The sequence below is a fragment of the Tyto alba genome, unplaced genomic scaffold (assembly GCF_018691265.1).
Source record: "Tyto alba isolate M040663 unplaced genomic scaffold, T.alba_DEE_v4.0 Super-Scaffold_9, whole genome shotgun sequence".
Classification (NCBI taxonomy): domain Eukaryota; kingdom Metazoa; phylum Chordata; class Aves; order Strigiformes; family Tytonidae; genus Tyto; species Tyto alba.
Window position 1 is genome coordinate 31,074,741 of NW_024881330.1, and position 144,179 is coordinate 31,218,919.

Here is a 144,179-nt window from a genome sequence, read left to right on the forward strand (position 1 = left end):
TAGAAATAATTTAATGGACTCAAGCATACTGAAGTAAGTTAAATAGGAGCAGAAGGGAGTTTTGTCAGAACTACCATGCTCATTTATTTAACAATGCCTCTTTCCTTTTTGGGATGTTAACCTATCTAAGGACCAGGTTAATTCTGGTATGCTTTAGTTTTTAAGGGTTAGTAAGGAAACAGAAAAGAAAGTAGGCAAAAAGAGAAATGGACAATTTTCCAGACAGTACTTAATTGGAGGCATAGCCAATGATGATAGAGAATGCAGTCAAGTACAGAAGAGTTTTAAACTAAATCCTCAAGCAAGCAGTCAGCATATGCAGTTAAATAGGCATGTATTTAGAATGAGACTAGCAGCAAAAAAAAAAACCTCCAAAACCTCAAAACCTTTTCTGTTGAGCAGAAAAAGTTAACACTAAGCTAAGAGAACATGGAGAAAGAGATTAAGGAGAACAGTGTACATTGCTAACAGCTAATATGACCACACATTTTTTGTTGCAAAAATACGTTTGCTCTGGAAGTGGGACTAGTTAGTCAAGGTTCATATTCTTGCCTATATAAACTTACAGTTCATAATGGGAGATGTAGTTTCTGGTCTTTAGGGAAACAGTAATTTTGAAGAACAGTGGACATGCTGAAGATGAGGTAGAAATCTATAAAGTGTTAAAATATAATAGCTATGAGCAGGATCTAAATGTCTTGGAAAACAGTGAAATTTTCACAATGTTATTAGATCCAATTAGTGCAAAGCTTTCATTAGAAACCCTTTCTTAAAAATAAATGATGGGTAATTTATTACACACTGTCCCTTTTTTATGATGCCTTTACAGAACAGCTGGGTGCTTTGAATTTGTTGCCTTTTATTAAAAAATTCCTATTGAAAATATATGAGCTGGCTTGTTGCACCTTTTGGCATTAACTCAACTACAGGAAGATGGCAATTTTGTCACCCAGGAGAAGTGCTTGAATTGTTGCTCTGCTCTTGGTGTGGTTGATCCTGCGTCTAAGTAAATCTCACAGGATTCATCAGCAAATCACACAGCATGGTCTATTCAGTACCTACCACTAAATTATCTTTTAGGGACACACACTGAGATTTCATTAGTCCTACTTCCAACTTTAAAAAGTTATATTCAGAGATTGCTTGAATCTCTTTCCTTTATGGGGGTTCTCAAATTCACACATGAGACTTAAAGGAAAGCTCAAGTAAATTTGTGTAAAACCTGAGGAGAGATGACAGATTTTTTAGACCACCCAGAAAGCTCGGATGCTTTATCCTGTTCTTTAACCATACTGACTACTGTCATACATAACAATAGGGAGTTAGCACAGAGAAAGCTACTCTTCTAGTTAGCACAGCTTTGTGAGAGCATTATTCCTTCACTGTTGGAAAGCAGAGGGAAATGTTACCCACACTGTATTACTCCTGAAGAGGTTGCTGAGATATCTGTAGAGATTCACACAATGAGACTGATGTGAATTACAAAACAGTACCTCACTGAAAAACATAGAGGTATTTCTGGAAGCCAATGTGAGAACAGTCTTTCAGTGCATTTTTCTAAGCAACCACAATTCACAATTCAAGGCAAAAGCAGCAGTAAAAATAACTAAAGAAACTCACTTGCTGATTGTCTAGATATTTTTAACAAATAATGGGGGCGTCCCCTAAAGAGAGAGTGCTGATCTGTTGGTCTTTGCCAACATATGTTCTTTCGTAAATCCTGGTAGTGGACAGGCTATATAATACTCTCTGCAATACAGAAATTGTGTATTCTTTGCAGTACAGAAAATATACACACCTGCTAGGGTTAGAGGCAAAGATGGACCTTCACCCAGAAATCAATCATGTCATGGTTAGTTACTCCTTTCCTCATTAGCAAAACTGGCTGTAGAGCAAACATCTGGTCCAGACACATAGATCTTTAACAAGACATGGCAATAATTTGTTTTCCAATTTTCCATAACATCCAACTATATCACCAAGAGCACAGCTTAGAGTAACCCTTCTGCTCTGTATTTTCCCCCGGGAAAAAAAAAAAAAAAAAAAAAAAAAAACAACAAAAAAAAAACCCACACCTAAGGCCACAGCCAGAAAGGAAGCACATAGAAGGGCTTAAAAGTCGCAGCTGAAAAATTTATGTAAAGCTTATAACTGTTTGCTGATAGAAATGCAATAACTAGATATCTAAGTCTGTACCATCCACTTCAAGAGATCTTGCTCCTAGTCTGGGCCTTTAAGGACACACAGCACATACCTACCACTATCCACCTGTAATTCAACACTGAATTCCTAAGTAACATTTTTTGAGGGAGATTAAAAAGTACCATCATCGTATCAAAGACAAGTTTACACAACAGGAATTTGTTAAAAACCTGTGCCCTGAGTAATGGGAAACACTGCTTTCTGCCTTCAGAGTAAGTTTCATCCCTAACATTTTCAGTGTGAATATTTAACACCCACTAAAATGATACATTCTCCTCTGATTTTTTTTTCATAGTAAGAGTATCCCAGAATACATATTTTGTCTTCAGTTCATCTCTGCTCTTAATCTTGTTGCCATCAAGGAAAAGTTTAACCCATATGTCATTTTACTTAGAGTTTTTACCTTAATTTCCTCTTTGGTCATATAAATAAAACCAAGACCCAGCTGTTTCTGCAGGAAGGGATGACCTGGAGTTCAGTGTTTCTGTATATGGACAACCTGTGAAAAGTGATGAAAAAAATCTCTAAAGAACGTTATCTCAGATAAACTAAAGTCCTCTGAAAATACTTTTGTCTTGGTATGGGCTATAAGAGATCCTAGACAACCACCTTAAATGTAAATTTAGATGGCTAAACATAGGTAATGTCCTGGGTTTGAGTGAGTGGTGGGGTTTTTTGGTAGCAGGAGAGGGGGCTACAGTGGTGGCCCCTGTGAGAAGCTTCTCGAAGCTTCTCAAAGCTCCTCCTGCTCCAAGTCAGCTCCACCTTTGCACCAGGACCGACCCAATCAGCTGTCCATCTGCGATAACGTATTTAAGAAGGGACGTGGTGACGGGCAGTGGGACTTGTGAGGAGGAGTTGTGGCAGCTGCGTGAACACCAAGGTCAGTGGAGGAACGGAGGAAGAAAGGAGGGGGGAGGTGTGCTGGAGCAGAGACCCCCCTGTATCCTGTGGTGAGACGGCAGGGCGGCCCCCCCCTGCCACCCATGAAGATCTACGGTGGAGCAGACACTGATTTATGGCCTGTGAGGGGCCTCACATGAATCAAATAAGGCAGCTGCACCTGAAGGAGGCCAGGATCTTGTGGAATGAAGTAGCCCCCACTGTTGTAGTTCGGCACTGGGAGGATTGCAGCATGCGGGGGTGTCCCACGCCAGAGCAGCTCAGGAAGGGCTGCAGCTGTGGGAGGGACTCCCATTGGAGAAAGTTGGTGTCCCACACCGGAGCAGTGTAAGGAAATGCTGCAGCCTGTGGGAGAGACTCAAGTGGGAGAAAAGTTGCAGAGGACTGTCTCCTGTGAAAGGGGGACCACACTGGAGCAAGGGGAAGAAGTTCCAGAGTTTCCCCCCCACCAAAGATTGAAGAAGCGGCAGCACTGACTGCACCCCCCATTCTCTGCCCCCTCCACTGCTTTGGGGAAAAAATAGAGATACTGGGAGCAAAGCAGAGCCCAGGAAGAAGGGAGGGGTGGGGAGAGATGTTTTTAAGATGTAGCAATGTTTCTCACTGTCCTACTCTGTCTGTTAAGTGGTGAGGTTGTTAGTGCATAAATTTATGTTCTTTTTTTCTTCCCCTAACAAGTCTGTCTTTTGCCCATGACCATAATGGGTGATTTATCCCTCCTTGTCCTATCTCAAATCCTAAGTTGAGCTTATTTTCTCTTTCTCAGCGCTGGGGGTGGGGGGGGTGGGGGTGGGGAAGGGGGACTTGAGCAGCTGTGTGGTGCTCAGTTGCTCTCTGAGCTCAAACCACAACAGGTAAGAAGAAGCCTTGTCCCCAGGTGGGCATGGAAAGACACTCCACTGAAGTGAGATTACACTGGATCACACAAGAGTGAAGTCAGCAAAAAAGGACAAGGTTCCTGACTGCTCTACATCACTCAATTAACCCTTTCTTAAAAGGATCATCTCACATTAACTACAATTTTCCCTCTGCAATGAATCCTCAACCACTGCTTAGTCTCTGGTATCAGTTGGGTAGTATCAATCCTAGCAATCTTTTTTCGTGAGGTAAATATCTAACAGGAATGAGAACAAAACAATCAATTCATCTCACGTAGACCACTGAATAATCTTCTGGCAATAATGACTTCAACCCACTATTGACATGGCTGGAAAAGGACTAATGACTTAGATAAAAAAGATTCTTTATGACATTGGCAATCCTTTTGCCCTCTACTTGCCCCCACTACAATCTTTCTAAAACTGTAATCAGGGAAGGAGGTTAAGGAAAGATGGCTTGTAATGCAGTATCTGATACATTGCTTCAAAAACTTCAGCTTTCACCATTTTTCATTTTTAATAGTCATATCCCAGATTATTTATTTTTTAGAGAGCAACTTAAGTAATTTGAACAACTTTGTGAGCAATTTCCTCTATCCTATTTCTTCAGACATTTGTAGTAATTTCATACATACCAGCTCTTTACATTATTTTCTAGATCATCACTTTTACTATCATTTTGACTCAGAGCTCATTTCTTTGATGTATAATAATTTGTTGTGAGAACACAGGATATCAAAGGACAGAAATATCTTCATCATCTAATGTGCAGCATGATCTACATGTCACAAAGAAATGGTAAGGTTATTATTTATGCTTCCTCTCAACCATCTCTCTTGCACAAAAGCCAGATTGCTACCATTCAAATTACAGCACACAATTCATTTCACACCAAAGAAACTCCATTTAATAGCAGGCAAGAAGAACTCATACACTGAGCTTTATAGTGTAAAATCCTGTACTCTACATTGTACAGAGTATGAAAAGGCCATCTCCCTTTGCCACATGATTGTTCACTGCTCTTTAGATTAATCTGTAACATCATTTAGAACATAAGATCCAGGTCCTACGTGTAACATTTCTTCTATTCCTCCTTTTCTTGCTCTGGTTTATTTTTGCTCTTCCTACTTCTCTTTCTCTCTTTGGTGTGAAGGAAATCTGATTTAGTCAACTAAGACAGAACGTCTTTTCATTTCATTGTCAACCCATGACCCGAAAGGTGGCTGATGCAGGTATGCTGGGTTTTAGGCTGGATGCTAAGATGGCATGGTGTTCCTGTCATTCCAACCTGTGAAGCTGCAAGCTAAAAATCAGCATCAATAATAAAAAGTGTAATGTCAGCTTTTGTTGCTCTCTTCCCTTTTGTGGCTATTTGTCTTGTTCCCAGTGAAGACGTATTGGAGCATAAACTTAGGAAAAGCAATAGCTTGAAGCCACCTCAAATACATTTTTCTTTTTCTGAAAAAGACATTTCATAAAGTCTTTAATACTAGCTATAGTATAGTTTAACAGGAGGAAGAACTTCCTTCTGAAATCTTTATACAAAGGAAAGCGATTAGGGGATGCTGGTGAAATGAAAACTTTTTACTTTTTATTGCATTACATACTTTTATAGGTACAGGTTCTATTTTGAAATGTATATTTAAAAACCTCACCTAATGAAGCAGCCTTCAAATTCTTTAACAACTTTTATTCTTTTTTCTGTATCTTTATTAAAAGATTAAAACCATTTTCAGTGGCACTTGTGGACTTAGTAAGCCAAAGTCTTCAGGCTGAAATTTCATGTCCTCAGTATCGTACAGTGAGAGAGTCAGACTAACACGAGACCACTTAGGAACACTTATTCTACTGGAAGTAATACCATGAAAATTAAGTTTGTTTTTAAATTATGCAGGTAGTATACGTTTGTGGGGATGTGGGTATTCATGCCTATAATGACAAAAGGCAATACTGATTTCTTATTGAAACTTGACCATTTCAATATTGACTTTCTTCTATCAATTACTGTATCTCTTTAGAAATATCTGTGAGAGTTCTGCCAGCAAATCCCCATCTAATATTGCTTACCTTTTTTTTTAACCATCCTTATGTTTTTTGCCATCTGCCATGATTTGAGTCCAGAGGGCAACTGAGCATCACACAGCTGCTCACAGCCCCCCTTCCCCCTCAAGACTGGGAAGGAGAAAATAAAGCAAAAGGCTTGGAAATTGAGATAAGGACAGGGAGGGATGACCCACTCATTATGGTCACTGGCAAAAGAGACTCATTAGGGGAAGAAAAAAGAATATAAACTTCACTCAGATACTAACAACAACACTTAAAGTAGACAGTGAGAAGCATTACCACATCTTAAAAACACCTCCCCCCACCCTCCCTTCTTCCTGGTCTGTTTTGCTCCCAACATCTGTACCTCCTCCCCCCCTGCAGCAGCGCAAGGGGCAGGGAATAGGGGATGTGGTCAGTCCCACTGCTTCTTCCTCCTTGGGCTGTGGTGGGGAGAACTCTTCACAGTCTTCCCCTGCTCCATGTGTCTCCCCTCTCACAGAAGACAGTCCTCCACAAACTGTCTCCAACATGATCCCTTCCCACAGGCTGCTGCTGTTCCCAAGCTGCTCCAGCGTAGGTCACCCCTGCGTGCTGGAATCCTCCCAGCACCCAACTACAACAGTGGGGGCTGCTTCTTCCCTCAGGGTCCTGGCCTTCTTCAGGCTCAGCTGCCCGATCCTGCGTGGGCTCCTCCACAGGCTGCAGGTTGGCATCTGCCCCACCACGGACCTCCATGGGTGGCAAGGGGGGCAGGGGCAGCCCTGCCATCTCACCACAGGCTGCAGGAGGGATGGACCGGTGCACCTCCCACCCCTTCCTCCTCCTTTCTTACATTGACCTCGGTGTTCACATAGGTGTCCTCCTCACAACTCCCCCCTCCTCCTCCTCCTCCCAGGTTCCCCTTCTTAAATATGTTATCACAGAGGCACAGCCATCATCGCTAATTGGCTCGGCCTTGGAGCAGAGGGAGGTCCAACTTGGAGCTGGGGGAGCTTCAAGAAACTTCTCACAGAGGGCCACCGCTGTGGTGTCGTCCTGTCCCCCCCACCCCAAAACACCCCACCACACACACAAATCCAGCACAACATCTCACCCTCCACTTGCAATGCCTGCTGTTTCCATTACATCCAGCCACAGCGGTGTATTCATTAAAAAGGTAACCTAAAGACTGCCTTCCTCCTCAGCACATAAAAGACATTATATACTCATACAACTGTCTAATTTTCCCCTTCATTTAAAATTACCGAGTTTTTGGGAATGCTGCAATATACTAGTGCTCAGTTGTTCCCAAGTTTCCAGGTGAAATGACATTTCAGGTACCTACTACTACCTCTAAGCTGTGGTACCTGGGAGCTATTCCCCAGCCTTGGGTGAGGTTGTAAGATGGGGCTGTGTCCTACTGACATGCCGGGACCATCCCACCCTCTGCTTCCCTCCCATACCCTTACATTCACTGGGAAATAAGACATTGGGCAGGTCAGAAGGAAGGGATGGGCATTCCAACCACTGGGACCATGTCCCGATGACAGCAAGACAAGTAGTGCAGAACACACTGTGCAGCAGACTTGTCTCTCAGTTTCTGCGATTTAGGGGTTTCCTACCACACTCACTCAGCGAAACCTGATGCAGGTGAAATCAGCTGAGGCATTCCCACAAGACCCCACCTCTCCCAAGAGTCTTTGCTCCACATAATCATCCATCATGATAAATAGTTTGAGAATAAAAAATTCTATGTCAAGGCCTAAAACGAGTGATTGAACTTCATGTGATAACCCTTGTTCTCTCTTACCAACATCCGCCTGAAACATTTGTTATCATCATTTGTTTCATCCTGTTCAATATAAAGTTACAAATCCATCAAGAAAATAATGATGTTTTTCTATGCGTCTACAAATGCTTAGCACACTTCAGGGCTCTGCAAGATAGCAATAATAACAATCACTAAACAGTAGCCTCTAGCCCTAGAATAGCTTGCAAATGTTAATGATAAATTAACATGTCAGTGTGCAACATACTCTTGAATTGCAATTTGCAAGGTGGAGTTGAAATAGAAAAAGACTAAATAAACAGAAAGCAATATATAGAGTCCTTCTGAAGGACAGATTTTTTTCATCTTCAAAGCCAAAAGTCAAAACTATCTGGTGTTTTTACCATAAGCGAAATACATTATTGTACAGGATTAATCTAAAAGTAACTGCATGTTGCTGTTTCACAATAAAAGGGTTAAAGTATGATTCTATCCAACTTTACATGCAATGATGTCGAGTATAGCAGTACTTCAAAGTCTACCTCTAACAGAGAAGGAAACACTGCTAGAATTTTGCCTAGCTGAACACAATGCAGAAGCTCACTTAAGTGTGGCAGCACCCGACACATTGCCTCCCTTGGCACTTACTGAAGCACAGGGTGTGCTCATTTCCATATCAATGCACCACATGTTTCTCCAAGACAAGGCTGTTTCACACCACTGCTGCTGTTTGAACTTTGGAAATAAATGGAAAGGTTTCTGTATTACTGCTTAAAACAATGAAACTCACAGCCTTTATGCACAGGATACAGTTAATGAACACTGCCCTTCATAGGGCTGTAGGAGTGATTGCATGCAGGAGCATATTGTAACAGAGCTGTGTCGTGCAGGAAAAACAAGCATTGCTTATATTCAGAACACAGGGTTGTGCAAGTAAGTGATGCCTTCCAGATTTATAAGATTATATTCACTCTAACTTTGTTAGCTTGCTTAATGAGCCTATAGCAAAACCTGGGAATTAACAGTAAAGTGAAATTTAGGCGATTTGTCCAAGGTCACACAGAAACCTGTGAAACAATTAACAGTCTGTCCTGCTTGTGTTTTAACAAGACCAAGTTTCTTCTTTACCCCACAGAGAAAGAAATACTTTTTAGACAATCAATCCTAAAATACATTATACCATACAAAACAGTAAGCTGTACAGCATTAGGAGGAAAAACCAAAACAAAGACCGTATCAAAGGAGCAGAAGCTTTGCCATGTCAAATTACAACCCAAGCTACCATGGCATCCAAAAGGTTATTACTGGGAAAGAACCACCTGCAGGCCAAGTGAGTCAATGTTTCAGTGATGAACATTTGAAGAACAAAAACATTTAAAACCACTTCTAGCTAAGAGCAAACGAACCATTTTTAAGCTTGAAGCTTTAAACACATGTAATGAAGTAATTTTTGCACATGAATGACTCCTCAATCAAAACGCCTGAAATCTCTGCCATAATAATTTTATTTAGATCAAAAAGAAACCATGTAGTCTACTATTCAATTAACAATAATTCTTTATTCTCAACTCCCTGGGCTTTCCTTAAAATGTTCTCTTCTTTTCACATTGATTACAGGGAATAAAAAAAGAAGAAAAAAGAAAACCTTACTCAGGGAAAAAAAAAAAAAAAGTATCAGAAAGTACATTCAAAGATTACCTGTCAACTTGCTACAAGTTGAATTTTATTTCATCACACAACAGCAAATGAGAGCAAATTTTGCTCCCATAGTCTTTGAAGAGTAGAACCTTTTAAGAAAACAGAAATAGAAACTGTGTCTGGTATCTTTTTGTTCTGCAACAGCAGGACAGTGGGCCTCTAAGCTCACAGAATCACAGAGGGTTGATGTTGCAAGGGACTTGCAAGATCGTCTGGCCCAGCCCCTGCTTAAAGTGGGGTCACCTACAGCAGGTTGCTCAGGACTGTGTCCAGTCAGGTTTTAAATATCATCAAGCAACTACCTCTCTGGGCAACCTATTCCAGTGTTTGATCACCCTCACCACAAAATGTGCTTTCTTATGTTCAGAGGGAATCTTCTGCATTTCCGTTTGTGTCCTCTGACTCTTGTCCTGTTGCTGGGTACCACTGAGAAACACCTGGCTCCAACTTCTTTGCACCCTCCCATCAGGTATTTCTGCACATGGACAAGTCACCCCTGAACCTTCTCTCCTCCAGGCTAAACAATCCCAGCTCTCTCAGCTTCTCCTCATTATCAGAGGCTCCAAGCCCACAACCATCATCATGGCCCTTTGCTGTACTTGTTCCAATATCTCTGTACCTCTCTTGTACTGGGGAGCCCAGAACGGGACACAGCCCTCCAGATGTTATTCATCAGTGCTAAGCAGAGGGGAAGGATCACCTCCCTCAGCCTGCTGTCAACACTCCTCCTAACACACCCCAGAATACCTCCAGCCGCCTTTGCTGCAAGGGCACTTTGCTGATTTGTGATCAGCCTGGTGTCCACCAGGACCCCCAGGGCCTCTTCTGCAAAGCTGCTTTCCAGCTCGTTGGTCCCCAGCCTGCACTGGTTATCCCATGGGGTTATGCCTCCCCAGGGGCAGGGCTTTGCACTTCTTTTTGTTGACCACCATGAGACTCCTAACAGCCCATTTCTCCAGCCTGTTGAGGTCCTTCTGAATGGCAGCACAAGTACTAGATATATCAATCACTCCTCACAGGTTTTTGATTGTCCACAAACCTGATGAGGGACTGTGCCATCATCAAGATTATTAATGAAGATGCTAAACAGGATTGGACCCAGTATCAACCCTGGGACATACCACTAGTGTCTGGCCTCCAACTTGACTTTGCGCCACCGATTATAGCCTTCCAGGCCCAGCTGTTCAGTCAGTTTTCAGTCCACATTAATGTCCACTTATCTAGCCCATACTTCATCAGTTTATCTATGAGGATGTTATGTGAGACAATGTCAAAAGCCTTAATTAAGTCAAAATAAACTTCCACTGCTCTTCCTGCACCCACCAAGCTAGTCGTCACAGGAAGCCACCAGGTTGCTCAGACATGATTTCCCCTTCCTAAAACTATGCCGACTACTCTTGATCACCTTCTTGTCATTCATTTTTGGAAATGGTTTCCCAAATGATTTACTTTATCACCTTCTCAGGGATTAACTGCTGGCCTGTAGCTCCCCAGGTCCGCCACTTCTTGAAATAGGATGTGACATTTTCTTTCTGAAGTCCTCAGGAACCTCCCCCAACTCCCCACAGCCTTTCCAAGATGACTGAGAACAGCCTTGCAGTGAGTGACATTGGCCCACTCCCTCAACAGTCATGGGAGCATCCCACCTCGTTGCTGGACTTGTAGAATCACAGGATGGTTTCAGCTGGAAGGGACCTTAAAGATCACCTAGCTCCAACCCCACTGCCATGGGCAGGGACACCTTCCACTAGATCAGGATGCTCAAAGCCCCATCCAACCTGGCCTTGAACCCTTCCAGGGAGGGGGCACCCACAGCTTCTCTGGGCAACCTGTGCCAGTGTCTCACCACCCTCACAGTAAAGAATGTCTTCTTTATATCTAATCTAAACCTACCCTCTTTCAGTTTAAAACCATTACACTTCATCCTGCCACCATACTCCCTGATAAAGAGACTTCCATATGTCCAGTCTATTTAAATGTTCCTCAACATAATCCTCTTCCACCAAGGTAAATCTGCCTTGCTCCAAATTTTCTCACTGATCACAGGGGACAGTGTTCCTGAAAGTTGATTTTACCAGAAAAGACCAAGGCAAAGAAGTCATGGAAAGCAGGATCCCAGTGGAATATCACAAAGTCTAATATTGTCAAAATTCCGTATTTTGTTCTTTTTCCAGAAGGATAGCCAGATGTCAGTACGTTTTTAGTTGTCAATTTCTAGGATAATTTTGCCCAAGTATCAATATAATCAATTATCACAATACTTCTGCGTATTCTTATTTATTAATGTCACATCATTATTAGCAGCTGATGATCGTAATTACTTGTGCATTTTAAAGCCAAAGCAAGATATACCCAGCTCAGACAGGGACTGAAAACACTGATGATGAGGATGAAAAGGAAGGAGGAAGGAAGGACATAATTTGCTAGGGATCTCAATACCCACCACAGGACAGGAGCAAATGTTGTAACTCATATATTATTTTAAAATCCACACTTCCAGTTCATTCATCTGAAAAAACTGGCCATAAAACCTGCAAGCTTCTCTACCCAGAACCTACCCAGGCGCTCTACCCAGAACTCCTGAGAGAGAAACAAAAAGTAGACCTAGCCTCTGGCAGGCAGGAATTTCTTAACTCCTTAGAGGCTGCTGCTTCTGCTTTCTTGAGGACACTCGCCTGAGAGAGAAGCATAACAGGCGTAACTGAATAGAAAGCTGCTAAATCCCATTTGTAGCTCAGTGAATTGCCAGAATACACAGCAGTTGAACTATACCTGTGAACCTGGTATTTCACACAGTCTATTAAGTCTATTTTTATTCCATCAAAGTCTATTATCAGGATACTACCTTGAAATTAAATTAGGTGTAAAACTATATTACAAGTAAAGTTTATGGCAAGCATCAAAAGATAATCTATAGATGTTACCAGGCTGAGAGTAATCAGTTAGAAGACAAAGGGGCAATTGGTATCCCACACCTGAGTGTTTTGGACAAGGGTCAAGTCTGAAATACAAAACCTGAGCTAGAACAAAGTCCTAGAAACCATAAAGATCTAGAGCTAACAAAGAACTGGACTTGGGGAGAACCTAGTCCTCAGCATGATACTTCGAACAACGAACAAAGAGTGTAGGCTGCCCAAGCGAGATGCTTCACGATGATTTCAAAGTAAGCTTGAACACAGTCAGCCACAGAGCAGTGAATCAAAGGTAGTCAGATCAAACCTGCAAAGAGCCAGACAGCAACAGAATTTAAATCCCAGCTCTTACCTTTCCCTCAGTTCTTTTTGACCACTGGGTATCTGAAACGGTGTAGTACAACCTCCCAGGACAGGAGCTCTCAAAGGATGCATATAAAAGGTCAATTCTTTTCAGCCCTTTAAAATCCAAGGTCCCTCTGAACACATACTGAAGTATCATTGCACAGACACATAAAGTATTAAGATACAACATACATACATATATATGCACGCTGATCTATGAAGTGGAGACATCAGAAGGACATGGCAACTCTAAAGTATTAACAGGATCACAACTCAGTATCTGGATACCCGTATTTTATGAAATTCCCAGTTTCAGTGCTTGTGTCTATTTTCAAAATATCCAGCTGTACTTCTTTAAAGTTGTGTAATTTTTGCACCTGGAAGGAATTACAGAAATAATTGCTTTCAGGAGAAACTTCAACACTTCTAATGCTGAAGGCTCTACAGCTGAGAAAGAAAATTGGATGTTTTGTCATAAAATAAATATCCTCCAAGTCATAGATTTCACAGTATTCTGAGAGAGAACAGCCCAAATCCCACTGAAATATAATGGGATTGAATGCCTGAATTCTTCTAAAATACAGTGGAATTTGAGTGCCTGTATTCAGTTGAAATGTAATGAGATTTGAGTGCCTAAATCCCATAACCTGATTGAAGATCCACCCTAAGTTTCACATGATCATGAGGACAGGTGGGACTTTGAGAACATATTGCATTATGCCTCAACTAGCACATCAGAAGCTACATTTAATTCAACAACAGATTATCCCAGAATTCTCACCCATATGATTATTTGTATTTTTTTTTTTACAACAGTAGCGGCCCAACAATTCCACCTTGTGTTACAGAATTAGCAGTTCCTGCATTCTTCTTCCCAGCAGAGAAAGCGCTGCAAAGTTCACAGAGGTTGCATTTAACAATTAGAATTAACAAAGTTCTTTAACATTAATAGGCTTTTCTGATTCTACAAGCCCTATTCTCCCAAACAAGGTTAAATTAAGCCAGTTAACCAGCTAGTATTAGCAAAAGTCATGTCTCTGGCACAAAGGATTATGACAGCCTGACAGAAGGCTTGTACCAGTATGTGCAGGAAAAAAACAGCAAATACTTTCCGGGGCAGTGCAACAAATACTTTGCAGTCTCTTACACACTTAGTAACTAGTTTTGTTGTCTTTTCGACTCAATAAAGGTGAAATGCACAGCATTGCCACAGGGTGGCTCATGTAGCCTGCAATGAAAGCCACAGATTTTCCGCTTACACAAACATCTGGAGCCAGGCAGACTCAAAACTTTACCGACTGCTACTGCCAGAGTACACAGAGAACTACTATCAAGAGAAAACCAGGAAAGGCACAGACCCAATTCTAATTCACCTTAAATCACCCTAATCCTGCATAGTTTCTCTCACCCCAGTGAAGCAACAGTCATTTTTGACGACTTTGTGGGTGAATAGTGCCTTGTGATGCAGAGGCAAGGAGCCCAAATTCCTGAGCAGCCAAAAATCCCGCTGACTTCCTTGGAATTTCCAAATGAGCAAAGAAATGCAGCTTCACACCTTGTTCCTATACCTGCTCACCATGACAAAAAAATATCCTGTTCTCTTCAAAAGATTTGGGATAGGACTCTTGCCTGATCAACAGTGTCATAGTGAAAACTGATCTTACTATCATTGGGGGTGCTGCTAAAAAAATTTATGTTAACCTGTACAATAAATGTCATGTCACAAGCTGTTAGGATAGCTGAACAGCAAACTGAAAAATATGCATTTATAACTATCAAATGTTTCTAGAGGTGAAAAAATCTCATTTGTTTTAAAAAAGTAGCTTGGTGTAGGTAGCATATTTTAAAAATAACTACAATTAAAAAAAGAAAACATAGAATATGCAACTAAATTATTGTTATACTCAGACATGATCAACTACTATAGAAAAAAAGTCTTCTGAACGACTGGAAATTAGAATTCTCTTGTTTCTAATACTTTTTTTCTATTCTCTGCCACTATATGTTAGAGAACACTTTTATCTTGAGTGAGACAAAGTTTAAAGTTCCTAATAGCTGTAAACTCAGCATATCAGGCTGGGCAGTGCAATTTTCAAAATGCAATTGACTAAATTTCCCCAGACTTAATATGCGCATTTTTATGACGCATTTCGAAAATCCAGTGTGTTTTCTCTTCTGCACACTACATATTTAAAAAAGAATTGGGAAGTTAAAGAGATAATCAGTTCCAAAAATGTTCCCCATGACGTGGCTTCTGAACTAGTCCTTCATAAATGCTTTTCAAATCTATTAATTCTACTCATGATGAATGTTCGCTACCCTGACAAATTTGAGGAAATTGCTTGAAAGCCCAACATCCTTAAAACCCACTAAGTTCAAAATGAATTCCAAACATCCCAATGTCCTGCTTAAACAATATGACAGAGGAAAAAAACAAACAAACAAACAAAAAAAAGAACATAATTCCCTAAGACCCTACGAATATAATTCCAGCAGAAGAATAATTACACTCTGGTGGTAACAGTAGCTCCCAGAACAGTATATATTGGTATATATTGACACAGGTGATGCATCAGGCCTATACTACTGTTTCCAATCACAGATCAGATCACCTTACCAGCAGTTTTGCTACACTGTTTGTGTCCCTGGGCCCTGCAGAAAATACCAAGATTATGAACAAGCAGATCAGTTGGGCAGCACTTAAACAAGAGGTGCAGTATTTTCCGGAAGCACCTAAGAGCTTCCAGACCCATGAACATGAGACAGATGTCAGGCAGCAGTCACAGCTACTGCTCTAATAGGCAGCAGACACCCTAAAATCCCAAAGCGCTCAACCACTTCCCAGATAAAAGGTCCAAAGCAGGGGGGAAAGGGGCAAAACCGGGTGTGTGGTAACCTCTGGATGAAACCTCAACAGAAAGACTTTCTCAGAAATTCTAGGTATGACGTTTTTGTGTGATGCATAAAGACTATAACATAGCTAAAGAAAATGTACATTTTAACACAGACTGTGCTGTGTTCATTTTCTGGAGAGTACCGTACTCCTGGTTATGATGTACCTAGGTCACTACGAGGTAGCGAGATACTGGTTTATTCCCGCCACTATTTAAGAACAGTGATTTCCTCGATTTGCAGTTCGAATACAACCCTTCTCCCAGCAAACTCTAATCACTTTTATCCATGGAATATTCACACGGCGCTTCACTACTACACCTCTTACGCTGCCGTACGAAAACATGCCGCTCTACTACAGGACTTTACGGCGGCGTTACGCGAGATGACGTCAACACCCCGCCCTTCACAGAGTTCCTGGTGTTCCCGCCCCCGGGAACCGGGGGGATGAGGACCCGCCGCCCTTCCCGCCCCGCTCCTTCCTCCCCCTTCGCGGCGGGGGCGCCGAGAGCCCTCCCAGCCGCAGGGCGGGCTGACCCTGACAGGGAGGCTGGGCCCCGCTCCTCCGCGCCGCTGCCCGGCAGCTGCAGGCCCGGGGGCCACGCAGCGCTGACGACCGCCACGGAGACCCAACAGCCCTCAAAACGCACCCCCTCCGCCCTCCAGAGAGGACTACAACACCCGAAATGCACCGCGGCCGACCCGCTCCCTCCCCGGTCGGGACAGCCTCGCACTGCCTGCTGGGAAGCGGAGGCGGCGCCGGGACTTGAGGGTCCCGGGGCGGCCCCGCCCTCCGCGCGCCTCCTCCCCTCCCGCCACGCGCCGCAGGTACTAGCCCGTCGGCCCCGCCTCCCCTCCCGGGCTCGGGGCGCCCGCGCGCGGAGGGGCGGGGCCGGGGCGGGTAGGACCGGCTGCGGCGCGGCAGAGGGAGCGCGAGGGCGGCGGCGAGCAGGTGAGGGGGGGGGCGGGGGCGGTCGCCCGGCCGGCGGGGAAGGGGCGAGCGGGGCGGGAGGAGCCGCCGCCGCAGGGAACGAGGGGGGGCGGGCGCGGAGCCCCGGCGTCGCCACCGCCCATCCCATCCTGGGCACGGCCAACTCCCGCCGCTTCCTGGTCGCGCCGGCCGGTGGCGCAGCTCCCGCGCACCTGTGGCGGTTGCGCCGGCGGGGCCCGCCGCTTGGGCTGCGGGACGGCGGGTGCGGGACCCCCCCCCCCCCCCCCCCGTTCCCCCGGGGTGGGGCGGGGCGGGGCGGGGCGGGGGTGAGAAGCGGCGCCTTCGCCTCGGGGGCGGTCCCTCCGCCGGCGCCGCTGTGAGACCTGCCCGTTTCCGAAGCCTGGCGAGCGGGCAGGGCTCGCCAGGCCCCTCCGGGACCGCTGCCTCGGCGGCCGGTCCCGAAGTTACGTAAAGCAGCGGGAGCCGCGGAACCGCCGCGCTGCGGGAGGCTCCGCCCGCCCCACGCCTGCGGCGGGTTCCCCCCGCGTCAGGGGCTGTGCCGGCGGCGGAGCGAAAGGTACCCGCAGGTTTTGTTGGGGTTTCGTCCCTTTCTGAACCATTAAGCCCCGCAGAGGTAGGCAGCGTGAGCGCATCCTGCTGTGGGATTTGGGGGCGGGGCAGGGGGCGGGGGGAGTTGCCTTCAGTTGTTTCTAATTCGGTTTCAGAGCCTTTGGGACAGGAATTGCCTTCATCCGTGTGCCTGTGTGCGTATGCGAGGTGCGAGGAACAGGCCCCGATTTTTGAGTTCATAAGCGGGTGAAACATGTTGTTAAGTAACTTGATTGAAGTCGACACAAAATTCTTATGTAAAAGAAAAAAAAAAATATAAGAGCTGACTCGGCAAGTTGTCTCTAAATATTCCACTATGTCTTCAGCAGACTTTATGCTAAACAACAGAGGTCAGCCTGACTGTGTTGTCCAAACAGAGATGTAATATATGTAACCAGATCACACATAGTATTGCATAGCTAGAAGTCGTCTAAATCCAATTAGAACTTTTAAGTAAGGATTGTTTTCTTTCTAATCTGTTATCCTTGGATTGTGTGGCTTGCGTGTTTCTCACTGAACATACAAACCATTAGCTTAAAAAGGTTTGGAATTGCGATAGCTGCAAGCTGGAGGCAAACCCATTTTAAGTGGTTTTATTATAGCCTATTTGCTTCACCCACAAAAAGGGAGGTGGCTGTTGTAAACACCCGGTAGGACAAGTTGGTGTCATGCTGTTTTGTAGCATGTGACGGTAGGGTTCCTGGGACTCTGTCCTATCCTGTTTCAGATTTGGCAGCTCAGTCCTTCCAGCAAACGTTTTCTTCTTTTTATTTAATTCTGAACTTACAGTTGGGAAGCAAACTAAACCAAATACAGGTTCTGAACAGGAAGGAGCCTTCTCGCAAAAAGTAAACTAAGTAAATATATACACAAGAAAGAGAGAGCAGTCTCTGGATTATCTCTTAAGTGTTGCGAGTGATCTGTTTGTTCTGAAGGCTGGTGTGATGCAATGATTCCACTGGTCTAGTGCAGTGACATCTAAGACCAATCCACTCTGAAGGTTGGGTAGTAGCAGACTGTACACCTCAGTCTTCCCTCCTCGCTGCACCAATGTAAGCAAGGGGTTAAATAGTTTGTTTAAAAGGGGGTTTTTATCAAACTGTTCCTTTTATTGCATGGATTGGCAGTAAACTTCTGTATTCATAGAAAAGGCTTGAATCCTAAGGCTGTGACTCTCATTTGGGCATTGTATTCTTTTTCTAATGTTTAGCCTTCATAAAGTGCAAATCCATGTGATTTTAAACCCTATTGTGACTCACAGCATGTAAATATTTTAGCTATTTGGAAATTGTGATATTTTCAGTTTCAGATGGATTTACAGATGTATATATGCATATATATGTATTTATGGGTCTGATACGTTCTAATGTAATATCTTTGTGGGGTTTTTTTTTGTTTTGTTTTCTTGACCAAAAAAAAAAAATCAAATTACATGGTATGCTCTTTGCTCACTTAGCCTGATATTTCTGTTACTCAAATATTCTTCTGTTATTCTTAAGAGTTACAGGAATCTGGGTGTGACACTGGTTAGTACCAGCCCCTTTTATTTATCTATAGGTGTGTTTACTGTGTCAGATTGAGTCAAGATGTGCTTTAGAAGAAAATATTGTGATCATCACCATTTAATGTGCATTGGCTCAAAATTTGGGATGGTCTTACAGAGTACAAAAGGAACTAAAACAGAAAATGTACCCTGGGAGCAGACCTAATGTAGGCTACCTGCTAATAAGCATTCAGTCAATGGTACCAAATTACAGCTAGTCCCACATAAAAGCTGCTGGAGCATGTCCAGTGTAGATGTTGGATTCTTAACACCAAGTGCTTTACTCTACAAGTCTGTTTATCTGTGTTGCTTGCCAATGTGGGTACAGCTGTTCAGTAATGCATGTGCATTTAAGAGTAGTAGTAAGTATATAAGTTCAAGATAGTAAAATCTTGACTGGCATTTCAATTTAGAGAAAGAAGTTGCTCTAGAAGAGACACTGTTAACAAGTATTGTAACTGATTAAAATGTTGTCGTGGTTTGTGGTTGGGGTTTTTTTGTGTTGTTTTAGGTTTTTTTCAAAAAAAAAAAACCTGGAAACCATCATTCTTTTAATCTCAAAATTCCATTAATTCCAGGGTGAACTTTACCAGATTCCCCTGAGGTGTGGGCATATTTTCCTTTCCTGGTTCAGATTCATAGTCATGTAGCAGAAGATAATAACCTTTATTTATTTATTTACAGATCCTTCAATTTGTTGCAAACCTAGACTCAGTTGGGTTCTTCTGTGGGATTTAATCTCACACCTTTTAGGAACATAGCTGGGTGGAGCATTCTTTATGGGGTTGCTCTCAAGTCCTTATGCAGGTTACATGGAAGAGTTACTGAAGCGGCAAGTGAAAAAGAAGTTGCTAGAGAAAGATCTACCAGAGAATATTTTATGTCTTGATAATTCTGTCTCTTAAAAAAAAAAAAAAATTATTGTGAAATTTATTGTTTGAGACAGAGAACAGATTCACTTCCTGAGATACAGGTGGAAAAGGGGATTTAGATCTTGGTCTAGCTCCAGGAGAACGTCTTGTCTCCAAGACGAGTGACACTTGCTTCTTCTAAACTATGTGAGGGTGAAGCAGGTCAGCTGTCTAACATGTGGAGTTTAAGTCACACAACCAGGCACAGGACTGTGCTGCAGCAGAAGCTGCTGGGTAGTCCAAATCCTGTGCCTGACCAGCAAAGTCAATCAGCAGGGATTTATGATACTGATAGTTGTGCTCCTTTGGATGCTGCTGATTGTCCAGCCTCACCCCACAGTGAAGCAGAGGTGCTTCTGAGGAGTCACTGCCAGTTTGAAATTGTTCTTGTTGGTCAAGTTCCCTGAGGTTTCTGACAGGCAGAGCATGTGAAGATTTCCCTGTGTAGCTGAAAGGATGAGGAAGTTTGGTTTTTCCTTCGCTCAAGGAATTCTTTCAAGAGCATTTTTCAGCCTTTCTGGTTGATAGTGGTTCATTTAATATCTATTTCTTTATTCATGTTCTCTAGGTTATATTTAGAGCAAGAAAATAAAAGCATCACTTCACCCTAGCAATTAGGAAACTCATTTGGTTTTTGCTCCAGTAGATGATTGATTGTGTATATGATGTGAATCAGGTTGACAGTTTTCCATTTCACAGCCGCCTGCAGCCTCGTGGTTGATTGGTATACTCTTGGGTGAAATGGGTACTCAAATATACTCAAATCCTATTAATCCAGAGAGGTGGTATCTAATTTGCATCTTGTAAAAGCTCTTCTTTGGGTACTTTGTTAAAATGAGGAGATGGTGCTTTTTTGGCAGTTTGATACTGCTCGCTTAATTTTCTTTTGCTTTTTTTAAACATGTCCACGCATGCACACAAAAGATTAATTTTGGATTGAAATGGTTTTCTTGAAGAAAAAATACCAAATTTTTTATCTTTTTTTCCCTGGACTTGTTTTTGCCATTTTAATCTGCTGGAATGGAAAACTAGCTGCTATTACAACACTGCTTTCTATGTGCATGCTTGTAAAACTTAATAGCTCCAATTCAAGCTACAGAAAATGTGCCCAGCTAACATTGATACAAATGTCAGCAGCATTATGTGCAACAGAGTTGTTGTGAAAAAATATTTCAATTTGAAAACAGAGCCATTATACTTCAATGAATATGTAATATATGCAAATATGGTTTTCACCTAAGTTTTTTACTGTGTTGTCTTTTGATTCATGTCATATATGTTGCTACATGCATGTTTGGCTCATGTAGTCTGCACCAGATACCTTGCAGAAGCAATTCTGAGAAACTCTTTTGTGCTGTTTATGCTAAATAGTCACTAAAACTGCACCAGCTTCTTATGCCTAAAAATTTCTGGTTTTCAGTAAAACAAAATAACACTTAAATCATAAAGGGCAAAAAGATTTTTCCCTTTTGTAACCTTACTTTAACTTACTGTCATTTTAATTTTAGTAACTGTGAAAGACAGAGAACTCCTGTAAAGCTGTCCATCAAATTGTAGAGATACAATTTAAAAGTAGCAATTTATATGAAGCCAGATTCCTTGTGAAAATGTTTAACCATCAGTACTGCTACGTACCATCTGGGTGCCAGTAGATTCTTCCACAAGCAGTATGTTAGTGTTGCTTTCATTTAAAAATTACAGCAATATTTTCTGTCCTTCACTGCAGGTATTGTTATTGAAGAAAAGACATGGCTTATACAGGAAATGAACCTTAAACTTCTGGACCAAAACCTGAAGTTTTTTCATGAAGGATGGCAACACCATATGTCCCTGTTCCTATTCCTATTGGAAGTTCATCATCCAGCTTTACAAACAGAAACCAAAGAAGCTCTTCTTTTGGGAGCATCTCGACAAGTTCCAGCTCCTCAAAAGGACAGCTGGAGGACTCTACAACTGGTAGTTTTAAAAAGATGAGCATGCCTGACCAGATTGATTCTACGTCATCTGTGTGTAGTAGTCCACTTGTTAGGACTAAATTTACAGGTATGGATACATCCATAGAATACTGTACTCAGCCTGTAGAAGAAATAGAGCAGAATACAGATTCCAGGAGCTGGGAAGATCGACCGTCCACGCCTACTATACTGGGTTATGAGGTGATGGAGGAAAGGGCAAAATTCACTGTAAGTTTGGGGGATAGTATAGTTCATCCTGCAATGACAAGATAACGATTGCATGTACTTTGAATTCTCTTTCAGTAATTAATCCTGCAATTCAGAGAAGTTGGAGTACTTTATAAATTCCAGTATAGCTTCAAAGTACTGCCATCTGACAGGAAAATACCATTCCTGTTATACAGGTGGGAAAATTGAGACTCGGAAGCAGACTTTCCTGTAATTGTGTACATGGAATAGAAGGAATTCATTCTACTTCAGGTACCAATTTCTGTTGGAAAAGTCAGGAATTCCTTGCAAAGTTACAGTTCCTGTGAAGTTGAACTTGTACAAGTTCTGGGTAGTTAAACAACTGAAATAAAATGTAGTCTTTTATTTGAAATTAATGATAAGACATCCTGATATGTGCCTTTTACAGCTATTAATAATATACAACATTTGCATTGAAGTGCAACTGTAGTTTCCAGCTTTTTTGCATTACTAGGTTTCGTTTCTAATAAGGGGAAATCTGTTCTGAAAACATCAGTGAGATAGCACATATGCAGTAACTCATGACAGAACACCAGCTGAACTGATTTGTATTGATTTTTCTCAATGTACTGTATCTGACAATTCTGGGGGGTTTTTTACATGCTGTAAATACGTTAATACTTTTGTGGATGTGTTTAAAACATTTCTTTGAGATAATTGAGCAATGCTTATGGGACTGATGGAAGTTGTTTGTTACTAATTATTAATTATGTTACTTCAGGAGACCAATATTAATCACAAATAGGCGAGGAGAAATAGCAGACCAACTTTTTTCTTCTCCTATTTTCTTTTAGATTAGAAAAGTGTGGAATCTAATGCCCTTAAGACAGTTGAAATACTAATAAAATCATCAGATTCTTTTTGCAAATAATTAAATAATACTGCTTTTTAATTATTTGAGAATGATGGCTTGTCATAAGTTTTTCAGTTTCTGATATCTTCATGCATAGTAGCATAAGAGAAGAGCCAAATTTTTTTTACATGTAGATTAAAATATTTCTTTTAAATAGTACATTCAAAACTAAAACAATGGTTAGTGCTGTTATATCCGACAAGGGTTATTCTGAAGATATGCCAAAGCATGTTCCATTGTGTGTGTCAGATGTTCTTCAGCTGTAGTTACAACGACAACTTTGACTCCTTATTTTACGTAAAAGGTCAGGTTACAGTACAAATGGAACATTCTTCATCGTTAAAATGCTTGGATGCATTTTTGCTCTCTGAATTCACCTTTGTTGATGTGTTTGTTTCTGAAAGCACATAATTAACTGTTTGTTTTCGGTTGCATGTTGAAAATAAACTTGCCATTGTGCATTAAAACCATCAAGTAATTACTCCTAGAAGTTTTGGTTGCTTCTGCAGTGCAAAATCAGTGAGGTGGAAGACAGTGGAAATAAAAATGAAATCAACTGTAAAAGAGAGGAGACTCAATTACTGAAGCTTTCTTACTGTTTGTTAGTGTCTCATAGTTCCCAGAAATATGAATCTGATTTACTTAAGCTGGGTGATGTACTAACTTCAGGAGTTAAATGTTAGTGAATGTTGGAGTACATGGCTGCTGAAGCTTATGAGAGAGAAAAACCTGGGCAGAAAAATGTCTCTGAAAGCAATTGGTCTCAAATGAGTTAGCAGTCCGGGAATGTTCAATTAACACTTCATTGCTTTGGGGTTTTTTTCCTTTTTATTTTTCTAAACCAACCAGAAATGATAATGAGATGCTGAATCAGCCAGAGAATGTTACTAAACATTGGCATATTTTAACTGAATATTTTGTAGTTGTGGAATAAGGCAATTCAGGATTGACTGGAATTACGTGACTTTATAGTTTTTTCCCAAGACCTTATGTGAAGGAATGGACAGTTGGTTTTGTAATACTCTAGTCTTTATTGTTTATTAATTACTAATCTTAAAAAGGAAAAAAACCAACCAACCAAACAAACAAAAAAACAACCAACCAAAAAAAAAAAAAAACCACAAAAAAAAAAAGAAAAACACAAAAAACCCCCAAACCAATGCACTGAAAAATTTTTTCAACTTTGGCAAGAAAACAAAAAAATATTTGTTTCAGGTTGACCTTTTTTTTTTTGCCAGTAGTCACAAGATGATTTGCTCCTTATTACCATTAAGTTGACCATAATTTGTGAAAGCTTTTTTTTTTTAAGTTGTCCAATATTTACTTGGAAACCAGTCAAAGTGAGGATCAGACTAACTGATTTTTTTCATGTGTGCATTGTAAGCAATGCCTTTGCAGAACTTTTAGTAGAATAAAAGAGTAGAATAGAATACTGATTAGTGAGTAAACCCACAATCATGTTCCAAAGCTTCTTGTTCAGTGTTTTCCTATTTATCAGCAAAGAGTCTTCACAATTTTATACAGCAGTTCTGCTTTATGAAATTTTTATAAAATAACTCTATACTTTTGGTATGTCAAGAAAGCTAAAACATTTGGACAAACAGTTATACAAAAAATGCAAGACAGAAGAATTACATTTTAATGCTGGTTTCACGAGCATGTTTTGCAGCTTGAATTTTAAAGGCTAACAGCTTTTTGTTAATGACTGAAATACTACCTCTATCACAGTCCATGACTTCCACAGATGATGCTGCTTGAAAGTGGAATTCTGTGTTTAAAAAGTAGGTAAGAGAAGTACTTGCTGAAAAATTGCTTTTTCCACTGTAGTTATCTGTAGTTTGTGTAACCATCTGCAACTTAATATATTATAAAACAGTCTCAAATGTGTACAGAAGTTGGCTAGCACTGGGGTTATCACACGCTGGGACTGCAACAAGAAAAATACCTTTATCAGACAATCTGTTGTGTAAACATGAAATACTGGAAAAGACTTTTACTATGTAACAGATTAAAAATTGTTTTAAATAGAATTTAGTTAAAAGCCTGTAAGGGATTGTTTATAATTTTTATTCCAAAAATATCTTTTTCTTCCTTGTGTTCTTTTTTTTTTTTTCCTTAACTAGAGAATACCTCGACTGGGAAAGCTAACCCAGTACAATTGCAGAGCCTCTTTTTCCTTACATTGGAAAAAGTAAGGTTGTGATATGAGAACCCTTCTTTCCTAGACACTTTTTTAATATTTTCTAGTTGAAGTTGCGCATTGTTAGATTCATTGTGTTCAGGCATTTGAGTCCTCCTAAAAGGTAATTGTTTGATTTACTTCTTTAAAATATTTTAATTATCTATTTGCTGTTAAATAGGAGAATGGAACTGCTGTGCTGTTGTCTTGCTAAATCTTTAAGGGATCCATTACTTCAGTTCTACAGTGCTAGTATAATTGTTCTGATACGGTTATCTAGTGATCATATTTTGCCTGGAAAGACAAAACCTAATGTTCAAGACAAATGGGACCAAAGAAGGATGTTGTTTTTGTCCTGCATCATTTTTCCCTGTGAAGCAAGTCAGATGAGACATTTTAAAGCAATATAACACTCAATATCTGATTATTACAGTTATCTCAAAAAACAAATTGGCCTCAAGGATTAATGAGTATAATTCAGCAAAGGTTAAGGTTGATCACTAAAACATACTTCCTCTTTGGTAGCTGAGTCTTGTTGTTTCCTGGAGAAGAAATCTGGGTGCAGTATCACAAACCCTTTCTTACAGACAGAAAATAGTTAAATATGTTTAGGAATAATAGAAACGCCTTACTTAAATTCTGAAATTAATTCATACTTTTTGTACTGATAATTAAGTTTTGAGGTTTTTTTAATCCAATTAAGGATTTATTTTTTTATCCATGAGTTTTATTTCAGTAAGAAATATAAAGTAACTTCAGCCTTCCAGCCAGTGCAGTTTGAAGTTCTGCATGTTTTTCTGATATTCTTGTTTTTCCACACAGGTATACAAAATACTGGTAAAAAGAAGCCCAGAGGAAAGTTGGGTGGTTTTCAGACGGTACACTGACTTCTCCAGACTGAATGACAAGGTGCAAATTATACGTTGGTAAATTCTCAGCTAACTTGCTTCGCTCTTCTTTCATGTTTCATTTTCTTTTTGCCTCACATTTTTATTAATTTTTTCCTCTTGCCTTTTTTACTGCATATGAAACACAGACTATATTAATGATTGAAAACCATACAATTCTTAATTTTTTCAAAGTTACATGAAATAACTACAGCTAGTGTAAAGAAGGTATTTCTTCATCTGAAGCTGTTAGTGTGCTTCTTACTTTATATTTATTCCTAATCTATGTGATGAAGGAAATTAACTGTTTTAATAGTTGTATCCTCTTCAGCACGGAAATAGAAGTAGGAGCCTGTATTCTCCTGCAGGAATTTAATTATTCAGTTCTTTCAGTGCAGCAAACTGCTTTTTTTCATTATAAAACTGAAGTTTCATGAACATAAATTCTTTCTATATTTGTCAGTTGTTCTTCAGCTGTTTTCTGTGTCTTTAACGTTAATTGTGAAATACGATATTAGATCTTTAAAGTTGAAGACAAAGACACCAGGTAAATAGGAGTTCTGGGTCAGAAACAATATTTTTAGAACACTTGAAAGCAAAAAATGTTTCACTAAAGCACAAGTTATTTTAATTGGTAAATAGCATTTGACTATTCAATTTATCATGTTTTGCTGTAATACTAACAAAAAATTGAATTTTAGTGTATGTTGGAACATGACAGAACTTGAGAGGCTAGGAGTAAAGGCTAAAATACAAACATTTGACTGGATGCATAGGTTATGAGTAGATTGGAGAAGTATGTGAAGAATATTCTTCAGTCACCAAAAATGGTGGGAAAAGAACTTTGTAAAGTTTATTACTTGCTGGTAGAGATGTTGAGCAAATAATTAAATAGCTAGTCTTAAGAACCAAGAAGTTAACTATTCCTCCCTGAGACTGTGCCACATGTGACGTGTAATCTGTTGTGTGATGTTGTAGGGGAGAGACATCTAGAAAATATGATGGATCCAAGCTAGCAATCACAGCCAGCGTGAGTTGTCTGTCCCACAGTTCTTCCTGCTGTGTCTGAGTGTTCAAGAAAGAATGCCCCATGACTGTGCTGTTGAAAATTAGTCTGCTGGCAGCAGCTAGCTTTCTCATACTGTCTTAATTCACAAAAGGAGTAATCTGTGGGTAGGCATAGCCTTTCCTTAGAAATAAATTACTTTATCTACATAACCAGACAAGTGAAATTACCATTAAGCAAAAATCTGTGTGGTTGAAAAGTTTTCCCAGCAGTGGTTATCTGTGGTCCTCTCTACAACTAACGCTGGAACTCATTTTGTTATCTTTTCTGCGTTCTGTTCTATTCAGTATTTTATTCATTTAAGAGGGGTTATGGAGCATAGAGTATACTTACATATAAGGTATTAATGATAACTTGGTAAGACATGAAAGAACTTCAGATGACCAAAGATAAACGAAAAAATATCAAGGAGAGTCTAATATCAAGATGAATTCAGTGAGAGAAAAGGAAAACATATACTTAAAAAATTAAATGCAGAAATAAGGAGCAAGGCTTTGACAATAAACCATTCTATAAATAAGAAACTAGTAGCTATTAAGGGGTATCTGAATATACAATACCTGTGATGTTAAAAAAGCACCCTTCTTGTGCTGTGAAATGGTACTGGTATGAGCAAGGGTGATCCATTAACATGGTTCTTCCTTTAAACTGTGTAGACACATTCTAGCTGAAATGCAGTATCTGTTTTAATTTTTTAAAACTTAATCTGCTTAGAGCTACCCATTATCTTTTTCCATGAGTCCATAACATTGAGTGATAAACTGTTATCAAGGCAGATTCTGGAATTCCTGTCACTGGAACATTCGTACGAATATATTAGGTGAATGCAGTACATCCCTGACAGACGTTAGTTTGATCCTGTCTTCAGAAAAAGATTAAACAATTCTTGTGTCAGTTGGAGGAACATTAGATTTTGTAAAACTTATTTGCATTTTCCTGTTGGTTGTAAATACTCCAGGAGATTTTTCTGTGTCAAGCATTCCTTCTAAGAAAAGGCATCTAAAAATTGTTTTTTATGAAAGTGTTACTTTTTTTTTTGGTCTTCATGCATATTAGAAAAATAATTAATTGGACAGGTCCATAATTATATAATTTTATGCTTCCGTTCACTTGCATATTTCATTTCTGAATTCAAATAAAAATTCTAGATGTTTCTGATGTTGAGTATACCCCATTACTGTTTAAGTAACTCAGAAATACAGTTTTGCATGTTAGTCCTAGGGTTTGAGCCACATCCACGCATACTGAAGTTTTAATATTCCAAGTGTACAAGGAGCTACTCTTTACTAGAATTATCTCATGTATGTGTTGTCTATTTTGGGGGGCTAGCAGAATGAATTACAAGTTGCAGACTTGTAGGTCTGTGATGGGATTTTATATATTTTATGTAGTACTTGTTCTCCCTAAGTACTTTAGAAGAAAGAGCACTGAGATGCTTACTCATCTGATACTTTTTACTTATGTACAATTTTCTTATTTACTGACTCAAAGGCATTAAATAGCAAGCAAAGTTTTTCATTCCTATTTTTATATGGTAAATTTGAGAGGTCATTTGATTGCATAAGGCAACATAGCAAGTGACAGAACTGTGTCTGCAATTTATGCTGTAATTTGGATTGTATTTACGGTTGAGACTTACCTTGTGCTTGAACTTAATGGAAGACAGAAAGATCCTGTAATTCTGAGTAAAGTCAGTGCTTGTGTCAAATTCAGTATTTCATCAAGACTTTTTTTTCTTGGTTTTCTTTGGCTTTGATTTCTATTTCAGCTAAAAGACATGTTTCCAGGCTTTCGGTTGGCCCTTCCTCCAAAGCGCTGGTTCAAGGATAATTATAATCCTGATTTCTTGGAAGATCGACAGTTGGGACTACAAGCATTCCTTCAGAACCTAGTAGCTCACAAAGATATTGCTAATTGGTATGTGATTAAACTTTGCTCGTGGATTTGGATTTTTTTTTTGTGTGTCCAAACACCTCATATAGGCTCCTGGACTCTAACAGTATATCTTTGAGCAACACAGTAAGAAATTTAATTAACATTCATGTTGAACATTTGGTCATTATGTGAATTATTTAGTGTCCTATTAAATTCCATTTTAACCTAAGCAAAAAGGAGAATTGCAGTATTTTGAATTGTACATGGTTAACTGCTACCTAAAAGCTTTAATACTGAAAATGCTAGGCTAACCTCATGTTTACTCCTGAAGCATTACTTATGTGCTGAATGCAGAATTGATATATTGTTAATTTATACTGAGATTAAATGTTAGGCTTTCATAATGGAATGTACTTACACTATTACGTGGTTAGTTTTTAAAATATGTATTAAATTAAAGGTTTTTCATTTACCTGACATGATAGTAATAGAAGTACCTTTATAAATTGCTTTATGTAAGTAAATGTAAACCACAAATCAAAAAAAGTCTGAAGAAGAGTCTAAAAAACATAATGTGTTTAAGCAACAATGTGCAGAAGTCTCTTTGAACAATATCTTTTTTCATACAAAGTAGAAGATTATTCCAAAGCTGGAAGATGAGCAGAACATAATTCTGGCAAATGAAATGTAAAATCATTTTAATATAGGCCAAAAGAGAATTTTAATAAGCAAGTTGCTAGAGGCAGAGCAGTTAGTGCTAAAAACCAACACCAGAAATAAAGAAGTTGTGAGGTTTCTGTACCAGAGATTCTTTGAGGAATAAGGCTGAGGAACTGTCTTCATCTGAAACTTCATTAAAAGTGAATAGTAAGAAATTATCTAGCGCAAACAGCATTCCCTCAAGAATTTTAAAGGAACTAAAATGTAAAATTGCTGAGCTGTGGTGTGAGACCATATAATCTCATATCTACTTTAGTTTTAATAGAGGGGCTGTTACTACATTTGACGCGTTTTTATAAGGCATTTGACTGTTGAGTCTGCAAACTGCATATTAGTAAGTCTGACTTTTGGTACTTGTAATAAAAAACCCAAAGTCATAAGCAGGTAAGTAAAAATAGTACTTGGAAAAGCAACAATATTGCAGTGGGAAATCTACCTAGTTATGAGGGAGCTCATGTAAAACAGTTGAAAGGCAAGGAGAAAAGGATTGGTAGAGATTTAGGGGTATTGCATATGGAATGCTGGTTCAGTTATGGACACTGATGTTCAGGATATCTGGAAGTTACCTGGAAAAGGGAATGAACAATGAGATCATGAAGTATTGTAGAAGGATCCTGAGGCACTGAGTGACTAACACTAATTTTCATATTATGAAGTACAAAATGACAGGAAGTACATACACACAGGATCATAAACTCAATTGTTTTTTACAACCTGGAAAATAACTATTGGTATTGATACAGTTTTCTGAATTAGTTCAGTATTCATCAGTAGTCAAAGTTGCATGAGAAATGTTGAAGAGGAACTTGAAAGGGGGAAAAAAAAAAAAAAAGTTACTGCTGTAGGAATATGAGTTGCACTTCCACATAGTCCATGGCTAAAACACAGCATTCGGTTTCAAAAGAGGATCTGCTAGAAGTACAGAGAAAGCAAGCAAGAACAGATGAAGCTATAGACAAACTTCCCTGCAAGAAGAGTTCTGTTCCCTTTAGTCTGTTGTCTTGGGAAAGGGCTGGCTAAACAGGGCATATGAAATCATCAAGGGGAGAGGGAAGGTGAGTGATGTTAATATTTTCGATGATTCATAGTCATCTCTCAGTATGTCACACAGTTAAGAAGCTTTGTTGTGAGATGTCAGAGACAGGAAGCTTAAATGGTTTCAAAAAGAAATTGGGATCAACTTGTGAGTTTCTCTGTCACTGGCCATGATGATGTGGGTGAAATATGTGGCTGAGAAGTTTAAGAACTTCCTGATTATTAAATTACACAATAATAAGTGTGCCTCACAAAAAAAAATAATAAAAAAGGAACTATTTTCTGTATGTCACTTATATTAAGCTGCTGGAGACAGACTAGTGAGCTGGGTGGACTTTTAGTCTGCTTGAATAGATCTGAAGGCTTTATACTTCATATCGTTGCATTTGTAATTTGGCATTTCAGCTAGCTTGTTTGTATCTTGATGGTCCATATCGGACAAAATAGCATTTGTCAGAACTTAAGGCAAAAAATACCCCAAACATAACTTTTAGACTGCATTGCTCATCAGATACAAAAAGGAATTTAAATGTTTGTGGAATCAGTCTGTATTTTGGTTACTGAACGTATAGTTAACTGAAATGTGGTTTTGAGAAAAACTCTGATCTTGTTTGTATAAGGTTCTGTATGAGGATTAGGTTTATTAAAAAAACTCTGTGACCTATTGGTATGGTTTATGTTCTAATGTTTGGATCTATAGAAGGTCTGGATTCTTCAGGAAGTGATCAAAACCAGGGAGATACTTGATCTGTCTGGGTTTGGTTTTACCCACTTATCAGAGAATACAAGTAACTATTAATGGAAGTTCGTGTTTGCACCTTACATGAGCAGTGGTAAGTGTTTGACCCTGCTTTCTCCTTAAAAGCTCACCATTTACTTCTACGGTTTTGCAAATACATCAAACTGCTTGGTTCACACTAAAACCAAATGAGCCTTTTCTCTTTGTAGAGGAGTCTCATTTCTCTTTATGCACTGTATTATCATTGAGGCATATTCACAGTGGGAAATTTGCCTTTCAAGGATAGGAGGCCCCGTTTGGTATACCTATTTTTTAATAAAACTGGATTCACAAAGTAGTTTAAAGAGAAAATGTGGGATGGTATGCAAGTGACTAAAGTTAGAGAGATTTCTTCTCATATTTTTCCTTGTATTGAAAATTTGGTGAAAAATCAAATTGAAATCCACCCACAAAGTTTAATATGTTCAAAAAAATTTCATATAACCCACGAAGTGGGAAAAAGAAGTTTAACCTGCTAAACAGAAGTGTCTTTTGGCTTTCTATAGATGACACAGCTCTCCTGCCTCCACCCTGTATAAGAAGCAGCTTGAAAGGGAGGAACTCAGGGGTTGAGACTTGTCAGGGATCCCGTGTGCTGCACGGCCCCTTGCTGCCGCTAATCCTGGTGTGCGCTGGCATTGCTGCCTCACTTGAGAGGGATGTCAGCTAGCATAGGAACAAAGAAGCCATCTACCTTTGTTACATGATGTAGAAGATTTCAATGACACTTTTAAGGCAGAATTTTCTCCTATTTGTTAAATGAAAGAAGAGGTGTAACACGTGGAAGGGAGAGCAGGGTCAAAGTAAACTCAAGAGTAAAGCTAGGCTGCAAGTGAATGTGTATCCATCAGGTACATATTTTAGTTAAAAAAACCAATGTTTTTAGTGACCTGGGGCTTTAAATTTCTTGCCTGCCTTATGTAAAATAATGGATCTAAAGCTTTCAATTTCAAGAAGTTACAGAAAAAGACAAATTTTTCTGCCATCAGCTGTAAGGAAAACAGAAAAAATGGGTTTGACCTGACATAAGCAGATAATATATGTAGATTAGATATTTTTGCACATTTATTTTTCTGGATATTTCCTGTTTAACTCACAAGCATTACTGCATGCTTTGCCATTATAATGTTAACTTTTAATAACACAATAAAATTACTAGTGAAATGTAGACATTAAATGCTTTTAAAATATATTTGAACTGAGCAATGTGAATAAGGATGAAGATACCAAAGAAAAATGGTGAGCAGAAGTGTTTCCGCATAATGAATTCTTCACATTAGACATATGTAAGTTTATTCAGCACAACTTTCATCTTTATGAAAAGAATAATTCAACCATTAAAAGGTAGACTTGAGCATCATGTTGAAAAAGGGTCACTTCAAACAGATTAAACTATTTGGAGAGGAAAAAGACAACCCTGTTCTTGAAAATGTACTTTATATGCCTAAATAACTTTACATTTGGCTTGAGGTTATGTTTCTAATAATTTAACTAATGACTTGTTACCATCTATCATTTTTTGTGCTAATTGGAATGAATCTTGGTTTAAGTAGCAGAAATTTTTTATTATTTCTTTGAGTCCTTTGGAGTAGCTGTTTTAATAGTACAGGTTTAGGCTATGGCTTGCACAGGTCATGGCTTGATGAATGTAAACCAGTGGAGAGGGCTTGAAACAAGAAGGGTTTGTCTCATTATATAGATTCAGTGAGGAAAGGAATGATCATGATGATAGGGGAAATTTTTTCAGGTTGCTTTAAAGGCTGATGATGTGAAAGTGGATTCTCACCAACCACTGGCCAAAAAACCACACCTGTATCTTCACATGTGCAATAAGCACTTGAAAACAGGCTTACAAAAAGCCAGCAACAAACTAAAGGTTTGGCGTATTTTAGATAAATATACTTCTCTCCAGGTTTAGCAAGCCAGATGGGAAGCTGTTTGATTAGGTTAGTAGCTGGGTAAAAGAAGTTTCCTTGTGTTTGCACTTTGTGTCTACCTCAAGTTAGGAGAATGAGCAGAAGGCAGAAAACTACTTCCTTTTGCCCTTAACTTCCCACTGGACTTAGGTGGGAGGAAGAGACAGGGAATTGGTTTGGATTCACATTTTCCATTTTTGTGCATTCACTGCAGTGGGAAATGACTTAAAGATTTTTAGTAGTAAGTGCAAGTACAGAACTGCTAATATGTTACTATTTGCTAATTAATTGTGAATACAATATTCTGACTGGAAGTTATAGATGATTGAATACAACAGAGCAGGAAAGGTGGGTGAAGGGACGTGTTTGGAAATGTTGAAGAGTTCTGTGAAAAGTAATCCAAACTTGGAAGATAGAATGAGCAAGATGCTCAAAATACTTGATAGTAAACCACGGGACTGCACATACTTCCTTCTTCTGACTTTTGCAAAACAATGCATTGAGGGGGACGGCAACTGTTGACAGTTCTACTCCATTTTAAGATGAATGCATTAGTTAGAAGTGTGTGTTTAGAGCTGCTGTATAGTATATCTATGGTACATTAACCTTGTCACTTCTATAACTTATTATTCTTTTGTGTGTGTGTGTATATATATATACACACAAAGTATATGATTTTATATATATGGAAGTATATACTGTGTATTTGTCAATGGATTATGATCTTAGCAAAATGGAGACACGTAAGTGTGTTTCAGTACCCATGCTTAGTTCCACTGATACTTCCTGAAGGGATCTGTGTATGGATTTTAGCAGCATACTTTTTCATCCATCTTTTAATATTTATTTTTCGTTAGGAGAATTTTTCAAACCTTTTCAATACTAAAAGGAAAAATTTGCTTGTCAGTTGTCATGTAGCAGCAAATTCACTGAAGATTTGAAAAATCATGTTCTAAATTGACTTACTCTCTGTTTGAAAACTCTTAACTGTACTTGCGCAACTTCTTAAGTCACATTTTAAATACTTTCCCTGGTTAACACACAGAACAGATGTAATAGTTTGTTAACATTATTTTGAATATTGGAGTACATTTGAGGGTAGATGCTTGTGTCGTGTAAAGAAATGCTGCCTTTGTATCAACATCTTTAAGTATTGTTGCTTTTTTGTACAGCAAGTAATTCTCTCTCTTTTATTTGGTAAAGCCTTGCAGTGAGAGAATTTCTTTGTCTGGATGATCCTCCGGGTCCTTTTGACAGTCTAGAAGAGAGCAGGGTAAGTGCTGTGTAGTATGGTAAAGAGAGAATGCAAAAGGCAGTAGTTGTTAGTATATTGTAAAATCTGCTGAATGGTATGGAATGAAACATTTCTTTGTTCTTTCACAAAAATTTGCAAATAGCTATGTTTCTAAAACAGACACAGTCTGATTATTGGTTCACGCTCGTAATCTTTGACGGCTGTACTTGATCTCTGTTCCAAGATATGATCTCTTCCTTCTTGCCTTTTATGATCGGTGGATGAAATTTGGTTTTTAAGGCAACTACTGTATACAAGGAGAGTTTCTGTAAGTTTACATGCAACAAATTGTCACAGTCCGTACACCTTAGACTTCAGGTCTTGCAGTAGAATGTTCTTTCTGTGAAATGTAAAGAAAAGATTTATTCTGACCACCAAAAATAGTGTTCTTGCAGATAACTGAGCAGTGTCAAGTAGTGCTGTAAAACAGGAACCTTTCAATGTGCATATGAGCACATTCAACAAATACTGTGTGCTGCAGCCTATTTTATTAGAAGCATGTTTTACTGGCATGCAGAGCTATACCAAGCCTGTCTAGAACAGGTTGTCTTAGTTTTCTTGCTTTATAGAATAACAGTGCGTTTTGGAATTCCACATAGGTTGTCAATGCTGTAGAAATTACAAAGGCTAAGTGATGCTCCTTCAGCTGAATTTATATTTACCAGTTTGTTTTGCATGTAAGTGGGAGTGCCTTCGCTCTTGTTACATTACTGTGTATATGTGAAGGATTTGGTATGCTTTTTGCGTTAGGAGTTCATATTTGATTCCTATACAATCACTTTTCATCAGAGGTATGTAAGTTGATGAAAAGTAATAAAAATTACAGGAATTACTTGTTCAGGTAATTAAGAAATTGTAAGTGCTACCTTAATAGAGATTTTGATCATGCATGCCATGGTGAAGTCTCAGGGTTGTTCTACTGTAGGATTTTAGGCAAACTATTAAAATAACTGTGCTGTTGTGGTTTTGGCTATTAACCATTTCTGTAAAGTTGTCATACATAGCTATCTCAAAATTTTGGTCTCCAAGGGATACCTTTTATTACCGAATAGTTGAGGTTGGAAGAGACCTCTTGAGAGCAGGAAGGTTGGACTAGATATCAGGGTCAGCTACTGCAGGTTGCCCAGGACCATGTCCAGTCAGGTTTTGAATAGTCTACAGAGGAGACTTCACAACCTCTCAGTCCAACCTGCTCCAGTGTTTGATCACCATCACAGTAAAAAAGTGTTTTCATGTGTTCAGATTTAATTTTCTGGTTTTTAATTTGTGCCTATTGTCTCTTGTCAGTGGGCACCACTGAGAAGAGTCTGACTCCCTCTTCTTTGTTTCTGCCCATCAGGTATTTATACCCATTGATAAGGTCACCCCAAGCCTTTTCTTCTCCAAGCTTGAAGAATCCAAGCTCTCTCGTGCTCCTTTCGCATGAAGGATGCTCAAGTCCCTTAATTATCTTTGATTATGATCTTGGAATCATGAGCTGTGGAGTCCTGATGGATAACAAGCTGGAGATCAGCCAGCTCTCTCAGCACGCATGGGTGCAACCTGTCAGGCCCCATGGACTTGCATATGTCCAGTTTGCTTAAGTGCTCCCTGTCGTGGTCCTCCTCCACTGAGGGTAAGCCTGTCTTGCCCTTGCCCTTCCTTGTCTTTCCCTCTGGTATCAGAGGTCAGGGATTCCTTAAGGCTGGTCTTGCACTCAAGATAGGCAAAGATGGCATCAGGTACCTTAACCTTTTCAGTGCAATTTGTCACAAGTTCCCCCATTCCATTCAGCAGTAGGTCCATGGTTTCCCTAGTCTTCCTTCTGATGATTATGTACTTGTAGAATCCTTTCTTGTTTCTTTTCACATGCCTTGCCAGATTCTGCTCCAGGTTGCCCTTTGCCTTCTTAACCCTGTCCCTACAAGATGAGACAGCAAGCTGTATGTTCCTCCTGGTCACCTCCCCATGTTTCCAGTGCTAGTAAACTTTATGTCTGAGTTCAGTTAGGAGTTCCTTGCTCATCCATACAGACTTGCAACCTTTCCTTGATTCCCTGCTTGTTGAAATCAACCTTTCTTGAGATTGGAGGTAGTGATACTGAGTATCAACTAGCTCTCCTGGGCAGTTCTTCCCTCCAGGGTAGTTTCCCCTGGATTCTTTCTTCCAATCGGATTTCTGAAGAGAAGTCTGGTCACGTGAAATCCATAGTTGTGTTCCTGCTTTTTTGCCCTGCTCCTGTCTGTTAGGATTCTGAATTGTCAGAGAGCATCTGTATCCATCCTTTGTTTTTTTTTGACAGTGCTTAACTACAGGGTTACAATGGTTCATGTACTTATTCCTGGAGGTCGTTTTTAAAGGTATCTCAAAAATCACTTCTGTTTCACCTTTCTGCTGTTACTGTCATTAAAAGCATTAGGGGGGAAAAAAATCTATTACTCTTTTCCTGATAATGGAAAATATGGCAATCCTCTATTTGTTTTATGTCCATTCTATTATTCTGGTTCCATAAGGACTTGCCAAAACATATCTTTTTTGGGAGGGGTACAGGTACCTCCTCTGCTAGAAACTGTTTAGGACTTACATCACAGAAACATAGGCAAAATATTCACTAAAGCAGTCTTTTTGTTGTTGTTGTTTGGGGTTTTTTTTGTCATATCTTTGGTAATTGTTTCCACAGGTCCTTTCCCAGCCATCAGTGTTTCATGATCCACTGAAGAAGGAAGCAAAGCTCTCTTCCAGTTGGCCTAGTTCTGTTGCCCTTTCAGACCTTGAATGGGAAATGGTCCCACCTGGGTATTAGAACTGTACCAGACTCCAGGTGCCCAGCTCTTGAAGGAGCAAGATATCTCATGACACGCAATTCCCTGATAGGTCTTTCTCAGCTTTGGTTCACCTTTCTGCTCTTACAGCATCCTTAAGAATATGTTGATGCTTTCTTACTCATTTGTGAAGAGTGACTTCCTTTCCTTGGGCAATTGATGCACAGATTGCAGAGGTTTTCCAAAAGGCTTTCTTCAGTTTTCATATAGAACGATGAAACATTTCACAATATATGTGGAATACTTTTTGTTATTCCATGAACAGAAAAATCTGCATGTGCATAAATGTAAAGGTAGAAGTAATATAACTTAATTATATTCTGAAGGAAATAATAGCCAATTTTCAGCTAGGGCACCAGCAACACTGAATAGTTTTACAAAATACACTAGAATTCACTTAATTGGCTTGGATGAAACAAGATGACTGCTTAACTGGAATGATTGCTAAAGCAATCACTAAAAATGCTGTGTGAAGAATGAATTGGCATGCCATGTGTTCTCAGCTCTAGTAGATGTGAATAAAGCTGTGGCTTAAGTGACGATTGGTCTTCAGTGACTGTCAACCAAGATAAATTTGCTATCTGAGTCAATAAAATAAATTAAAACTCAGTGAAAAAAAAAATTGTTATTAGATTGAAAAACACTGCATCTGTTTGAATTGTATAATTACAGGAAACCATTTTAAAGAAGTTGATAAGTCTGCTTCAATTAAAACAAAGAATAGTATCTTCTGGATCTTTGTAGCCCATTTTAAAACCTCAGGAAAACTGTCTTAACAGCATTGTTCTTAACTAAGCTCATATAAAATGTTTATATTTAGTGGATTCTGTGAATCAGTGGTTAGTCGTATGTAATGTTAAGCCAAGAAAGCCTCCTACGTGGGTTTCTTATTTAACAAGAACGTGTAAATTATTAAATCAGAATTGTACATTACTGTTGGCAGGCTTGCTCTTTCCGATAATAAATCGGCAGGCTCTGTGCCAGCGCTTCTGTCGCTTCCTGCATTCAGTGGATATTGCATTGTACGTTGGCTCTTCACATTAAGTTTTGAGATTGCTCACTGTCACTTTCCTCAGGGTGTAATGTATATACGTGCCATGTTCAGCAGAGTAAACCAACATACTTCTCGTGGTTGAGCAGTTAGTGTTCTCAGCATTTCATTAAACTTTTTCAAAATGTTTCTGTATTGGTCTTCTGACACTCATGTTCGGCATATTTGTAACAGCTGTTTGGTACAGAACTGTACAACTTTGTCTTTATCCTGGGTAAGGGAAGAACATGCACTTTATCGAGATATTTCTAGCATCTTGGGAATACTTAGGTACTTCGAAATTGACTTCGAAGCCATGTGAAAGCAAAAGTAATATGAGGGGAAAGGGGAGTAGGGAGTTCAGTGGATGTTCCATATAGGCAAAAAGGTTCAAAATTAGGGACTGCATGTCAAAGGAGAGAAACCTCTTTCTAAAGTCTCTTGTGAGACAAGCGAATGATGTAAAGTATTTGTATTGCAGTTTAGCATAATAATTTATTGTTTAAAGCAAAGCAGCGTTGTTTTATTAATGGCAGAATTTTAAAAAAAAAAAGTTTATACAGCTCTTTATCATAATCAATACAAAGAAGAGCAGCTATAATTCTGTTACAGGTTGCTATTTCTAAAAGAAAAATCCATAAATGCAGTCCACTCAAGTTAAATGGAAGTTTTTCTTAAATTTATCTTTTAGGCTTTCTGTGAAACTCTGGAGGAAACAAATTACCGTCTACAAAAAGAACTGCTTGAAAAACAAAGGGAGGTTGAATCGCTGAAGAAATTATTAAGTGAAAAGCAACTTCATATAGATGCTATTGAAAGAAGAATTAGGTACGTAGAAATTTTAAGGCTTTTAGGAGTTTCTTTCCCTGAAGGCATTTTCTCTGTGTAGTCACAAGCATCAGCTTTAAATGTATTACTGGAAAAATTTTCCCCACGTAACCACACACAAAGCAATATTTTCAGAAGGCTCTTTCTCATATGCTGGCTAACAAGCTGTGGTTTAGTAGAAATGACTGAGAAAGTGTTGTCCCATCTTTTACTTCTAAAGTAGCTGGGATTATGTTTCCTAATCCTTTAAATCCTGTAAAGATAAGGCAAAGATTCTATTCTGCTTTTGAGCTGTTAGATATGTGAAATGTCCTGCTAGGGATGAGCAGTGGAAAAATTGCTTTGAGTTATAAAATTCAACCTGTACTCAAAACTTTGACAGAGCATAGTGATCAAGTGATTATATGTGTCTGTATTAACGTCTTTAACTTTGTTCTGAATTGCCTTGAATGATGCCACAGATCATCCATTTAAATCTAAGGAAAATAATGGTGGATTTTATTATAAACTTTATGGTACCTGTCTGCTAAATTTTATAGCAGGCCCAGGGGAGTTGATGTTGGGCTCTTCAGTGTCCCGATAGACCTGCTGAATCAGTCAGTGCGGGGTTTTCCTTAGCAAAGGAGTAAATTCCCATGGACCCTTTAGAAGTTATTTTAATAGTGCTTGGGTTGTTGAGTCTAGCATATCCAGGCTGACTAACAAATCACATCTTTGCATATAAGTGAAGTACATTTGGAAAAGGATTTAAATGGAATTGTTATGGCTTATTGAAAATTCTGATCTGAATCCCATACTCAGTTTGTCACTTACTCCTCTAGGCAAGTAATTACATTTGAAAAATGCTTTCCCTCTTTGATGAGGAAGTTCTGACCACTGCTGGCTTAAACAGTGAAATTGCCAATAAAAATTAAATAACTCACATTTGGCTAAAACATCACAATAGGAAATTCTGTGTGGCTAAAAAGGCATCAGTAACAAAAAGGGATTTTACTTTTTAGTGCTTTCTCTGAAGATGGATTTTTGGTTCTAAACACACAAACACCCTGCCAGTTTCCCAGATGTTTGAAATTATTGAAAGTCAGCCAAGTACTATCTAAAATATTAATGGAAAATAACTCCTGTGATTTTTAGTTGTCAGAGTTACCAGGTAAATGCATTACCTTGTTCAAGAAGTTCAGCTTGTCTGGTGGGAATTGAACCCAAAAGAAATGGTCTGTCTTTGGCCTTGTTGAAGTAGAATTTTGATCTGATGGCTGAACAAGAATTAAGCATCTTCTGCCTTTACGCTCCAAAGGCCTAAAATGTACGTGAGGTGGGAGGGGACAATTGGACAAGGTGTCAGATTTGTAGGCCTTCATATATCATGCTGGATCAATAATAGAGAATACTGCTGAGGTATTATTTAAAACACATGCATTAAAATAAAACTACAGAAACAATAGTGGAGTAATTTAAACAGAAGGGTAAAATATAGCAACATCTCTTTCAACACAGAATTGCTCACAAGCCTTCCTTTCCAATTCAGGTGGCAGCTTTTGACTCTAAATTGATACATGTTTTCCACACAGAGCAATACTTTGGAAATAAGGTTTTTTTGTTAATTTTACATGACCATATTCTCATTTGTAGCCAGTTGAGTAGGACCGCCAACTCATGTGGCTGTTAAGAAAAAATTACTGCTTGTCTCTTTATCATTAATGGGAAAATGTATTGCTCTGAAACTTAATATGTGACTCTAACGTTACAGTGAGAAACTTGGGAAACTGTTGAAGAAATCTTTTATCATCCTGCCTGTCTTCCTTATGACTATGTTTTGGTTATAATCCTTCTGGCTTTTAGGCATGATGTGCGTGGCTTAGATCATCTGCTTCTAATTTCGTACCTGAAGTCACAATCACCCCTCTGGGACTTGAATTTTTTTAAAGCTACTGAATTGTGATGCAACCAGAGGATTGAATTTAGGTTAGGAATAAGCAGCTGGAGCAAAGAAAGTGTTTCAATAGCTATCCAGTGTAAGCCCTTCATCTCTGTAGCAATAAAAGAAATGGGGCACGTAGCAGTGAGATCGATAGGTTCCCAGAAACTGCAAAGTATAAAATGAAACAAACAGCTCTTCAGTGATGAATGTTTGCTGTATGGATTGGTGGTACTATGTTCTTATTTGTTGTAGGGATTTATCTTTAGGAAAAATGACTCGTCAAATGTCAGGAGAAGAAAGTGAGTGCAGTGGTGAGGTGGAGTCTTCTGCAGTAGAAGCAGACCAGGGTACCCTGGGTGAGGAAAGCTGGTAAATACTATTATTTTACTTATAATACATTTTAGGAGGTTTTTACAAGTATATGTTTTTAAATGTTCGGTCTTGCATAAATTCTGAACAGCTGAGGAATTCAGCATTTTATTGCACCTTTCTATAGCTATCCCATGTTTCATGAAAGCCCTCGGAATAGATGATTTGGGATCTGGAATAAGTGATAAATTGAACAAGCTTTGTAAATGTTTTGTAGATTGCAGGTATAAAATTACTGTGGAGAATCATATTAGTTTCCATTAGACAAAGCTTATTGATCTGTTGTTGCAGCTCGGATAAAGAGAACCATGAGGCATGCTGGAGTGGCTCTTTGGCTGAAAACTCTGTACCAGAAATTGAAGTCGCTGAAGTAGCATACACCGCTGATGAAGAAGAATAGATCAGCAGCAGCTGCTGATACCTGGGAAAGGTTCATGTTTGGGGGACACTCTGTGGGCAGAGGCATAGAATAGCTGTGAAGAATTTACAGCAAAGAGCAGGAATGCACATGTTGAATGTTTACATAAATCCTTACAATTTATTAACATAAGAAATATACCCAGTGCTGCTTTGATTTCAGTTTTTATCTAGCCTTTATGTATTTAATATATTAAAGTCTAATAAGGGCTAAAATCAGCTAAGGTTTAGATAGTGTGCATACACAATTTGGCTGACCTTTCCAGTGGAGTAATGAAAACTTCACATTAAATCACCAAACACATCTGACCAGCATGTCATATGTTGCCACTGATGTGACACATATGATGTGTTCATCTGTTTGGTATTTGTGTCTTCATATCCTTATAGCCATAAATTAATGCTTGTTGAAGTAAAAATGGACTCATCTTACGTTTAATAAGAGTGTAGAATGTGTTGGTTTTAAATTCTAAAGTTGAATATTTCTCTGGAAATTTTAATGCAATGCAATAGGAAAACTTAAAGTACCAAGAGAAAAGTACTTACGAAATGGGATTATAGTTGGACATTTTAAGAAAACTGGTCATTTTTGCTGAAGGAACTAATATGAGACCCCCAAAACACTGTGTATTTTCATCCCAAGACGGCATGCTGTAATACTTTTTGTCCAGTAATGCTGCTTTTAAAATCTGGGATACCTTTGCTATATGCCCATGTAACAATAAAATCAGTGAGTTTGCCTTTTTCTTGGAACACTACCTCTTACCATCTTGCTAATACATTCACGTTTGTTTAAAAATATTCCAGATTATATAGAGATGATTGAAAGACTTGTAAAGAAGCCATATTTTTTTCCTGCACAGTTCATAACTAGATTGAATCTAGTTGCAATGTATTTTTGTTTCAATATACTGTACACATGGGGATATTGCTACATGTGTTCTATAGCCTATTTGTCAAAATGTATTAAGACAGGAGATGCACTTTATAATTAAGACTCCATTGTGCCAAGTTCAGTTGGCTAATTGGTTGAGACAGCGGAGTTGCAGGGAGAGGATTGTGTAGTGCCTTTTTGTATTTTACTTGTTCATTACTGCAGAATTTTGTTACAGTGCTCTGGGTCAGCTCTGTGGAATCTTTGATACAGCTTGTTTCTGTTCTTCACTTATTGACTGAAAGTGCCTTGTTTTATTCTGCTTTTCCAATAGGAAGAATGCTGGTTTGTTTTAATCTTTTTTTTTCTGCCCTATACCACCCACATCATTGTTTAATGTTGTCAATATGCAGCGTCTTTGTGCTGGAGTTTTCAAAGGGAGCTTTGTACTTCAGGCTGCGCATACAATGACCTTTATGCAGAACTGTATAAACCTTCCTGGTGAAATAAAACTATAGACAAACACCTGTCGTCTTTTTTCCATTGTAGTAAAAAAAAAAAACACGTTCAATGTCTTGTCGAGAAGAAGGATAAAAATACTATTAGGCAGACACATTTCTTACCTCTGATTTCTGACAGTTATTCAACTTTTGGGCTGAGTTTCTTCGTCTTTGTACCAAAAATTGTCTGCGTGAAAATGAATGAGAATGCTGTAACAAGACACCAGAAAACTTTCTGTACTTCTGTTGAAGATTAAAATAAAAAAGGAACTATTTTTTATGTTCTACATGAATCCTCTTAGAAGTTGAAGGAACTCAATAAAGTTTTGACACCTTAGTGAAAATTAATGAAATCTTTTGTCAGATGTCCCATATTTCAAAAGGAGATTGAGCTGTGTACATTAAAGTACTGTTAAGTTTACAACTACAAATGTTTTAAAATTCGTGAAAAGGTGCTTAGGTAATACATGTTTGGAATTTCTGAAATACTTGAGGTAAATCTGCAAATCTTGTCACTAAGGAAAGCATTGATGTAACTTACACTTTAGTCGTGAGAGGGCAAAGGAATGGAAATTTTCTTGTGCTCTGTCTTTAAGGTTTATGAGGTATTTTGCTGACCCAAAATATTTAATACAGCATGAGCAGACATTTTTGTTTAGGGGGACCTCGATTTTTAATTAAATGGAGCTGAAAAATGTGAATTTGTTCAGCAGCCATGTGGTATCACTTGGCCTATGTTACTGGTTAGTGAATGATTTTTCCACCTAAGGGAGGTGCAGAATTCCAGGTGTGCAACCCATAGTGGCCTTGAACATCCTAATCAAGGTGATTTCCAAGTCTGTCCCATCTGGAATTTTTTCTGGTGCACTTGCTTCTGTTCTGGCACTATTTTCCATCCATTTCCTCCTCGTTTCACTCACTACTGCAATTTTGGTACAGGAGAAGCTAACTTTCAATTATTTCATTCATGAGAATTTGAGAGTGGAGTTCTGTGCTCTTCACAATGAGCAGAGGAGTATTCAAACTGGAATTGCAGCGGAGTGAACTAATTACAAGAACTGCAGTCAGTAACACTTTGTTCTTCTCTGTTTTAGTTAAATCATTTCCAAGGTAATTGTCTTAACAGTTCAGCAACTGATTTACAATGGTTTTTTTTCCCCTGTAGTTTTACATTTTAATACAGTGTACCCAGGTTAATCTTACTGGGGTTTTGCTTCTTTTTATACTACATCTTAAATTTAATAATCCTGCAGGATTTTTTATCCTCCACAGCATTTGTACTCTGCCCACGCTACTTCTCTGCTTTTGATTTGTGTACTCCTAAATCAATTAAAATGCTGACTAGCATTGGATCAAGAATGAGTCCCAATAAAACTCCCACTTCATACCTTCCCCACTGTGACAGCCATTAGTTACTGTGACTATAATAGTCCCATTGAGCCAGCTCAAGGAAGGGAGCAAATTCACTAATTCATGAAACTGCACCTGGCAGTTGTAGGCGGGAACAGCCTATGCAGTGTGTGTTCCAGTAGGCTACTGTCCTCATCTCTTTGTGTTCAGCATCGCTTTGTTACTCTGGGGGGTCATAATTACAGAGAAAAGGGACATGGAAAGCTCCAGTTCTAGGTGGTATGTCTGTCCCAAATTGTTTTCACTCTCTGCATCTCCTTAGACCACAAAGTAGTTTGATTTTTCTCTTCTGCAGTTTTTCTTCCCTTGTTAAACTGCAGCTATGAAGCAGCAGCAATTATCCTGCCAGAAATTTGCTTTTCTGGTACAACTCATAATAAATGCAACTTTCTATAGGAAATGTTACTTGAGTTTGTTTGTGGGGTTTTTCCTATGCTACAGCAGCCTCCAGTACACACTGGGGGAGGAATTCTGGAAAGCTACACTATGAAGTTGCTGCTGTCAGTTAAGAGATGTCAGATAACATAAATAAATAGTACAAGGTCATGAATCACCAAGGAAAGGAAGAATCCTGTAGGAAACACCCCCTTTATAGAATACCAGGTCTAGGGGTCTTTCTTCCTATCATTCCTTTCTATATTTCAATTAAATCTTTGTCCAGAGATTAGTACATTCAGGTTGCTAGAGAGGTGACATTCAAAACTAGGTATGTGTTTTTCCTATAAAATATAGGACTTGCTTTATGGGATGGTAGGGTAAAAGAACTATATCCTCACATCCATGCTGCTTTCCTTGAACTTGGAGGACTGATAATGCAGCTGTCTCCAAAAGATCTCTCTTAAAGTTTGTATTCTGGATGAGCAGTCAATGTGTTGACCAGTGGATTTTTTTGTTCTACGTTTTTATTAACTTCATCACATTTTAAATGCATTAGATCTTACCTTTTAGCTGAAGGAAAAGATGAGAGTGGAAAAGGCAGAGGAGAAAAAAGGAATTGCCTTGTCCATAGTTTACACTTGAGGATTTTTCCCCTTTGAAAGTGAACATTGGTTCAATCATTTACTAACCAGATTTGCTTCTCCACTAAATGTTAGTTCCTGTGTTGTAAGTGGTTTAGGTTCTGTGTTATCTTAAGCCATTCAGGAACCTCCTTATAGGGTTTCTTCTTCCATAGCACAGGTGTTTCTTTGCAGTCCCTTGCTGTGCTAACCTTTATCCTATGCTTGTTTCAAAGGGCAATCTTTTGTATTTGGTCCTTCTCAGGTTGTGCACTGCAAGGAAAACAAACTGAACTAGGGGTTTTCTTAAATATTTTCAATCTTCTTCCAAATTTTGATGTATCTTTTGTTATCTGATGCAACTGTACAGATTCAGAAGAGTGGAAAGGTAGGAAAATGCAGTCCTTTATTCTAAACAACGACAAAAAATATTAACAAATTCTTATCTTGTAATAGACACATTACAAACTTATGTCATTCTCACTTATGATAATAGTGACTGTTAGCCATATTCATCCTGAAGTTGCTTTATAGATTACTCTCCAGTTGAATAACTTGAGTGTTATAATGGAATAGGAAATGCTTCTCTCTAAATTTCTCCTTGGGTTGATGAATTCAGAACCATTCCAATTGTTATTCCAGAGTCAGGAAAAGGCTGTCATGAGATGTGTCCAAGCATAACCCTATACATCACATACGAAGCATCTTTTTTCTTCTGGTGGGCACATTTTAAAGTCCCAAACTGTGGCTTTATCCAGCATCATCAAAATAAGCTGATACTAGCATTGAAGGATCCTGTTTAACAAGAGTCAGTCAAAGTTGCATTTAGGCTGGCCACAGCACAGGATGTGCACAGGCAGGATGTTTGTGAAAGACAGGCACTTCTCCCTCTCCTGTACAGGTAACAGGAATGCTGAAGTTGCCGTGCAAGTGGCCAGTTACCAAGGCCTCAAATGTAATTCTGTGTACCTGGATAAATCAGAAAGCCAGATGTGTAGGCTAGTCTTACAGGTACAGGCTTCTCTTACAGATCATGAAAATTTTTAGCATGAGGCCTTTCTGCAAAAATTACAGTTCAGGAAACTTAATGATGTTCTAGCTGAATTGAAGTTTGCTTTCTCTTTTTATACCTTCAGCCTCCAACCAAGAGGCAGAAGAGTATTCTGCAGCACATTGATCTCCTGTGTAACTCAGATCCTTGCCTTCGGCCTGTCCCTGTTTGTGTGCCTTGTGGCTTTTCTGTCTCATTAAGGCTATCACGGCATCCCGTCCAGGCTGGAGTTCTGGTATTGCTTGTAAAGATCCCACACTGCAAGCAGGGCAGCATGGCTCTGGAGAAAGAGGAGACTCGGAAGCGGGAGTGGTAAATTTGAGTAATCATTTTAGTCCTCAAAAGTGCTGTCACTGCTAGGCAGAGCTGAACCCTTCAGCTTCAGGAGACAGGAACATGCATCGTCAGTGAAGAGCTCACCCCAGGCACCGTACAGAAACCACCAGCGTGTGTCTTCCTGCCAGTGAGTGTTGTGGCTCATCCGATTAAAGCAGTGGCCTAGTAAATGGGATTCTGGGCTCAACTCCCAGTGCGTGGCTGAGTCTCAGCTGTCTTAAGGGAAGTCAGTCAGCAGGTTCTGCCCAACCCTTTGTTAAGCCTTCAGGAGTAGTACTCTAGCCTATGTTTTCATGGATTTCAACAGAATCTTCATAGAGACCTTTACCCATTTTAAGCTCTTCACGGAGATCTTGAATACTTGCTGATTGGTACTGAGCAATCCTGTGACTCAGGATCACCAAGGTGCTCTCCAAATAATGAATTTGTCCCCACTTTCTAGCTGAGAGATAAGTATTGTATTTCTCTCTGCTGTGCAAATAAGGAAAATGAGGAACAAAGCAATTATATGAGTCACCTTAATTGGACAGTTTATCAGGCAGTTGGTGTAGTCCTAGTGTTACTGCTGATCCCACTGACTTGTCAGCAGGTTAAAATTAGATGATTCGCTGATCCAGTGAGACTCCAGTCTGTATAAGACAGTAACTGTGCCTTGGGATATCTCAACTGGGTTTCAAGTAGATCTAAATATCCTTGCTCATAAATTACTAGATTCTTCTAGATTTTATATCATTCCTTTCTTCTACCAGTTCCAACTAAAAACTCGAGGACATTTGCATTCGTGTGGTGGAGACACAAGCCTCTGCTCTCTGAACTCCCTCTGGATTAATGCTTTTCATGTAGAAGGAACCACAGCTGCTACAGCCGTTTTATGGAAATGTTGAGAATGACTATGAACCGCTGCTCATTTGTTTGTTTGGCAGTTAATGTGGGTTTGTCAAGCATTGCTCATCTGGGATGCCTAATGGGAGAAGGTTGCACGTTGACCTTTCAAGATCTCATTATTGCTTTGCATGCTCAAAAAATAGATAGTATATAGATAGATAGACAGATAGCTGTAGTTTAGGAAGCAGCTGCAACATGTGTCAAACCTTCCACAGAATCTCTTCTCCCAAATTTCCTGTGGCTATTTCCTAGATGTTCTCAGCATTTCTGATAACTGGGCTATGGATTGGGTAGTTTGTGATGTGGTTTCCCTTTCCCCCTCATTCTGTAATATAAATATGCCTGTTACAGGGATAAGCTGAGGCATCAGGCAAGAGATCTACCCTGTTATGGCAGGTGCCTTGTACACTTAGAGAAAGTCTTACCCTGAGAAGTTTATTTTTTGCGTGTTGATGTGCAGTGTTAATTTACAAATCTTACAACATAGGTTTACATTATCCTACAAGCTAACAAAAAACATCTGATTCCTCTTAGATTTGAGTTGGGCAAGGGGATAATAACCTGCACAGGAAGAGGCAGATGAGAAAACTGTCTCATTCTAAGTAATCTTTTGAAAAACAATAAAATCAGCCATTCAGTAAGATGCTGATGTGCCTATAGAGGCGTTGTTTCTGCTTATGTGTACAAGAAGAGCCCAGACAAGCCAGCTTCTTGTGGAGATCACGGCTTTTTCATCTCACACCAGTCAGATCTGACTCAATCATCCCTACTTAAATAGGCAATTAAAACATGTTGAGTGTTGCAAAACTCATGTGTAATGTGTTATGAACAAGTATTAAACAATAAAAAGTTAAGCTCTACCTTGCTGTGAGTTAACCTGAGAAACAGAAAATCTGCAAATAATTACTATTATCTACCTTTGCTGTCGGCATGCTGTAGTGAACTGCTGGCATCCTCTGAGAGACATGTTTCAGTTCTGAATCTAGAAAACCATGGAAAAACCAACATCTTTCACTTCTCAAATGATGCGAGTTACACAAGACTCGTGATCATCCAAAGGTCAGAGCACAAGATCTCTTCTCTCAACAAAGAGGCTGCTCTGTTCTGCTCTGGTGAAGCAGCTGTTGGCTTAGATTTCAGTTTATTCAGACACAATATGTGCTCTAGACAGATTCTCAGGCTACATAAATTAATGTCTTGACTACTTACCATTTTCCCCCATCATTTTTTTTTTTTTCCCATTGTCCTTTTCATGAAATAAACCCCTTTCTCTTCAATCACGAGTGTCTGGTACAACACACAGATAAGATCTGTCCTCAGGTTAGTGCTATTACAAACCTTTTCCAGAATTTCTTGGTCCATGCAGGAGCAATTTATTCCTAGCTCAGGCAACTACATTGATTAGACACGTTTTGCTGACAGAGCTTGCAAAGCATTCAGAGCTGAAGGTTTTAACCTGGAAAGTGTGAGGTGGTCTGTGCTACCCACATTCAGCTATTGACTTCTGAAACTTTACATTACAGCCACAGGAAGGTCACTAGTAACATAATCCATTTTACTTGTATATCCATACACAGTTTCCACTGTATTTTTTTTTGTTTTAGCAGAAACTACCTGAGCCAAAGGCAGCTTTTTTTTTTTTTTTTTACCTGCTTTTGCAACCAAATTTGGTATTTGCCACTGTCACCACTTCTAGCTTAGCCAAGGCACTCTAACAGCCTCTTGCTGCAAGTGCATTTGCTCTCGAGCTCTTGCTTGTGCAGTATAAAAAGTACATTTGCAAAACATGGTGAAAGAATCAAAGCATTATCTGTATAGTTTATTCTCCTTGTTCTTGATACTCTCCTATTATGGCTTCCTCTTTCCAGCCTATTATCTTCCTTCAGGAGGAAGATTTTGTAGTGCCTTATTTCAGGTACTCTTACAGTACTGAAGGGATACATGAGATGCTCCACAGTATAGCAATACTTCTTCAAATATCATAACAATTGTTCCAGAGAGCTCAGCAAACAACCCTTGTTACACCCAGACACAGAACTAGAATAACTAACAGAGCTATGGATTTTGCTCCTCAGTGGACAAAAGGCCTAAACCCCAATCAGCTCTACTGTACAGCCAGTCCTGAAACTGGCACCAATCTGCTGAATGTGTCAGTTGACTGAATGTCCTTTGGCAAATCAGACCTCTCCTTATTTTTAAAGATCCAAATCCTCAATAAATCAAAGTTGTTAATTCTCAAAACCAACCATTGCAACAGGCATGCCCCACGTGTTGCACCTAACCCGATGTAGCACTGACATTGCCACACAACTACAGATGCACTCTGAACCTCAGCAAGGGCTGAGAGACACAGACTTGACAGAGAAATCCCTCTTTGCAGTTCAGTGCTCTCACTCTGTTGCAATGACATCCAGCTTGCAGCACAATTCGCTGAACTGGTATTAAAGAGGATAAGTCCCTTCATCATGCTGGGCTAAACTTTTCTCCAAAAATAGGAACTTTTAACTGACTTGATTTTTGTTTTAGCTCTAGGTTTGTCATGGTATGAGTGTGTAAGGAGGGGGCTGGTAAACTTCTGCACAAAGGTCTGCTTCTGAGGTCCTGCTGCCCTGCAAGTCCAGAGCAGGGAACCAAGCTGGGTGCCAAGGTGGCCACAAACAGGGTAAGGTAAGAGAAGAGACAGAGGCCAGAAAAACAGCCAAGAAAGTGGGTTAATATTTAAAAGAGCATTTTAGCTTTGAAAAAAGTAGGGATTTGTGGGGGAGTGGGAAGGGTAGGCAGTTGGAAGGGTCCCCCCCCTCCCTTTTTGAGCCGAAATTGCAAGCAGGCCCTTTTCCCTCCAGCATGACCAGTAAGACAGAGTGAAATTGGGTCCTGTGTGAAAATCACAGCCTTGCGTGCCTGTTGGAGTTTCCTGCTGTACGCTGAATCCAGAGCTCCTCCTGGAGGTCTGCAGAGTCCAAGCCCTGCTGCTGACGGAGCTCATGACTGCTGCTTGGCACAAACAGCAATGCACCAGGCACTTCAACAACCCTGTATACATATAGGGTACATACAAGAGGTAGGTATAGGGTAATATAGTAACCCTACCTATGCCTATACAATACGCAGTTCTCTCTGACTCCAGTTAGCTCAGCAGCTGCACCAAGGTCCCTTTGGTAAGCTGAATCCAATCACAAATGTAAAGATAATACATCTGAATAGATTTACGTATTAAATATATCTGAACACTTACATTTCTCCTAAAGTGCATGTTTTATTTTCTGAGGAAAAGGTGCTAAACTTGGGGTGGAGGGGGTCCACATAAATCCCATTTCAACCCACAAAACACTCCTTGCCCTGCAAGACAGTACATCTTTGAAAGCTGATGTCATACCAATGAAAGGCATCGAGACTCATTACCTACATGGGAAAAGACCACTAGCTCAGACCAATTAGCCTCCCAACTATTTCATTAAATTTAGCTCACTTACAAACCGCAGATCCTCACTTTAGACACATGTTGCCATTCAAGTCTAGGAGAATCAGACTCTGAGAAAGCCACCTGCGTGGGTACCTACACAGCCTGCTGCCTTGAAAACGGCCTGGGTAACGCCGGCTGGCGAGGGAGCACAGGGGGTGCAAGGGGGCTGAGGGAACGGGATGCCCAAACTGTCTGAGAGGGCGTTTGCCCAAAGCTCATCTTGGTAAAGAAGAAAACAATCAACTGTATTAGACAGCAACCAGGGAATTACCAGGAGACTTGGGGGGGGGGGGGGGGAGGATAAAAAAAAGCCAGCTAGGCAGACCTACAAGCAAAATGTGAAAACATGGGGATGTTTAGTGTGCAGGAGAAGAGGGGAGCAGGGCCACAGAGGAGCTGGCGTGACCCCTACCAGACACAGCCATCCTCATTATACAATGATGCTTAGAAATTTCTAGGCACGTATTAACATTTCATAACCATATTGCCTAGCTTTATCTGTTGCACTGCAAATATTGATCCCAAGTGTACAGTTCAGCAATGGCTAGTTAATTATCTGCTGATAACAAAACAATAAACCGCTTAAACTGTAATCAGTCACATGAACCAGGCAGGTTTTCCCTACAATATACATCTGACTGAACAGTGCTGCATCGGTGGGTCTTGCCATGGCCTCTGTAATGGGGACAGATGTGACAAAATATGACACCTATGTAACATTAGACCAGTGTTAATTGGCATGTCTTATGATGTTCAGGCTAGTTCCTGCTGTTCAGTAATTTTTTTGAGTAAAGCTTCCTCCTTATGGTTTGAAAAAATTACATCATTAAAATAGCCCATCCTCCCCTTCCACCCCCCTTAGTCTCTTCCTCCCCCTCTCCAACATCTGTATACACAGACAAGCTGCCCAAGCAACTGAACCCTTTCCAGACCAGATAATGAATTATGGTCTTAAATCACTGCTCCAACACTTTATATATATGTGTAAATATACGTGTGTGTGTGTGTGTGTGTACAGAAAATGTGAGATACTATACACACATGGGCTTACTTTAAGGAGATTCTAATGAGATGCATGAAAAATTGCATTACTTTATTTGTTTTGATTCATCCTTCCCTATAGTAATTTTCCTTTTTCATGTTTATAAGACCTGACCATTCTTCCTTTCAACTAAGGCCTGGAAAGTAAAACAGACATTTCTGAAACAATGAAGAAATCTTTGGGGGTGGGGGGGGGGGAGGGGAGGGGAGAGAAAAAGTAGGTACTTCGGAGACGTTAAAATAAGTCTCTTGCAACACAACTATTAAGTGTGAATGAATGCAGTCCAAACACAGAGCATATACTGCTTTTTCCTTTTTTTTTTTTTTTAACCAAATCAACTTTAAAGAATTCTTAAATTCTAACCTGATGTTGAAAGACTAATACATCAAAAAATGTTTCAAAATAACCTCACATCCTCTAAAGAGCACTGTATCCTAATGACAGTGTAAGAAGAGTACTTAAATTTATTTTCCTATCAGGAAAAACTAATACAATCATATAGCACAAATATAACACCAAAATATTTATTTACAGCATATATATATATATATCTCAATTCTTTTCACTTCTTAAGATATTTTCCCTCTTTTTAAGATATCCAGATTAAAAACGTCCAAGTCCATTTAGAGAAGAAAACATTCTCAAAATAAATAAGGAACAAGAAAGTCAGCTATGGTACACCATCTGCTTCCACAGTCCTCTTGTAAAATATGTTCCAGTTAATAGAGAGTACATTTACAATAACACATTGACACTATTCACTCCTGTCTGCTTACATACTAAACAAATACCATCTTGGCATGAGGAGAGACATATGTTCAAAGAAGGAAGAGCCATTTGTCCCAGTGTCATCTGAATTTACACAGGAAAGAGCCACCTCCTCAGCTGAATTAAATCCCTAAAACGGCTTTGCTTTTGCAGAAAGTCACCTGCTGTCTCCCAAATAAATATGGCAACAAGCACTTCACTTCTGGAGGTCCATACTGTATTTTGGTTTGTGTACAAGACTACAGTATCTCTGAGTACAGACTCACCAACCACACGTCCTAGCCTGTGAAGTGGTATGTGACTCTGTCCTCCAGAATCACCAGCCCCTACACACAAGCTTGTAGAGAAGCTCTCTCCAATTACCAGGTTTTTTTCTTCACCCTTCGCAAATTTTGTTCCTAAAGTGCCTGGTCAGAAATCAATAAGCTGAAAACACTTGAAGCTTCCCAGGATCAACGCTCGGCCAAAACACTGCTGGAGGTCAGCAGTCTGACCCTAACTTGCAAAGCAGAAGACCTTCCCTTAGGATTTCTCCTCCCCTGCAGGGTGTTCACATGAAAAGCTCTTGCACAAAAGCAGCAGGTCCACATTTTCCAAAGCAGACTGAAAATCACATCAGTTTTAAACTGGAAGCTGAGAGACCTATTTTGGTTAGATCGTAGAGCATTTTAAATATGCTAAGTGCTATGTAAGTGCCAAGTATTGGAAAACTACTGATTCGACCAAGAACAGATGCTAGAAGCCAGATTTTCCAGGCTAAGCAGGGGACTATGTTGGCATGGCCTCGCATTTAGAAATACCAGATGTGTCCACAAGTACAGAGCCAGCCTTGCACGGGGATACAATCAGTGTACACTAATACTTTCTGTACCCAATTCAGAGACTTGCATAGTCTGCATACCTTGAAAACAGGATTCTAGCCAGAAGGATTAGCAAATGGATTCTAAATAATTCAGAATATTTGTTATTTTATTAAATACGCCTGCTTCAACTGGCCTCTCATCCTGAATTTTAGCAAGCATTAAAACTGAGCAACGTTTTGTTAGTGTTTGTTTCCTACTGAGAGCTCAAAATGTATTTTTAAATTTAAGGCAGTTCTTCAATCTTTTGTCTGTTTGTTTTAAAACAAAAAATTAATAGTTCCAGGTTTTCTCTATTCTCAACAGAAAGGGACAATTTTCCTGGTACCTCCAAACTTTGGGACAGAATTAAACACACTTAATTCTTTCCAGTGGGAAATTTATGCAAAGTAAAGTGGCAAGGTTTGATTCTCCTTTCACATGGATGCAAAACAAAAGCAATTCCACTACAGAGAATGAAAAAATCCTGAATAAATGAATCTCTCCACAGGGTTTGTAAATTTTGGGTTTCATCCATGGAACTCAACTGGAAAGATTCTGAGCATGCCAGCACGCCATGTCCAGAAACACACATTAGCTTATGCTTAACCTAAATCCAATAAGCTGAAGCCTATTGTAACCTATCAAAGCTAAACACCCAACAAAACACATGCTAAAGCCCACAGGAGAAGGGGTCAGTCTGCTGTTGCTGTAGATCTACAGAAACCAAGTCTCCCACTGTTCCCCAAGTGGTTCAATCATCAGTAAATTTCAATTAATTTGAAAACAAGAAAAACCTAGATCCATGTGACTCCGCTTCCCACATCTCTAGGAACTCCACAGTGTTCTACTATTTCCTTGTGACTGACAGCAGCTTACTAGCATAGAGATTAAGTCTTATTTAATAAAATTTGTTAGTACAAAGCAGTCTATGTAATTTTTGTTTTGTATTTGAGCAGCGGTTTCTCTATATATGTAGTAGTTTAGCACTCAGAGTGGCATTTGCTCCTTAAGCTAAAAAGCCATCAGTCGGCTAATAACATAACTTTACAATCCAGAATCAGCCTTTAACCAGAGTTCAAAAGGTGTTTCTAGTACAGCATGCTGGTATTATTTCCATTCAGAAATTGTGTAAGAGAGAAGAACCACATGCTCAGGAATTAAAATTATTTTGAAATTGTATAATTAAAAACATGTGTTACACCTTGAAAACTCCTTTGAAGATGGGTATTATCACACAAAGTAGAGACTCACCCTAGAAAAACATGGTGGACAAGAAGAATACAGGAAGGTCAAATCTCTTCTGCATTTTTGACTTAGCAGAAATCAGTTTTGTTCGGCAGGGATCATTAAGAACCCGAACATTTCATTTTCCCCAGTCACTGTAAAGCTGTTTGTTAACTGAGTTGGAAATAGTTCAAAATACAATTCAAGTTGACCTATAGAAGTGCATGGGATATTCTGGCCGAAGTTAAAACAAAATAAAAAAATCTTTCCCACTTCAAAAAACCTACAGAAGAGTCTCCTCTTAATATCTAGGACACCATAAGTTGCTCCAGGCAGACTGTTTAAATCTTCATGCTCAAATGAATGGCTATTAGCTCTCGGGCTCCAAAGAACTTTCAAGTCAGGACATGTATAAAGCCGTTTTGCTAATATTCAAATAGTCTGAACCAAATAACCTTCCAGGATAGGGCCTTGATGACTTAATTTAACTTTTTCATGTCAACAATGAAGTCAGCTGTGTGCATAAGTGAGGCACACAGGTTTTACAAACCAGCCAAATATAGGAAAATATTACCTAATGAAAACTGATACTAATAACAAAACAAATCTCTGGCCAAGGCTGAAAAAACTTTGATGCTTGGAGATTCTGGCAACTATTGCATTTTTTTTGCTTCTTTGTTTTTAAACCAGTTCTGTAATATGGCAGTAACACTATTCTCGGCAAGATTGGCTATAAAAAACCCAGCCTCTATGAAATGCAAACACACTAAATCGGTACAGTTATAAAACAGCATTGCAGCTCTTTACATCTGCACTACAGTGCTCAGTGTTATAGAAAGACCATGCTCTTACGAAGCCCAGGCAGCCAGCTGCTTCATTTCATCTTCATCCTCTGCTCTCTTCCTGGTCGATGCTGCAGAGAAAGAGATTAACAATAGCCATCAACTAATGCAACAGTCAGCACCTTTTTATTAGTTAGCATGGGGACTTGCAAACCGCTTTTCACTTTGAATATCTCAGATCAATTTACTGAGCAGCAAGCTAAACAGAGGTAATGCAGTAATGAAGCTGATGAGAGATGCAGCTATTTTGCCCCACCATTATCGCACATATAACCATGAGGTTAGCAATATAGATCTGATGTAACTCGTGCTTAAAAACTCCCACAGAAAATATATTTAATTTCTAAAAGCTGTCACAGAGAGCAAGTGGCCACAAGAATGCTGCCACTTGGGCAGGCATCAGTAACCTACCCCTGGCCAGCTGTGCATCCTGCTACCTTTCTAAATAGGGTTGAAGGGTTCTGCATGTGCAGGTCCAGTCTCCATAGACTCACCTGAATCTAATGAGAGGTGTCATTTGTTAAAAGGGAGAAAGAAATTCCTGAACTTATCTTTGCTCAGGTGACATCAGTTAGCAGGTGGTCACAGCAATCCCCAGCTCTGTACCAGGCCCCACACACACTTTCTCTCTCTTTTAAACCCAAATCTCTGATCACACGTTTCACATTCCCTGAACTAAAACCTTACCCAAACAGTCTTCATTCACTGACCTACAAAACTGCATGCCATACAGCCCAGGTTCAACCTTGGGCTGCCTCTGCCTGTGCATGTCAGGATTTGCACTCCTCCAGACACCAGTGGAACCGTTACTGGACACAACACCCCTGTGTGTACGCTTGCAGCAGCCAGCTGGCTCCCGCCTGCGGCCGCCGTACAGCCAGAAGCCATCACCTTGAGAGGGGTTGCAGCTTCCACCAGGAGACTAAGGGTGGTAGGACGTGGGAGTCCAGTCCCCACTCTAGAGGCAAGTGCCACTGGGGAAGGTCACTATGCCTTGCTCCATCTCAGCTTCCCCATCTCTAAAATCGGGAGGGTAACACGCATCTCCAATTAGAAGCATTATAGAACCATTAACTGTTGCTCTTATTTTGCCATTGCTGCATAACTGTAAGCATCCAATTTTGTAAAGGATAAGCCAGTCTTGCAAGGCCTTAAACTGTACAAATGTACCCAGCTAATTTTGCCTGAAGCAGTCATACAGACAGATGAGGTAGCAAATTAAGATGGTGAGAAGCACATGGAGATGGCCTGGGTTTAATTAAAATGTCAGCTGGCACAGCTGGATCTGGAAGAGGATGTATGAATAAGCCATAAATGCCTAGACTGCAATTTGCATGGGGTTTTCCTAAATCCATTTTTTTACTAGCTGTTCTACAGATGACTTAAGTAGATGAGACAACAATTGCAGTTTGAACGTTTTAAACTGCTTCTCAGGGGTTTAAGTGCTGTCTGCCAAAACATACAAAAGTCTCTGAGCTAAGCTGGTTTAGGTAACATGTTCTGCAGCAGAATGCACCATAAACAACCTCTGCCACCAAATATTTATACTCTTTTACTAGCATTAGTACACAGCAAGTTGTTCAGCTGATAAAGGACAACAGAGACATGGTAAAAGGTGCACTTAAAAGTTGACTGGCTTAATTCAAAATGAACAGGGCAGAACTACAGAAAAATAAGACTACTGCTAAATTACAGGAATAAATCTGTTCTGTAGAAAGCAAGCAAAGGAATAACAATATTTCTTTAAAAGTGTACTTCCTGCTGCCTCCTTAATTTCTAATTAAAATACCAGTGGCAAATATCAAACCACTACCCTACAAAGCTGGATCTTTGTGACGCACACATTTTGAATCTAGGTCAGACTCTAATTAAAAAAGACTAAGGATTTAATTGCCAAAAAGACAAAAAAGCTCTTCCCATTCCTCAGTGATCTCGCTACATTTCAGCAGAAGTTGCATTATTATATGTTCAAGGTCAAGTTCCCCAAGTTTGCCTCCTCAAATCTATACAGAATTTGATCCTAAATGATTTCATACAGCAAACCAGAATTCCACTCTGGTTTTTCTGATAAAGAGATACAAAAATAGGAAAAGGAATCTATAATATGCTAAACATTAAACCACAGTTAAATATGTATTTGAAGTTCTCTCTTCCTCTCCTCCTACTTGTAGCATGCCTTAATCATGAGAATCGTAAAAAGTCAAGCAAGCAGTTTACCAGGGCGAGAAGGCAGTGATGTGGATGGAACACTTGGCAGTCTGACATCTCTCATTCCCTTGTTCAATTCTTCTTGCTCCAGTTCTTCTAATTCTGCCATCAACTCATCCTAAATTCAAGGAAAACGTTATTTATAAATTCATTGTCCTGACAGTGATCTCAGGAAAGGACACATTTAACAACCATGAAGCAAAGCACTACTGAAAAAAACAGTTTACACCTGAAAATAGGTATCAAAAAACAGCATATCACTAGTATAATTTTTATTAAGTGTTGACAATAACAGTAAGACTTAATTGAAGGATGAAAGAAAGACAATAGAAGTTAGACACGGGACAAATAATAAAATTAGAAAGAAAATTGATGACAGTGTAGTACTTGTCAAAAAGGCAAAGAGGGAGGAAAAAAAAAGCTCCCTCTGCCTTCTTCAGGTTTGTTCCAAATCTAGAGTCTGCATGCTTTAATGGATGCTAATTTTAGTGTGCAACTTCCCCCATTTTAAAAAGTAAACAGCTTCTACTGGTTATAAGGTAGACCGTCATTAAACATTATGCTTCTGTCCTCTCACACAAGTCCAGGATTTTACATGATTTCAAAGCAGCACTGGAATCAGAGCTGTCCTCCTGGGTCCTGTTATTCATTCAAAGCATGTAACCCTCTTGAGTTTTCAGCTGCAGAAGCTGATTTGGACAGATGATCTAATCCACTTGTATAATACTAAAAATAAAGAGGCTACATACTTTTTTAAAAAGCCAAAGACATTCCTTGGCTGGAGCTTCTCAAAGAAAACAAGTTAAATATTTGTAAAGAAATGGACCTTTGCCACATTGATAAAATGATTTAAAAAGAAACAATGGGCAAAAGTGGCTGGGGAAAAAGTTGCTGTAGTGAAGCAAGATCTACTAGGTATTGAAATGGGCTTTAACTACTCATTTATACTTTGCCTATCACCAATGTGGAAATTAAAATGATAATTACGTAGCCATCACAGGCCTTCCTAGACTTACTTTCTCATGGTTTTATATTTTTAAGGCCAAAAAAGGCTACAGTTTGTCTATCTGACCTAGTACAAATACTAGGTGACAGTACAAATACTAGGATACCATCTAAAAATTTCAGCATCAGGTCTACATCTGATGATGTTCAATTGACAGCTGATCTCTCAAAGCAGTGTGCAAGTTGTAGCTCTATGTCTAACTCAGGCATTTAGCCTAGGTGCAAATGTGTCTGCACTTTAAGTGTCTGAGCCAGTGGGGTGAATACAAGCTTCTTACAAAGTTAGTATCCAAGTTGTAAAGTCAATGGAAACAGGTATTTCTGAAGACCTCTAGATGGTCATCTAACACTCTCCCACACCAAATTAGTCCTTACCAATCTCTACTGAATAAGTAAACAATTAAGAGGTGTGTCAGCCATGACAGGCTCTTTTTTTTTTTTTAAAAAAAAAAAAAAGTAATAGCTAGAACACCTGCTCTCAAAGCGGAAGACCCAAGTTTTAATTTCTTCTAGTCCTCAAGCACAGATTCAGCTAATGTTTCCCTCAACTCAGGCACTGCTCTACAACTAGGCTGTGGAGTATTGCAACAGCAACAATAAATCTCCTTTCTCTTCTTGAACCGAGGCCAAAAAGATTGCAGAGGGAAGGTATCATGTGAATTGTCATGTTCCAGGCTTTGTTCACTGGAATGTGCGTATCTTGCATTTGATTATCAGAAATAGGCCTTCAGGCAAGGGTCACCCCTCCCAACGAGCACCCCATTCAGGTAGGACAGAGCTTTTTTGTATTCTTCGTGACAAATACTGTGTCAACCCGGGGAGAAAGAACACTTATGCTTTTGTGTCTATCTGGAGCAGCAGAAATTACATGCTTCCATGATCTCTTTACACCCATGGCACACATGTGAAGAGGAAATCCAAGTGTGCGGTCAAAATGTCCTTCAATTAAATGCAATTAAATACCATACCCTCCAACACAAATCACCTCATAACCCAGCAATTAAGTCATTGATTCTAGCACTCTTAAGCTAAAATGGCCTGCAAACCAGATTTCCCAATTACTGGACAAGTGCTGTAAGTATTAGGCTCCTACGCAAAAGCAGATGCTGGTACAATGATGCCCCATGTGACAGTGGCTTATTTTCCCAGAACAGAAAACACATCCATCAACTTAGACTAGTATCTCCTAGGAACTTCCAGGTCAATCTACAACATGCTTACTAAGACTAGATTCCTAAAAGCTAACCACTGATGAAAAGTAAGTGACACTGTATAGCTGCTCGGGATGGCAGTATGTTTTTCAGTTGTCTGAAGCCTAGTTTGCACAGGCCAAATCCCATTCCTTAATGCCAGGATTGATTAAGTGTTTCTTGAAAAGTCTATTTACATTCAAAGTGGAAAAATAGGAAAGCAGATAATGGGAACGAAATACAAATAACCATTACTATTTTCAACAAATTATAACTGTTGAATAAAACCTCCCCTTCACCCTGGTCACACAAATATGATACAGCATATGGATTTTTTTCTTGTCCATTTGGGCATGTAGGAGCAAGTTAGTTGGGGAGAGAGTGAACTGTTTGACTCTTTCGGACATTCTTCAAATGATCCCTAGCACTTGGTCATTTTAAAGCATAGTTAAAAACCAAAACTGAACCGGTTGTGATACTGAGCCTCATTCTCAGCTCTGCATTCCACAGATTGCAGGAATTTTGAGTATACCTGACCCTTGAGTCCTCAGCCATGGCTGGATCAGAAATAAGTAATGCCCTGCTTAGATATACAGAGTCAAGCCCGGGGACACTGGATGAAAGCCACTGCAACAAATTTTCAGAAGGCCCTAAGTGCCTTGTGGGTGTGTCAGAAGAAAAGATCTCAAGGAATAAACCTTATTTCCTCCAGGAGGAATTACTTCTAGATAATGGATTTACTTCTGTAGAAACTCTGGTAAACAGGGAAAATACCTGCACCTCCAAGCACCAAAAAGACCTTAAAAAAATGCTCCAAATATTCAGAACTGTAAACAGCAGCCTGTTCATGACATAGGAACATGCACTTAGGTCAAACAGATCTATTTGGAGCACAAAAATTATATGTTCCAGTGTCCACTTGGAGCAGTACAAATTACACGTTTTAGTGACCTTCTCCTTCCATAGTACAAATGAGAATAACAACCTCAGGAGTGCAGTTAAAAATGACCTGTTTAAAATTTATATATAAATATTTTACATATATAGATTTCCATTATACATTATTTATTTTATTTATTTCATATATGTGTGTTTGTGTGTGTATATATATATATATATATATATATATATATATATATATATATATATAAAATTATAAAAGTGTCCTAGATATGGTAAGCTAGAACAAAGAATTTCAACATCCACACCTTTTGAGAAACAAACCACTGGAACAAACCACCACACAACAAAGTAACTATGGAGTCATTTAACAGCTAAAGCTCACAGGTTTTACTGAAGTACTAACCTCATCAAACTCATCACCAAAGGCAGCTCGGTTTGAGATGGCATCTGAAATTTCCTGGGCAACATCTTGCTGTTCAGTGATATCTTGCATCAAATCATCGATTTTGTTCAGGTCCCTGGCAAGATAACACGGAAGCATTCTTAAAGATACTTCATTCAAATACTGTAGAAGAGACTCAGAGCAACTTGAACAGACCACATTTTCTTTTTATGCCCGTAGCTGTATAAACAGCAGAACTCACAGGGAACAATTTCCCTCACCTACACCTTAACGTTTTCTGGTAAGCTACTGCATGTTTTATCCAGTCCAATTTCTTCCACTTTGGGATTATAACAAAAGACAAACTGCAGCAGTCTGTGTGTGTCTCCCTCCCTGTACTGCTCAGACCTCTGCCTGCCAACAGCCACATTCCCTGGACAGATCCCATCTCCTTCCTCAGGTCAGCATCTTTATAGATGGAATTTTTTTGACATTAAGCTTTCACCAGAACTGGGGGAACTTAACAGGACTATACCCCATTTAAAAGCTTCCCATTATTGTTAACTTCGTTATTGTTTCAGTTCCTATTTACTTCTCTCAGAAGAACCTTTCTGATTTAACTGTTTATTCAGTCAGGAAAATGCCTCATGAAACAATATAGGGCATGTACAAATACTACAGATGCAGAGAAAAATTACCCTCTCTTTTATTCAGGTCTAATTAGTACTTTGAATCACACAGTCCAGCTTATGGACTTTGAGGAAGCGTCCACTTAGTTTCTTCAAGTTTTGTTCTGAAAAAAAAAAAAAAAAAAAGGCAGAGGCCAGTACCTACTACCAAGGCAAACTTAAAAAAAACAGGTACCACATGGATCTCTCTAGTCAGCTGAACTTCCTTCTAAACTTGCTGTTAAGAAAAGACATTTTTTCTGCCGAATACAGCATTACAATACCACAGCATTCTTGACATTAAATGCCTGAACCCAAAATGAAGTCAAAACTGCCTGACTTGACACAATAGACTATAGTGATGAATCAGTTTAAAAGTGGTTAGTAAGCTCAACTTGAAAGCTATTAGAAAGCACTTACATATTTTCATGTACTTTTTTCATAGCTTGTGCAGCATAGCCCATGTTCTTGAGCACTTCTGTGTTGGTGTGGGAGTTTTCCAGTGCCTCTCTCTGGAACTCAATGGTCGAAAGTGTCCCATCAATTTGACTCAGCTGTTTCTCATATCTCTTTTTTCTCTTCAGTGCTTGTAAGGCAGCTGGAAAGCAAAGAGGCAAAGTGCACTGTGTATTTATATAGCAAAATGCAAGGACAAGTAGTTCAGCACCAAGCCGACCTGCAGAATTTATAATTCTCACTCTCCTACCTTACTAGTAGGGAGACAAACTTTGACCACACCAGATCAGCAGCCTGTTTATCACCAACATGCTGTTGCATGAACATGCTGGGAAGCCTCTTTTAGATTAACTCCTTTTAGCACCACAGGGAAGAGCAGCTTCTTCTTCCACTGCGGGAGATCTTGAACTCCATCCTGTGCACAGAGGCAAAGCAGGGAAGATGGGGAGGAAAAAGAAAAACACCAGAGAGAAGTCAGAAAGGAGGAAACGGGGAAGGAAAGAAGAGGTTGCAATATATAAATAAAAACTAAGTAAGACGGAGTAAGAAGATCTGCCATAATAACCACATCTCCACCAATGCTGCTTTCTAAACTTTGTCTTACAGCAGGAACTGTCAAGTCCAATGGAAAGCTCAAATGGCCTAACCAAGCAGGTGGGTTAGATCAGAGGAGGACTCCCATTTCTCTGGCTTTCAGCTGCATCTATGGCTTACAATCACTTAGGAGCATGATCTTTAAACTTCAGTACTTGAAAACATATAGAACTTTGTAGACACGGCCACAGGCAAATCCAGCTACTCCCCTATTATCTTTGTAACTCTTTGAGATTGGCCTTTTATATTTACTAAGTTATGAGCAACATACTTTGCCCAGAGTAAATCATTACCGGAATAAATGCACGTGACACGCACAGGAGTAGAAAAGGGCTTTCTCCTGGCCTCTGGGTGTGAAACACACACAATCTTGCCTCAAGCATTTCCTGACCACTGTCCCTTCCAAACTACACATGCACCTGGCAAGAAAAGCACCGAAGAAAATCAAGAGACTGAATTAACCCATTGTTTTTTCAATGCTATTAACACCTGTGTCCTTTCTCTTGTCTCTCACATTTAGTTTTTAAATGAGGTCCAGAGCCATCAAGCAACAGCAGCACTGCAGCCCTCACAAACTCAACCGACAGCAGCAATTACTTTTGCTGTCCTCTTCAAATAATTGTCCACATGCAGCAACACTGAACCTTGACATTGAGGTACAGAACTTTTCAAATGATGTTAGAATCCCTCCAAGGAGGGCACATAGATTTATGGTCTATAACAACACACTAAAAAATGTAGTGCTTTGTTGACAAATGCTTGAATCAACATGGTCAAAATTGCTCATCATTAGCTGCCCAAGGGCAAGTAATCAAGCAGGTGAAGATACACAATGCCTTCTAGCACCTGCAGTAAAATGTTTTGGGACAGCAAACCACAATCACAACAGCTTAATCACAGTATTCAAATTCAAGATTTTCTGAGGTTTTGGGGCATGGTCTGAAGATCATGCATATTCCAAAAGAGACGCATGAACACCAGATGATGTCATGCAAATGACAAATGTGAGAATTGTCAAATTCTCATTGGCAATTCCAAAATACATCAGTTTGACTTAATCCCAAATAATCTTTTTACCTACTTCTTATTTCCCTACTTATTTAGGCCTATTATTGGTAGTGTTAGGACACCAGCCACTTCCTTCCTTAGCTTCAGTTGAACCAAAATTTGATCCTGGATTCCTAGGTTAGGAAGCTAGAGATTCCAGGTAAATATAATGGTCTGAAACTGTGCATAACACCAGCTGCATCAGGGAGGACTCTAAAGCCCTGTGGACTGAGAAGCATCAAGTAGCTGATGCAGAAAGGCTTAATTGGAGTCAGTAGCCACCACAGGGTAATACTTCCCAGTCGGTGTTTTTCAGAAATGGAACTCTGTAATGATGCTGTTATTATTGGCTGCTCAGAAGGAAAATGGATTTCCTCAGTCACACACAAAGCAGTTGTTTTCAAAATCCTGAAGGTTCCCATATTAACATTTAATTAAACCACACCTAAATTAAGAAACCACAGAAGAAGCTAAACTGTGTGACTTCACCTATTCATAAACAGCTTTTCCTAATTATAATAGTGCAACATATCTTTATTAACGCTCTTTCGTTTTACCAGTGACTTACAGAACAAAGGACTTCATAGGAAATCCATTCAAACTCCTTATCAACCAAGACATAATTCCCACATCACACATATTAAATTAACACCCTTCATTGCAGTGTTTTGTAACAGTAGCTTCTATAGCTAAGAGAACTTCCTTCTTATTTGAGATGTATTTTTCTGTGTTTTAGATAATAATGAACTTTAAGTGCTTTTCTACCGTACATACAAGCATTTTAAAATTTGTGTGCAACTCTTACAAGAGGATTGAAATGCCTCACAGAAATGCTACTGCATTATAATAACCAAACTGAAGAACAGCATATCTATTAAAAAAAAAATAAATAAATTGAGCAGAGAACATAAACTTACTTCACCGAAGGTCTAATTATATCACTGAAAAAGGGTGATTGGTGCCCATTCCAAAGATTTGAAAAAAGTAAGACAGCCCAGGGTGGCAGTGTCTAAGCAGTAGCAGATTCTGAGGAAGCAAATGTAATTAATACCAATTCAACCAGGAAGAGGTGGAGGTCTTCTCCAGGAAAAAAAGCAATCACATACACTGTCTCTGCTGTGCTCTAAAGAAACCAGTTCAACTCCTGCATTTCATAACGAGGACGTTAGCAGTCGAGTGGGTTTTAGGATGTTTCCTGTGCTCTACTACTGAATCCAGCAAGCAGGATACGGCTCACAGATTAAGGGCCACTGCTTTTAATCTCAGCTTTTATTTTATTTTCAAGGTAAGCAGCTGGAACAACAGTAGGCCATCATGTCAGTTTAATATGCATATTAGAGAACTACTGTTACTAACCTACAGAAAGTAGCAATATAGGAAAAGTGTCCATGTTGATACTTTATTAAGGAAGCAGAAATGGCCAGCTGGGCAACTGTAATCCTAGCCACACTGAATATCAAGGTTTCCAAAGGAAAGGACAAAAGTAGTGACATAAAAAGAATTGTGCCACCCTCCTCATGGTTTCATGACAGATCAGAATGAAACAAGACAGTACAACAATCACACCACCTTTACCTGTCAAGCCCACCACCAACACCCATCCGTACAGGAATTACCGATGATCTCAACTTCTGAAGTAGAAATAAATACATTAACTAGTAATCCTGAAAATTCCCAGGGAAAACTGGTTACGAAGGAAAAGAATGTTTCTTCAGAAGATACAACACCACTGTGAAAATACTGGATCTCATTCTTGAATACAGTTCACAAACCTCCACTTCAGTCCTGCAAGGGATGGACAGATTACAATTTGTGATCTCCCTTACACCTGGGACAACCAAAAGAAATGCTGCTGAGGCCAAAAAATCATACCACCCTAAGTAAACTCGTTACCAGCATTCATAATCCTCAAAACCTTGTGGGGGAAGCCACATACAGTTACAACCGAGGGGCTAATTCAAGAACAATAATGCACTTGACTGGTTATAACCACCGCGGTTCATGGCAAGACACTTGTAACGTGATCATAAAGATCAGAGGACAATAGATGTAACCCAGAGAAGAAAGACACACTAAAAGCTTCCTTCTATCTCCCCGCCAGAAACCCTCAGTCCCAACCTGTCAGGCACCCTGCCATAGGTACGACAGCCCTGTCCACATTAACACACAACTACTACACACTTGTAACCAGAACGCTGCTGAAACCAAACAACAAAGTCACTGAGAAGGAATGCTGCACAGCTACATCAGCCCTGCCCAGGTGCGCCACACAACATATTTAGCAGCATCTACTTGTAAAAGCTTACTTGTTATTCCAACTTTCTATCTACGTTTTTCCTTAGTAGTACTATGTGGCTCTTTATGGTTAAGATTTAACCCTATTCTGGATTTAAAAAAAAAAAAGAAAAAAAACAAAAAACAAAAAACAAAAGCAGATAAGGCTTCTTTTACCTGAAGTCTTTTAATTTAGCCATTTCTTTGGATCTGTGAAAGATTCCAGGATGAAACAACACTCATTCACATGTATGTTATTGTCACGGGTGCACTTTAGAAAACATCTAATTTTAAATAAAGTTCTCAAATACTCCGTATCATGTTCTGTCCTTTAAATTTTCCTGTATGACCTTCAAAATACTGAAGATGAAAGGCTACTTTCCAGATGGAGTTGGCAGCTGTGCACTCACTGAAACTGAGATACCAAAACAAACAAAAAAAAAACCACAACCCAGCAAGAGATTAAAAAAAAAAAAAAATCTTGAGTTTGTATCTGGAATGGGGAGAGATTAAAAGGCAGTGCTAACTGTGAAAAGAAATACTGCTTATCATGACATAACCTCTGCAGGAGGAATTCCAACACATATCACTGTTCTGAAAACCCTCACGTGGTCTAGCTACAGTAAAATACTAATGGGGAATGCTGGAAATGTATCACCCCAAGAGTGTAGCTAATTTCAGATCAGGTACAGGAACTGCAAAGACACTCACTCACTTCATAAAGGATAAGCCAAAAATATTTAAGCGATATTTCACATCTATTTGCATAGCTAACGTGTTCCGGCTCTGAAATCAAGTTAAGCCTACTGATGTCACATGAATCGATTCAAGAATCATCTGAACTCATGGAAAATTGCTGGTGCTTGAATGTGCTCACTCTTGTGTCAGTATAACTGATTCAGACTCATGTGCCTAAAAATCAAATGAGATCATGCTAATTTGTTGAATTTTCTATACCGAGATAGATCTTGCTCCAGTCTCAGACCCTCCTGTTTTGGTTTCCACAGGCTTCTCCACAGGTACAATTAAGAAAAAACAACATTAAAATGTACCTATGAGGTCCCTCTGAAACATTCACTTTAACAAGGCGATGTAGAAGTTTTATTCTCTCATTTGTGTGTAAGTTCACATAATGCTACAATAGATGCTGGTTAATACAGATCTCCTCTGCACTATATAGTACAGTATACCAGCTAAAATGCTGTTATATGTAAATCAACAGCAATTAAACTGTAAAGGAATTGACATATCAAATGAAGGGGTATTCTTGGGGATTTGATTTCACTCACTAGCCTACTAAATTCAAGCACTCTGGCACAGCAAGGTTAGTTTCTCTTGTTTCTTCTCTGGCTGTAGTTACACTATCCTGGTTTGGATTCAGAGCCATTTTTGGCATGAAAAAATTCCCATTCTGTACTTTTTAGCCTACTCCTGTCTCTTTACTGTTCTTAATTGTAGGTTCCTGAGCAAACGTCAAGATAAAAAGGAGTTTTTATCAGCTCAACAATCCAGTTTCCAGCATGACTCCACAAACAACGGCACAGATAAAACTAGGGGAATTGCATACTGAGCATAGCAGTGGGAACAAACATCTGGCAGAAAAACTTCATACTTCAAACGCTGCACACCTGAAGCACAAGGCCACAGTTTGACCAACACCTGGAGCCAGCATCAACCAGCTGAGGTAAAGAAGCAGGCTCACCTTCTCCCAACAGCAAGTACTCATTCCTGCCTGTGCACCATCCCCTCCTTCACAGGTGTCAGAGCACTTGTGCAGCTGCAGACTCAACTGGGTAAGTGGAGCTTAACCTACTCTGGGTAAAGAAAAATAAGCAAAAAAAAAAAAAAAAAAAAAAAAAAAAAAAAGCCAAACAAAAAAACAACCCACAACTTACAGCTGCATCCAGCTTTCTGAAACACACCCTTCAGGAAGCTCTGCCAAGGAAAGGGAGGGAGCAGCCCGGGAGCACGAGCAAGGCAGGAAGCACCGATTCTTCCTGCAACCATGCCAGCTTAAAGTCCAGGTTTGGGATGAAGTTCCACAGCACCGTGTCTGGATCTAAACAGGAATAGCTACAGTCCCAGGAGCAGGCCTGTTTTCTTTCATCAGTCCTGCCCCTCGGCAGTCCCGGGAGCTATCTGATCACTTTGTCCCACATCAAATTAGTTTTCAGCTGGATCACCTTCCTGAACTAGCTCACTGGGCCAGCACACAGGTGCCAGTACCTGCACAAGGGGACAAGAGAGACACTGCAGTTGAAGCCAGGGGAGTAGAAAGTGTGGGAGCACTTTAACACACATCCTCACAAGTTCTAAGTTACATTTTTTAAATTACCAAGCAACAGAAAGCGCAGATGAAATAACTACTTTCTCGTTATGTCATATACCTTTAATTTGAAGCATTTCTATTCTGTTTTGAAGTATTTAAAGAAAAATAAAGCTCAGAGTAGACAAGCAGAAGTCTGAGTGACTTTAGGAAGTAATTGTTTCTCAAAGGCCTGTATATCCCCAAGACACTGGCTACCCTCCTTTGCTTCCCAGAGATGACAACATCAGAATAAGCAGGATCCACCTCAGTATCCTCTCCTCCGCAGCAGCACAGACCAGTAGGCGCTAACGCTCTGAACTGTCATTATTTTTTCCGTGATTTTCATCTACTTCCTTTGCGATCTGAGGCCAACCGCTTTGCTCCTCTGTTGCCGGCAGGATATTCCCCAACCCCGCAGAGCCGGGTCCCGGCAGGGCGCACCCGGGTTTCCCCGGCGGCGGGCGAAGGGCAGCGGGGTGCCCGGGCCGCCCAGGACTCACCTCGCTTGTTCCTGGTGCCGTGCTGCCGCGCTACCGCCAGCTCCCGCTCGATCCTCGTCTCCAGGTACTCCTGCTTCTTGCTGAGCATCTCCTCCGTCTCCCGCAGCCGGGCCAGCGCCTCCTGAGGCGAGGGCCCCCCGCGGCCCTTGGAGGCGGCCGAGCCGCCCCCTTTGAAGAACTTGGAAATCTTGCTCATGGCGGCGGTCCCGGCTCGGCACCCACCGACGGAAGGGTCGGCCCGGCCCGGCCCGGCCTGGCGCTCGCCGTGACGGCGCTTCCTGGGCCCGCGGGCGGCGGCACCGCACCTGCCGGCGGGGCGGGGCGGGGCGGGGCGGGGCGGGGCGGGCCCGGCCCAGGGGCGGCTCCGGGGAGGCCGAACCGCCGCTGCCCGCCGCCGGCACCCGAGGGCGTGAGCGAGATCCGCGGGGCAAAGCCCCGGGAGGGGCGGAGGGGGCTGGGCAGACGTGCCCGCCCCGTCCTGCCCGGGGCGGCTGCACAAACGGGTTTCCCCCCCCCCCCCCCGCTTTGCCTCCGCGTCCTGCCGCACGGTGCGGGGCTCGGCGGAGTCGGGGTGACGCGGGCCCGGCCGTTAGCCGCGGAGTTTAACGCCCGGGCAGAGGAACGCAGGCGGGTTAGGACGGAGAAAATAAACGCTGGATTATTAATAAATGTTGCTTTAAAAAGTGCAGGTGCGCCGCTGAGGAAACCACAGCGGCACAAATCACAGGAGCGCAAGGGAGTATCTCGGAAAGCTGCGTCCCTCTTCCCCCTGCCTCTTGAAACAGGCCCTGTTCGGAGGGCTGACGGAACTGGCGATAAAAACAGGGCACAAAAAAGACTTTTCCCCCCACCCCCGATAGCAGCACCCTAATGCACGAAGAGTACCGAGCCCGCTGCGGGGGCGGAGCTCCGCCTCAGGCCCCGCCCACACCCCCGTCCCTGGCGCCCCTCGGGCCCCGCCCACAGCGCCGCCGGCCACGCCCCGGGGTGGGGATCACCGCCCCCGCCTCTGCGTGGCGGCCCCGCCCCTCCCGGCGCACGCGGCGGGCGGTACCCTCCCGTGGCCCGGCGGCCCTCGCGCGCTCCGCTCCCGCGGCGTCCCCGCGCGCGGCCGCCCGGGAAATGGCGGAGCTGGAGGTGGGGCGGCACTGCGGGGTGGCGGGTTGCCGCCAGCTGGGTAAGGCGGGTCGCGGCGGGGCCTGGCGGCGATGGGCGCTGCGAGGCGGCGCCTCCCCGCCGGGGCGCGCTCCGTGCTGGTTAATCCCCTGCTTTTCCGTTCTTCGCGCTTGCTTGCCTTCACTGATCTCGGGAAATGATGTTAAGAAAAATGTAACCTTTCAGAAAGAGGCAGCAGAAAGGCATGTACTGAAAGATTTTTGATGGGACCGCGCGTTCTTATAGATGAAGTGGCTTAGATCTTCAGGAGCTGAGCTTTGTAGTCCAGTTGCAGGGTGGGCCATTAAGATGAAATCCGAAGGATGGAGAAATGGATTAATGGCCTGGGGGTGGGCATCTGCTGCCGCTGGTGATGTGGCTGAGTTCAGCAGACAGTGAAGTGATTCTGTCTGTAAGAACCGATTGCAGTAGGTGGGGGATGTGTGCAGGCACTTAAGAAGTACATGCAATTTGAATTATGCAAGGATGGTATGTGTGATACGAAGGATAGAGAGGAAGGAGCAGGGTTATCAGGACTGACAAACAGAGGAGATGCTGGGTCTTTAGATGATTTTGGTAGATGGAGCTGGTAAATGTCCTTGTAAATATATCTACCCCAGTGATACAGGAAATCAAAAGTTAATAATGTAAAAATTGAACTAGAAAATATTAGCAAAACAAGGACCATGTTTAACTGAAAACAAATCTCTGTTTCAGATTTTCTCCCCTTTGTATGTGATGGCTGTTCAGGTGTTTTTTGGTAAGTTCATAGAACTGTAGACTATCTCAAGTTTGGAGGGGCCCATAAGGATCACCGAGTCCAACTCACTGCTCCTCGCAGGACTACCTAAAACAACCATATGACTAAGAGCATCATCCAGACACTCCTTGAATTCTGACAGGCTTGGTGCCATGACCCCGGGGAGCCTGTTCCCGTGACTAACCACTCATTTTCCTAATGCCCAACCTGACCTTCCCCTGACGCGGCTTCATTCCATTTCCTTGTGTCCTACTGCTGGTCAACAGAGAGGAGATCAGCACCTCCCCTTCCACTTCCCCCCACGAGGAAGATGTACAGTGCAGTAAGGTCACCCCTCAGCCTCCTCTTTTCCAAGCTGAACAAACCAAGGGACCTCAGCCCTTCCTTGTAAGTCTTGCCCTCAAGGCCTTTCACCATCTTGGTCAGCCTCCTTGGGACACACTGTAATATTCTGATGCCCTTCTTACATTGAGGCACCCAAAACTGCACACAGTACTCGCGGTGGGGCTGCACCAGTGCAGCACAGAGTGGGACAGTCACCTCCCTCGACCGGCTAGCTGTGCAGGGCCTGATGCACCCCAGGACACCGTTGGCCCTTTTGTCTGCCAGGGCACGCTCTTGACTCGTATTCGATTTGCCATCCACCCACACCCCCTAGATCTCTTTCTGCAAGGCTGCTCTCCGATCTCTTGTTCCCCAGTTTTTTTGTATAACCAGGATTATTCCATCCCAGGTGGAGAATCCTGCACTTGCTCTTGTTGAAGTTCATACGATTGGTGACTGCCCAGCTCTCCAGTCTATCCAGATCTCTCTGTAAGGCCTCTTGTCCCTCAAGGGAGTCCACAGCTCCTCCTAGTTCAGTGTTGTTGGCAAACTTACTCAGTGTACATTCAATTCCTGTGTCTAGATCATTTATAAAAACATTAAAGAGCACTAGTCCTAAGATTGAGCTATGGGGACCCCCACTGGTGACTGGCCACCAGCCTGATGTAACCCCATTTACTGTAACTCTTCCAGCCCGACCCATCAGCCCATTGCTCACCCATCATATTGTAGACTTGTCTAGCTGTGTGCTGGACTTGTTGTCCAGAAGGATACCGTGAGAGACAGTATAAAAAGCCATGCTAAAATCCCAAAATGACACACCTACTGGCTTCTCTACGTGAACTAGATGGGTGACCCTGTCATTAAAGGAAATTAAGTGGGTTTTCCTGTAAGATCTCAGTGTGGCAGTTGTGTAGACCTATATGTTGTATAAAACATTCTGTGACTCAATTCAGATACATTTACTTAAAAAATAATTGTTTCATTGAACTTGCCACATTTTTCCCAAGCAGCTGTTGTGGAGGTTTGAAACCAGTGGGAATATCTCTAGAATACAGGTAGATTATTTTGGAAGGGATCTCATTTAGACCCTGTTTTGTACTGGGGTTTTTCTGGGGGGTGGAAGGGGAGTATTTTTTCATGTAGAAAAAAAAATTGAAGTTTCTTCCAAGGTTCAAATCAGGGCATGCACTTTGATTTACACTTCACATTATCTGAGGGCAGCTGAGATAAACTCAGATAACCTGAGGGCAGATTTCACTTTAACGTGTTAGAAGCCTTCAAGGGATTTCTGCTCTTGTGGAAGGTGATTAAAAATCCATTAAAACAGACAAATTCCAGTTGCTTCGAGCTGAATTCTTAAGCATGACAATGCTTTTATTCTCTTGGAATAGTTTGTTATCTTGGGGCATAAATTCCAAGAGCTAAATGTTTTACATAGTCAGGACGACTATGATCAATCCAGTCAAGATGCGAAATGCATAGATTAGGACAAATTTTGGAGAAGATAAATTATTTAGTTGAAGTGTTCCCATGATAAAACTTGTCAGATCATTCTTTAAACACTTAAATGTTTTCACATGCAGCTTTCTTTTCCTGAAATGTTGATAACGATGTGATATTTTCTTATTTTGTCACAAAGCCTTCAGCACAGGAGCCGGGATGCTCATGGATGTTCTGAGGTAATCTAATAATATATGACTAATTTAAAATTCTGTGCAATTTAACTGTTTATTTTCAGATTAGATATATACACATAGTATATAAGTATGAATTATTTAACTGAAAATGTGACAAACTTAAAGAAATGAATCTACTCTTTTTCTGCCTGTCAGAAGTAAATTGAGTTTAAGTGGGATGATGGTTCCTTTTCTAACTCTGAGGAGAGAATCACTGGACTAGTTTTGCTCATAAAATGGAGAGCTAGCACATTTCTTTTGGAAAGCTGGGGTGGTCACTTGTATCTGTAATACCTGTTGATTTACACAAAATATTTTGTACAAATGCCTAGGTGAATACAAGAAACAATTCTGTGAAACCAGATCAGCACAGATCTTACCCCTGCTCATACAAGGACTGCAACAGAAAGGAACTTTTGCCAGTTTTATGTCCTTACTGTAAAAAACATTTTTGCCTAAGGTGAGTGGAACAGTGTTTAAACATCAAGAGTCGTTTATTAGCATATGGAAAAGGTAATAAAAGTTTTACACTGTCACTTACAGACACCGGCATCAATCAGACCATGAATGTGAGAAACTGGACACACCAACACCTCGAATGGCTGCCACCCAGCAGCTAGTTAAACATATTATAGGCAAGTACAGTGGGTTATATATTCTACAGTTTTCTTCAGAAGGTTATTTGAGCTTGTGACCTCCTCTGAGAGTTCAGGTTTGACCAAACAAGAAGAAAGGATGAGGGTTCCTTGTTTAAATAGCCCTGAACTCACATGTCAGCAGGTAATACTGTTCATCTAGACAGACAAAACAAGAGTAGCATATGTTTATAAAGAGAATCTTTAAAGATTAAGCTTAGGTTTCTTTCAGAATTACTGTCTTGTTCTCATTCTATGAGTACTATAAGGTAATTAACTGTACCTAGCCATTATTATTTGCATATTAATTCATGTGCAGATAATACAATTGTATTGTGTTGGGTGCGCACGCCAATCTGCTGGGATTATACATACACATCCAAGACAGCAAAAAAATGTGAGTCTACAATGTAATGTTTGCAGCTTTTAAACAAGCTCTAGGACAGGAAGGAGAATAAACAACACTGCCTGACTGGACCCTGGGGTTATGTGTAGAACAGAGGACCTGAAACTGTTGCCATATGAATACTGTGATGGCCACAGGTGTAGAAACTTGGGAATTTGTATCTATTTGGCTTTTTCAACCTGTGTTTACCTCATGGTAGTGTTCATCTACTTTTCAGTGTAAAGGAGTTTGGCTGGAACTGTAACAATTCCAGATATTCTTGAACAGGAGTACCTGATAGGACCTCAGGTGGACATGAAAAGGACATGAAAGGGATGGGAACTTAGGACATACAATGAGGCCCGATAGGCTAATTCCAGGATGTGTTTAAGAGACAGTCTGAATCACCACACTAACAGGAATAATATTGTTCTCAGATTCTAAAAAAAATGAGGAAGCAAAAAGCAAAAAACGTAAAGGAGCAAAAAACAGTGAGACAGCAGCAAAAGTGGCATTAATGAAACTGAAAATGCATGCGTGTGGGGACAAGTCCTTGCCTCAGGTCAGTCATGTTTGCTTTCATTAACTGAATTCTCAAAGGAAATGGGAAGTTTTCTAAATTTCTTGTTCTTCATCTAGGTTACCTCAGTTTGGTTTTGGATCTAATTCTTCAAGTCCACGTGCATTTATACACCTATTTCAGCCTGGTACCCAAAAACAATCTCACTAGTCTTATGTCTTTTATAAGATGTCTGTGTAGAGTTAGGAGCAGTCAGGTCAAATTCCTTTATTTTATAGCAAAAATTTTTTGCCTGCCGTATGGCTGTCACCCAACACTGTGGGGATAGGCAGGTTCTTTTGGAGATCCTTAGTGGAATGATGACGGCATTAAGTTGTAGATAAATTAAAACAGTATTGTTTTAACAGACTTTTATGATCAGCACAACAGAAATGTAAGATCAGAGTATCACAGAATTTTTATAATCGGAATCGGTATAGCACAATTTTATAAGTAGCATAGCACAGAATTTCAGAGCACAGCTTAGCTTATGGGTCCTAATCACCTGGACCCTCTGCAGATCAGGTCAAATCTTTATACTTGTCTTGCAGTATCAATATCATATTCATCACCTAGATTCGAAACTCATAAAAGAATATGCGTCACTCAGTCCTCGGAGGAAGCAGATGACTGTAAAGGCATCCCTGGCCACTGGGGGATCGAAGGTTTTGCAGTCCAGCAGCAGTTCTGGTCCGTGTCCCACCTAGTGCTTGCAACAGCTTGTTTTTATGGCCAGGGTTTTGTGTGCTGCTGCGCTTCCCTCTTCTGTGACAGGGTCATCACCACTGGGTTGGCCAGGTACCTGGAACCTTCAAGGCCGGTCGGGAGGGGAGTAGCCAGCCTGGCGTCCAGGGACATTGAAGCTGATAGGGACAGAGAAAAGAAGTCTGCGTGGTGCTCAAGACCTTCAAGGCCATCAGGAAGAGGGGAGAGGGGACTGATCTGTGCCCAGTTTGGTCACAGAGAATGTCTGTTTGCCATATAAAATGGTGTTGGTTATACTAACCATACTACCAGGGGTCAGGAGCCCGCGGTACCGGTCACTCATGGGCAACCCATCACAGAGGGATGCTTCCCCTGCTCGGTACTGAGAAGCTTCTGACGCAGACAGGACACAGTTTGCACAACTCTGTACCAGTCCGATTGAACCTGTCTCATACGAAACTGAGCTTTGTGTTCTGCGAAGCTCCATTCGTATTTCTGCTACTCAGATTTAATAGACATTTATTACATTTCTGCCTGAGGTATGAAGGGCCTCGGGTCAGTTGTTCCTGCCTTTGGGTTGGAAAAAGGTTTTGTCAGTTGCTTTATGTTTCTTTCAGCCTTTAATTTCTTTGATTGTTGAAGTATTTCAGAGATTCCATATTGTTTTTCACTACCGTGGCCAGTCAAACACGGTGTTCAGGTCTTTTTTCACACATCAGGACTATGTTGGGTATGGAAACAACTTGATTCTTTCATCTTGGGTGTCACTTTAGATCTGTACTTACGCACCCTCTTAAAAGAACTGCATTTAAACAACTTTTCACCACATCGTTATGTTGGGGCACACCAAGTTTAGGCCTGTTACATTTATTTTATAATACTGAAGACATTCTACGTGATAGTGCTATTGTTAGGTCTTATCTTACTAAAGTACATTTATTTATTATTTTTAAAACAACTACAGCTATTACATTACTCAGTCTTCTTACGGATTTCTTTTTTTATACTTTTTCATGCTTAGAAATTAGATAACTCTGCATAGGCACAAGTCATAATACAAAGAACTGCTTATAGCATTCTTCACAGATAGTACCACTTTAATAAGTATGTACTGGAGGGAAAGTGATTAATTTCAAATATTGTGGAACATAATTTAAAAAATCCACCCTCAATATATATAATAAAATTTTTAAAGTTGCTTCCTAATTCAGAAGCCAGTAAGCTCTAAAAGGTATAGCACAAATTGCTGTATGCTAATTTCTCTTACTATTAATTTTCTCATTTTGATATCATTGTTTAGTCATCTAGAATAGCAGTAATTCTAACAAGATAAATTAAACCTGTTAACCTTCATAATGCCTCCTTGGCACTTTTGTTCTCTCATCACTATATAGAAATGGACACATTTTTCTTGGGGGTGCACAGCAAAAGGACAGGGGCAGTGGGCACAAGCTGCAACATATGAAATTCTGATTAGATAATAGGAAGAAAAATCACAATGAGGGTGGTGGTCAGACTTTGGAACAAGCTGCTCTGAAAATTTGTGGAATCTTTGGGATGTTCAAAACTTGATTGAATCTGACTTGGAGCAACCTGATCTACCCTTATAGTTAGGTCCAGCTTTAAAGTTCCCCTTTGATCATTGGTGTGGACCACATGACACCAGAGGTTCTTCCCGACCTTTCTTATTCTATAATCAGGAAAATCAGGCTATCTTAGAAATATCTTTGCTCTGACCTCTTTGTTGAGATTAGCTTTCTGCAGATGATTGCTTCTTTTGGTGTCAGACCTGATACGAGTTACCCCTCTGGAGACTGAACAGCTCAAAACAGGAGGGCCGTGCTGTAAATTAGTGTTAGTTATTGTGTCCCTGACTGACAGGTATTTTCTTGGGTATGGCACAGAAATTCCAGGAGGCATATTCCATAGTTAGGGATGCAACAGCAGAATGAGCTGTTTTGTGAATTCAGTTCCAATGAACTGTGGGAGACTGTCTCGTCATCCTTAGAACTGGAGGAGCAACTGTAGGAAGGTGCCAGGGCACAGATAAGCAGTTGAGTGATGTTAGTGTTTGTCCATAATAGGATGGCTGTTGTGTTTGCTGTTTTGCAAGTTGTGGTCATTTTACATTTTAGCAAGATTCAGGTCCTGCTTTCCATGTCCCTTTGTAATATTCCTGGATGTTCAAGATTTTTTGGTGTGTGTGGAGAGCACTGAAATTTTGAGGAAAATGCACAGGTTGAAATTCAGACTCAGTTTTATAAACATAGCTGGGGAAAAAGTAGTTCCATATTTTTATAGAGAAGACATATTAAAAAGAAGGCTTCTGTCTTGTTTGATAGTCTGGCTTGGACTCAGGAAGGGTGGTCTGAACTGATGAATATACCAGTCAAGCTTGCTCTGTGTCTTCTGTTGAATGTCAAAAAGAAATAAATGTAAAGAAGGGATTGTCTCAATCCTGTTCAAGATCTCCCACACACACACACCCCATAGGTTACTTTTGGAATTTCTTAAACAAATGTTTCAGTCTAGTAGATATTGAAAGAGCATTTAGTACCTAAAAGGAGGAAGAACAGGATAAAGGATTATCTGGCCGTGACTGGAATGTTGGTTTGTGAAGCAGCCGTTTCTAGTGTGGTGAATCGTTCTATTTTAACTGTCTTTACATTACAATTTGAGACATTAAACTGCTGCCAAAAGCCAGCACTGCTTATTTAAACTCACCTTTTTCTCCCCAGAACAGTCATTATTGTCTAGTAAACCTAGGGCAGACACCTTTTTATGCCTGTCTGTATGTAACAGTCTAGCTGTCGACTCTGGCGAACATACTGTCCATCACAGAAGTGCCTGCAGCACATAGATATGACTTGATGATCTCAGTCATTTATAATCTGCAGTAAAATGGGGCCTTCGTCCTGATGGAATAGAACTAGTTTCAGTTGATAATTTTTGCATTGAACTTTAAGTTTTTACTGAAAATCTATTAGATGTGTATGACTGGCATTATGTGTTTTATCTGTGAATAATTTTTCGTTTATTTTTTATGTTTTTCTAGACAGAAAGAATTTACTTTCAAGTATTTTTACCAAGGGGGAACAAAGAGAAAAGCAAGCCCATGTTCTTTTCCAGTAAGTGGAGTATTGGCAAAGTAGTAGATTTTGCAGCTTCCTTAGCAAGCCTTAAAAATGATAACAACAAATCAACATCCCAGGTAAATCAGTAATAAGAAACATTTTCCAGGTTGTTAGGTCTTGATTTGAATTTTTTTTTTTTTTTTTTTTTACTCTTTTGTCCCTCTCCCATCCCACTTCTTACATCTCAGATAGGCAAATCTTGATGTTAATTTCTGTGCTATTTGTCTTACAGAAATTGAGATTATGCCATACTGCCTCTGGAGAAGCCTTGCCATTTGAGCACACCTTGGAGACATGGCTATCTGATAAAGACTATCCATTGTACAATGGTGGAAATATAATTTTGGAGTATCTTGATAATGATGTTCTATTTATAGAAGATACAGAGTCATACTTTAGTTAATCAGTAAATTATCACAAATAAAAAATATATAATAAAGATAATAAAGAGAACTTTAAATTATCATTTTCTAATTCTTGTGTAAAAGAAGAAGAAATATGGTAAGAGAGAAAGAACAACAGTTCAACTAGAAGCATTAGCATTCAACAGCTTGCAATTTCATCCTGGCCTTTCTGACCTGAAGTAAATCTGTTTTTTCCTCTTCAGCAGTCTGCAAGATGGACTTACCAAGTTTTAAAGCAGTTGTTTACAGTGATTGTGTGTAATGAAGTTATATGTCTGGGTGCATAAGTATGACCTATAGAATTAATAGCTTTCTCAATTATGTCTTGAAATTGTTTGGTGCTCATTAAGAAGATTGTTCAGAGTATCAGTAGTTGATGTATTCCAGTTTTTGGATACAAGTTGGTAGATTTCAAAGCTGGATTGTAAATTCAGAGTGAACATAGCAAGGAAGAACTGCAAGATTATCACAGTTATAGCTGTTTTGCATTACCAAAACATAAAAACATGTAACATTGCACACAAATATTAGGGCCAACGCTTTCCTAACCATACGCTCTTATGTGTAACCAAGGAGCCTTGCTTCATCTGCCTTCAATGGGCCTGTTGCAACCTAAACTCATTCTGCAGTGGCCTGTCTCTAAGCTAGAGGAGTAGAACCCTTTCAAGATTAATCCCTACAATTTGCTTTCATCTGTTTACAATTATTCAGCCAGTGTTCTCCAACTGGGAGGAGCTCTAAAGGCAATCCCACAGTGACAGAACAGTGTACAAACAGGTGTAAACAGCAGTGGAAAGCACAAGCCTGAGCTCCATCTGCAAGGCTGTGGTGTGTTCCTACCGCTCCGTGGTGCTGTGCAGTGTGAAAGAAGTACTGAGGCAAACTGGTCATCAGACACTGAAAAGGCTAGCAAGATTTTCAGCTGCAATCAGTGCAGCATGTAAGGAGGATCCATTGCTACTGGAAGGACCTAGTGGCTTGTAAGCAGGGTGCAGTATTCAGGCAGAGGTGGAGAAATCTGTTTCCCGCAGCCTGAGTCACTGCTAGATCAGTGTGATTCACCTTTCAACGAGTTTGAAAAGAGAAGAGCTGCCTTTCTTTTTCAGGCAACTATCTTCATGTGCTGTTCCCAAGTTCGCAAGGACGTTGCAGCTTATACGTGCGCCGTGACTGAACATACTAAGCAATTCCCAGAGGTGTAACTGGGCCACAGGGAGACTGAATGTCTACATTGTTCAAAAATGTCAATATGATGCATTGCAGGGACATTGTCCTGCCATTGCAGGACACAGAAGTGGGGAGAGACTCTATGGGGAGGGCAGGGGACATAAGGCTAAGGAGTATTGCTAGTCCTGTGAGAAATGGAGTTTTGTTCGGAGAACTGACATGAAGCAGAGAGGTGCACTCTGACCTGCAAGTGGAGGTGGACAGTGCACCACGGTCACCTGGGCATTCACAAATCTGAATCAAGGCTCATTCAGTTACTCTGTTCACTAACTGAGAAAAACCATCCAGGTCTTCCTCTAGTACATGCTTGCCTAAAGGGAACCATTGTCCACTGGCTATAACACTACATTCTGGTTCATTTGTACTGGTTTGAAAACAAACAGCCATGTATGATATGCCCACTGGAGACACAGCTGCAATAAAACTAAAAAATCACAATGTAAGAGGAGTCTGCCTATCATCTTTTTCAAAGGTATTCCATTGGCAGAACAGCAATGTTGTCTTGTTCAAGCGGCTGTAAAGTATCATGGGTTTTGGTACTACCAAGCAGTATACCTTTACAGCAATTTAGGAATACCTGTAGGATTCTTATATATTGATTGGACTTGCATAAAACCCCAAAACATCTCAGCATGTGCCTGTTAATGGTTCTTATTTTGCCTTACATTACCCTTTACTGTAGTTTTAACATAACTTAGTTATTGATAGATTATTTTACTGGATGTGGTGTGGACGTCACAGAAAGCAGGGTGCTTCTGGTTTCCATGAAGGAAAGGGTCCTCAGTGGCTGAATGTTTTGGAAATCTTTATTTCCTGGCACTCAGAAGTATACATGTATGTCTCCACTTTCCCCTGTCTATCTATCCAGCTGTTTGTCATCTCCCTTTCCAGCACAAGAGGAATAGTTCCCTCTTCCCTTGTTATTTCTTTTCCTCCCTTTCCTCTGCAATTCGCTATTCACCTTTCTTTGCATTTTAGGCTGCTGTGGTAAGAAATACGCAGTAAGAGGCCACCGTCACTGTGGGACAAGTGAGTTGCAGAAGAGCCCTGAACTTGCTCCCCCTGCTGTTGTTGCAGAAGCCAAGTGGTAAATACTGCTATAGAACAGGGTCTCTTTTTTTCAGCAGAAAATCCTCATTCCCTACTTATCCCCTTCCTTCTGCCCCGTTTTTTTCTGCCATAGCAGTTTCAGGAAAAATAATTAACATTTGTTGTGGATAGAGAGAAGATAGACTTGGGATGCAGGAAGTAAACCTTTGGGGAGATCTCAAAGGTTTTCCCAGGAAGTTTGCTTTCATCAGTCACCAGTTATTGCTAAGGGCTAGCAGCCTGTAAATGACAGTACAAATACAGCGAGTCACAGTTGATAAAACTCCAAAAAGTTTTCACATTCGCTTTCATCTTATTCCAGGAATGTGCCTGGGATTGTATATAGAAGCTCATTACATTTAGTTTTCAGAAACTGAGAAGCAAAATCAAATCAAGCTAGTCTGACAGGTAAATAATTGAGGAGAGGTGAAAACTCTGTCCTAATCATCAACTCTAGGAATAAAAGCAGAAACTTTCCCAGAGCTTTAGTATCTTACCTAGGCTAGAATTGCTCACATTTTAGCTGTTTAGGCTCTAGCATATCTTTACTTAGCATATAAAATTCTTTGTTTTTCTAAAGCTTATTTTCTTAGCACATTTTCATAGGGAAAGATAAACAATTGGCTTGAAAAAAATAAACACTTTGGAGGAGATATCTGACATTTGAAACCACTGTTAACTTTACAGGCTTATGTTTAGAAGTTGATGAAATGTTTCACTTCAAAGTTAATAAATGTTAAACTCACTCTGAGTAGATGCACAGAAAATGCACACAATTACTTAACTGAGAAGAGGAATTTGTCAAAATAAATACTTAATGATTTTATAATAAACAGTACTATCAGCCAAACTATTAAAATAGGTGAATATCAAGCTTTTTGGTTGTTGTATCTGTATAGTAATATTAGAGAATGCACAAGGTCAAGGATTTGCAAGCATTTTACTGCTGAGAATGTTCTTGGTAGCAGATCCTGGCCTTGTTCCAGTTTAAACACTGCTACAGAATTGCCTGGCATACATTTCTGATATACATAATGCAGTTTGAGAAGGGTTATATTAACATCAAGAGCTCAATTTTACTTGGATATGTGACTTGTTAGATCAGCTGGGAAATGCTGTAGCAATCAAAAAATAATACATCACGCTAAGAAAGCAGTCAGTAATCTCTCATACTTTCATTTTCATCGGTTTCAGGAGGAGTGAGTGAGCGGCCACGTAGTACCTAGTTGCTGGCTGGGCCTAAACCACGACGGTCCTTTTTGGCACCCAGCATGGGGCCCGAAGGGTTGAAATAATGACAGATCTGATCAGAGTGTGTTAAAACAAATCTGTTGTAAGTATTCATTGTATTGGCTTAATAGTCACTGGTCACAATGTTGACTGATTTGTGCTCAGAGTTGTTACTAGAGCTGTGTGGTGTAACACCTTATTTGCTCACTGTTGTGCTGGTTATCAGCACTGGAGTCTGGATCAAGAGTATTGTCATGGTTTCAGCCTGGTCGGCAGCCAAACACCACGCAGCCACTCTCTCCCCCTTCTCTTTTGGCAATAAGAAGGGACAGAGAGCCAGGCTTGGGGTTTGAGATAGGGCCAGGATGGGAAAATCACCCATTATGGTCATGAGCAAGAGGCAGACTCGTTACGGGAAGAAAAAAAAGAACATACATTTATTACAGACACTAACAACACCTAACAGAGTAGGACAGTGAGAAGCATTGCCACATCTTGAGAACACCTTCCCCCCACCCCTCCCTTCTTCCCGGGCTCACCTCTGCTCCCAATATCTCTACCTCCTCCCCCCAGCAGCACAGGGGGCAGGGAATGGGGGTGCAGTCAGTGCTGACTCCTCTTCCATCTTCGGTGGGGGGAGCTTCTGGAACTTGTTCCTCCTGCTCCATCATGGTCCCCCTCTCACAGGAGACAGTCCTCCACAAACTTTCTCCAACCTGAGTCCCTCCCATGGGCCGCAGCGTTCCCCACACTGCTCCATCATGGGTCACTAACTTTCTCTGACTGGAGTCCCTCCTATGGCTGCAGCCCTTCCCGAGCTGCTCCAGCGTGGAACACCCTCACATGCTTCAATCCTCCCAGTGCTGAATTACAGCAGCAGGGCTACCTTTTCCCACAAGACCCCGGCCTTCTTTGGGCACAGCACCTTGATGATCCAGGTGAAAAACACAGGCCATAAATCAGTGTCTGCTCCACCGTAGATCTTCATGGGTGGCCGGGGGGGGCCGCCCTGCCGTCTCACCACAGGATACAGGGGGGTCTCTGCTCCGGCACACCTCCCCCCTCCTTTCTTCCTCCGTTCCTCCACTGACCTTGGTGTTCATGCAGCTGCAGCAACTCCTCCTCACAAGTCCAACTGCATGTCACCACGTCCCTTCTTAAATACGTTATCGCAGAGGCGCAGCTGATTGGCTCAGTTTTGGTGCAGAGGTGGAGCTGACTTGGGGCTGGGGGAGCTTCGAGAAGCTTCTCACAGGGAGCCACCCTTATAGCCCCCTCTGCTACCAAAAAACCCCACCACTCACTCAAACCCAGGACAGGTATCATTCTGCTGTGCTGCATCACACTGATTGTGAGACCAATCTGGTATTTGAAGTCAGCATTGCCATCATCTCTGTATCTCATGTGCCATTTTCTGGTCACTTAATAATTACACTTTTTACCTTTTCTCCTTGGGGAACCAACCTATGGAAAAGGCATCTTCTCACATCTTCCCCTTCTCCGCTAGGCTAATTACAATAGCGTTTGAGAATTTTGAAAATTTTGAATATTCTTGGGATGCTCAAACCAGCATGATCCTATTGCTATGTCTGCTGAATGTGCTTCAGGTCGTTTAGTGTTAAAAAACTAAGAATACCACCCAGAGATTGACCTCAGTGACAGGCACTGCAGCTACTCAGATCCTGGCAACAGGCACTGCAGTTACTCCAACCTCTGTGACAAGCACTGCAGCTATTCAAACCCCGGTTAAAAGCATTGCAGCTACCCAAACCCCAGCTGTGGGTGATGCAGCTGAACCAGAGAATCTACCAGTGCCATTATCAGTCATCCCTATACAGAAGAATGAATGGGCACAAAAGTCAGCTAATTTAGTAAAGAACAAAGCAGGGCCACCACGAGAACATGAGGAAGAGGCAGAATATGAGGTAACCACTCCATCCCTATCCCTGAGTGAGCTGCAGGAGACGCAAAAAGATTTCAGCCAGCATCCAGGTCAGCACATTATCACCTGGCTTCTCTGCTGGGATAACGGGGCCGGTAGCCTGGAATTAGAGGGTAGGGAAGCCAAGCAGCTGGACTCACTTTCTAGGGCAGGGGGCATTGACAAGGTGATAGAAAAGGGGCAGAAATCCTCAGCCTCTGGAGGTGACTCCTGTCAAGTGTGAAGGAAAGGTATCCTGTTAAGGTGTTATATGTCACCCAGGCAAGTGGACCACCATGGAGAGAGGTATCCAGTACCTGAGGGAATTAGCCAGGCTAGAGATGATTTATTATGATCAGGACAACGCGCAGCTACCCACAGATTCAGATGAAGTCGAACACACATGACACATGTAGTGGAAATCTGTATGGATCACACCATCGTTGTATGCCAACTCATAGGCAGTACTGGCCTGGAAATACGGAGATTTCAGAAACACTGGTGGTGGATGAAGTGGCTCACCAGCTCTCCAATTCCTGCTTGTAAGGTCATGCACTGGCTTATCCAGGTGCAGGAGCCCTGCACAGGAGATAAATTGTGGTTCAGATTAGGGAAATTCTTACACTTATGAGGAGAGAATTTCAGGCATTTCTGTTTGTTTTACTTCTGCTGATTTTAGAATCAATGCAGAATTTTAAATGCCCTTATAGAGCCTGTAAAATACTTGCTGTACTGTTAAGAATACTATCGACGACGTCAAAGAAGCTACTTTCCATAATGCTGGTACGCTACAATACAGTTTGTACTGAGGCATGTTTGGCAGCTTGCCTCAACAAAAACTGAATCAGAGCCAAAGTGCCTCTTTCAATGAGCTGTATGGTTTTAGTGTAACCTTGTGAAGAATGACTTGCAAAATAATTAATAAAACCACACCTTATCATGTTTGCAGTTCTTTAATTACTCTGAATACTTCGAAAAAACAGGCTAATATGACTATTCCTGTTTACAAAATGGGAAGGAGGAATTATGAAAAGGCACAGTGACTTATTCCACACAACAGCACTGCTGGGAATGGAAACCATATCTTCACTCATGTGGAAAAGACAAAACTACCTCCATTTGGCTTTGAACAAGTGCCAAGCTGTGGGCTGGACTGGCACTGGGAAAATGGGGTAAGGCTGCTTCTTTTGGTGATGTAGATATTTTATGATCATTGTAAGTCACAAAGCAAACTACAACCCTTGTCCTGTTTATAGCAGATCATCATTTTACATGTGACAGTAAATTACCTCAGTTACAATTTGTGAACATAAGACAACACCTCAGTGTTTTACCTTTACTTGATGAAATATAATAGGTCAAAAGACCACAGAGGAAATGATGAAACTGATATCAGTCAGCCTTAGAAAGCTTTTTTCCTCTGTATAACTTTAATTATAGCAATCTTTGAAAAATTTGAACTGTAAATTGTTTTCATAAACCTTTATTTGAAAGCTAGGGAGTTTTCTGGAAAAACGTGCTTAAAGTGACACTTGTCCCTGGTTACTGGTTTGGTATTATTCTTATTAGCATAAATGTCAGGAGGGGCTAGTGATGGGGCAAAGGAAGCTGTTTCACGGGTGTTAAGCTTTAGAGGAAAAAATCAGTATGTAATGGAGAACCACCACATCCGTAAGGAACTTGCTCATTTTACTGTTTTTCAGCAATGTAACCTGAACTGATAAAATGCTGTTTTACTTCGAGGGGACTGTTAACACATCCATTCACGTTCTTTTCCACGGGCTCTCATCCTTTTTCCCCACACGTTTCAATACCGCGGTCTCGTTTCCAACAGCGCCGGCCCTCAAGCAGCTAAAAGCCCAGATAAACGCCAAACGCGTGCTCCAGCAGAGAGCACTGATACTATCCTCACCTTGCCAAGTCTAATCATTAAAAAGAAGCCGACGCTAAAAGCCAATTTCAACACCTTAACTGCAATTTACACGCCGCAGCCCCTCAGGCAGCTGCCCGCGCTGACCGTTAGCCCACCGGGCGCGGCGAGCAGACACGCCCCTTCCCCTCCCCAGCGCGCAGCGCGCAGGCGCAGCGGCGGCCGCAAACCGGCGGGGGGAGGGGGCGTGGCCAAGGGCTCCTCCCCTGCCGCCAGTGCCGTGCCGCGGCTGCGCGCGCCTCAGGGGGAGCGGAGACAGCGGCGGAGGTGACAGCGGCGGAGGGCGGCGGCGGTGAGCCTCTTCATCTTTCCTCAGCCGCCATTTCGGGGTGCCGAGGGGGTTGCGTGACCCCCTGCCACGCAGGTCTGCGCCTGGCCCGAGCTGTGGCTGGGCCACGCAGCCCCTCCGGGCGGGACGGGACGGAGGGAACGGGAGGTGCTCTCGCCTCGGCCGGGCAATGCGGGCCGCCCTTCAACCCTTCCAGCCCGGGACCCAGCCCTCTCCTTCGGGATCTAACCCTTTGCTCTGAATGTGCGCCCAGCGTTAGTGGGACGAGCTCGCCACAAAACTAAGCTGGGGGAAAAAAAAAAAAAAAAAAAAAAAAAAAAAAAAAAAAAAAGGACACTTCTCCCAGTCAGCGTAGGAGCTGACATTTAACTAGAATGCGTGTTCTGGAGTTAATGTTTTGGTGAGGTTTTAAATGTAGGTGATTTTTTTTCCCTCTGCTACATAAGTGTGCCCTTGTACTGGATGTCAGTGTACTTAAGGTTCCCCTAGTACTACCAGTCTTGCATGGATAACAGAGAAGCTTTATCTAGAGCTGTTGTACTAGTTCTGTGAGCTGACAAACTATTTCTCTGTTAATATAGCAGAACCTTTACTTCCAAGGCTATGATAAGTAAAGAACATAAGGTAACTGAAGCATCATACACTTTGCATTTTACCTAGCTTTTATAGTCATCTCTACCTGTTTAGCACCAAGGCTAAAAGAGGTAAGGACCATTAGATCAGGATGATTGGACTAGGGACTCGTGTTAACTGTTCAAGGTTTTTTATACTGTTTCAGTGATGGGGGTTTTATGATTATTTATCTAATCTTTGTGAATCTGCAGGTGTTACAAAACTGTTACCCAGGTCATCACTTAAAGACTGAATCACTTAAGTAGGAAATACCCAGAAGATTTCTGAAAGGGCTAGGGCTCAAAAATTAGACAGACTTCCAAAATTCAGAACACTGATGTGTCATTGAATTAATTTGTTGTCTACTGGTGGTGTATCAGAAATAATGTATGATAGCTGATTTGTATTTCACCTTGCTTATGAAAGTAGAGATGCATAGATAATAATGTATATTCTATTGCTTCAAAATACTTAAGAATATAGAAGACACTTTTAAGACTGCGATCTATTAACTTTCTTATGCAGAATCAAAACTATTTCATATTTGTGTTTGGAGTAAACCCTTAGAACAAAGTGTGGATGACTAAAATACAGAAAGGATAGATTCTAGATTCGAGATTCTAATCTTCTAATTTAAGGTATTCAAAGTCATTTAAAACATACTTAATTATAGACTAAGCTGTATGTCAGCAGTCTTCTGCAATAAATTACAGTGAAGATTCTAGTATTTTTAAACAAAAAGTCCCTGAGCTGTACACTGTATTTGAGAGTGTGCTTGTGCATAACCACACTATTGCTTTTCCGAGCCTTTATGTACATTTTGTGGTCAGTGTCTAAATGTGGAGTCTTGTATATGCATGTATTTTTCAAGACTGAGGCTCTGCATTTGTTAATATTTTTATGTTACACCTTTCTGATAATCAATCACAAAGCATTGGGAAAAAACCTGGTAACTGAGACTAAGCTTTTAATACTTTTTAAGTTTGTTTTTTTTTTTTTTTCTGAGCAAAGGATAGGACAAACTTCCATATTGCAGCAAGGAGAAAACCATGCAGTCCAGAATAGAGTGTAGAAAGTTAGAATTTGTTAAAAAAAAAAAAAATAACCATATTCGGTTTTGTGTTAATATCTCCTTTTGGTAGGCTTTATATCTAAGAGAAGATGGCAGATCCTTGGCAAGAATGTATGGATTATGCAGTTGCTTTAGCAAGGAAAGCCGGGGAGGTAAGTGGAAACTATTTATAAATAATAACATTATCTATTGTGTCTATTATGTATATAGCTTTTGAAGGAGTTTGGTGTTAGATATTCTTCTGAGGAGTATTTTGTCAAAAACGTAAATTAGCAGAATCGTTCAGTGATGGTCAAGTTGAAGATTGGAGTGTCTTTCATGTTTACAGCTTAGTTGATTTAAGAAAACAGCTTTGCACTTTTCTTTGGACCGGAGTCCAATTAAAGACTATGAAGTATCTTTTGTTCCTTAAATTTGATTTAAAAAAAAAACAAAACAAAACAAAAAAACCCAACAAAACTCTAAATTGTGTTAAAAAAAAGACCGTGTCTGTTTTTCCCCTTAAACTGTACTTGTCTATAGTATTTTACCACCTGAAAGCTGTTGACAGTCTTTCTTGCAAATACCTCAATCAACTTTATACAGTGTCTTCTTGTTGGCACAGGATACCATATAATTTTCTCTTCATAAAGACTGCTTTACTTCTACAAGTAAGAAGCATCCCTTGCAGTGGCAGTACTTTGCCCATTTGTGATCTAAGATGGCTTAGAACAAGAAAGAGTTTGCACATCTTGGCAGAGCCTCAGCATAAGAGTGGTTACCAAATGTTCAGTTCTTGGTAGTTCTGCTTGGTACATTTGAATGCTATTGCAGCCAGACAAGATGACACGTGTACTAATTCTGTCCCCTGGAGCTGCAGAATCTGCAGAACATTCAGCGACCTCATTAAAGTCTTCCCTCAGTACAGTAGAATAATTTTGTGAGCTGTGAGGCATGGATTCTTGCTGAACGTGATTCTCACAGTTTTAAGATCATAAATGCAGGGTCTGTCTAAATAGCTGACTTAAGATCAGTCTTAAGTGTTTCATTCAACTCTAGTATTTAAAATTATAAATCTAAAACTTGTCCTAACAAAATAGAGCTCAGTTTCATGTACCAGTGGATCTTCTTGTAGTACTTAGATCTAAGGTCATGTAAGAGTTTGTGCTGAGTGGGGACTAAAGATAGATGCAAGGGTAAGCCCCAGCTCCTGCAGTTAAATTCAGGTTTTGTCACTACTTGTGTTTGTGTTTTATATGTGAAGTAAAGAAAATTACAGTAAAAATGATGCTCAGATTTTGGGGAAAACCAGTATTTTCCATACTGTTAATAGAGAAAGATTTTTTTTTTTTTTTTCCTAACAGATAATCTGTGGAGCATTCAGAGAAGAAATATCTGTTATGACTAAAAGTTCACCAGTAGATCTAGTGACAGAAACTGATCAAAAAGTAGAAAACTTCATTATTTCTTTGCTAAGAGAAAGGTATCCTTCTCACAGGTATGGCTTCTTATCAATACACTTCTGATAGAAGGGGAGAGGTGACTGGAAGAAGAAAATGGGAAGTTTTTCGTAGTAAAATTTCATTACGAGTGGTATGCTGGAAAGTTACAGAATTCTTCCTTACCTTCCATACATTAAGCATTTTGGAGTAGTAGTGGGTTGAAGTTTTGCCCAGGGCTGTAGTAACAAAACAAGGTGGCCCCAGGGTCTACTGACCTGAGTTTAGCCTTATTCAAGACTTGTGCTGAAAGTCACTTCCAGTTGAGCCAGCTGCAAATAACTTCTTGGTTATTTGTGTTGGAGAATCAAAGGTGGCCCTAAGATATTCAGAACCCAAATTTCTTGTCTGCTGTTGAAACTAGCGTTCCTTCGCTGTCTGTGCTGGATGGGCCCCGTGGTACTGAGCGTGCCTCTGGCAAATCTCATACAGGTTCAGAACATCAAGCACCCTTGAAAGAAGACAGGATTTTCTGATACTGCATAACTGAAAGTCTGTCATACCAAATATTGATGGAGTTTTTTTATTGCTCTTCCTATTTTCTTCCTCCTCCTGCCCCCAGCCCACAAAATAAATTTATTCTTGAAGGGTGAATTGTATGTATTTTACTTGCTTTTACGTTTATGGGACTTTCTTTCCCATTATGACATAAAGGCTCAAGTTTAATACAGTTTAATTCAAGTGGGTTTGCTAATTTTTATTGCTTTTTCTTGGAGATTTTCTTATTGTAGCTGTATATGTGAAATGTAATAAATATGCATAGAATTGGAACAACTGAGGTGATGCAAAATGTCAGTAACCTAACCAAATTAGCGTAAGCATAGACTCATGGAATGACTTTGAATTAACAGTTTTTGTGACACTGATAAACGTTTTAGAATATTTTGGCTTCTTTTTATATTAGATAATTGATATCCGTTAGACATACTGGTGTTGAATTTCTCTTTATGAAGAATTACTCATTCACATAAATAACTATTCAGTCTTTCTCTTTGTGAAGATCCACTGCTTTTTGGAAACATGCTGTTTCTTTCTGAGAACTAGTTGATCATAAAACTCCTAATCAATATTAAAGGGACCTTATTTGTTTACTCTGAGCGGTTCTCATTTTACATGTCTGTGGAGAAAAGCATTTATTTGTTTGCGTGCTTTTCATAGGTTGAGTAATACATGATAAATTTAACAACGTGCAAAAGACATAGGAGAGAATTCTACCTACTTAGCTTCATCCCAATAATTTTTGCAGTTCAAAACAAATACTTTCATGAGCAGCAAAAATTGTGAAATTTGGGTTCCTGTGGCACTGTGCCTTGTGTATCCTTTGGGTTTAGTATTATGGTTGAGCATGCAGTCTGCTGTCTTCAGGAGAAGCTCTGGTTTGGATTCCATCCCTTGAACATGTTGCCATTTTGTAATGCTTGTAAAACTAAACAGTTTTGAGACTACCAACTTTCTGTCGTATTTGGGTTGAAATTGGACTACAAATTTAACAGTTACTGCAGTGGTCTGCTCAGATGCATATGACCACAAAGGCTTTCTTCAGTTAAAACACAAGCTAAAAAGTAGTGTTTTGTAGCACAAATATTCTGAAAGGTGTGAATAGCTATAAGTATTCTGACCAAAATTTGATGACGCTGTCACTGGAAAAAATGATGAAAACTGCAGTGTTCCGAGTGCTAAATTTCAGTAATGGATATTAAAATGTAAAGTTCTTTTCTCTACATATTGTGCTTATCTCTGATATCATAAATATTGATGCAAGCTTGGTCAGATCTGGTTGGTGCTTTCCACATAAATTGTGTATTGTTTAGCTTTTTACATATGATCACTGGGGGTGTAAAAACCTGCACCTCACTTTAAGAAATTTCACTTCAAGGAGCATGTTGTAATTTAGATATTTAAAACTCTTTCTTTCTTTTAATTGTGTTTGCTACTCTAGCTTCATCGGAGAAGAATCTGTTGCAGCTGGAGAGGGCAGTATTTTGACGGATAACCCCACATGGATTATAGACCCTATTGATGGAACTACCAACTTTGTACACAGGTCCACTTTTCATTTTTTTTATGTTAGCAACTTCGACTGATTACTTTTTTCTTTCTTCGGTTCCGTGAAAGTCGTGTTTTTTTCACTTTTAAATTGCCTTAAAAGAGATACTATGAACTTGTTAACAGTTACAAATTACTATTTGCATTTATGGAGAGTCATTGGGCAGTTTTTGTAATGATTTTAATATTTCTGTAAGTATTATAATAGTCTCACTCTGTAACCAACAGCAGGTGTTCCATGAGAGTCCCATACTGTGTAGCAGGGGTCAGCAGCCTTTGCCACGAGTGCCAAAGATAGGTAGGAAGATTTTAACAGTAAAGTAACAGGACTCAGAATTAGGAGTTGCAGCATCTTCAGGGAGGTGATAACAGCTCCAAGTGCCAATTTCTAAGAAATTTCGAAGTTACTGAGATCTAGGAGCTGCTACCATGAAAGAAAGCAGAATATCACGGGTAATTAGTGGTATTTTGCACCACCATGAGGAGCTGGCTTTCAGTGTAATGCTCACTGCCTATTCCCTCTGTCTTTGAAACATGGTGGATTTTGGTCCTCATGAGCTTTTCTGAGCGTACTTGATTCCAGTTTTGAAATGACTGCCACTGTGTGCACCACAGCTTTAAACAGCTGTTGAATCCTGATAAATAGCATATTCAAAAAGCCATTAAGAACCCCTTCTGCTGGATTTACGGACTTAAAAGTCTGTATTTTTTGCAGGTAGTAATTAAAGCAAATGTTTTGGGACTGCAAATTTTAAAGAGTAAAATATAATAATAAAAAAAAATAATTGGTTGATTGTTAAAAACTTGGCCTGAGATGCAGCCCACCATGTCCTATATTTTCACACTGCATTTTTCCCCTCATTTTAATATCTGTCCTCCTCGTTTCTTTGGTGGAGAAAGTGGAGGTGGGGGGGAGGTGACTTGCTTCTTTTGATGAGACCATTTTGGCCAGCTTGTTCCTTCTGAGAAAGGTTAGTAGCACAGGGGCTTGCTTGTATTCTTTGGCTATAAAATGAGAATCCCTAAGGTAGTAACAGCTGTAACAGGGATGGCAGTCCCTAAACTGTAACAGACTTCGTTTCAGTGGGTGGAAAAGCTTGTATTTTAAATGGTGATCAGTGTTGTGAAGTCCATTTTCATAGTAAATTGTGCAAGTTCCAGAAAACTAATATTTCCTATATAGTCCAAGTTTCTTTTTGAAATATACATTACATTTAACTGAACATTGTTTTTATTAACAGTAAGCGTGGTAATAAAGAAGCATAGTATCTCACTATAAATTAGTGAAATGTTTTGTTTTGTAGGTTTCCATTTGTGGCAGTTTCAATTGGCTTTGTTGTAAACAAAAAGGTATACTTTTTATTACTTAATATCTAATCAATCAAAACCAAATTAATTCCTTGTTTCTAGTTATAACTAAGATCTATATTTTCACAGTAAATAGGAGGAAAGGGGAAAAAAAAAACCCTCAAGGTGTTTTTACTTTTTCTTGCAGATAGAGTTTGGAATTGTGTACAGTTGTAAAGAAGACAAAATGTACACTGCCAGGAAAGGAAAAGGTGCATTTTGCAATGGTCAAAAACTTAAAGTATCAGGCCAAGAAGGTAAGCTGAACTGAGCAGCTTATTTCTAGGAAGTACATTTATTTTGCAAATGAGGCATCAACAGTTCTAGACCTGGATATGTTCCTGTTTCTTAGTGCATAGTTTTGTTTTGCAAAGACAGGCTTTTTTTGGATGTGGGTTTTTCAGTTTTGAGAAACAACTTTTACGTTCTCTTTCATGCATATAGCATGCTTGTGATCTTTGCAAAATCAGGACTCAACGACTGAAGATTTTTTTCCCTGGGTGTCTGTGTGTTATGGGGTTTTGTTTGTTTGTTTTTAATTCCCTGTATGTCTGTAATCCATCTGTGGTTGTTCTTTAGAGTCTGTAACAAATCTACCAAACATTTCAGCTTCTTCCAGGTGTGAACTAGTGGTTTAAATAGGTATCAATGAAATAAACTCTGCTAATTACTGTTGGGAAAGTGAGCTTTTGTTTCTTTTCCAGACATTACAAAATCCCTTTTAATAACAGAGTTGGGATCAAATCGTGATCCAGAGACTATAAAAATAATTCTTTCTAACATGGAAAGACTTCTCAGTATTCCTATTCATGGGTAAGATAATTCATATTTTTCATATTTACTGGTAGTGTTAATAAGATAAATCTGATCATTTTTAGGAAGGATTGCTTGCATTACATTTGACACCTTAAATGTGAACTATGATTTAAATGTTTTTGTCTAGTAGCTTCTGTAGAGAAGAGCTTAAGTGTGTTTAACTTTTTCAAGCTACAGCATATATGCGAGAACCCTAACAATCAGTGTTAAGTGAAGCATGTTTGGTTTAGTAGGAATAAAAAGTATTGTATTTTCTAGTTTGAAAAATGAGATACAGTTTTGGGTCTTCCCTCTCCATCCCACTCCCCCACCATGCCCCCCCGAAACACACAAGGAGTCAAACTGGGTAAACAGACGCTCTATTACATTCCTTAGTTTCCCTTCCTACAGTAGTGAAAATCATTTGTTTTTTTATATATATATCAGAAGACAAAATTAGATCTTCCTTTCCTCTTTCAACACTGCACAATTTTTTAAAACTTGTCCAAGTAGTTGAAATTGTCCACAATCTGCTCTTATTTTGGTTACGTTCCCTGCTTCCTGTCCTCCAGATAAGCCAGAGCCTACATTTCCACAGACCATTTTACATCTAAAAGTGGTTTCAGTAGGCAGTTTTTTTCTACTCAAACCTATTGATGTTTCTGATCTAAAAAAGGTTGTAGTTTTATGCTGAGATTCTCAGGATTTTTGTTTTGACTCTTAACATAACTTTGTTTTGTGCTTTCAAAAAGTTTTCTGGTGTCATTAAAGAATATATGCTAAATTGTAAGTAAGGAATACATTTTAGGTATGCTGTCAGTTCAATTTTGGTATTTTATTTGTAAATAATATATAAGATTGGAGTTGATTTATGTTTCTTCTTGCACTAACTTAGCTGCTATCAGTTACATTTTAACAAACATTTTATTAATAGTTGAGATAACTGCAATTATTTGTACAAGTCACACTTACTAAGTGCATCAATATTTCCAAAATAAACTGGAATTTGTAACACAAGGCTTTGATGAAGTTATCCAGACCAAATTTATTCTGTGTAGTTTATTTTTTTGTGATTACTGCCGTTAGGGTTTTTTGCAAGTCAGATGCTTACTGAGCATCACCAGAGAAACTGAAGTAACTGTTTTTTCAACACTGACCACCTGGATTCTTGTATTCAAAAAGCCAAGTAGAATGTCTGTTATTGTTTAAGGTATGTTTTATGGTAGACATTTTCCATAATATATTTAAGGTTAAGAAGTTGTTTAAGATGTTTGCACTCTAAACCAAAATTGTATAACAATTCATAAATGTAATTTCTGGAAATTTGCTATATTTGGAGAGCTCTTCAAGCTACTTAAGCAAAACTTAATTCCCAATTTTTTATTTTTTTCACTGCAGCATTCCATCACATTTTGTCTCTCTCAGTTCACTTAGCGTGTGATGCTTCTGTGTTCTCTGTGCAGTGTACGCAGACATTGTGACTTTCTTACAAACTGTTCTCAATGGAAAAAACAACTATGTCTCCTTTAGGATTAGAGCCATTGGTACAGCAGCTGTGAACATGTGCCTTGTGGCAGCGGGTGGAGCTGATGCTTATTATGAAATGGGGATTCACTGCTGGGATATGGCAGGGGCTGGAATCATTATTACTGAAGCAGGTGGAGTACTGCTAGATGTATCAGGTAAATACATGGGCATGCATGATGCTTTCTTGTCCTTTTAAATAGCTAATTGGGAATAAAACGTGGCTGAAATTAGAAGGCAAAGAGGTTTTTCAATCCTTTTTCTGAGCTACTGCTACTGAACAGAGTTCCAATCCAGTTAATAGACAGAGAGAGTCAATTGTATGGTCAGCTACAAGATAACCTTTACTCCCTGGGCTGAACACCTGGAAAAGTGGAAGAAGACAGTAAATATACACTGAAGAGAATTTCAGTGTAGCTCACATGAGATCTGTTGTGTTAAATGCATGTTTATGCAGGGGCAAATCTTGGTCCTAAATGGTAACGTATCATTTACGCTTGATTTTTTTCAATGCTCGTTTTCTTACCAACTTTTAATTTTCTTCAGCTATAAGCTAGTGACTTTGCTTGCTTTGATTTCTAGGTGGACCGTTTGATTTGATGTCTCGAAGAATAATTGCAGCAAGTAGTCGAGCTATAGGAGAGAGAATAGCTAAAGCGCTTCAAATAATTCCTCTGAAAAGGGATGATGCAGCTAACTGAATACCAAAACTACACCTTAAATGTAATGATATAATGTCTCCTACTCCCATGTGGTGCTTGTTCTACACCTTAAACCTGATAAAAAGATAGATAAGTAGATGGTAGTCTTTCAGTACTGGTGTGACTAAGTAGAGTTTTGAGATTGGACCAACATTCTAAGTAAGCTTTTACTGTTAAGTATTTTATTTAACATCGTGATTAATATAAAGATTTCTAAAAAGAACCAAATATAACAACTGATATTATAAAGTTTTGTACTACACTGGAAGGCATAGCAAAGACTTTTTGATGTGTAGATAAATAAAAATCTCTAGTTCCATAAGTGACTTACCAAAATTCCCTATCTGAGCACCACATCATCACATCTGATACTGACCCCAAAAAGATGAAGGCATTAATGTTTTCCAGTCTATCTCATCCGTTGTTTTCTTCAGTGTCATCAGTGCATACATTTCCTTACCTTGTTCCAGTTTTCTAGAAGTAGTTCACACATTTCCAAATTTTTTTTTTTAGTCGCTCGTAGTTTTGGCTCTAAAGTCTTTATTACTTAGCTGTCACTGTTTTTGTAGTCATCGTTGTACCTTATTTATGGTAGATAAACACAATCTCTTCTTTAGCCTCCTATGTGGCCAGTACACTTGCAGATTCATTACAGTTGCAGAAATAATACTTACTGTGCCAGAAAATATGTGCATCTCCCAGAAATAAGTTCTGAGCACACCTTCTATCACCAAATGGAATTAATCTAAGTTAAGATGAAGTAGAATTTGCATCTGACCATTCAAATCAGCTGATGCCAGGTCCTCTATCTTATTCTTGGCAGTTACAAGTCCTGTTAATTTTGTTTGGGCTTCTCTGTGGATGAGTGTGTTTCAAAGTCTGAGGAATCATTAAAATCCAAGAGAGTTTTCAGTAACTCAGCAGGTGAAAAAATAAGCCCATAGTCCAGACTTCTTACATCATTTTCTGTAAGTTACAAAAGCGTTGGCCAACCAGGATTGGGTTTCCATTGTGTTATAGAGTGTACAGGCACAAAAGAAGATATCTAAACCTGAAGGGTTTATGAATCTAAGAAATATTAATTTAATTCATGGTGTCAGTTTGTTCTAAACTTTGAACATTGTACTGATTCTTTGAAGTTTTGTATTTAAGATTGTTAGAAATACCTCTGTACTGTTCAAATAATTAATGCACTTTAAAAAAAAAAGATTTAACTTAGAAAAATCAGTCTAAACAGTAATCTGTGTCTAAAGTTTCCTAGAGAAAGTTGTCTCATTGGTGGACTAGTCAAGACACAGCAATGCTTTGGAAATCCTGACTTTTTGTACTGTTGTCCCATTATTTTTATTTTGGAAAATAGTGTTCTCTGTCTTGAGGTTTCAACAGAACTCTTACCATAAATTTCAGTCTTTTATATCAGCTGATTTTTGCAGAAATATTTAATTTGAAGGTTTGTCTAGTGCCAGATGATTAACAGTAATGAGATCAGCCTGATAATTAAAGGTCTTGTAAAAAAGCCTGACTTAGATTAATTTTACTTTTAAAATTCCCATTGACAAGAACAGAATTTGAGCATTTCACTGTAACTTTATTGTTGTAAATTATGTGGGATCATCATTATTTCTTGAGCAGAATGTCTACTGTACCATTTCTGTGACTTTTGTATAACAAATTCTGCATGACTTTTTTTTAAACAGATTTATTTGTGAGAGAGACGTGTCTAAAAAATACCTGTGATGGGAGAACACATTTGAAATAAATACCCTTTACCAGTAGCAGCTTCACATGTGCTTCTTTTCTTAACATTCATCAGAGTACAATGCTGAGTCTCAACAAGCTGGATTTGTGGGCTTCAAACTTTCTCCGAGTTGAACACTTTCTCTTCTCGGCCTGTGATGTACACAGATCGTAAACTGTTGTGCCTTTAGATAAATGGGGTTATATATACAACTGCAGTAGGTTTTTAGAGTGAATATTCTAACACCTTCCAATAAGATCATGGTGCATTAATCATCTCCAACCTCACAGCTCAAACTTCACGGTTTACCTTGCCTATTATTTGTTTGGGAGGCCCATGAGCTGCCTGAAGCATGTGCCTTTCTCGCTGTTAGCTTTCCTAATAGTGTTCTTCAAGGAAAAAAATTATGAATTTCCCATCTTGGCACTGGAGGCCAGCCTGATTATTTTTTTGACTCTATAAATGGCAGCTTTTAGCAACTGTCTTCTTTCTCTTCAATCTCAGTCTCCCTTTCCAGGTGCTCAGAAATTGCTGTTGTTTGCTGCTTTGCCTAAGCATTATCTTCTCAGACAGCTCTTCATCTACTATGTGGCCACTTCTTTCATCATATGAAAGGACACTGAAATGTAATTATTAAATTTAAAGGCATTTTCTTACTAGTTCTGTGCTAGCTTGCAATTTTGGCAAATTTTTATGGAAAACCAGAGAAGTCATGATTGCTGTGTAATCAAAATGCTTTTGAGGGATTCTATATGAGGTAGTCCCAGAGTGTTAAAAACAATAAGATACCCATTTTTATTGCTTTGAAAGATGGAATGACAGAGATAAACATCTTAGATTTTTTTTTTTTTTTAATTAAGTTCTATATGTACAAGGTAGCTTTTGCTGGGCAATGAGACAATCAGAAAACCAGTTACCACGGATTGAACAGATGGACTGTCCAATTAAGATCATGAGGAATATTCATAAAGACATCAAAAGTCCAGTATACAGGAAGCTTTCTTAAAAGCTTTTCAGTGAACAATTCCTGACTTCAGCTGGCAAATTCTATTGTGGTTTGAATGTCAACTCTGAATGAAGAACACTCAGAAGTGCAATACGTAGAAGATCAGGTGGACAGATAAAGCAACTGGAGCAAGTGAAAAATTCCAATAAATACTACTGGAAATTTAAGGACCATAGGAGCAAATCTAACCAGTCCTTTTACCTTTACTTTGAGAATTTGATGGAATGGTCAATAACATCACTAGCCCTAGTGAACTAACATGTTCACTAGCCCTCTCCATTTATTGATTTGCTGATAGTTTGTGATTGTTTTCTATGACAACCTGCTTTGAAGAAGGAGGAAAATTTTGCAGGGCCTTCCAGTAGATTCAAGATTACCCAGCATGATATATGGCCAAAGACAAAGTCATAAAAGGCTTCAAGCACTTTTCCAGCCCTGTTAAGCAGTCCTGTGGAAAATCCCTCCCTTGCCCCTCTCCCTTCCCCTCAGTGAAATATGGACTATTCCTCATAGTATCTATGACCCAAAGCTATGGCTTTAATTCTGCATAAACTAATGCCTAGGTGTGAACTAGACATTCTGCCTAGATCTAAACCATCAACCTGTAACCTCATTATGAAGCAATTTAAATAAGGGAGATCTCTCTTCCTGAGCTTCCTGCTGTCCTCTCAAAGCCAGATGCTAATTCAGCTCTTTTCATTACCTGTGAGTGGAGTAATCGCTTCACAAGTCTGATCCTGCTCCTAAAGTGCTGACAGGCAACTTTCCAACAGCACACTGGTTTTGGATCTACAGCAGTTGGCATGGCTTCCTTGTTTGCACAAACTCCAGGCATCAGAAGGATATTGTCAGTGATGTGGCACCTCAGGAGTCTCTGCCAGAGCCAGTCAGCCAGATGTCCCAGACAACATAATCCATTTGATCTCCGGATTACTGCTTGTCCTGCACCAAAAGTGACAGTGGATGTAGTCTGTCAGATCATTCTTCGGTTTGTAAAAGCTTCACACAAAGATCTGCAGCTTCTCAAAGATCAGCAGGAGCTTTTGAAATGTCCTCGGTGCCCACTATCCACTGTCTGCCTGCTACAACAACAGGGCAAACAAAATCTGACACACTTCAAAGCTGTGTGCGACATCCGGAACAAACAAACTCGAGGACTGTGCTCAGCTGAGGGCACGTTATGCCACTGTGTTCAAGAGCTACAATCTCTTGCCTGTTTGAGGAGGATGGATTAGGTCTCCCACTGTAGAGCAGAAACAATTTCCTAGCACAATTCAAGCAAGTAAGATGCTAAAAATAACAGTGCATATACATCCTGTTCCAGAAGCTTATAGCCTGTGTTGATGCCTGCTACGTGAGCTTGAGCTTATACGTTGTGTGTCGTACTTACTCTTGGTTTGCACAGTTGCACTGATGATTTTTACACTGAGGTGATTCTCCCTACACCAGTGTTGCTTTAGTTAGGAATCAGGCCTTCTGTGCACTCTTTTAAGTGAAAGGAAAAGAAGCCTGAAATACAACAACTACTGTTCCACAGCAGAAGGGAAGAACAGAAGCCTGCTGCCTTTTTACACACTGGAAGATCAAGGTGTATGTTTTGTTATGTCTGTGCTTAGCTCAGTAGAGACCATCCTTACAACCGTGTAAAGCAGCTAATTCAGAGGAAGTGATGCTACCTCAAGTACTTGAGAATTAATTTCATAGGAGCCCTTCCTCAATTTGCTGTGTTAAATCTTCCTCTTCTGCTTTCCCTTGGAGAGCTGGTTCTGTAGGATTTCTCCTGCCTGTGTATGCAGCCCGAGTTCAGTCTCGGAGGCTGAGGCAGCCTCCAAGGAAGCCATGCTCCTCACTGCCTGACAAGACACTAGATGGCAGCCGGAGCCAGGAAAACACCAGAAGGCGCAGGGTTCCTTTTTTTATAGATCAGATTCCCTTTTCTGCTCCTCCATCTCATCCTCATCTTGCTCTTTGTAATTGTTGCTGGATACAACTCGGAGCATATCTGAGAATTATTCAAAAGACTTATACCACAGATTTTTGAGGATACCAAGCTCTGTGTTTCTGTGACTTGACAAGAAATTTGAAACAGGACTTGTGTCAGCAGCAGCATTAACTTTCCCTCCCTTTCAATGTAAGTATATTGAAGATTGTGGTATCTATCACAAGAAGATGAATCTGAATTCTAAAATAAGATAAAAGACATACACATGATCAGAATATACTGCATTCAAGGCTGTAGTCATCTCCCCTAGATTTTTGCTGTCTTAAATTGGAACATGGCTCTCAGAAGCCTTTTTTTAAACATATCAGATAATCTTCTGGGCAAGCATGCATCAATCTGTGTGCAGAGCCAACAGCCCTGGGACCACAAACCTAGCCTCGAATGAGCAGCTCTTTATGATCTTTGAGATAGAACTGTTTTATTTTCCAAAGTGAACACAAGCCCAGTATTTTACCTCCAAATGTGTAGTGATGATGTAAAGGAACTTCACCAGCTGTGTCTGCATTGTCCCTATAGTGTATTGAGACTATATTGTTCAGAACCTGTTCAAGCACGGATACGTAACTCATCCACTTATTTCATTATTTCACAGGTCTATGTGCTGCATCCTGTGAAAAGTTTCTCTGTATTTGTGACCTTGCCCAGGAAGGTAGTGGCCTAGAGATTAAGTGGCAATGCATTACGGACTAGATGTTCGCTATTTACGTCACAGTGGCTGGTTAAGAATTGCCTCAACAGTGTTCTCAGGAAAAGACTTTCCTGCCCTCCCTGTAATGCATCTGGAGATGCCCTGCTAGAGCACGCCATCCCGAACATGCCCAGCATTAGCATGCTGCCAAGCATAATCTGCACAGGCTATTGAGCAGGCCTGGAGGTACTCTGCCTCCTAATAGCGAGTAGCAGAAGAAGGGATATGTTCTGGAGTGTCTGCAATGCACTTTCAGTACAGGTTGGGGTGACTTAGGACGAACAAGTTTCTCTAGTGTGGAACAGCATGCTATAACTCTCTTCTAGTATGACTTCTCTACAGTGTTGCAAGACAACTACACGCTCCTTCCTCCAGCTATCTTCAGTTGCAAATTTTCCTTTAGACAAGAAAAAAGCTCCAAATGCTGTTTCTGGCAGTGAGGATCTTGGCTGAGGACAAATATCTGCAGAAAGAGAGTCTCAGCTGAGGAGATGTGCTAACTGGGGAATGCATGGGCTGGGTGATCTTGGGGAAGGTAGGTAGAGGGGCTGGCCAAAAAAGGCCAACAGCAGCAGGTAGCTGCAAAAGGGACAAGGAGTCCTAGTTTGGGACCAGCTTATATTAGTACCTACAGCGAATTTTTCTAATTTTAGAAAGGTCATTCTTTTCCAGCTCTCATACTAAACAGTCAGGGTGACTTTTATATAGCCATATAGAAAGCTTCTGTAGCGATTTTCAATTTTGTATAGATTTTCCAGAATAAAAAAAGTTAAGTCAGGCCTAGGAGTTCATCAGGATGGCTTTATCTATTATTAATAGCAGAAACCTCCATGTTACTGGATGTTTGCACTGGCCTCTTCTAGGCAAACAGCTAAAAAATACTTATTGTTTTCACCTCACTACTGAAAGCTAAAAATAATAAAAACTCCCTTTATTTCTGCTTCATTATACTTGAAATTGTGGTTACAGTTCTGAACAGTCTTCCAGCAAAACACATTTAAAAGAGAGTAATGGTTAATGTTATTAGAAATTCTTGTTTCAATATTTATTCAGGTGTAATTAGCAATGTATTAGCTGTGTAAAAGTAAATTGTATCCCACTTCATCTGTGCACCTTGTTTGGTTCACCATGTTGAAATGGAATTCATAATAATAAACTGTCATAGCAGGGGGAGGCTAAAAGCTTTACTTCTATAGGCACTTAGATCTTAATGGCAGTTTCCACTGAAAGGAAGTGCAAACCCACACATAATGATTCCCATCAGCACTCAGCTGTTCTGACGCTGCAAAACACTGATATTCAGTCAACTGAATCAATTAAGAGAGAAAATATGTTTTCCAGTAGTGCACACTCCTGTTCAGTTAATTTCTCCTATCTTTTATTTAAATATCATGGAAAGTTAATAACTAGTACACCCTATGAGAAGTATTTCTTTCCGCCCCTTGTGTACCTGCCAACTACTAAGCCCAATACTTGACATTTTAGGAAATGCCAGCCCAAATCCATGCTCAAGTTAGCTCCTCCAGTTCAGCAGGCTCTATTACTAGTATTTATTTCTTCTTCTTCCTGAAGTTTTCACTGCAATCTTCAATGCACCTCAACTGAAGTCAGGTTGATTATATCTCCTTGGGAATCCAGAATAGAGAGCTGATCACCTAGTTTTCCCATAAGATAAACATGGAAAACTAGGGACTCCTCAAAACAGAGAAGTCTTCAGCTGGAAGTTCTTAACCAGTAGGCAAAGCTGAAGAATGGCAACATGTCTTGAATCCTATTCCTAGCAGAAATTTAAAACCAGACCTCAAAAAAAATATGTGATGGAGACTGAAGTTGCCACTGAAATGAAATTCACTGAGATGTTAAATATAAATCACATCTGTCTCAGGAAAGTCTTCAGCTGAAAGAGGCTGATAGGTAGGAGTGTACAGGGTGGGAGGGTTTTTTGTGGTTCTCCTATTCTTATTGTGGTACTGGAGCAGCAACTGTTTTTTCTCATGGCTAGAGACAAAGGCACCTACCTTGTGCAGGAGGCCAAGCACGCTCACAGGAGTCCACATTTAGTTCCTTCTCTGCTTGAGGAGACTCAGACTTCTATTCTTGGAGATTCTTCTAACTACCAAAGAAGAATTTGAAGTTCACTGGACTAGAGAGCAAGCAAGAAAAACTTTAGGGGTATAGTTTTCTGGGTAGGCTGCACATCTGGACATGAAATGGAGAGTCTTTGGTTCCAGTTCCTGGTCCGGGAACTGCTATGCATTTTAAATGAGAGAATTACAGAAAAAATGTTCAAACAATGGGAAGCAGAGAGAAAAATCACAGCCTTCTTACCTCTCTCAGGTAAGTGTATTCTTCACTGGAGTGCTGATTTCTTTAGGCTAGGATACCCTCCTCTTTTCCCTTCTTCAGTGACACAACTTCAAGAATTGCAAAAAAAAAAAAAAAAAAAAGACTATAAAAGTACAACCCAGCCTTTAAATTTCAAAAAGTGATGGCCACAACTGTTTTCTGTAGAGTCTGGTCCTGGTGCCACCAGGCAAGTATGCCGGGAGAACTTCTGGACAGAGTCTCTCAAGGGGCTTAGTCTGATTTCTGGTCTCAGACAGGTAAAATATTTACCAAATCGAGGTGTCCAAGATGTTCAGCACTGGCAGCACTAGGCCATCCTCAGCCTTTTCAGAGTTGCACCTTCTGAGCACCTGGTGAATTCTCAAGACAAATAATGCAGTAACAAGAGAGATTAGGTGCCTCCAGTGGGAACTAGATCTGTGGGGTAATGAATGTGAAGACCTAGGCACCTACATTTCACCGTGCTGCAGATGCTTCAGCACCTTCTCTGCTCACAGCCATCTGTCTGGGTGTCCAATAGCAGCAGGGGGGCTCCGATCCCTGGGTTTGAACGGGTCACAGCCCAACCACGCTCAGCTGGTACCTGCTTGGTGTCACGCTGTCATCTTCACTCCTAGAAAACAGATGCTACGGGACAGTTCAGTAATTATATTGTCCTTGAAAACTGGGAAGCCACAGCAGACTTCTTTCCTTCCATTTACAGGGAAAAGAACTAAATAGACAGAATAAACATACAGTACAAAAGCCAACATTTCCCAGTCACTGGCATGGAAGTAATGCAAGATAGAGGCTTGCTATAGAGGGTTCAGTATAACCTTGGCAGTTGTGTGGAGATGTTTGAAGGGTTTTTGCCTCCTATTTCTCCATTCTCCTGTGGTTACTTGTGGTTACCCGGAATTAGAATGAAACAGTTTCTGGAATAATCCCAATTTAGTGGGAGATTTGGCATTCACTTCAGCAGCATCGGGTCAGATCCACAGTCTGGTCCGGCAAAGACATTTGCACATATTTAACTGAAGAATGCACTCCCTGATTACAGTGAGATGGTTCAGCTGCTTGAGAATGTGTACGTGTATTTAACACACTATCCATATGAAATCTCTCAGATATTTCTTATTTAGCTTGTATTCTGCGGTATCAAGTCTGAGTGAACACCTGGAAAAATGCAATTAACACAAAAACCAGTTACGTCCGACTCCACATGTGGCTCTGCTCCAGAAGAAGGGTCTGTACCTATGCAGAGCCCTGCTGTTCTGATATCATCCAGAGCGAAGCTTTTAGAGAGCACTGTCTGGAAGAGAGACATTTGCATCTATTCAAAGAATAATTTTATTTTAGCAGAACAGCTAGGAAAAAAAGTCATTGGTCAGTTTTCCCACAAATATTTAAAGCTATTATATTGACTTAACCTTCACAAGAAAAGGCACCATCTGCATAGAAGATGGAACAGGAGATAAGGAAGCAAGAAAGACAGTTATGGTTTTAACCTATAAAGAGACTAATGATAATGATTTGAACTAGATTATCTTTAAGGTGCCTTCCAACCCAAGCCATTCTATGATTCTGTGATTCTGTGATTCTTCAATTTTCTAAAAGTATCATCAGCTACAATGAAAACTCCCAAATTAGATTACAGCTGTTGAGCTAATGTAAGCACCAAATAAAATAAAAGAAGTGAGATTTGTGAATATATTAATAATTTTATTTGGATTGTGGAGGCAAAACTCAAAGACTAGGTAATACTGTGGGCAGATCAATAATAGTCTTTCTTGAAGCCTAAGTTGTCTTGGAGAAGAAATTTTATTGTATCAATCACGTATCAAATTTTCTGCTGTATTCATCATTTTCACCTGAGCACACTCATTAAAAATTTGTTTCATCTGAAGGCCTGTTTTCCCCCTTCCACTTGCTTCAAATCTTCCAACATATGCAAGATGACATGCGGAGGCAGCGTCTCAGATGCGTGACTCCTCCATTACAACCTGTGAAAATGTATCCCTAGCATTTCCAAACGCAGTACAGTAACCATAAATCCACTCCCACCCTGACTGTTGCAATGTCTTCTGTCATCATCTTTGCGACAACATGAACTTAATGAACTCAGACTGAAATACCATTAGAGACAGGATGCATTTATTTTTGAAAAGGGCATGTAAGGGAGGGCTGCCTTATGGTGGCAGAAATCTTGCAAGCTAATGGTAGAGAGAACATTTTGCAATAGCTTTCCACTAGAGGGAAGATGGTTGGCTAAACTGAAGCTTCATGCAACAAAGTGTATTTGGTTTGGTTTCATTTTGGCTCTTAGTTCACCACCTTTTTAAAACAGACACATCCACGGGAGATACGTAGATAGGTCTGAAGAGACATACAGCAGGTACTTGGTCATATTAAAACAGCCTGTAGTTGATGCAATTTGAGCTAATTACGTGACTGAAAGTAGGAGAGGAAACCTAGAAGGGCAAGGTAGTTTTATATGTGACTACATTGATTTCAGTCTGGAACTGTAAGTCACGTATTCATGAGCCACAGAAATGACTCCTGGTAACATCATGAAAAAATGTTATGTTACTCTGCCAAAATCCATATACATCTATATTATACATATTTATTACCTAGCCAATGTCCACATACATCAAAACAAAACTGGTTTGTATAAATTAATGTATGAAGAAGTCTACATCTTTAAACTTTAACTTGGTAAATACTAATTTAACTTGCGTCCATCAATTTGTTCTTTTCATGGCTAGGCTAGGAGACCTGGTGCCAAATATTTTCTGCTCAACACTACCTAAATGCTTTACATCACCGAGCCTCCACTTTTAGCAGCAACAAACCAACAACCATGTCAGAGAGGAGCAGGCAGGATGGGTGAACAGTCTCTTATTCCCCAGCTTCTGGGGGAACAAGGGTTCAGATCACTGGCTACTTCTTCAGCTGCAGCTGGCCTTGTGAGTGCCCAGCAGCCTGACCCTGCAAGACCACAGACCTGAATGAAAAAAGCAGTCTATTCTCAAACCTCTTCAGTAGATGACAAGCCATTTGATAAATGTAAATGTATTTTCCCTTCCTTGAACCTCCTACATGATCCTGTCTGTTGGTGGAATGCTATTGATTTTTACAGCTTCATGTACATCCAGCAAAACATTTTGTCAAATGCTTACCTTTAGGTTGCTTTGTGTTCCCAACAGCATCATGAAGCACACTTAGCGAAAATAAGTACAGGCCTGGGAATATGTCACGACCTAAAGGGCTGCCTGGCCTGTGGGTGGGTAGAGACTGTGACCGTGGTTTGTAGGACTCCGTAATATACAGGGATGTGAAGGCTTTTATCATCTACATTTCTCTACCTTATTACAGATTAGCACAAATATCACAAAAATCACTAATAGCAAATATACCTATGATTAATGAAGTGAATAAATACATATGTGAAGCTATTACAAATGACAACCAGCAATCAATAATATAGTATCGATTATTAGTATGACAGCAGTTAATAATAGCAGCAACCAACTGTATAGCAGCAACCAAGTAAGTGTGTGCTATGACAGGTTTCTACAAACATTATTAGTGAAATATAGCTGCAGATATACTTATGATACAGGTATATAATACTGACTGGTATCAAATGAATTGGACAGATTTCAGAAGGGGCCAAACCATCCCAAAGGAGAGGACAAACTGATCCCAGAGGGTGACCCAATCATCCCAGACGTGGGAGGACAAACCCCCCAAACTGGCCCCAAATGGTGCCCAATAAGATAGTCTCACTTTGGAGATGATCTGTGTCACTGAGCCTGGAGTCAGCCAGGTGTCCCCAGTGAGCATCCAAGTCCTCAAAGAAAGTTTGTGTGGGATTCAAGCTGTTTAGGAAAGGAAAATCCTGTGCAAGATGGGAAGTTCTCAGAGAGAGAGGCTTCATTCTGAATAAAAATTAAGTTCCTCTTAGATCATAGAGGCAAAAGAGGGTGTAAGACATCACCAACTTGAGCAGCCAATAGATGATGTTAATTTAAATTACTCACCTACAACAGCCAACAAACAGATGATGCTGTTTTCTGCCCTTCTACAACCATTTTATTTTCCCAGACTGTTTCCACTTTTTTAGATGACAAGCTGCTGCTACAGTTTCTTGTTTTGGGGCTTATCAATAGTATCTCAGGGTGTCTCTGGTTTCTAGGTACCCAGCTGTACTTCAAAGATGCCAGCTGCACTTCTTAAGGATGTTTCTGGTTGCCAGGCCTGGCTCCTGGCTCCTGGTTCCAGGCTGGCAGGCCTTCCTCTGTGAGTATTTTTCAGCACAACGCTTTCTTTTGCTCAGTAATTTTCACCCTTCCAAGCAGGCCACCTTTATGGCTGTTCACACCAGGACATGCAAAGACTTCAGGGTTTTGCTGGAGCAGAGCCCCCACCCCAGCAGGCACCAGTGCACATGTGGAGCCTAAGCAGGCAACACTGTAATTTCTTTTTAATAATTGCATTTGCTGAAGCTGTCTTCTGTCATGTTCATTCATTGGAAGGATTTTCTCCATGTTGCTACTGCTCCTCTTGATAAATGCCGGTATTGCCGTTTAGCACTTAGTCTCCCACAACAAACACATTTTTTATAGTTCTCTGCCATGAACGTTCATCCTGTAATTAACAGCACCATAGGCTGATCAGTGTCTCATCTATGCCACCGCAAAGCAAGAAACTTTAACATGAACCACAGCAGCAATGTTGGAATTTAATTATGATTACAGCTGTTAGAAACAAAGATAAAAGATACAGATAAATAGTGATCTTCACAAACATCGCTAACATTTGATGTGATCGAGGCTTTGATTCTCAAAGCTATATAAGTGCATGACTCCATAAATCAATGGGAAGGTTATTCTCTTTTCATCAGGAAAAAAATTTTTTTTTCATTACATTTGCAGTCCAATTTTTTTATTTGAATACCTTTAATGACATCAAAAAGGCCGGGAGAAAGTAGTCAGGATCAACTGCAATTGTTCACTCTTGACAGATGTTTGCTTAAGCTGTTTTTACAGATCTCTAGTGATGAAAACTCTAAAGTTGTTTCCTTCTCCTTGTCCTACATACAATTAGAAATATTTTTACTAATGTCTAAAATTAATCTTGCTAAAACTTAAGCTCGTTACTTCTTGTTCCATCCTGTGTGAGCATGTAAAATATAAATTATTCTTATATTGAGTAGAAAGCAGAGCTGAACCTAAGTAAGGGCCTTACAGAAATCCCAGTCCTTCCATTTTGACAACAAAACATGAAGAAATACAGTTTTCCTTGTACTTTTCTACTGATTTCACCCTACCATTGCCTCCTTAACACTCTTGTAAGAGAATTCTGCACTGAGGTTGCTTCAGCCTGTCTTTAAAAATCATACCGGGCAATTTATCAGCCATGCTGAAACATAAAACATCTAAGATTTTTACCTTCCAAGATCTCCCTACCCCATCCTTCCCCTACTCCAGGCTGAAATCTTACACTTTTTCAGCTGGCATTAATTATTATAGATTTGCTCATCATTTAACTTTTTATGGAAAGCTGAGCAAAAGAAAGAACTGAATGTTTTGTCCTTCTCCACACTGAGCTGTTTAGCAAGTGAAGCAGAAGCCTTGCTCTTGTCTGGCTCTTCCCTTACTAAGGCTGTTTATAGCCAAAATTCTTGTTATTTGCCATCTTTTTACAAGTTGCATCTTCTTTTATGCCTTGGTCTATTGGATCCTGTCCCTAATTGCTCGTGCTCATTCTTCTTTTCCTTTAACTATAATATGACCTCCTTTTCATTTTTTTTTTTATCTTGCATTTGAGGATAGTGATGAACTGACAAAAAGGCAAACTGCCTCTGTATCGTGTCTGAATTTATCTGTAGCTGTCCTTCATATCGTTCCTTTCTGAGTTACAGCCATTCTCATTAGCTTAGCCTTCCCTCTCATTGTCTTCCTATGACATTTTAATAATGCGCTACCTGAATTTAGTCATATTTGCCTTCTTGAGGTCTACTGTTTTGTTTTGTTAGTCTCCCTTCTTCTTCATCTTTTAATTGTGAATTCTCTTTCTTTTGGCCACGTTCATGCAAGCTGCTTTCAATCTCAGATTCTCCCTACTGGTTGTTAATTAATTTTCCAGAATTAACTTAACAACATCTGAAATTAAAACAAAAGAGATAAGAAACTCTGTGGGAATTAGGCACTAAAATACTCCTGAATGGCTGAGTTATAAATGTACATCCTTAACTTATTCAGCACACCTAGAAATACCACAGTATGAAACTCCCTGGGGAAAAGTTTGTAGTAAACTACTATAATTAGATAAAATTTCTTTGATGAATAGTAGCAAGAAAGTTATGTTAATGAATAGGTGCCCTGTTCTCTAAGATTCAGGATAACAATTTTAAAAGCAGTCAACATCCCTTAACACATTATTGGTATAATAGGACTAAATTTCATTGAGGAGTTAGCTCACTGCACTGGGACATGGGAAGTTTTCAGATCTATAGTTTTCTTGTGAGTTCTTGGGAAGGCAGTTTAAATTTAAACTTAATCTTCAGTGGCCCTCAAGATCTTTGTTCATACTTCACCATGAAGGGAGGGGGATTTCTGGCACGACCTCCCCCCCTGAAGGAGCAGTTCTGGTTTTGGGCCCTTTGGGGCAGAAATGTGCAGCTCAGCCCCTGCCCTCACTTGTCTAAATCCCACCAGACACTCCCCTGCCTGCCTTGTGGGCACTTTGAGTGCCCAAATCTGGATCTGCATGAAGTCCAGTGGAAGCTGCTGCTTTCCTTCAAAATGCAGCTGGATGGAAAATGCCGAGTGCTCTGCAGCGTCCACCAAGACGTGGGCTACAGGGTTCATTCTCTTTGTTGGAAAGGATTCAAACCACCCTTGCCTGCCTTCCAGAGGGTGTGTAACCAAGGGCAGGGTAGGCTCTGATTCACCTGCTGAACTTGTTCCACTGTGTGGAAAAGTGAAATGTTCAGTGAGTCACAGTTAGTGAGCACGATTCCTGAGAAAAGCCATTGTGGGTGGAGAGTGATGCCTGCTCTTTCAGCGAATGTTTGTATATTCATTTTGCATAAAACAAATATTGCATAAAATATTGATGCAATGCTTGTGGACAGACCCAAATCCACTGATTCAATCTTCAATGCAAGCATCTAATTGCAAGTCTAAAAATCACAGTCCTGCTTTTCAGTACAATGAAACATTTTTCACATCAAGCAGGACATTGCAACAGGAGAAAACTGCGAGTGATCTGCGGCCAAGGCATCTTCATGCAAGTTATGAGCCTGGACTCATTAGGCAAAAGAGGACATTGAACCCAATTTTCCTCTTCTTGCATGAGTGCTCCACAATTGAGTGAATTATAAAGAGAGTTTGTTCCTCCTGCCAATTTATGCTGGAGACAGAGAGTGAGCTCTGCCTCTGCTGCTAAAGGAGAAGCTCTGGGTGAAGTCTCAGAGCTATGAAACCTGCATGGAGGGAAGCATCACTTCATAGCACTGACTAAGACACCTACGGCCTAGGGATGGAGAAACTTAAGAAAAATATCAGACCTCAGCAGTTCCAGCCATCTAATTTACATAGCTCCCTGACAAGTTTGCTGCTGCCATGCTCAGATCCACGTATGTATTTACACAGGTCTCTCTGGGTTAGCTCTTTCAAGATATTTAAGTGTGTTACTTTCTTATTGCAGTTGTACTAGAGATAGATAGAAATATTAACTTTCTCTGATCATACTGCTTTCTTGTCTAAAGATAAGTTCCACATGAGTTCTGTCTAAATTATACATTAGGAAAATGAGTGACTATAGTCAAGCACTGGAATAAATTGCCTGAGGAAATCTGTGAAAATCTTCATCATGGGAGACTTTTAACAAGACATAAGACATACATCTGCCAGGGAAGTTGTAGGTAGAGTTTATCCAGTGCTTGGGTGGGAGGTGGAATGGCTGATCTGTGGAAGCCCTTTCCAGCCATAATTTTCTATGATTCAGACACCTCTGACTGTAAAGATTGCTTCATACTGTGTGTGCATAATAGCTTCTTGATCTTGATAAGAGCCCTAGATCCAAACCTATTATGTCACTTGCAGCTTCACACTTCATAAAAGTTTATTTAGTGAAAACAGCATCTAAAACCTCCACAGCTCAAGGATGTTAGCCTTGTGTCCAGGCAGCAGACTGAGCACACTGAAAAAGATGAACATATCTGCTGAGTTCTCAGCCGTAAAAACTGTCAGCATAGGCATAAGAATGCAGGTGGTAAGCAGATGCTAACAGTGAAGAAACACCATGATACAGAACTTGGAGATGCTCTTAGCATTTCTTCCAGGTGATAGATTTAGTTAAGGGCTCAATCTGCCTCAACCATCATCAAGTGCATTGCATGTGTCAGGTGCACAGGCAGAGACCAGCAGAAACCTCTGCTTTGCTTTCTGATGACAAAAGGAAATGTTCTGGTGATGGAGAAAATGTTCCAGGTAGTGTTTGAGCATTTCTAACCAGCTGAGGTTAGACTGAGTGTTTGGCACCTGTCTGTTCATCCAGCTTCAAAGCAGCACTTTGCATGACTGTGTGCCACAACCCCCAAATCTCTCTGGTTAGGACCACGAGTGCATGATTTGCAAATCCATCTCTCCAAATCCTTTGCAGTTCCCTCACAAAGAGCTTGTCCTTCTACACATTATTTGCCCTTTCTCCTAATTGCAGGTCTGCACATGGAAGACTTTTGGAGATGCTTATGCACAAATGTTGTTCTGTTTGTACCAGAAGGATGAGTAAGAAAACAAAGCCAAAGACTGTGACTATCTTCATAAGCTGGTTTTATATATCTCAGAATAAGAGTATATTTTAAACTGATTTCTGCAAAAGGACCAGCCACAAAGACATATTGAAGCTTTTTTTGCTGGTTGTTACTGAATAGTGTGCTAAGCATTGACAGCAATGAAGAAACAGCAAGGTAGAGAAGCCCACCTTATGGTGTTTGTCAGTGGGAGTTCAGAAAAAGGCAACAGGAAAGATCAGTCACCTGGAAGGCTTGGGCTTTGAAGAAGGAAGGTTATTAAACAGAGATAAGAAAACTGAGGGGATACTTAATATTACCTGAAGTGCTCAGGGAGCTGGTGCAAAAGGTAAAGGAATAAATGTTCAGTGGAGTCAGAACAAGAAATGATAGACTTAAACTGCAGCAAGAAAGATTAACTCTCTTCATAAAAAAACCTCCAAGAGATTGGGAAATATCTACTAACAAGTTGTCAAGAACAGGTTATGCAGATACTCATCAGAAATGAGGTGACAGTGATCATCCCTTCAGGGACTGTGACCTCTTAAGGTCCTTGCCAGCCATATTGTCTGTACTTCTATGATAAGATACAAACCAGATGCAAATATGACAGGAGATATTAGCAACTGGAAGAAAATCCAACTAATTAAAAACTTTAGAAGGTTGCTCTCCTTGCTGCTCTGCCTCAGGAGACTGGAAGGTCCTTGGGGCAGTGTCTGAACATAAAAAACAGGCAAATATGGAAGCATAAACCAAAACTCTTACTTAAATGATAAGCACAAAAACACGTAGAAGATGAAAACAGAATCGACTTTCATTCCTCTTGGGCTTGCTGCAGAGCTGGAAGATGTATAAATATTTACAGTAACAAGTAATAGTAGACTTCTCATTATCTGCAATGGCACCAGGAGGGAATGGAGAAGTCCTCTAATTGTTAGTATGCATCACTACTACAACAATCAACTGAGTCCAACAGCTCTAATGACAGCATCTTCAGGACTTTAGATATTAATTATGGAGCTAGTTAAACCTCTAACAAAATGGTAAAATTGAGCCCACATACACAAAATCCTGATCCTTCAGAGGTATGCTGCACCAGATACAGTGATTCGTTTTTTGTCCAGAGGAAGGTGGGAAAAAGTGTTGTTAGATATTCATGAAGAGAGCCAAAGGTGTCCCATTTATTTCTGCAGATTTCAGTCCGCAGGTTAAATCATCCTGAGCTATCAGACATGAACCACAGGGGAAGAGCTAAGAGCAGTTATACCACTTGAGCGCTCAAGTTCTTTCTGCTTTGTTTCTGCTTGCACACTCAGCAAAAAGCCTGTAATAAATCCAACTGACTTGTTAAAACAAGATCTGCTTATTTCTGATCTCAGCTTTTTGGATGTTCTCCCTCCACACTCAGCCACGTTTGCAGCAAAATGCAGGCAGCCCAGCCCAGGCATTTCATAATGCAACCAAGCACTGTACCTGTTACACAATACAGGACAGGAATAAAAAGGTGTTTCTGTAAAAAAACCCAACAACATACTTTGACCAGGGTCATGCTGACTTTAAAAATTCTCAAAATTAGAATTTTACAAGTATTCTGGGACAGCTGTATTCCACAGCTGCTGGGCTAAGATGACTCAATGCTCAGTGAGCAAATGGAGAAATAGGATCCAAGTTGCAAAGTAGGAACTGGCATACACAGAAATAAGAGTGCACACCTTGACCAATGCATGCCCCAGCAGGCTCCAGGGACCCCAGCCCCAGCTGCCCAGAACACATTGTGTCTTGCCAGCTGCCTGCCCAGTTCTTCTTCCTTTATGAGGAACCTAAGAGATAGGATCAAAGAGCAGGGGGAAAGGTAGGCCCATAGGAGTGGCATCCACAAAAGCCAGCACACATAGAGTAACTAAGCATGGCTGAAGAAACTCAAAGTAGGCAAGGAGTGGAAGAAGACCCACAGAGCTCAGATTTACCTGATTTTTACCCAAGTCAGAGAAAGGCTCATACATCCAGTCAAAGACCAGGTCTTTTCTCAGAGTCAGGTCATTTCTTTCTCTTGCAAGAAAACTACTAGTGAGGAATCAAGGATCTCTATAACTGCAATAGTTTGAAATGGGAAACCCAGGTTAAATTACTTTCTACCCTTAATTTGGCACACCGAGGCCTCCTTCTTTTAAGGCTAATGACCTAATTGAAAAGCTGCAGGGCACTGTGGAAGCCAGCTGTCTCAGCCTTCCTATCTGATGATGTTCTGCTGTGTATGAACCATATTTTGGAGCCAAAAAGGAGAGAGAAAGATTACTGGGTAAGATCTTCAGTCCTCTGTTATTTTTAGAAAAACATTCCCCTAAAAACGTCATTAAAATCTGTTGCTCCTCACTACAAACTGTCTAGTTACAAGTGGGTGATGCTGAGCATGACAGATGCTCAGTTTTATTGGTGTGTAAGATGAAGGCAGAGATGCAGGTTTGTAGGAGCCCCCTGAGTTCAGACCTTTCAATTTTAGGTACTTGTAAAAGTAACTAACATCAATAATTTCTGAAAGAAATCACACTCAAGTTCACTTTTCCATGTGTGTGCTCTGTCTGGACCTGGCAGCCCTCCCTCAATATGATGACTGTTGTTCACACTGCTCTTAGAGGCCTTTCCCTGTTCAGGTATTCTATAATTCATTCGCAGTGAGAACATCTCTAGGGCCTTTCCTCTGCTTTTGTGCTTGTTTCTGTACGTCAGTTTGACAATAACATATGCCTTGTTTATCAAGAAAAAGCAAACCTCTTTTTTCCTGACTAAACCATCAGTCTGACAGAATCACTGGGCTTCATAAAGAGCTGATGCCTTTTTTTTATGGCTGCAGTACAACTAACTATGTGCTTATCTCAAGCTGCAGAGTGTTTCATAAATTTGTGTGCTTTCTTTCTTGGTTCTGATTATATTTTCTTTTTTCAAAACCAAGAGTCAGGAGCCAAGAAATTACACTAGACTTACAGCTTTTGTCTGAAGAGTGAGTTTCTCACTCTCCTAGGTGCACAGAAATTCAGGATACTCTGAAGACCCAGAAGTAAATGGGAAGAAAAAAAGCTATATAATTCAAATCGAGTTTATTTTAAGGGGATCTCATTTTAGGGGATGGTGATGGAAGTGAGAAGGCGAGGGACAGGTGAGCTTTAGTTTTGGTTTTATTTTTTTCTGTTTGCTGAGTGCTCTGCCACTATTTATCTCTGAAATACAAAAATCCCTCTCCCCTTACTGGACAAAACTAGAGAGCAGTATCTTGGGCCCTGTAGTTTTACTTTTCATGCAGGAAGAGAAGCCCAAGTTCAAAGAGCCTGGGAAGTGTTTTTCAAATAACCCACCTAGCTATTTGTGTATGCATATACATGCACAATGTATGAGGATGAGAAACCCATTTGAATCTGTCATGATGATGATATCAGAAAAGTATTACTATATCACTGTTAACTTTAAAGTTTCTTGGATAATGGGTCCATAAGATTGCAGGTCCTGTGAGTAGGGCATCTTTTCTGCTCAGCTTGTTCCCATTACCAGCCTACCGATCTGCCTTTGGATCTGGGACCTGTCCTCAGGAGACCTCATTCTGCAGCAGAGGCTGCAATGCCACACAGTGATGGGTGATGGGACCAAGACACCATGCACTGCGAGCCTGACCTGGGAGAGCCAGGAGAGGACAAAAGGCTAGGGTCATGAGTATTGTGGCAATAATACAGGTGGCCAATGTTTCTGTCACTGTTGGGCACCATAACTGTTCAGGATGACAGCACCACCACACTGCCTATTTCTGGGAACCCATCCATGTCTGGGAGATGACACCTCATTTCCCTGAACAAGCCATTGCCACGACCAACCCTAATGTCTGATGGAAAGCCCTCCAAGCAGAAGTGAGCAACTCAGCTCACCAGGAGCTTGCTACAGCCTGCAGAACTTGTGGAAAGACTGGCGAACCTCTGCAAGCTTTGGGGCTGCTATTAGAGTTTCAGCGACTTTCGGCAGAGGGTGCCCACATGTGGCTTTTGCCTCATGGGCAGTAGCCCCCGGAGCTGATGCATCTACAGTCTTGCATACATAAAAAGCTGACAAACAAAGACAACCTTGGAAGAGCTGGTGTGCTCAGAAGCTTGTCTGTTTTTTTCCTACCAATCAGCTTGTCTGTAAATATTGTTATTGTCCTTATAAACCCTGCTACTCTCTTAGACATCACTATGGGTTTGGGTCAGCAGAAATTAACAGTCTCCTGATTGTACAAGACAGAGGAGAGTAGGTCTCCTCTTTAGCTGGTGGCATCACACAACTGGTATTAGCAAAGACATAGTCAGCCAGCCCATCAAAACCTAGCTCTGACTAGGCACACTATAAAGAAATAAATATATATAATGAAATTCAGTGTAGTCAGTCCCCAACATTAAAAAAAAAAAAAAGAACAAACATGAGCTGATATAGCTAATTTAAAATACATGTACATTGAATCAATACATTAGATGCTATTTCTTTTGGAGTACATATTTTCAAGGTTGATTTCTTTTTTTTTTATAGTCATCAAAACTAGAAACACAGATTTTAAATGAAAGCCTCCCATGGGACTTGAAGGAAGCTGTTGAATGTTGAAACCCATCAACTGTCAACACTGATAACAAAGTAGAGAAATTCTTTGCAGATACAATGGGGAATATCACCAAAACTGATGGAATCAGAAAACAGTCACATTTCTTAGAAAAAAAAATTTTAAAGAAAGTTATAAGAAAGGTCAGATTTATTATAGTGTTTTGACTGGTTTTGGATGCTTTGTAAAACCAGGTTATGATACCACAGAATAACTGATACCGAGAAAAATAAACTTAACCAAAAGGCATCAGCATCGGTGATATAACAGAATTGCACATCTCCTTCTGTGAAGTCAGGAAGTGCTTGCTTTATTGTTGCTCTCAGCATGATAAATCCTGCTTTGCTAGGGAAGATAAACGGTAAGGTTTTTCCTTTTTATTTTTTTTTTTTTAATTCACAACTGATCAGTCTTCTTATCAGTGACAAGACTTCCAGAGCACAACAGCACTCACCTAGGGTGAAGCCACTCAGCTACAGGCTATTTTCATCATCAGTTCCTGTCAGGGCTTTTCCACATAGCTTGAATTGCTTTTCTTAGCAAGGTACCTGCTGCATTTAAAAAAACAAAAAAAACAAACAAACAAAAAACAACAACAACAAAACCCACAAAAACCAAACAACAACAACAACAACAACAACAACAAAACAAACAAAAAAACCCACAAAAAGCACCAAAAAAACCCAACCAAACAACCCCCCCCCCCCCCAACTTTAATTTCCCTGGAAAGAAAATGCTGTGGCAACATCTGCAATCTTTGCTGGCCCATGTAAGAGTTTTATCAGCCAGCCCTGCCTGTACATGTCAGACTCCCATCAGGTACTGGAAGATGTACCTATTTTTCCAGGTATGTTCTTAAGGCCAAACTACACATGTCTTGTGAAGGTGTGGGAAGCAGAATTTGGACTGTTATGCACTAAAGATGATAAAACTGCTGTTCGAAGAGTGCCTTCTCAAATAAGAAGTTTTCATCACATCACAAAGCATTATCCACTACTGGGCAAGATTCAGTGTTTGCTATACACAAAGCCCATGGCTCTCACTCTCTCCCCAGTCAAGGATTCATTTAAAACTTCAGACTCAGAGTATTCCTGAATTTCTTCAGTAGGTTTCTGCATTTCCTTATGGCATGTAATTGTCTAGGGTAGGGTGTTGGGGAGGAAAGCCTTAGGTGAAACATTAACAGGTTGTCAAATTCTTCTTAATCCTATTCAGCAGAAGTAAATCTTAGATTTAGTGACTTTCATATTTGTGAGATACCTTAATTTTCCCGAGTCTCAGCTCATTGGGAAGATCAATATTTTAATTCTGCTTTACCCATTACCACTTTCTCTCTTAAGTGATTATTTAGAATGGGATTTAGTGAAAAGAAGATTAGGAAGACGGTAAAGGCATGGAGAGCTGCCTACCAGAAATATCACACTGGCTGTTTGAATAACTGCCCAGTATTAGCTGTAGTGGGATGCGTCTCATTGAGATTAAGTTTCAATGCACCCAGGTCCTTTCACGGAGAGTCATGGGGCAATAGTCTTTCTGTAGGAAGTGTTAATCTGTTTTAGTAGTTGTAATTTCTTGCATCGCTCCCTGTTGCTTACATCACATGCTATTGTTTAGGGCACAAGTCCTGTGCAGGTGTCCTCGCATTGCACAGTGAATTGAGTAGCGGGCCACCCACCCTCCATCTCCCCAGGCATGGGTCTAACACAGCTTCCTAAACCTCCAAGGTGGTGGGCCACGTTCACTCATGACATCACGTCAAATTTTACACAGTGACAGGTTTAGCCTGTCTAAAAACCCTTCAAGGTGACTCCCAGGAAAACAGTAGTTTTAAACTGTGCTGTGTGATTGTAAACTACTATGGAGTCTGAATGTAACATGCAGAGAAAAAAAAGGTAGTGTGATAAATACAGCTAGAGAGCAGTAAGAAATATCTTTGAGAAAATCTTTTTGTTTCCAATCCAACCTTAGTTTTCCAGACCATTACATCCATTTCAGATCTGAAGAAAAGTCTTATGTTTGTCTTTGTTCTCATATATTACCTCCCTATTGGATTAAGCCACTCCAAAATCAGGAAGGTTTTTGTCAAATTCTAGAAAAATTAATTGGTCGGTTCCTTTATTTCCATCCAGCAGGAGTTAAACAGGAATCAATTTTAAAATACTATGTTCCAGATGACCTACAGTAAGTGAAATAGTTGGAAAAACAATCATGTGGTGACAATAAAGGGTCACAGAAGGAGTTGCTTCTAACACAAGGGAAGGACCTAAGCAATAGAAAGCACAAATGAGGTTTTCAGCACACCCTTCTACCCAGAAAATTGATTTTTCCTTCAGTTTCTCTATAGGAATCTTATTCAGATGTTGAATCTCTCACCTTCTCACTGGCTATTGCAGCACCAGAAAACACTGTGATACACAGTGCAGTATATGGCCAGGCAACCTGGTGGGGCCTGCTGAGACACTGAAAACTGCTTTGTGATGTGGCCTCCCCCCTTTGCAGCGAACAGTGGCATTAGTATGGTCTCCCAGCTTCAGTCCTTGTATGCTATAATGGAGAAGCAGGCTCAAAACTCAGATCAAAAATATATAGCACCATCAAAAGACAGGGGCAGTTGTTTGGATAATATTTAAACATATATACAGCTTTCAGCCCTTGACAACAGCATCTCCAGAAGCTACGTACAGAGGGAAGCCCTTGAATCCTGCCTGGGTAACTCCCAACTCCTGTTTCTTCTCTGGATATTTGAAACTGTGTTTAGCAGGTTTCCCCCCAACCACTCAGACTATTTGAGCAAAGCTCTTCGTACTTGTGTTAATTTCCTTTCTGTTTGCTGCCAACATCCAGAAGTGAACTCATCTCTTCTCCACTCCTAGGAGATCCCTGAATCTCCTTATCTCCTTTTCAACAGCAATATCTTCCTCCCCAGTTCCCTCAGGACCTTGCACTCCCCCTTTGTCCTTCAGAGGCTCCAGAAACGGTCTTTTGTCAACTTCTCAAAACCACAAGTTCTTATTTTCTTATTAACTGCCATTTCTTCCTCTACATTTTTCTTTGGCATCACTGGAAACCAGCCTTAAGCCTTCATCTGCCACATCATAAACTCAGATTTACTTTGCATCCCTATGTCTCCCAAGGTGACCTTCACTCCTTTACATGTTTTCTGCCTATTGCTAATGTTCAGCCAAGGACGGGAGCACTGAGCATCCATTGCCTCTGGGAAGACATGTCAGTATCATCAGCCCCCCACCAAAACTGCAAGATTGCCCATCTAGATTTGACTCCTGATGCCTTTGAGAAGAGAGCAGAGGAGTGGGAAGCAGATCCAGTCCTGCTGCTGTTTGGTTCTAGCTGCTGCTTTTATTCAGGCTCAGCTAGGCTGTTTCACCCTCTTGAATTGTTAATGGAAAAAGTGAAATATTGTGGGGTGAAGACTGAGATGTGAAAGTGAAGTGCTTGTGCGCTGTCTTATTTTTTCCATCAGTCTTGCCTAAGTGGCATACATCATTATACACTGGAAAAAGCTGTTTTCTATGTGCCACATAGGTAAGGACACTTAAGGACAGATTGCAAATGAGTCCCATTTGGATCATGCTAGTAAAACATTTGTTTCTTTCTATCCTTCATAAGTAGCACTTCACCACATCCAGAAAGGGGATTAATCATCTTTTGGGAACCTGAGATCAACCTTCTGTTAAAAATTTGAGTAATATGTGACGGAATTAGATAAGACGTGGTTTTTATATATATTTTTATATGCACACCCACACACATATGTATGCATATATATATGTATAGTATATATTTAAACATATATATGAGTGTATACATATGATATTTTTTAAAAAAATCATCTTATCAACACCATTTTTAAATAGAAATAAGAGAACTAGGGATAGGAGAGAAGAGATGAAATAATTTTCTATCTTATTTGCAAGAATAAGAAGCCAATAACTATGAAGACATAGAATATGCTGAAGGGAAAGAAGGAATAATAGACTGGGCAAAGACTGGAAATGAAACTGCGGGGAGTAACCTTTTTTTTGAGGAAACTGCCTGTGTAATCTGCTTCACTTGGAAAAGAGTGTCAAATCTCTGCTGTTACATCCACTTACTAATAACCCATCTGTCAGTCTTCTGACTCAAGAAGTTCTGCTAAAGATGGTATCTATATCACAGAAATAGTGTTCAAAGATAAACTAGGTTTTACTATCTTTAATTACATTTTTTTTGCTTCCCATGAGAATAATTAATTCAAGAGCCTAATCAAAAGGATGAAATTCTGCACCTAGAAAGCAAAGAAACAATAATTTAATAAAAATCCACTTAAATACCAAGATCACTTTCCAAAGAGCCAACATTTGGAAAAAGACATAAAAGATTAGAGCAGAGACACTTGTTATTCGGTTGCTAGAAATAAGTAAACTACTTTGGGGGGTTTGTTGTCATTTTTTGTGGTTTTTGCAATGCTCCTGCAATCTAATATCAAGACATTTACAGCTTATCTCAGACATCTTTTCTACCCTGAGATATTCCTGTTCAATAATAATTTCCCAAATCCATCTGATTCTGATAGGTGGTTCCCTGAACACTAAGCTGCCCCATTTTAATCACACAACCATTTTCCATTAATCATTCTTGGAAAATTTTGTTTTCCTAGAGGTGTAACAGAACCTCCCTAGGGGACTTTAAGTAAGATTTTCTTGTGATGGTCCTTCCTTTAGACTTGTCTGTGGAAAGCATGAAGTCCGAAGAGATCATTTTGTCTCAGTTTTTATGAACGGTAAAGTTGTTGATGTTTGTGTAATAAATATTTGCAAAACTGTTCTCTGTAAGACATCTTTATCCAGCACTGAGCAAGTCAGTCAGATCAAGTTCAGAAAGTGCTAGCAACGCTCAGGAAAAGACCTCATCAAACAACAGACATAATGACACTTGCCATATGAGGAATTATACGTAATACATTATATTATTGCCCATCTCCCACTTTTGAAAAGCAAGTGCTGGAAATAAATAAAAAGCAGTTGTGGCAGGACAGTCTCTGGAGTAGGTTCCTAACAGCTTTCCACAAAGGGCACAGAGCCATGAACATTGCAAGTATTTTTCATGACACTGATCAGGTGGAGTTGTTTCAGCTTGCTCAGTCTACTAGCAGCTCTGGGAATTCCTGGATTTTTCCTTCAAGCTTGCAGTTCATGCTCAACCAGCTTGGGAGAAGTTTTGATTGTGCGGGTGCATGGACAGGGAAATACAAGCGTGTGCTGCAGCTGTTTGTGCAACATACTGCTGGTCTGCAGAGACTTCTTGGCATGTGTGAACACCTTCCAGTCTGCAGGCAGAGCAGTCGCATACAGCATCCTTGTCAGGCAACATTCACACGTCTGTGTCTACAGCATGTGGTACGTGTAGTGATTCTGGCTTTTTTCAGCTTTGGACCACCCAGGCAGCTGGGATGCAAGTTCAAGATAAAGTTCCCTGTTTCTTTTAACATCAGGCAACCTGGAAATAACTCTGTTGGTATCACCCCAGGAATTAGCAGAACACTGTATTTTGCTGTTTCATAGCAATTTGGCTTCTACAGCTACGGTCATAATTTTCTGAGCACCAAATCCATGTAAAACTCTCTATTCTCTCACACAAGATTGACTATTATGCTAAATTTTCTGATCTTTTCACATCTCATTATGAAATGGGGTGGGTTGGTTGTAAGGTGCAGGGGAATACCATACAGCAACAGTATGTTCTGCAGATTCACCTTCTCTTGTAAGCAGCATCTCAGGAGAGGATAACAAGATTCAACAAGCTGGGGTGTTACATGATTTTCATTCTTCAGTGATTGATTTAAAGAACAGCATGAAGAATCTCCAGACTCTGGACGAGTACTGCTACAGGAGTGAGTCAACCCGCCTCTCTCCTTGGTTTTGTTGTTGGTGGGATGTTTGAATCTTGTATTTCAACTTGTCTGGTCACGAGCAGCTTTGTCAGTAAATGGAGCTGGTGGGCAGAAACCCTACAGCTCTAAGTGTTATTATGCACCTGGTTTTCTTCACAGAGCCAGTACATGTGCCAAAAATATGTAGCCTTATTTGTGTTCAGATCCCCACTTCGTGCTCAGTTACTAGTAATGTTTTATCCAACCAGGAAAGGTGAAAAGGGGAATGTACTATTGCCCTTAGCAATAATTCATATTAATATACAAGTATATTATTTAAGATATGCCTTTACCTTCACCTCAAGAAGTACAATCTCTTCACAACTGCAGGGTCAGTTTGACAGTTCAACATGAGTATAGAATATCTTACAAAGCATTTCTAAGGCAGTTGTAAAGGACATAAGTGGGCTGCAGTGGCCTGACAATGACAGAAAGTGTCTTTCCTACTTAGGAGATAAGAGACACTGACTTTAATAGATGATACATCACATTGTATCCTCAGTAGGAAATTAAATACTGCAGATGCTGAGAGCTCTTCAAGACCACATGCTGTGAAATATTTGCATTTCCCATCAGTGCCACTTTTCTCTTTAGAAGACATTCAATTCCCCAGGAGTTTGCACAGGTTTCTGGCAGAGATTATACAATTTGAATTTTATTTTTCTTTCTTTCTGTTTTCATTTTTTTTCAGTGGTTTTATCCTCAAGGAAACTGGGCAAGTTAGCCAAACCCAGCATGACAATCAGTGCTGAAAGGCATGTGATCACCATCAAAACAAAAAGTGCTTTTAAAGCATCACAATCTCATTCACACTGGGTGAGGGGTTCAATGAAATCACATCACAAGACTGTAAAGCCGAGGCAAGAATGAAATGTTTCCACTAGATTGACCATTTTTCCAGAAGAACAAGAAAAGACATGCAGATTATCATCAAGAATATTTGTGAAACCCAACTGCTTTTGGAAAAAATAATGAAATGGAAATAGATATTTCATACCCAGGAACAGACAGGACCAGGGAATTTAAGAAAACCATGAGGGGTGGTTTTTCTGCATTAGATCCATAGAAGTTAAGCCATTAATCTGGCTAGAATTCTGTATGTCCTAAATCATTCAACTTCACACAGTACTGCCTGCAAGTGGAATAGATAATTTTAATTTGTCTAAAAATTATCTTCCAGAGACATCATGATGATGATGATAAAAAACAACTGGTACTGACTGGAAACAAGATACAAATGATTTATGTTGGACTTTATTAATGTTATTTTCTTAGGGAGTGTGCCTCAATTCTATTTTTAATTTGTCCAGTTTCAGCATTCAGACACAGGCTGTAATGCCTTAGAACAAGGAGCTATATGAAACAATAGTATCCTTTTGCTGTGTATCTGCACTGAAGGCAAGATGATTATACTGTGTTCAGCTTCCTTGTCAGTCTTTGTTTCTATATGCACCTCAAGCTATGTATGTCCCTCACCAAGAGACATCTTTTCATCCCTTGGAAAATTTGTGCAGCTCTTCAACAAATCTTCTCTTGATCCTGTACAAGACATGCAGCAGTTCTATACTCTGCATTCAATATCTTTAATACCATAAAAATACCCTACTCCTCCTCTTAACACCCTCAAGAATCACTTTAACCCTGTTTGTCACACTGTTAAACTGGCATTAACACTTTGTAGTTTGGTGAAAATCCTTTATAAATTTACCATTTACCAGTATCCCATTTTATATGCACCCTAATAACACATTTTGTTTGTTACCAAGTCCAGCTCATGCTGAATTACCAGCCCTTACTCTCACAATTATGACTCTGCCAGTCTTTGTGTCATCTACAAGTTTTATTGGCAGGGATTTTATATCTATTTCCATCTTTAATAAAAGTATGAGATTGAGCCAGTACTAACTACCACCCACCAGTTTTACACAAAACCTATTAAGCTAATGATCTGCAGCACGAAACCCTAGGAGAGCATATGGGCATTTCTAAGTGCTGAATAATCACTCCATGATTCTGCAAGACTAAAATCTGTTCAGGCAGGAGGTTTAATTTTAAGATAGTCATTTGTGTTCTCTCTGTAGCCAATGGAAAGAGTAACTCACTTCCAGGTGCATCCTGCCATAAAATATATACTGTTAGTATGTGGCCTGGATCTGCCTCTCTCACTGCACTTTACCTGAAGCTGGAGTTTAGTGGACTAACTTAGCTACATTGACTAATTACTTATTGAATGTCTGAAATTGAGATGAACCCAGACCTGTGTGTTTCTGTAGTTACGGTAGAATAGAAACACCATCCTAAACAGGGAACTGAAATGCCATTGTAATCTCAAGTATAACTGTAGCATCAGCAGGAGGCTTGTGATTTTCTTTGCATTTCAGAGCTGTGGAAATGAAAAGGTCTTGTGGCTGGGGACAGCAGGTCACTGTACCAGGTCCAGAAATGGGACATCAAGGATTATACAATCAAGAGACAAGCAATGGATGAGAAAATGGTGGCAGCAAACCTATTCTGAGCATCCAGTCCAGTGAGACAAGGCTCAGTGTGTGACTTAACATGTTCCATCTTCTCTTCATAGTCAGGTCACTCACCAGGAACATGATCCACTAAAGGGCAAGTTTGAGGTAAATTAACATAATGGCCTCTATGAAAATTACATGTATGTTATGAATAACAGCTTCTGATTTATAGGCAAGACTAAAAGAACTGAAATAATCTTTAGTGGAGCTGTTGCATATCCTTCCCTCTTGGATGAAAAAAAATTCAAAGGAATCCACAACCAGAGTATCAGTCACATCAAAATCTGCAGTAGGAGGGTACTGCTTGAGTTGCTTGGAACAGGCCCTGCCTGGAAATCTAGAAAAATCAGGGGCTTTGATGTGACTGTTTTCACCTGACTGCTTGTACAGCTGGTCAGGTGGCTGGGGGCTGGGATGATGACCTTGGTCAGTCATTAGGCACCAGGTCTCTTAAATACTGCAGTACTTGCCCAAAATTGTGGAGATGACGTGCCATTTTGAGGTGGTTGGCCTTGTCTGGATGCCAAGTGTTCACCAAAGACACTCTATCACTCCTCCTCCTCAGCAGGACAGGGGAGAGAAAATATAATGAAAAGCTCATATGTTGAGATAAGGACAGGGAGATCACTCAGCAATTACTGTCACTGCCAAAACACTCAACTCAGAGAAATTAATTTAATTTATTATCAATCAAATCAGAGTAGAGAAATGAGAAAATAAAAACAAATCTTAAAACACCTTCCTCCCAGCCCTCCCTTCTTCCTGGGCTCAAGTTCACTCCCAATTTTCTCTACTCCCTCCCACTCAGTGACTCAGTGGGACGGAGAATGGGGGTTGAACTGAGACTACATCTTTGTAGTCTACTCATATCCTCTTTGGGAGACTATGATTTCTCATCTTTCACAAAGGTCTGTGGCAAGATGCTGACTGGACTTTCCATTTCTTCTTAGCTCGTTACTGATAACTAAAGAAATGCTCTGAATACAGTGAATCTGGAGGAGTTAATGGGCTCCGAAATTGAAACAGCCTTGCAAAGCAACGTGTTTTAAATTGGAAGATCAGAAAGGGACAGTTGGACCAAGTATATGTGATAAATGACAAATTTTTAGAATGAAAGCTGATGGCAACACCCTGGGAAATAAGTGATGCTTTGTTCCTTTCTCCCTTTTCCTGCTTTGCACTGTGATCCCATTGGATCTGGAAGTGCAACTGAAGATAAGGAGGTGCCTCAGACTACTGACAAAGCTTCCTTGTCTTGTTTTACTTTTTCTTCATGAACATTAATGGCTGGAGAGTAAGGAGAAAGGAATTTTGAAAACCAACAAAAAAAGATAACAAAAAATCCCCAAATGTAAACCTTAGGATAAAAAGGGATGAAAGACACTTAAAACACATCTCACAGGAAATCAATTTAAGAAAACACTTAACATATTTTCTGATTTCAGTATAACTAAAGATTAGGATTATATGTACAGAAATCATTTAGGACATGAGGTGAAAGAAGATTCTGGCACCATGAATTTAGTTCCTGTCAGAAAAAAGTCTGGTGGTAGGACAGAAGCTTTCTTATCATCCCAGACAAGAGTTGTATTAACACTTCTTGCCGCAGAGGGACAAGGAGCACAAGTCACAGCTAGTTATTTGAAGAAAGAAAATCTGACCAAGTCTTTTATCTGAGTGAAACATATATTCTACGCCTTTTAGTTTGCTAACATAATCTAACAGATATCTCATGAAATCAGTTGAGATTGGTAGATAAAAATAATTAGCTGAGAAACTGAATTCAGATCTGCCTATCAGGCAGGGAACATAACTTACTATCAAACAAGTTCACTTTTTTTATAACAGTTTATCATTTGCTGTCTGGAAAATTCTTCCAAAGATTCATGAATTACAGTGCTAGCCTTTGAATTATCAAGTATGCAGTCATCCAGTCAAATTTACATGTGTTGGTCTATGGTGGGTTGACACTAGCCAGTAATGAAACACCATACAGGTTGCTACAAAAATTAAGTCCATCCCAGCCAGTCCCAGCGGAACAGATCTCTGTACATTTTATGGAAAGAGTTAGGTACCTAGGAAAAAAACTCCCTGATATTAAATCTCCTACTCTCATCAAAGGAAGTGGCAGCATATTTTCTGCCAATTTGAAGGCTATTTTTCAGCTTAGCAGAAGAATGTTATCAGCTTTTGTTAAGAAGTAAAATAAAGGCAAGAGAATTTTAAAATCAACATTCTTCTATCTAGGGTTATTTCTTCTTTCCCCAAATTATATAAAATTATTACAATAGGAATTTACAGTCTTTGCAATATAGTTTGTTTTTTGTTTTTTGTTTTTGTTTTTTTTTTAATAAGGAATAAAGTCAAGTTGTTAATTTAAAGATTACATTGTGAGATTGTTCCATGTACTGTACTTTATTAGCTCCCCAATGATTACAGGGATACAAAGCAGCAGTTACTTAGAGCCAAGATGTCATCTGGGTATTAGAACTATAAAGATAAAGATGACTTTGAAGATCAAGGAAATGATGCATGGGTTTGTGTCTTAGACATGGATGACTGAATGCTGACCAGCGTTTCAAGGTATGGTTGGAAAAGTACACTTGATGGTCTACAAATCATCTAGATTCTAATTCAAGAGAAAAGCACTTATTACTAGAGACAGGGACAACCATAATTTTATAATCTCTCAACTGCTTAAGTTCAGTTAATGTAAATGGATAAAAGCCTTGAGTGCATTTTACTCTCGTCATCATTGTCATTGTGTAGAATGTATGTCATCTAAGTTTTGACATGAAGATATAGAGCTTCATGTAGGAGCACTCTTGCTCATTTTTACAAGATATTAATACAATTTACAAAACTATTCTTCTAGCATAGGCAATGACCTTAAAATGAGAGCATTTGTACCCTGTAGTCCACCATTGGATCTCTGTTGAGTATAAAGGGGAATCAAAGGTGACTTGCTTTGCTATAGATACCCATTTTCTAGATGTCCACATTTATTCAGGACAGTCCCATCTGGGATATCAGCCAAGTCACAGCAGCCAGAAAACATGAAGTGATTCAGTTTGTCTTAATCTTACAGATTTAAACCCTGATTTAGAGAGTTAAACACTGTATTTGACATAGGCTGGGGCCACAAGAACATACGGATTGCTCTCCTGGTGGCCATGGAACAGCTCGTGAATGACCCTTACAGCAATTCAGCAAATTACAGCCTTGAGACTAAATTAAAGTTATTTGCCTTTAAATACCACTACTGAAGTTGAAGATCCAAGCCAACAACACCTTCTGGTTTACAGGTACATGCTAGTACTCTGAGCCTGGGATGTGCAAAAATAGATAACTTACTGTGACATTTATTTCAGTGTTTTGAAAAATGGATTACTTGAAAAATCCAGATACTTTTAGGGATAAATTTGGACTTTAGTTTGTGATAATGACAATCTTTTATATATGCTAGTTTATTGCAGAAGTATCACAATACAGAGTTTCCAGTAAGAATGTTAAACATCTACAAATAGCTCATCTCTTCCAGATGCCAGAAACTAAACACTGCTTTGAAGCAAATCCCTAGATAATCCCCAAGAATTGTTGGATTATAAAATGTAAGGAGTAAGAAATTTCTCCCTTGTGGTTTAGGAATATCTCTTTCAGGGAATGAAAAAGAGATGGGCAATTTACTTGGTCCCTATATCTGTAAACACCTCCCACCACATACCTACTTCTTTCCTTACTGAGATGGACAAGTCTGGGACCTTACTTTTACTCTCATGGCCCCAGAAACTGAACCTGATTTTCAGGTTTTCCTGAGAAGGGAAGTTGCTACTTCCTCACTTATACTAAAAGAATGCTGTAGGAGTCAGGAAAAGGAATAAATCTATTTGATTTTAAATGAAAATTTATAGCAAATTAGTAAAAGGCCTAACTTTACCATCCTGTTAAGAATAAAAATAATGTTCACGAACTTTTCCTTGCCTTTTTCCACTTTTATGTTCTCACTAAAGTAGGTTCCCCATTTGGTAGGCATGTAGAAGGAGGAAAAAATGACACACTACTTGAAAGGGAAATCTGAATAGCTGGGGCTCAGGAGAGGCAGTGAAGACAACAACTGCCAAAGTGCAAGGGCTTGAGTTTGGAGAGTAGGACATATAAGTAACATTAAGAAGTCTAAGAAGCCTTAAAACATAAAAAGTTACTAATATACACAGAGAGGAATAGGTAGAGCGACAATTCTCTTATGTTTTGTCTTTGCCTTTTCATAAACTTGAATGACAGAGAATTTAGCTCAGTTTTCATCAGTCTCACTGAAGTGGCTATTTGGAGTCAGTGACTGACTTTCTATTCATCTTGACCACATTAAAAAACCCTAATTTAAGAGAAGGAGAGACACATTCCCCTCCAAGTTCTGTTTCTTGGGAGTGCTGTCCATCTTGTTCACATCGTAAAACAGGTCACAGAAGACCATAGACAGTCACACCTCACCAACTGCTCTTCTTTCAAAAGAGAAAGGTTTTGTCTACCTCCTTGGTGGGGAAGGGGAAGAAAAGGAGAAGAGAGATCATCCTGTGCATTTTCTTCTCTCCAAAGAGGATCATTACTAGTGTAGCTTGACACACAGCAGAAACTAAGCAAGTTTCAAAGTGTGAGGGACATGCTTTCTGCAGAAGTTGTGTTAGGTATTAATTTAGCCCAGGTTGTTGCCCAAGAACAGACCACCCTCTTGACTAAAAGCAGATGGAAAATTTGCCCATCCAGCCAATAATCTAAAACCACAGAGACTTAAATCATTATGACTTTGCATAGTAGTAATCTAAATAATACAACTACCAAACAGATTTTGTTTAAGCATCAGAATTAATGATTTCTCTCAATGTGCAACATAGCTTTTCCTCTTCGGAGGTGTTACTTTTAACAATACAATTTGAAGATAAAAGGAAAGGTGAGACAGGAAGTAGATCAGCTTGCCTCTGAAATTCACTAGAGAGAAATCTGAGATTGAAGTATTCTAGTTGCACTTGATACTCTCCCAGAATTAATAGAGAAGTTGACATTTCATTATGAAGACTAAATTATGTAGTTGGTATCAGCTTCTGGTTGTTGCTATGCCAGAGCATTCAGTAAGGTGGTTCCACAGATTATTTGGGTCATTCAAGCAATATTCAGTTTTTAGACTTCAGCTGGCTGACATCACTGTAGCCTCAAGTGGCTAAAAGTCATTATCTCTCCTTACATGTAAAGCAGACCTTTAACCTCAGCATCTGGAATTATCCTGCTCTGTGTGTGCTTGCAGACCTGAACTTCACTTATCTCCAAGATATGAAGTTAAATGATCTTTTTAGAATTATTATTTTTTTTTTTAGTATGCAGTGTTAATAATCTTAAATTTATCTTCATAATATAAATATGCCTGCAAGTAGAAACTTATCAGGATGGTATTAATTACAGAGCTTTAAAATAATGCTCTGCCCACCTAAAGTATTCATACATTTAGCACACAGATTTTTGTAATGTACACCAAAAGGCGAGGGATCATCCAAGATTCTGTGTAAGTAGATGTGAATCCAAAGGCCGCCACTTCTGACTTATTCACGTTGATTATGAATGTTGATGTTTTAATCTAGATTCTATACCAAATGTGTATGAAAGATACAGGTCTCCTCTGGACACAACTTATCCTACAGACTTTATACTCATCCCAACAACTTTGAGACATGATAGACACAACTTCCAAAGAACACTGAACAGCAGTTTCATCAAGTGCCAGTGAGGATACTGGGTTAAGCCTGATCTGCTTTGATCCTAGGACATGCTACATTATTGGTTACCAGATAGATTTTTTTTTTAAACAGCTACCATAATCAAGTTCTGTACCAGCAAATTTTCAGGAAACATATTTGCACTACCGGTTAAGAAAGCAGTCTCCAATATCTTCTGCTTCACAGAGCAAAAGATGTTATGCAGCTAGATTAGATCATATCGAGCACATAGTGCTTTTGTGGCACCAACAGACTCTGTGAGTTGTTTGGTTATAGAGAGCCATGCTCACCCAAGAATGAGCCAGTATTTTGTCCTGGACTAGTTTAGATTCAGTTTTAGCTAAGCACTCCCAAACAAGGGGATCATTTGAGCCCTTCCTTCAACTTGTCCCACAAAAAGAGAACCAGGGTAACAGCAGAAGGGAGATTGAACCAGGACTAATTACTGCTCCTTTTTGTCTTGGCATTAACTACTTTGCTAGTTGATGAAGGGGGGTTCAATCATCTCAGACTGTGCTAGTGTCTTCCCATTTTACAAGCCTATCTTCCTGTAGGAAGGAATATGATTGGACTGGTATTTTTGACTTGATGAACACCTCGAACATCACCCTAAAGCCATGTTTATTTAGAACTAATACTAAAGACTTCATGTATGAATCTTAATTCATCATCTTTGCTCCAATAAACTACTCCCTCTTCATAAATGTCAGTCTATGACATAGATTTCCATAAATGAGATCAAGATATGGTACCAGAAGAATACAAATTTATGCTGTTGCACTGCAAAATAACCTGTTAGGTGGAACAGTAAATGCTAGATCAAAAAACCAGACGCTTAATACTTAAGCTGAAGTCTGGGAGGAAGAAATCTCAATGCCAAGGTAAATAGGAAATTTTCCTTATTTAACTTGTGAAGAACTGTAGGTCCTAAAGAGAAGGATGTCCACTGCCCAACATGCTAAAGGAAGAAATGCCAATGCCAGCTGAGAGGGAGAGAAGAAGCATCTCTCTGAAACCCTCTCCATGTGTAGAATCCCAATGAAGTTTTACCAGTCATGAACTTGCTTTTGCTCCATGCAGATGCAGATGACTGGCTCACTAATAAAAAACTAAACAGAACACCTGAATAAAACTTCCACTGTCTGAGTATCAGGAGACGTAGCTTCAGTAGCCTCTTAAGCCTGAGGGAATTCAAACCTGCATACCCCAATTCCCACTAGCACACTCAAAGTGTCAGCTCTTCTGGATGAGAGGCACTCTACTCCTCCCATAGAAGACAGGGCATGGCCAGCCCCAGACACAAATTTAGTATACAAATACTAGACTAATTCCAAGAAAAAAGAATGTGGTTTTGTTTTTCCCTCCTAGCTTAATCAGTGGTCTGCTATGTAACCAGGGCCTAGTTTTTCAACAGTAAAGTGACACATGAAATACCATTCACCTTTGTCAAAAGTTTTCACACATGGGTCTGAAAGTTATTTACAACTACTTTGATGACACATTTTCTGACAATCTCTACCCTCGGTATTAACAGTTGAAAGCATTTTGTAGAATATAGAAGGAAAACTGAAAAATCAGATAAACACGACACTTCTGTAACAGGCTTTGCAGGAGACTGAGGCAAGGAGACATCAGGCTTCAGGTTCATGTCCTTAAGGATAGGGAATTGAGGAGAGCTGGAAAGAAACATAGCTTTTTCTGGGTATACACCAAACACAGTTCAGTCACCCCAGAGAGCCTGGCAACACCTTATAATGTATTTAATTACAAGCAAAGGTTTTTAGGTTAAAGAAATCATAGGCAATAACTGGAAACTGGATGAACAAAAGTGCAACACAAACAGTAAACTATTTTCTTCTACCAAGCCCATTTCTGTACAACAGAACTGCACTAGATGTTTGTGAAACAAGCGATATACCTGGATCTGGCTTTAGGACCCAAGGAGTCATTCTCAACAGTCGAAAACAGCATATCTGCATTCACTCCTTCTGCTCTTGATGCTGATGATTGCATTCGTACCATATGTATATATAGGCAAGGGAAGAACCTGAGGTGCTACAGCTGCAGGGGGATTCTTCACTCAAGCTTTATATACAGCAAGGAGGGCACGGTCACGCCTTAATTGCGATGAGCAGTTTGAAGAAGCAATAAACCAGGCAGTAAATAATAAACGACAGAAGGGATTTTCAAATACTTCAGTATAATTCCACCAAGTTAGTATTGGTTTACCAGAAGTTCACGTTAACAAAACTAATGCAGAAAGTACTGTTAGAATAGGGTTATGTACAACCTAAAGCCGTATCAGATTGTAAAAACAATTAAGTTATGTTCAGCTTAAATAACTTGGCAGCAAGACTAAAACAATATAAGAGAATGAGGAAGCTATACCTGCAGGGGCTGAGGAAGAAACAGCATCTGTTAAAAAAGAGCATGTATCTAGGCTCACGTCATGCTTGCTGTCCGGTTCCTTCAGTTTTTGCTTGGGAAGATGTGCTGCAGTCCTCTCATGTAACTACATTGGCAGTTCCACCAGACGTTTCATGATACCAAAAGGATGTGCAAAGAGCCCCTGTTAAGGCAGCATAAACTGCTGTACGCTCATGATGGAGCAAACACCCCACCAAGTATTTGCAGGAACCCACCCAAAGAGGAATGGCAGAACTCGGCGTAGTTTAAAGAAACATCAGAAGCTCTGAAACCATTAAATGCAGCCAAGATAGCGGGCCCTTGATATAGGCAAAAAGAGACAGCAATGCTTCTGCAAATGGCCTTGAGTGCTTCAGGTCTTCAGTCAGCAGCTCAGAGCAACACTGCAGCTCTAACTCTTGCATGGTGCTTCCATAAAGCAATGCCACGCCAGCATTACAATAGCTAGCATGCACACAGCAATAGCTGATGTTACTGTGGAATGAGGCTTCCACATGTGTTTATTTCTTCACAATGTTCTAATAGTTCAAAACCAGCAGTTTGAGCAGTTACAAGCTGAAGCAGCACTTTGGTTTTTAATAGTCTGAGGAGTTTGAGAAGATGTTGAGATAAACAGAAACCCCATTTAAAGAACAAGGAATGTAAATCAATGAAACAGCTACCAGTACTGAGAGGACAGCTGAAGATGTTAATTTTTCAGGAAAGATCATGCTGTCTCCACTAGAGACCCATGAATTCCTATGCTTGCCAGCTGTGATGAGATCCTCCAGAGGGGAAAAGGTAGAAGGCAGAGAGGATTTAAAAGTAATTTTGGGGCCACAGGGTCCATTTTAGGGTTTAACTAGGTGTCATTATTGTCACTAGCAGCTTTATTTTAGAGACTTTGTGTATGCCAAAACTAGGGCTTGGCTGTGGTTAGGGATTTGGGCACCAAGAGCCATAGGGCATACCTTGCCCACATCTGCTGAAGGTGCCTGCTGGGAGGGATGCAGCACAAGTGAGGGCAATCTCCATCCTCCCTGTGCCTCCAGCCCCTCAGCAGCATCCCAAGCGAGGAGCAGGTTTACTACCTGACATTAAGCAATGCATTTTATAGGCAGTCCCTGGTTGGAGATGTGTTTACATGCTGAACATAAGCAATGTTGATTTGTTTCTGGCAAGACAGCGCTCCAGAGCGGGAAGGGCAGGAGTGATAGAGTGCTTTAGAAAACCCTTTGCATTTCCTTCCTCAGAGAGCCTTTTGAATCCTAACCTACTTTATCTGGCGCAAGATGAGATGAAACGAGACGGCTGTGACAGTGAAATTCGGTGGTGATGCTGCAGAGGAGGCAGCTGTAAGAGGCCACTGTCCCAGGCAAGGAGCGTGGCTGGGCAGCAGCTGGTGGCCTCTGCAAACCGGCTCCTTCTCTTTCCCTCCAGGTGCCAGCGCCCGGGGGCAGCAGTCAGCCGCAGAGCGCTGCGGAGAGCCGGGAGAGCTGCCAGATTTCACACCCACCCGCTACTTGGCCACACGTGGAGGGAGAGGGCTGTTTTGAGTAAGTCTTCGTCTCTGAATTCGGGGCATTTCATACTCAGATATATATATATATTTTTTTTTTCTTTATGTGGAGCAACAGGTCTTTGGACGCAGTCCAAACGTGTCAGTAATAACAGATAGCCTTCTTGCAAATACAAGACATTTCCAAAAGTTTCAGAGCAAACTGTCAGATTAAAGCATCGCTAACAATAAACTGCCACATGCAGACTGAAGAGATGCAGAAACAAGGATAGAAAAACACATGCATATTTACTCAAAGTGCAGGTTCAGCAAAGCTTAAATGTTTTGTACATTGTCTTTTTAGTCTTGTTGAAATATTGTTCTTACACTTTGTTCTTTCTTTAGCTTTCTTAGAAAGAGAAGTGAAATTCTGGGAATATTCTCACTTCACAAGAGGGCAACTGTTAAAAGAAGGACAACCACTGATAGAAATAGTTTAAACTTAAAAGATATTACATGTTACCTAAATGCACTAGTCTGTGTTCTTTAGTTGAAGACTTTTTCTCTGCTTGCCAAAAAATATCTAGCAAGAAGTTAAAAAAAAAAAAAAAAAAAAGTGGAAGAATTCTAAATGCAGATCTAACATGGAAATAAGACACAAGCCTGACTCTGTGCAGGCGGTACTGTATGAGCTGCGGTTACAAGGCAAAACTGGAATAGAGTCCTGTTGGACAGTACCAAAGCAGGTGTAACCAATGGTCTTATCACTTTGATTAGATGGATGCTTCAAGAGATGGTTTCAGCTGGATAATCTAGGATAATTCAGAAAAGTGTCTGGTGAAGGACTACAAAGGGATTTTTCAGAACATTATTAACAAGTCTTCAAATTGCTAGAAGAAACCAAAATGTGCTTTGGAAAACAGATTACTTTCTTCATTTGCAAGTCTGTCGCAATACTTAAATTTAGAAAGAAGTAAGAAAAGAAAAGCAAAGCATTTTTTGGAAGGGGGACAGAAGGATGACAGCAGGGAGAACAGGCAGGATTTCTGTGCTCTGTGGCAAGTCCAGGGAAATTTATTCTATGGACAAAATAAAATGAGAGTCAGAGAAAGGCTGACTTAGTTGAACAGTTTGAGCATCAGAAACTTTAGACAACTTTAAAATTGTTCTTTAGACAAAGGAAATTGGTAGGTAGTTAGAAACATGAAAATCTACAGCGCCTACGTTATAGCCAGCAAAACAAGATCTTCTCTCATACAAACCTTTGGAAGTCATTAATTTGAATTAATCTCACTATGGAATTTGCTGAATATAGGATGTCTGAGGTAGAGCTCTGACATTTGGAATATTCTTATACAGAAATGCATGTGTTATGTTCTGGAAGTCTATCACCTGTATGTCTGTAGGAGCTAGCATACATGGCATCTCATCTCATTGCAATGAAAATAAAACTGATTTGCAAATACTCCTCCTTCCCTACTTTTCTGATATTCCTTTTGCCTCTCTAGCTGCAATCCATAGCACTGCTTGGTAAGATTACCTCTGCCAACTGACTTGCTCCAGGAATGAGGGAACACATACATGTTACTAGCAGTGTATGAGAATTAGGTGTTTTCCTCAGGAATAGCAGTCACCTGGCATGAGCCACAGGTGTTTGAAAGTATACATTATTGTCATGCCATTTGCTGAGAAAAGTCAGATTCTCAGCTGTTAACACTACTGTCACGAGAACCCAGAGAAGATAAGGGTCTAGAGGCTTGCTGTTCCCTCTAGCTATAACTGCATTTTTTTTACTTCGTCTTTTAAGCAGGTTCAGAAAATGTAATCATGCGTATTTTAATTGCAAGTTAATGTTCTCAACCACTAGGTTTTGTTCTGGGATTGATTTTACTATGCCTTGGAGTTATGAGATTTCAGTTCTGCTCTTAGCTTTACCACAAACTTAGCTTAGTGTTTCAGAAACATCTTTTAGATGTTCTTGTTTTCACAGTCCTACTTGCAGATACTGGAAGCCTACTTAGGCATGTAGAGTATTCACCAGTTGGGCTAAAGTCCAGGAGGAAATACAAAAACTCAAAATCACTAGAAGTAAAAATCAAGTGCTGGGGCCCACCAGTCTAAGGTCCCCAAATATCCCAGGCCAGGAATGTAACTGGGTAGAGAGATGTCAATAACCACTCAAGGAAATAACAGATTTGCTGTTGCTGCTGCCAAAATTTGATTCTTTCAGCAAAGCAACCATTTGCAACAGTGCCCTGAGTAGGACTGAAGCCACAGTCATGAGTGCTGGGAGCATCAGTTCTCTGCTGGAGACTGTTCTGCTGATCAGAACAAAAAGGACCTGCTCATGTCTCCTGCTCATCTCCTTCCCCAGGAGAGACAAAAACCACTGAAAGCCAACTGGCCTCTTGAACTTTCAAACCAACTGAAGCCAGTATTTTGTAAAGTCAATATGTTACATCATGACTGCTGAAACTGTAGTTATACCTTTTCCTGGCTAAGCAGGAGTCTAAGGCAATTCAGCTGTCTCAGACATTAATCAGAGAGGAAAGTAACAAGCTGGCAAGCAGAGATGGGCATCTCTTTACCTGTTCCTGCCTGCTCTCCAGCATTAGGTCACCTTTCTTGAAGTTACCCTTGGGCCTTAGAACTACAGTATCCAGCCAGACAAGTGTTAGGAAAACCTTTTGCTTGGTTTAAGTTACAGAAGTACCTGACAGTGTGACATGATCCCTCCTTCTTGGCATGAGGGAGTTGCTATAGCTCATCTTCTGAATAGATGTTACTGTGCCTGCACAGGAAGATTGCAGTGAATGAAGCCACGGTTCCATTCCTGCTTAGGGGAAAATTCTTATTTTTTATAGTTTTCCCCAAATATATATATTTTTTTCTTACTATGGATATTGCTATCTGTGCCACTAATAATCCCACATAGAGGCCACATTCCTTTTAAGAAAATTTTCAACAGAACTCATTGTCAACAGGCTAAAAGTCTGCTATGACATAAGGTGTGAAACTAAGCACAGATCACAGATGTCTTTTTACTCTTTCAACCTAGCTTTTGATTCAAAGAGTAGCAGAACTATAGAGACAACTGTGTAATCCCAGAACACTGTTGCTTGTTTGTAGTCACCAGTTCAACAGCTGTAGCAGTCAAAGGGGTTGTATACTGTTGCCCTTCTGGGACAAGGAGAAACTGGAGAAAGAAGCCTTTATTTAAGCAGAGTTTTGCTAATAGTCATAACTGATTTATTGATTCATGTTTTCACATTTGAGATTAAGCTGTATTCTCACTTTGACAAATCTGTACATATATAAAATACCAAGAAAGCTTTGTCACAGTCCCCAGTTAAAAATCTGTCGTGACGGATCTCGACTATGGGAATAAGCATCATCTTTCTCACATACTCTAGTGGAAGCAACATCACTCCTCCTGCAAGCCCAAAAGATCCAAAGGGAGGTTACTATTGTGCTCATTACTGTAAATAGCTGTTTATCTCAAATAGATCTCCACTGTTGATCTAACTCACAGAGCAAGAATGAACCCACCATCACCACCTTCCCATCCATAGATTTACACTGCACAGCTGCTGCTTTGCTATTCCACTTCTGTACCTCCTGCATCAGGAACCATCCTCAGAGGTCTAAAACCACATTGCACTCTAAAACCACATTGCAGGCAGTGTATTGTTGTTATTCACAGACTTCAGCTACATCAGCTCATATCAGGATTAAGAGACAGAGTTTCCCTCTGCAAAGAATTTACTTTATCAGCATTTCTTCACTGTGCTAGACCCTCACTAGCTTCCGGTTTTTTAGTTTACCTCTCACCTGCTGTGGTTTCTTCAAAATTCCCTCTTATTTTGTAGGAGGTTTCTACACTTTTGAAGATGCCCTTGTTTTTGATAGTATTAGACCCCATCAGCACTGATGACCACAGGGCTATTTTGCCAGGTCACCCAGCTCTTGCTGGCAAGGCATTAATGCAAGGGATGCAAATCCCAGATTTTCCTAAGCTTCCAGGCTCAGAAGCCCCACTGATTTCTTCAAGGCCATTTAGCACTTCAGTCTTTATCAGTAGGACTGTATGACTTGAGGTCGCTGCCCCACAGAGAAGGCAGGATTTGTATTAGATGACATCAATGCCACAAACTTATCTCCTGCTACTGGAAATCTCTCTTGAGGGAAAGGAGACCATGGGTAGAATGCTTCCCAAGAGACAGCCATGAGCCTGCTCCCAGATAGCCGCTTGCTTTGCAGTAAACAAACAAGTCAACCCACAAACTGGTTTTCTTCTTGCATTTTTGAGTCATCATGTTTGCAAGACATCTACAAATAGCTCAGATTCACTTTAAATAGGTGCAAGTAATTGACTGCCTAGGGAGGTTGAGCTTGTCTGCTCCAAACTGTTTTGCATGGAACAGGTGCTTCACCTCTCTCCCAGAAAACTCTTCCAGGAGCACAAGCATTGCAGGCAGCTGTTAACACCAAAGAAAGGCCAATCCCCTCTCTCAGGCTATAGTTTTGAATATAAAAGCCCTATTTCCCCTCCAAAGAAATGCATGCTAATTATAGTAAGCCACACACAGAACAATTCCCAAAAGGCAAGAAAAGTAAGTGCAGGAGTTGAGTTCAGCCAGATCACATCCTTTCTATCCATGGCACTGCAACAATCCTCACCTGATACTTTCAGGTGCTTGTTATATACTTACTGGATCTGAGTTTTCAAGTTGTTACAAACTGTTCACATGTGATGCAGTGTTTCTCAAGCCAACAATCCTAAATAAAAAACAAAACAAAACAAACAAACAAACAAACAAAAAAAAAAAAAAAAACAAAAAAACAAAAACCAAAACAAGATTATGACACAAACTTAAGGGCCCCTCAAAATTTCCTTTTAAAGAGGACCTGAGCATGTGATACTCAGAGAAAACCAATCAGGAAAGGCATCATCAATTTCAATAATTAGAACATTATTTTATTTATTTTGGGATTATCCCAAATTCAGTAAATAGGCAAAAACTCAGAAAAGAATAGACCAAACCTAAGATTAGTTATTCTAGGGAAAAAAAAAATAAAAAAGAATATTTTTTTTCCCACAGTCTGAAGTCTTAAAGGCACAAGAGGGTACCTAATTATACATGTATAAACATATTCAGCTCTTACAGCAATGCAGGTGGGGGCAGACTGGCTAGGGAGAAGCTGTGCAGAAAAGGCCCTCAGGGTCCTGGTGGGCAGTGAGCTGAGCCTTGGCAGCAGAAAGGCCAAAACCATCCTGGGCTGTATGAACAGAAGCACGGCCAGTAGGTTGATGGAAGTGATTATCCCCCTTTCCTCAGCACTCATTAGGCTGCATCCAGAGTACTGCATCCAGTTTTGGAGTGAGTTCAGCAGAGAGCCCCCAGGTTGCTCAGGGGCCTGGAGCACTTGCTCTGTGAGGAGATGCCATGAGATTGGGGTAGTTCCTCCTGGTTAAGAGATGGTTTGGGGAGTGCTTACAGCAGCCCCCAACACCTATGGGAAAGCAACCAAGGAGTTGAAGCCAGGCTTTTCACAGCAGTGAATGATGGGAGGATTATGGATAAAAGCTGAAAGAAAAAAGGTTCACGTAGGAGATAAGGAGATCCTGTCCCCTGGGGAGACAGGGCTGGGGTGCAGGTTGCCCAAGGAGGCTCTGCTGGGTCCATCCTTGGAGGTTTCCAAGCCCCAACAGGGCACAGCCCTCAGCAGCCTGGTCTGCGCTCAGAGGTGGCCCTGCCTGACTGTGAGGCTGTCCTGGAGTCTTCCTGACCTCCGCCCCTTCCAAATTTCCCTGTGATAGGATATTTACAATCCTATATAAATATTTTTTCTACAATATTGTTCATTACAAAGTCAACAACTACAAAAATCTGTGCTCCGATATATTTGATGCCTAAGAATCAGCAGAGTATTTCCAGGAAATCCATGTAAAGAGAATTGCAGGGGCTGGAGTCTGCACTTATTATCTTCTTTTTGCCATTGGAATAGCATGTTACAGCCAAAAGGAAAGTCTAAGAAATTACTTGACTGCTTTCTGATAGAGTTTTTTGTGGTCTGTGCTATGACAGGGTTTCGGGGATCAGTCAAGGTGGACTTCATTATGTCAGGCCTCAAACACTATGCCTTGCCTCAAACAGATTACTACCTGAGCGGCACAGCCAGAAAACAAATCAAATGTCCAGGGACCTTTTGTGAGTCGACACCAGAGCCTAGCTTTAAGCTGTAGCTAGTCACAATGCTAGTCATTGGGACATAGGTCTTCAGAAAGCACAGGGGAAAAAGAGAGAGAAATCATCTGCTTTGTTACTTTGCTTTTTGCAGAGCCCTCTATCCCTTCTCCATTACACAAAAGCAGAATACAGACCTATTGGTCAATTGGTTCAGGTGGGGCAATGATAAGGAGTTCCCAATCAATGAAACAATTTTATTGCCTTACCCTTCTACAGCCACCAGTACTCTCTCTTTCTGTCCCAGATTTACTTCTTCCTGTAATTCTGTGTCTCTCTGGAGAAAATCTCAGACTGCAGGGGTGCAGAAAGAAAACTAAATTTTCCCAACAAGCCTTTCAGATCTTACAGTCCAGGAATTTAGATATATCCATTTGATATGGCAGATTGAAATGAAAGAAAAGAATATGGGAGAGAACATAACCCTCTGTAGCTTGATCCTACCTTTTTCTTCTGAAAGACAATATGATTTAATTATTTGCCTTTAAGGTAGAGTGTTCTTGAATTACAAAAATAATTAAATAAAGGCAGGACAGTGATCTTTGTGCTAGTAAGGGCATATGAATAATAACACTATGACCTACTGGCAAAGGAGGGGTAGAGGAGGAAGGAAAACACTGGGCACTGGGACTCCCTCTTCATTGGTCATCTTCGAGCATCATGTGGCCAAGGCTTCTTTTTAAAGATAACTCTTGATCTCCTGGAGCTCATACTATCCTCCTGTCCTGCATTTCTGCTTGATCTTGTGGAAGACTTCTCTCTAGCCTGGCAAAATGTGTGACCAGTTTGTGGGCACCTGGAAGCTCCTTTCTAGTGAAAACTTTGAGGACTATATGAAGGAACTGGGTGAGAACTGTTTTTTTTTGGAGTTGTTGTATATGGGACAGGGAAGGAATGTTGATTTTGAACTTTATTCCTTCCTGGCTTTTTCTGGCTATGTTGTTTACCAAGGGGGTTTTAGTCCATCTGTTCTGATCAGATGGTCTTAAACTGGAGAACTTGGCTGTTTGAATTAGTGGTGTCAAATTCCTATAATGTAAAAAAACCTTGACTGGAAGAAATAGTTTCAGGTAAGCTAAGTATATGCGTGCCTACTTAGTAGTGTTACAAATAGAAGTAAAACATGTCACTACAATATTTTGTGTGGATTAGCTTTTATCCTTGGACATACAAAGTAGTGTAATGCTAGAATGAAGTAAGCTTCTCTATGTCTAAAAACAACTTTAGATTGCTACTGGACTAGGAGATTGATTGTCATGGCAATTATAGTGAATGAAACTGTGTAACTGCCTCTAGTGAATATTAACAAAAAAAAAAAATGTGGATTCATGTAGATACCTGAAAAGGACTTGTAGGATAACACTCTTTAAAAATATAGACTCCTTGCTTAGAATTAAAATTGGGCTTTAAAAGGTTTCCACATTCTTTTAGTGTGGAGGAAGTACGGGGTAACTTGCATTGATTGGATCAGTACATGCTAAAAAGCTGGGAGGGTTATTTGGATATTAGGGGTAGAATACTCACTAAGATGTATGCAGCATTCAGACAGCTTTCAGTGAGACTCTTGCATTCTTAATCTTTACCCCAGATTTTACTCAGGACGTAACTATTGCCAGCTATTTCTTAATCATTTCCTTTTATTCAGCCCAGCCACAGATAAATATAAAAAGTACTTTATTTTTTTTCTTTTTTCTTGTTTGTTTGTTTTTGTGACTTAGAAACTGTTGTATATTTCTGTTTATTTACTGTTAGATACAGTTAGCTTACAAGTTAGCGTACAAAGTGCTGCAGTTATTTCAAACAAGTATATGTGCAGTCTGACATTAAAATCTTGTTACAGTCTTCAAAATATTGTTTTTACTATTCTGATAATGACAGAGCAGATTTCCTTATGTTGTCCCACCGGTCTTGGTCTAAAGGCATATCAAGTTAGTGAGATGTTACAAAGGAACCTCTGCAACATAGAATTAATAAAAAATTCAGAAAGTAATAGGGAAGTCAACACTGAATTCTTTTTTTTTTTTTTTTTTTTTTCCCTCCAACAAATAAGAGAAAAACATGGAGTAAAGATAAAACTTA

General features: G+C 40.1%; 5 protein-coding genes across 11 annotated transcripts in view; 4 read left to right on the forward strand and 1 right to left on the reverse strand.

Moving 5' to 3' along the window:
* The first annotated feature begins 16,070 nt into the window (after positions 1 to 16,070).
* Positions 16,071 to 43,187, forward strand: SNX16 (sorting nexin 16). 6 transcript variants are annotated; one of them, XM_033007942.2, is made up of 8 exons: positions 16,071 to 16,451; positions 21,344 to 21,800; positions 25,676 to 25,762; positions 28,575 to 28,723; positions 34,334 to 34,403; positions 38,947 to 39,083; positions 41,257 to 41,373; positions 41,665 to 43,187. In XM_033007942.2, exons 2-8 carry the CDS (start codon positions 21,429 to 21,431, stop codon positions 41,771 to 41,773), a joined length of 1,041 nt encoding a protein of 346 aa, XP_032863833.1. In that variant the 5' UTR covers positions 16,071 to 16,451; positions 21,344 to 21,428; the 3' UTR covers positions 41,774 to 43,187. The 6 variants fall into 6 exon arrangements, with proteins under 6 accessions (XP_032863833.1, XP_032863832.1, XP_032863837.1 ...); XM_033007941.2 differs by lacking the exon at positions 16,071 to 16,451 and adding an exon at positions 16,510 to 16,575; XM_033007940.2 differs by lacking the exon at positions 16,071 to 16,451 and adding an exon at positions 16,912 to 17,188.
* Positions 43,188 to 54,884: 11,697 nt separating this feature from the next.
* Positions 54,885 to 69,889, reverse strand: CHMP4C (charged multivesicular body protein 4C). Its single transcript, XM_042786104.1, has 5 exons — positions 69,561 to 69,889; positions 62,802 to 62,979; positions 61,735 to 61,849; positions 58,243 to 58,351; positions 54,885 to 56,096 (listed from the first exon to the last, which is right to left on the reverse strand). Exons 1-5 carry the CDS (start codon positions 69,754 to 69,756, stop codon positions 56,032 to 56,034), a joined length of 663 nt encoding a protein of 220 aa, XP_042642038.1. The 5' UTR covers positions 69,757 to 69,889; the 3' UTR covers positions 54,885 to 56,031.
* Positions 69,890 to 70,616: 727 nt separating this feature from the next.
* On the forward strand, positions 70,617 to 80,970 carry ZFAND1 (zinc finger AN1-type containing 1). The gene is made up of 8 exons (XM_033007934.2): positions 70,617 to 70,737; positions 71,433 to 71,475; positions 73,442 to 73,481; positions 73,811 to 73,938; positions 74,022 to 74,113; positions 74,936 to 75,060; positions 78,818 to 78,973; positions 79,129 to 80,970. Exons 1-8 carry the CDS (start codon positions 70,683 to 70,685, stop codon positions 79,297 to 79,299), a joined length of 810 nt encoding a protein of 269 aa, XP_032863825.2. The 5' UTR covers positions 70,617 to 70,682; the 3' UTR covers positions 79,300 to 80,970.
* Positions 80,971 to 86,888: 5,918 nt separating this feature from the next.
* IMPA1 (inositol monophosphatase 1) lies at positions 86,889 to 98,336 on the forward strand. 2 transcript variants are annotated; one of them, XM_042786180.1, is made up of 9 exons: positions 86,889 to 86,989; positions 88,741 to 88,822; positions 90,014 to 90,147; positions 92,088 to 92,192; positions 93,499 to 93,544; positions 93,690 to 93,798; positions 94,246 to 94,354; positions 95,867 to 96,018; positions 96,443 to 98,336. In XM_042786180.1, the coding sequence occupies exons 2-9, from the start codon at positions 88,760 to 88,762 to the stop codon at positions 96,559 to 96,561; spliced, it is 837 nt and encodes a 278-aa protein (XP_042642114.1). In that variant the 5' UTR covers positions 86,889 to 86,989; positions 88,741 to 88,759; the 3' UTR covers positions 96,562 to 98,336. The 2 variants fall into 2 exon arrangements, with proteins under 2 accessions (XP_042642114.1, XP_042642115.1); XM_042786181.1 differs by having other exon boundaries at positions 86,901 to 86,964.
* A 44,466-nt stretch (positions 98,337 to 142,802) lies between these two features.
* The window catches only part of LOC104365394 (fatty acid-binding protein, adipocyte), a 3,359-nt gene continuing 1,982 nt past the window's right edge, over positions 142,803 to 144,179 (forward strand). Inside the window, exon 1 of the mRNA XM_009972173.3 lies at positions 142,803 to 142,946. Within this exon, the coding sequence (XP_009970475.2) occupies positions 142,874 to 142,946 (73 nt within the window). The 5' untranslated portion in view covers positions 142,803 to 142,873. The remainder of the gene's footprint in view (positions 142,947 to 144,179) is intronic.

Coding starts and splice junctions, on each gene's coding strand:
- SNX16 (XM_033007942.2), top strand. CDS start 21,429: ATGGCAACACCATATGTCCCTGTTCCTATTCCTATTGGAAGTTCATCA. Junction 25,763..28,574: donor TCTCCAGACTGAATGACAAG/GTGCAAATTATA, acceptor TTTCTATTTCAG/CTAAAAGACATGTTTCCAGG. Junction 39,084..41,256: donor GCTATTGAAAGAAGAATTAG/GTACGTAGAAAT, acceptor TATTTGTTGTAG/GGATTTATCTTTAGGAAAAA.
- CHMP4C (XM_042786104.1), bottom strand. CDS start 69,756: ATGAGCAAGATTTCCAAGTTCTTCAAAGGGGGCGGCTCGGCCGCCTCC. Junction 61,850..62,801: donor AAAAAAGTACATGAAAATAT/GTAAGTGCTTTC, acceptor TTATCTTGCCAG/GGACCTGAACAAAATCGATG. Junction 56,097..58,242: donor ATCACTGCCTTCTCGCCCTG/GTAAACTGCTTG, acceptor CTTTCTCTGCAG/CATCGACCAGGAAGAGAGCA.
- ZFAND1 (XM_033007934.2), top strand. CDS start 70,683: ATGGCGGAGCTGGAGGTGGGGCGGCACTGCGGGGTGGCGGGTTGCCGC. Junction 71,476..73,441: donor GGCTGTTCAGGTGTTTTTTG/GTAAGTTCATAG, acceptor TTTGTCACAAAG/CCTTCAGCACAGGAGCCGGG. Junction 75,061..78,817: donor GGGACAAGTCCTTGCCTCAG/GTCAGTCATGTT, acceptor ATGTTTTTCTAG/ACAGAAAGAATTTACTTTCA.
- IMPA1 (XM_042786180.1), top strand. CDS start 88,760: ATGGCAGATCCTTGGCAAGAATGTATGGATTATGCAGTTGCTTTAGCA. Junction 92,193..93,498: donor ACTACCAACTTTGTACACAG/GTCCACTTTTCA, acceptor TTTGTTTTGTAG/GTTTCCATTTGTGGCAGTTT. Junction 94,355..95,866: donor CTCAGTATTCCTATTCATGG/GTAAGATAATTC, acceptor TGTCTCCTTTAG/GATTAGAGCCATTGGTACAG.